The sequence below is a fragment of the Channa argus genome, chromosome 14 (genome assembly GCF_033026475.1).
Source record: "Channa argus isolate prfri chromosome 14, Channa argus male v1.0, whole genome shotgun sequence".
NCBI classification, from domain to species: Eukaryota; Metazoa; Chordata; class Actinopteri; order Anabantiformes; family Channidae; genus Channa; species Channa argus.
In genome coordinates, this window is record NC_090210.1 from 14,784,645 (window position 1) to 14,928,823 (window position 144,179).

The 144,179-nt window shown below is 38.6% G+C and overlaps 9 protein-coding genes across 18 annotated transcripts in view; 6 read left to right on the forward strand and 3 right to left on the reverse strand.

The window, feature by feature from the left end:
• The first annotated feature begins 1,365 nt into the window (after window positions 1-1,365).
• ttpa (tocopherol (alpha) transfer protein) lies at window positions 1,366-10,323 on the forward strand. The gene is made up of 5 exons (XM_067529362.1): window positions 1,366-1,645; window positions 4,612-4,765; window positions 7,414-7,607; window positions 7,882-7,992; window positions 8,146-10,323. The coding sequence occupies exons 1-5, from the start codon at window positions 1,466-1,468 to the stop codon at window positions 8,392-8,394; spliced, it is 888 nt and encodes a 295-aa protein (XP_067385463.1). The 5' UTR covers window positions 1,366-1,465; the 3' UTR covers window positions 8,395-10,323.
• A 5,363-nt stretch (window positions 10,324-15,686) lies between these two features.
• On the forward strand, window positions 15,687-42,824 carry LOC137140633 (aspartyl/asparaginyl beta-hydroxylase-like). Of its 5 annotated transcripts, none has more exons than XM_067529041.1 (11): window positions 15,687-15,864; window positions 22,988-23,146; window positions 23,522-23,566; window positions 24,992-25,060; window positions 33,970-34,047; window positions 35,445-35,525; window positions 36,160-36,287; window positions 37,654-37,704; window positions 37,921-38,677; window positions 39,319-39,354; window positions 40,419-42,824. In XM_067529041.1, exons 1-11 carry the CDS (start codon window positions 15,825-15,827, stop codon window positions 40,424-40,426), a joined length of 1,452 nt encoding a protein of 483 aa, XP_067385142.1. In that variant the 5' UTR covers window positions 15,687-15,824; the 3' UTR covers window positions 40,427-42,824. The 5 variants fall into 5 exon arrangements, with proteins under 5 accessions (XP_067385142.1, XP_067385144.1, XP_067385141.1 ...); XM_067529043.1 differs by lacking the exon at window positions 15,687-15,864 and adding an exon at window positions 19,299-19,458; XM_067529040.1 differs by lacking the exon at window positions 15,687-15,864 and adding an exon at window positions 21,243-21,386 and having other exon boundaries at window positions 39,322-39,354.
• LOC137098412 (nucleolar protein 58-like) lies at window positions 31,553-33,409 on the forward strand (the record flags this gene model as incomplete). The annotated part of the gene is made up of 1 exon (XM_067474636.1): window positions 31,553-33,409. A coding segment is annotated over one exon (513 nt), but the record flags the coding sequence as incomplete, so codon positions are not given.
• Window positions 42,825-51,557: 8,733 nt separating the features above from the next.
• On the reverse strand, window positions 51,558-88,690 carry plppr4a (phospholipid phosphatase related 4a). Its single transcript, XM_067529038.1, has 11 exons — window positions 88,205-88,690; window positions 78,383-78,568; window positions 75,643-75,772; window positions 75,293-75,488; window positions 71,087-71,144; window positions 70,796-70,969; window positions 68,552-68,687; window positions 67,266-67,494; window positions 63,759-64,374; window positions 62,495-62,648; window positions 51,558-61,847 (listed from the first exon to the last, which is right to left on the reverse strand). Exons 1-11 carry the CDS (start codon window positions 88,286-88,288, stop codon window positions 60,937-60,939), a joined length of 2,874 nt encoding a protein of 957 aa, XP_067385139.1. The 5' UTR covers window positions 88,289-88,690; the 3' UTR covers window positions 51,558-60,936.
• A 6,017-nt stretch (window positions 88,691-94,707) lies between these two features.
• On the forward strand, window positions 94,708-96,746 carry tyw3 (tRNA-yW synthesizing protein 3 homolog (S. cerevisiae)). 2 transcript variants are annotated; one of them, XM_067475465.1, is made up of 6 exons: window positions 94,712-95,044; window positions 95,209-95,289; window positions 95,369-95,467; window positions 95,797-95,868; window positions 96,042-96,175; window positions 96,313-96,746. In XM_067475465.1, exons 1-6 carry the CDS (start codon window positions 94,877-94,879, stop codon window positions 96,557-96,559), a joined length of 801 nt encoding a protein of 266 aa, XP_067331566.1. In that variant the 5' UTR covers window positions 94,712-94,876; the 3' UTR covers window positions 96,560-96,746. The 2 variants fall into 2 exon arrangements, with proteins under 2 accessions (XP_067331567.1, XP_067331566.1); XM_067475466.1 differs by lacking the exon at window positions 95,797-95,868 and having other exon boundaries at window positions 94,708-95,044.
• Window positions 96,747-97,231: 485 nt separating this feature from the next.
• LOC137098822 (phospholipid phosphatase-related protein type 5-like) lies at window positions 97,232-104,534 on the forward strand. Its single transcript, XM_067475464.1, has 6 exons — window positions 97,232-98,318; window positions 99,435-99,567; window positions 99,975-100,225; window positions 100,324-100,515; window positions 103,033-103,173; window positions 103,676-104,534. The coding sequence occupies exons 1-6, from the start codon at window positions 98,115-98,117 to the stop codon at window positions 103,703-103,705; spliced, it is 951 nt and encodes a 316-aa protein (XP_067331565.1). The 5' UTR covers window positions 97,232-98,114; the 3' UTR covers window positions 103,706-104,534.
• Window positions 104,535-109,460: 4,926 nt separating this feature from the next.
• palmda (palmdelphin a) lies at window positions 109,461-112,736 on the forward strand. The gene is given in 7 exon segments (XM_067474677.1): window positions 109,461-109,550; window positions 109,764-109,879; window positions 109,961-110,075; window positions 110,193-110,217; window positions 110,295-110,378; window positions 110,685-110,845; window positions 111,082-112,736. Coding segments are annotated over 7 exon segments (1,626 nt in total). The 3' UTR covers window positions 112,117-112,736.
• A 4,003-nt stretch (window positions 112,737-116,739) lies between these two features.
• LOC137098738 (microtubule-associated protein 1B-like) lies at window positions 116,740-137,154 on the reverse strand. 3 transcript variants are annotated; one of them, XM_067475284.1, is made up of 7 exons: window positions 137,015-137,154; window positions 125,089-126,228; window positions 124,765-124,979; window positions 123,412-123,621; window positions 121,126-121,688; window positions 120,752-120,843; window positions 116,740-119,039 (listed from the first exon to the last, which is right to left on the reverse strand). In XM_067475284.1, the coding sequence occupies exons 2-7, from the start codon at window positions 126,112-126,114 to the stop codon at window positions 118,947-118,949; spliced, it is 2,199 nt and encodes a 732-aa protein (XP_067331385.1). In that variant the 5' UTR covers window positions 126,115-126,228; window positions 137,015-137,154; the 3' UTR covers window positions 116,740-118,946. The 3 variants fall into 3 exon arrangements, with proteins under 3 accessions (XP_067331385.1, XP_067331383.1, XP_067331384.1); XM_067475282.1 differs by lacking the exon at window positions 137,015-137,154 and adding an exon at window positions 131,234-131,564; XM_067475283.1 differs by lacking the exon at window positions 137,015-137,154 and adding an exon at window positions 131,230-131,368.
• A 4,350-nt stretch (window positions 137,155-141,504) lies between these two features.
• frrs1a (ferric-chelate reductase 1a) overlaps window positions 141,505-144,179 on the reverse strand; it is a 16,333-nt gene continuing 13,658 nt past the window's right edge. For all 3 annotated transcript variants that reach the window (XM_067475514.1, XM_067475512.1, XM_067475513.1), the window contains 4 exons: window positions 143,471-143,529; window positions 143,233-143,376; window positions 143,062-143,120; window positions 141,505-141,987 (listed from right to left, as the gene is read on the reverse strand). In XM_067475514.1, coding sequence (XP_067331615.1) covers window positions 141,895-141,987; window positions 143,062-143,120; window positions 143,233-143,376; window positions 143,471-143,529 — 355 coding nt within the window. In that variant the 3' untranslated portion in view covers window positions 141,505-141,894. The remainder of the gene's footprint in view (window positions 141,988-143,061; window positions 143,121-143,232; window positions 143,377-143,470; window positions 143,530-144,179) is intronic.

The window sequence follows — 144,179 nt, forward strand, 5'->3', positions numbered from 1 at the left end:
AGCTCCCAGAAAGGATTATTGCAAGGCACACATCTTGGGAAGGCTCCATAAAATACTCTGAATGTTCTAGAGTGGCCCAGCCAGAGGCCTGACATGAATCCTATTGAACATCTCTGGAGAGACGTCAAAATGGATGTCTACTGACGGTTCACATTCAACCTGACTGAGCTTGAGAGGTTTTGCAAAGAAAGATGTCAGAAATCCACCAATCTAGGTGTACGAAATGTGATGCGTCAAAACCAGAAAGAATCGGGCTGCAACTGAAAAAAGTACAGAAAATAAACTACATCCAAAATACAAATGTGCCCACAAAAGACACGGCTGCAGTATCTGCTGATGTCCAGCAGGTGGAGGTGGACTTTACTGATGTGGCTTCAGAACAGAAATGAAACCATCCAGAAATGACTCAATATTGCACTCAGTGAATATGTGTATTTAATTATATGATATAAATACTACAAAATGATGTACAACCTCATGTTTGGATTATACTGTAATTATAAATTTACTCATTTTTAACTCTGCTCTACTTAAATACTGCTGTTGGGTTGATGCTTTTAATACTTTTCGCTTTAGGTCCAAAAGGCAGAACATAGCTTTTTTTTTCTAGGAAGGAGGAAAACAAGACTAAGTCATCGCATAACTATCACTGTCAAAATATTCTAGTTAGGTAGCCTGTGAAAAGCAGTCTGTCCCTCTGAAATGTAGTGAAGCAGTAGTAGTGGCATAAAAAGACTGGTTCACAATTTTTCAATCTGTCTTGTTGTCAAGTGATAGGCAGGTGCTCATATAAACACTGGAACAGGTTTTACTTGCTGTAAGTATTCCTACTGTTCACACAAGCCACAAACAGATAACTACCCTTAACTCTTATGAAAATCATAGAGGAGATTTGTAGTTATTTTATTTTTTTTTTTTGTATATGTCAGACCAGCAGTTGAACATTTATGGTGCTTTTCTGCTGCATGGTACAGGTTCAATTCGACTTTACCCGTTCCATCAGGATAGTACCAGGTACCAGGTACTATCCACAAATGTGACGTGTAAACAACATCACAGCACGTAAAACCTGTTCGGTGTTCATATGGACTTTTTTTTTTTTTTTTTTAAAGACACACTTTAATAACCGTGAACTTGCCCTTTAATGTGACTACTTCTGTTCAATTCAGGGATACGTTGGTACTCTACTAAAATATTTTGAGAGTTGTAGCTATGAAGTTAAGTAATGGGAACCTGTGCTTTCAATGGCAAAGCTCACTGAGCAAAAGAAGACAAAATTTGGATTTAAAAAGGGGACAACAGTTAAACACTTGAGTTAATTTAAACACACACACACTGTTCCCTCCCATTCTCCTGTCCATCCTGTCCCATTCTCTCCCCCCCCCCAGCAGCAGCAGCAGCAGCAGCAGCAGCAGTAGTCCGCCGCCGCCGGCAGCAGTGAAATGAAAGCGCACCTGAGGGCGACATGAACGGGCCTGAGCTCAGTGAAGTCCCGGACGGCTCGGAGCAGCTCGGTTCGTACGTGAACAGCCTGAGGCGCAGGGCCCTGCAGAGCACCGAGCTGTCCGCTGTCACGACCTTCTCCGATGGCTTTCTCATCAAGTTTCTGCGGGCGAGAGACTTCGACGTGGAGCTCTCTCTGAAGGTACAACAGCCAAATCACTGCAGCGAAGTACAACCAAGTACACAAGCAGCGAGTACTTCTAGTGCGAGAACTTCGAGAACTCAGTGACAGTTTGGAGCCGCTTGTTCCTCGCTATACTAGAGAAGTTTTCTTTTTTCAGAATCACTTTCCTGAAAGTAGGTCACATGGCCCTTCTCCGATTTCTACTGCATGTACTATTACTATCTGGAGTAGCTACAAGTCGTTGGTACTAAAATACTACAGCCTGTAAACTATGGTGGACTAGCATATACAGTACGTCATGTACGTTGTGCCTAATATTTCGGTTGTTTTAACAGTGAACTTTATCTTCCTTTTATCCAATCTATTCAAAAGTATTTCGTAGTTAATTTTGTTATTATAGTAAAATGCAGCTGCAGCTAGTTAGCCAATTTACCCAAGTACTCTAAGGTTTGAATTACATGTACTTTGCTTAGCATTTATACTAAAAGCCACATTATACTTCACTACAAATCCAAGCTCAGTACTGTCCTGTTCAAATTAATGTATAAAAGCTATAGTTAATACTTTACACATTATCATTTACTATACAGTACAAAACTAAAAATCTATGTAATGTTCTATACAAACATAAAATAATTAAACTGTGGTCTACCTTTTTTCTTCACACAAACACGGTGACTATAAAACGTTTTTATCTTTTGGTTTTGTTTTTTACAACACTAAATCATATTAAATTGGCTTGTTTAGGCTGTTCAACAGAAAATGTGTCTTCAAATCAAAGTTTCTGCATTGCAATCTAAATCAATTATATATATTAAACTTATTGATATATAAATATTCATCACTTCAAGTCAATATTTCCTAGTAGTCAATGTAAATGACTAGTTTTGAGTTTTTCAGCTGGAGGCAGGGAAATATTTTAATATAGGGAAGTCAGAGGGAGGTTTGAAAACATTAATATAGATTTACACCCTAAATTAAAGCCATAGAAAGCAATTGTGGTGAAGTCGCCCTTTAATAGGAACTTTTTCCTCTTTGCCACTGTTGATGAAGCCACACAACAGTCATTGTGCGAACAGTCTTTCTCATGTTAGCTGCTGAAGCTTGTAACTCATTTACCTAAGATTAGCTTCTGGAGATATGTTTTCAGTTTGACATAAAAGAGTATTTATCTGTTGATGTCTGTTAATAATTTGACCTTGATTCAATATTTTTAAAAGTAAAAGGTGAAAATGTCTAAGATTTGTGAGGAGACAGTGGGCGAACTTGTCATTGAACTTGGCCATTTCTTTTGTATGGATGGGTCTTGAATAGTTGTCAAATGTGTAATTTAAGACATGTGATCAGTAACCTTGCGTTTGACACTTGTACTGTGTCAGTGTCAGTTTCGGCTGTATTGCTTGAGCCCACATGAGACACTGGTCCACTCAGACCTCCATCTCTATACTGTCTGCATGCCTCTCCTGACTTTTTCGTTTGCTTGCTTCTGTTGCTGTTTTTCACTTCTCGTGCATTTATTTGCTAAGCTGAACAGCCAATCAGAATGGTCTCTCTCATCCACGGGGACCGCTCCCAATTCATCATGCTAAATTAACTGCAAAACTGCCTATATTGGTTTGACTAGCGCCGACGGTGCAGGACACACCTCAAAAACTATGCTGGCAGAAGTGTCCCAGACCTAATGGCATTTTCGCACCTAGCTTGTTTGGGCCCCACCTTGAGAATTTTTGGTTTGATCCAAATCAAAACAGCAGGTGTGAAAGGTGCCTTAGGCTATGGTCCAGACCAAATAACCAGAAGAGGTGTCAGTCACGATCAGACTGAACCATTGTTTAGTTCTGTGTGAAAAAACGTTTCACATGGTTCAGAACTTCAGACCAAGTATGAAAAGATCAGAAAAGAATTAATATCAGGAGAGAGGAAGGAAGGAAATGAGATATTTGATTTCAACTTGAAAGGAAAGGCTGTAGCTCAGTTGGTAAGACAGTTGTTCATGGACCAAAGGGTCAGTGGTTTGACTCCTGGTCCCTTCTGGCTAAATGTTGTCATGTCCTTAGGCAAGACACTGAACCGTAAGTTGCTCCAGATGGGTCAGGACAATACATGTTAACCCAACCCAGTCACATGCTCTCAGATATATTATACAAACTGGAAACCATGTCATAGGATGTCATAAGTTGTTCAGGAGCCATACAGTGCATGAAAAAGGCCTTTAGAAAATTCTTTCTTTACCTTGTCTCTCACAAGTCATCCGGATTTACAAAAGTTCAAATGTCTGATTTGCACTTTTCAGGGACATAAGAGATGTTAAGGTTTCTATGCATTTATCTGTGGATAGGGTTGCTGCCTCCCATTTACTTTCACTGCAGCTGAAGGAAATAATGTACCAAAAGCAAATTTTCATCACAGTTTAGTCATGGAAAACCTCACAGCTTTTTGCCCCTGTATTTCTCTTTGTTCCCCAGTGCTTGTCTGTTCTACCAAATTTACAGGGACTTTGACATACTTTAGAGTATTGGTGCTATATAACTACTATCTTCATGAAGACTGATTTGTGCATTGTGATAAGAGAATTAAACAAGTGACTATATGTAGATTTGTAATTTTGGATGTTTTGAGCTCAATACAGGAGATGTGTTGCTTGTTTTGATTTGAAGGCAGTAGGAACCCTGCCAAGTAGGTCTAAGCTCTGCAGTTCTGATACGCAAACCACTCTGACATTTGACACACTAATACTTGCTTTTACTCAACAGCCTGAGCTTGTTTATGTATTTCCTGTTTGACATTTATGCCCAGGGACATTGACTCTAAAGGGTTAGGCTCAGATAATAGAGTAGATTAAAGAATATAAAACACTTGATCTATGTCAACTCCTGCATCTCACAGCTCACTTCTTTTTTAATGCATTGGTGTTTCAGCTCCAGTAAATTAACATACATTTTCTAACGTCCCTGAACATTACATGTGTCTTGTGCCTTCTGCAGCTCTTACTAAACTATCAGCGGTGGCGGAGGGAAAGTCCTGAGATCAGTAGCTGTCTTTCTCCGTCCTCTGTGCTTGGCCTCCTCAACGCATCGTACCTTGCTGTCCTCCCACAGAGGGACTACACCGGCAGCAGAGTGCTTATCTACAGGATTGGTCAGTTTGTGTTTGTGTGTTGATGGTCATGGAGTACCATTAAACCGTTCTATTTACCCCTAGTGTATTATTCAAAACCCCATTTCCAAAAAAATAGGGTTGTGAAATGTAAATATAATCTGAATGCAGTGACTTGACTGAATCCAAGTCATTTGAAAGTTTTATTTGATTGTAAATGGGTAGAACATCTCATAACTAATGAGGTTAATTGGTAACAGGGCACTGTCGTGATTGTGTGTAAAAGGAGCCTGTCAAAAGTAATGATGAGCTTCATCACTCTGTAAAGGTCTCTGTGGGGAAGTAGTCCAACTCCCTGAGAATAATTTCTCAGTGTAAAATTTCAAAAAATTCAGAGATTTCATACGGTTCATATATTATTCAAAGATACAGAGCTTCAAGAGAAATCTCTCTGTACTCAAGGCACAAGGCTGACGACCACTATTTTATGCTCAAGATCTTGCAGCACTGCATTAAAAAGAGACATGGTGCTGTAGTGAAAATCACTACATGCGCTCAAAAACAACTACAGTAACAAAATGTGTCGTTGATTCCACAAATGTAATTTAAAATTCTACCATGCAAAGAAACAACCATATATAAACAAGATCCCAAAACACTACAGCCTTCTCTGAACCTGAGCTCATTTAAAATAGACTGAGGTGAAGTGGAAAACTCTCCTCTGACCTGACAAGTTGACAAGTCCCCCCGGTTCCCAATCAGGGTGTTGTTAAACGAGATGACGCAACACAGAGGGTAAACATGCCTCTGTTAAAACTTGAAATGTGTTACTGAGGAAAAATTTAAAAGAATGAGCAGTTAGTTGAAAACAAATATAAGTTAGAAGTGATAAACCATTGCATTCTCTTTTTATTTATAGTTTAAACAGTGACTCATGACAACAGTGGTTTTTTTTTTCTAAATGGATTTGTAATTTTTTTCTTTTAATCTGCCACACTGCATCTGCTGTGACTGCTTCACAATAAAAGTAACTCAGCTGCTGAACACTTTTTTGTTTCACCTAAGGCAGCAGCAGCAGTAGGAGGACTTCTTTGCGTTTGCCAGATTTTTCCCTACCATTCTGACACCATGTGAAGATTTCACATTATGTAGTGAAATTTGAAGGTCATTCTAAAATTTGATTTTTATTAACTAGATTAAAATTAAACAAAATGAGTGATCATACAGAAACAATTGGGCAAGAATTCACCTTATTGCAACCTATTATGAATTGTAAGAATGTTGACACAATTGAAATATTAGATATTGTATTCTAGTGTATTTTAGCATTTTTAATCATCTCACAGGGCTGCAATTTTACATCACAATAAAACTATATTCTAGAAGAGCATTTGTATGTTATGAAAATAAGCAATGCAATTTAAGTTGAAATGATCAGCCACAATATTAATACCACCTGGTGGTGTTTATGATTATCAGGTGTCAAAACACACAGAGCATTCAGCTTGCTGTGGCCCACACCAGGAAAAGGCGTCACTGTTTTTTAAAATGGTTTCACACTGTCACTGAAAATAAAGCAGGCATCCACTGATCAGCCGTTGCTGATGATAATGTGGCATGACTTGCAGGCAGTACCAGTTGGTAACATTGATTTAGGGCTGAACCATGTTCAGACATGTTGTTTTCACATTGGTGTCAAAATTCAACACAATCAAGTGTCTAAAACACAAGGCTCAAGTTAATATAAAGGTTTGTTAAAATGCTACATACAAATCAAAAGGCTACTGGGAATTTAGTTTGGCTTAGAGAAAAGCACGATGCCCTTCACCACAGTGACTAAGGTGATACTAATGAAGCAGTGTAGTTTGTGTTCATGCACTTGCTCCATGCAGACTGGGATGTCAGAGCTATGTTGATCCTGCAGAGACTGTACTGAGGAATACATGGGGTAAATGGAACTTGAAAACAAACACTAAATAGCAAGATTGATCTAAAAGTCCCACATTGTTGAGCCTGAACATTTCCATGTATGTACAGAGAGGGATAAGTCCAGTCTTTTCATCTGTGTGTCTTCTGGGCTGCAGGCAGGTGGGGACAGTTGTTGGATGCAGTTGGTTCAGTGGAACAAGAGTTACCTACAGGTTTTATCTACTGGTTCTGTTCACCATCTTACTTTATCTTGTTAGCATGCTCAGACCTTAAACATCTCTTCTCGCAAATGCTTCTTGTGTTCTTGGCATCGCTCTGCCTCTAGTTTCCGTACTGAGCCATTTTGCCTGTTTTGACTCTCTCGCTGAGCTCCCATCATGGAGCAAATAAAGTAGAAGGCAGATTCAGCAGAACAGAAGAGAGCAGATGAGAAAAAGGACACGTGAACACAGCACAGTATAGGTAAGGACAGGAAAAAGTACTAAAAACTGATTACAGGGTTTATAGGATCATCTTGCTTGGGTAAAACTGGTCGCAGTTCTCCTTCTCTCTTCTGTATGTCTATGCAGTCTTCTTCCTGTAGTGGTTGTGGACTCATTTATCCTGCCAGTTGAGGAATCTTCTTCAAAGGCTGTTCACTTTATCTTTCCCTGCTTTTACTTCAAAACATTAAAAAACAGTTAAAATTACTTTATGTAAAGACCAATTGTGGTCTGTGTGAATACACTAAACCGTCTGTCTGTGTGTTTGTCTGTCTGCAGGACAGTGGAACCCCAAAGACTGGTCGGCCATCCAGGTTTTCAGAGTCAGCCTCATGACATCAGAGATCATCTCCACAGAAACAGAGACCCAGAGGCAAGGTGTGAAAACCATCTTTGACCTGCAGGGTTGGACTCTCAGCCATGCCTTGCAGATTACCCCTTCCCTTGCCAGAAAGATATCCTCTGTACTTTCGGTAGGTCTGCCACCAGATCCTGTCCTATAGACCTTAAACAATCATTTGCTTTGGCAGTCAGCATCATATAAGTCTTCATGCTCAGTAACATTTTACCACTATGCAGATGACTTAACAGTTAAAAAAGAATATATCAAAAAATAACTGACTGACTTCATGACAACATCTTATAGCACAGGATGTTTAAGTATAAAGTCACTGTAATGTTCCAGTCATATAAAAGGAACAACTTGCCTAATATATTTATACAGCTGTGTTTGTGTGTGTTTGTCAGGACTCTTTTCCACTTAAAGTCAGAGGAATTCATCTAGTCAATGAGCCATTGTTCTTTAGGCCAGTTTTCGCCATGATACGTCCCTTCCTGCCAGACAAGATCAAACAGAGGGTCAGTGATACGTTTGTTGCTAAGCACAGATCACACTACATCATAAAAATCACCATTTGTGTTGTCACACGTTGGTCAGAGACTTTAATTGACAATACAGTAAAAACGTAATTAAACCTGCTTTTAAAACCACATTTCCTCTCCCCTCTGTAGATCCATATGCATGGTGCTGATTTTCACAGCAGTTTAAGTGGCTTCTTCTCACCAACCATTCTGCCTCCAGCATATGGAGGGGAAGGGCCAGGAATAGAGGAGGCGTGTCAAGATTGGACCAATCACCTGCTTCAGTCGGAAAAGCTCCTGCAGCAGATTGCCGCCCACCCAACTGCTGATATAGCCGTTACACCTAATGGCACTGTTATCTCCGAGGAAGTGGAGACTGAGCAATTCTCAGAGGGATGATGCAGTTTTTAACTGTACAGACTCTCTGGCATTTTGACGGTCTTTAAAACACTAATGGCAAGTACAGCTGAAAGGACCTGTTCATACATCACATTTATTTTGAGTTTACATGGGTTTGCCCATTAGCTACATTGTCATATTATTGACTTCACTTGTTGTGCAAAAATCTCAGTCTGTCAAAAGACATAATCAGTCAGATGCAGTTATTTGACCAAAAATATTTTTCGAATGAAGAAAAACGTCCCAGTGGAGTGATGTGTCTGACCTTCGGGGGCGGCTGTAGCTCAGTTGGTAGGGTAGCCAGGAACCACAGGGTCATGGGTTTGTCATCCCGGTTCCCCTGGCCACAAGCCAAAGTGTCCCTGGGCAAGACACTGAAACCCCTAAATTATTCTTAGGGTCTGCTGCTTAGTTGTAAGTCACTTTAGGTGAAAAGCATCTGGTAAATGAGGAATTGTAATTGTGGTCTTTTTTTGGACAACAATAATCCAGGTAGCCTTACTGATGGAGACTGAGGACGAGTAGAGGAACATTTTTGTGCCTGTAAAAAACACCTTTAAAACCAATCATAGAGGCCTTATACACATTTTAGATAAATTTTTGAAGACATCATCTCAGATTTCTTTGGAGACAAATGTGCTCTTCTGAATCAAAGTAACCTTCTGGGCAACCAGGGGTATACAACACTTAAAAACAGGGCCCATTGATTATTGTTGCCTATCCGCTTCACTAAATCCAGGGCTTTGTTTTTTTTCTGCCTTTTCTACAAGTTCAGCCTTTATCTATTCATATAAATGGATAATATTTAATTTAACATTATCCAGAAGAGTTACTGACATTACTGTCATTTGGTTTGGCCACTGCAGGTTTACTGAGTAAAGTTATGTTGTTTTAGGTTTGTACCATTCATCACATGCTGTATTCTTAGAATCTCTTGATCATGAGCAATGTGTTGGAGAACTCTGATTGAAGTGGTGTGGAGTTGAGACTGCATCTAAAGACAGAACAGTACTGTATCATCTCCACATGGAAACTATATTTACTAAACCGAGGTCTCGTAGTTTTACAGACATTTTACTGTATGGTCCCATCAAGCCATGTGCTCCTCAGGGATCTCTAGTTGTTTGTACAGACATTAATAACTAACAAATGATGCTCCTCCCAAGTGAGTATTTGCTAAATACTTTTTCTAATCAGCTGAACAAACCAATCAATCCAGGCTTCTAGTTGTTCACAGATTGATAGCTGTGGTGCTTATTTTAACAGTTTATTATTTTTTCATTATTTTATATAATTTATGGTCGAAATTATGCTTTAAATGAAGACTTTTATAAGTGAAGTACTGTGATTAGTTGCACCTTTAACTATTTGGACCAATATTATGCACAAATCCCATATACCCAGGTATTGTAAAAATGTGAATTAACTGTACGCACTACATTTATTAATATTTTCATTAATTGCTGCATCTTTGTCAGTGTGTTTATTTACATGTTTATTTTTTTTAAACTGGAAAGATCTTAATTTTTGAAGCAAAGATCCAGCCCCTATATTCTTGTATGTCTGCTAATCTTTTGCACACAAATGGGTCATTGAATAAAGGGCTCACAATGTTGGTAACAAATTCTGTGTTGATGGGTTGTGTCTGTGCGTGTGCACCTCAGTTATAATACACCCCATTCCAGTCTTTCAGAAGGAAGGAATCAATTGATCAGTTCCTAAACACAGTGTTATTAAAAGAAGAGGTGATGAAAACGGTGGTAAATATTCCTCTGTCACAACTTGTTTTGTCTTACTGAGGTCAAAGTGAATAAAGTTGCAGATATTTCTCGCCAACCAATTAAAGCTCTCAGTTTCAGCATTTCATATGCTGTGTTTGTATTGTCTGCAGTCAAAAATAAATCAAATTCTCTTTTTATTTACATTTTACACTGTCACCTTTTCTCGAAATGGAGTTTTGTACATTCTTAATTTATTTGCTGTCATGACCTTTTGTGTTTTCTTGCAGTCTTCCAGTCTACCCTCCTGTCTCTTTCTCTGTTTGTCTGCAGCTACTGTGCAGACCTTTGACCAGAGTTAGCAGCTCAGTAAACATGTCTATCAGCTCCGCACAGTCTGGTCAACACTATTGACTCTGCAAAATGCAACAGCCCAAATTCTGAGATCAGTGAAAGTGCAACCATGTCTTCTTTGGACAGACTGAAAGCCATGTAATTAACATCTTTCAGGTTACCGTGACCTCTCTGCTCTGAAACCCTGCTGAAATTAAGATTTGCAGATTGAAGTTGGTCTGTAATATAACATATCCATCCATTAACCCAGGTGGGATTTATGTTGGTGAATCAGCTGTACTGAATGATTAGTTTGTAAAATGTAAAACTACAAATAACATATATTGATAGAGGCTGAGCATAAGGTCAGTGGTGTAACTGAATACATTTACTTAATTCCTTCTAGTTCTGAGTTCTTTCTACTTTAGTATCATCTAATACTTTATACATTTGATCTCACTGTATTTCAGAGTCATTTTTTAGTTTTAATGCACTACATTTACTTTAATTGAGAACTATATTGTTACTAGTAGTTACTTTTTAGATTAATAGTAAATATAAATAAATAGTAAAGAAAAATGTGTAAAATTGTAAAATGAGCTCCTTTGTTACCAGCTTTAACCTCAATAATTATAATCCAGTAGTATCATATTCACTAATGTTAAACGAGCCATTGTTCATAAAAAGTACTTTTACTTTAATACTTCAAGTGTTATTTGAGGTAAAACGTGTGTACTTTTACTTGTAAGAGAATATTTTTGCAATGTGGTTTTGCTACTTTTACTTAAGTAACTGATCTGGGTTTTTCTTTACCAATGACACTTTAATAAAAAAAAATACTCTTAACTACTTTGAAACTTCTCTCAACTCATTCAGACTTTTGTGTTACTCACAGACATGGTGATTTAAACTTTCCCAGACTTTCTAAACTTATTCAGGAATCTCTTTTTTTGTTGACTACCTGTCAACAGACTGGGAACCGTGCATCTTCAGCTGTCAACTGCACAAACCCATCTTCCATCATCTCTACAGACACTAACTTCCCCTTAATGTGATATTGCAGTAGTGCAACATGAAATTACACCACCTGAAGTAGGTGAAATGCAACTTTTCAATGTTTGGACAGCCCCAGAGGACAACAGTTAATCATTATATGTAGCTAGAAAACATGCTGAAAAGATGCATGTTTCTCTTTGGTTCTTTACCGACGGTAGAATGATTGCATTATTATTATTATTACATCGTAAGACATTACAATAATCATTACTATAGTATAATAATAATCCAAGAGATCCACACCACATCATATCACATTTTCACAATCGTGTTTGACAAACTCATATACACATGCATGTGATTTTTAATGAGAGATCACTGTACATGGTGATTAAGCACATGGAATTTTCCAGTATTTCACATGTGAAATGAAATGTTGCTTATAAAAACAATTTCGCATTCAAAAATCAATGTGATTCCTTAGACACACATATTATTTCATGTATGTTGTGTATATGTGAGATGTTAAATTATGTCTATTATTACCAAAAATCAAGAGTGCTTGTCACCTCTTTGTCTTAATTTGAGGAAAAACTGACACGCTAAAAGACACAGAGCGCTCTCACGGAGCGTCCTTTGATGCATAACATGAATCACCTACTGTGTATACACACACATGATTCAGTCAATAACTTTAGCATTTAGCAGTGACACAAGTAAAAGCATGGAGGAGCGAGTTTTTAAAAAAATGTAGATTTACTTTAAAATTCAGACAGAAAACAGACGATTAATATATTCCACGCTAAGCTTATTTAAAATATAGTCTTAGTAATTTAGTATAGTTCACAGTGCTATTTTGATTTGGTCAGTCTGTTACTTTTGAGATGTTTTATGAGTTTCAAATTATTTACAGTATCCAAAACTGAATCTCCAAATAGAACATTTAAAAAATCACTAAATCTGTTTTTTCTGTCTCTTGAAGCTTGAATTACATCCATCCAACAGACTACTAGGCTGGTAGACCTGCTGACTGAAGTCCTGCACTGCACGGATCTCACATTCTGTGATGCATCAACAGCCAAGGTTCCCTTAACCCTCTTTATAACTAACGGAGAAATCTGTATCGAGAGAGCAGACACACTTGATGATGGTGGGGGAACAGCTACAGGCTACATAAACGGTGAGGATAATATGGCTAAACTAGGTCAGGGAAATCCAGGTCATTCTGAAAGAGCTGATGACTTGCAGGATCTGCCAGCAGGGTGCAGAAGAGAGCTGCTGGAGACACTGAAAGGCTCACTATCTGATATTCTTTTTTATAAATACAGTTTAATTTTTATTTTTTATTTTTTTTTGGTAATTGAATTCTTCTCTGTAGAGATACCTGTCAATCAGTCCAGAAAATCTGTGAGAATGGACTGTTAAAAACAGAATAAGAAAAATGGTATTACTTAATCTGTTAGATAGTATGTGTATCTGAAAGTAAAACATAAAAACAGTAGCAGTATAGTAATTGTACAACTGGGCAAAACCTTTTGTTTCAGCTACATATTGAAAGCTGCTTGCTATGTTTCAACCTTGCAAGAGCCTTAGCAGGACAGGTGAATGCGTTTTCTGTCAAAGCTCAAATGTTCCAATTGATAATAGTCAAAAAGACCTCCTGCTAAACTTAATTGTCTTTAGTTGTATAAATGCAAACAAAATAGCCCACTGACATATCAGTGCATGGGGAAAGCCATTCTCTCCTGGGAGTGTCCCTGTCATGGCAAACTGTAGTGTTTTATTGTCACCATACACTACAAACTCTTCTCCACCACTCCACATACAGTGAAAAGTTCTCACTCTGCCCCTGTGCTCTCTGGACACTACACCCAACCCCCGTCTATAACTTAACAGATAGTGAGTCCATAAGGTGATGGGCATGTGCTGCTTTTATTCTGCCTGTCAGATCTGGGCCACACAACACAACAAGGGGCAAGCAGCAAGAAAGGGTGATTAAGAAAACATTTAGGGCATTTAGGACTTCTGTTTTATTTTTGGCCGACTCTTGACCACTTGATTTAACTACCTCATGTAAAGAATTGTGGTCATTGTATGTGTGACGCTTGGGGGCAGTTTACTAGGAAGCTTCCATTCATATGTACACTGGCACATGGACAATGACTTTATTCATGCACCTTCATATTGCAATATGAGAGCATCAACTTACACCCTGTATTAAAATAAAACTTGTGTCATAGCTATTATTGCTATGATGATGGTATTCACAGGGGTGAATTACTGGCCTAGTGGGCTCAGGCTCAGGTTGCGGTGGGGGGGGGCATCTGATGCTAATATTTTTTCGTCCGAAAGAGCTTGGCTAAAAGACACTAAATGACCACAAAGAAATGCAAAACAAAACCCGCAGAATTACCTCAAAAAAGTCAGACACATTATGACCATTATGTTAAGCAGACATAAATTGTTCACAAACAAGTAAATATGTCATAACATTAAGAAAAAAAAAAGGTCATACAAAATAACCAAAACAGATACTACACATTTAAAAATAGGCACACAATATCCCAAAAAAGCCAAAAAAATAAATAAAATGACTAAATACAGACACTAATGACAAAAGGCAGTCACAAATCAATAAAAACAAACACCAAAAAGCGCAAAAACAAAGTATGGGTGGGTTTTTGTAACTCCCAAATCCAACATGTACATGGAAACATTGGGAGGTTTGTTTTCACCATTAGAGAGTTTGTTTGTGGGTGATATATGACCCACACCCACCATTCAAATTCCATTCAGGTGATTAGATCACTATTCCATACATGGACTGAGTCAATTAAAAGCTTATCTCAATGACACAACTATTGTTTTCAGAGTATACCCCCAACTACACACTCACACACACACTGGGACTGTGTTGACTCTGAGCTGCTGACCAAATGTATTTGTGAGATAACCAAATGGCCAGTACTGCACAGAAAGGTGTGTGGGTAGTAGCGCAGGTTAGATTTGTAACAGCAGAGTGTTAAGTGTGTGAATTTTCCAAACTAAACACCTTCCATACAATGCAACTATAGCATCAGACACAAAGTAAAGTTGTCATTGGTCACCTGCATGTTTATTTTTGTTTGTTTTTCCCTCTACTGTTTGATAGATACCAAATGGTTCTGTAAGGAACCTTACATGGTAAATAGGTTTCCACCAACTTTATCTGCATTTTACAAGTGAACTCACAAGTTGGTGCGATCTCATTTAAAGTAGTGGATTAGATCAGGGATACACCACCAGTACAGATACTGTCAGATTTTATCTGGTGCAATAAATAAGGTTAGGAAAGGATACGTTAATAAGTTAAAGATATAAGATATTAATAAGTTAAAACTGGCAGCCTCCAGCATGCCAGTCGAAAATCAAGTATTTTGTACTTAGAAATGTGACTTGGTCAAAGAAATGCAGCGGATTGGGGGAACCAGTTAAGCCTGATCTTTAACAGACAATGGATTTTGGATTGTTTGTGATTTGTTATGTTTAAAATGTAGCTGTTGAACCCATATTCATATTATCTGGATTTGTGCAATGCAGACACAAAATAGACACTACAAAATGTCACACAATTCCATGGCTTTATGAATATATAGCAGTATGTGCAGCAGCAGTTTTGTCTAATAGGCCTTTCCTTATGATGCAATGAAACATGTAAAAAGTACAATTTATATAAGAAAGGAGTCTGGTATTAAAATAAAGAAATTCTTATTTTCCAGTATGGAAACACTTTATCTATATTTACAGAGAGTAAAAACCACGTGTTGGTTGCTGGTGTATATTAAAAGATGGGATTACAGCCACGTAGGTCGTAAATACACGATAACAACTATTATAGGCTATTCTAGTTCACTACAGCATCTTAAAAATAAAATTTTAAATGTTTTCGTGTATTTCGTGCAACCTATTTTTACTGATTTATATACTGTTTGAAGAAAGAAAATCGTAAATATGTGTGTGGAGGTGGTGACATGTTTTCTGTTGATTTTAAAGCGATTTAAATTTGTTTTTTTGAAAAGGAGAGAAGGGAAACATCGCGGTATTTCGGGAGCTACCATCTTGCCACGTTCCAGAGGAGCGAGAGGGCGGGGCAATCCTATGACTATCCACACGGTTGAATAAGCCCAACACCTCTCGATTTCAATTGGTCCGAAAGTCTTCCTGCACCGCCTATTTTTCAATAGCGAGCCTGTCACTGGTACAGAGAGCTGTCCGTACTAAAGTGGACGGAGTTTCTATGGTTCCCAGTTTTATGAAGCAGGAGGAGAATTTTTGATTTCTTTTTCACTGCTGATAGCTGTCCGTTGCTTCTATCACATCCTCTGTCGGTGCCAGAGAATCGCCATGGCTCCAAAGAACACTAAGAAATCCTCAAAATCAAAAGGTGCGTTGCTCCTCTTGTTCATTCTATCACGGGCTGCAAGTGTTGAAAATGATGCGCACAGACTGTCACTGCCGGGCCTTACAAACTTAATCGGTTGTCAGGCGGTTTCATTCAGCCCCAGCTAGTTAACTTTAGCTGAGGAAGGAATATCGACGTGTTACCTGCTGCATGCAAGCGAAGCTAGTTTAGCCTTAGGGCATTTAACACTGTGCAGACATTGCGTTAACAAGGGACTACTCTATATTATTGACAGCGTTTATGCTCTTGGCTTTGCAGTGTTGCCACGAATTAACCTATTACTAGTTTACGTTAACTGTTAGCTCTTTCGACTTGCCAGTCGTGGTATTATTTATTTGCAGGATACGACCCAAAGTCCCTCACTGGTTGTACACTACGTATTATTATTATTATTATTATTATTATTATTTATACATTCTCACTAGTACAGCATCAGTTCTCCAGTCTGGTTTACCATGGCGACCGCAGCTCCTGGGATTAAAGTGGTTCGCACGCGACGTATAACGTGCGGGTTTTTAGATTTGTAGCTTTGTCCTTAGACTCCATCTTTTAGCCACAGATGTACGTTACGCCTGTTAGTCATCGGCGAGTTTAACCAGCATAGCTTGTACGTGTGCCCCCCCCCGGAATGCTCACGTGTCAGTATGGTTTGCAGTGGGTGGGGTTTTACGTGGACCCCGGGGGCTTCCGTTAATACTCGCACCACACGCAGGAATTTATGCTCGTAGCTCTTGTTGTCGTAGTTCCAGGTTCCGTTCCCACTTTTTCAGTTACTTGTGTCAGAGAACAGAGCGGACTGTTGTACAATGTGGGACGCAAATAAACAAATCCCCCCCTAATTTCTTGTTGTACTGGAGAGTTGATGAATTCCACACTGACACGTGGCCGTGAGTAGTTGAGTGCTAGAGCATGTGTTTTTACAAACCGAGTACTTTCTATCCCCTACGGAGTACTCAGCACTGTCGGGACCCCTCCGGAAGTTTTCGGCATATCATGGCAAATCTGTGTATGGTCTAGGTAAACTGTCATGTGACTGATCTTATTGTAATGCATATATTGATCCTAAATTCCAACACTTCATGGTGAAATTGCCAAATGAATGAATGAATGAATGGATGGATGGAGATCTGAAGGAGATGACATGCAGGAAAATTAAAAGCACTATTTAAGTAAAAAGAAAAAAATGTTGCTTGATGGGCAGAGTGTTGTTATGAGGATGTCCATGTTCACAATAGTGTGAGGGTCAGAAAAGCCAAGAGGAAAAAAGTTTCTTCTGTCGCACCTACTACACTCCCAATATATAACGATCAGCCACAACATTAATAACACCTTGTACCTGCAGAATGCATTGTGCATATCTATCTGTCTATCTATCTATTAGGGCAACATTAAAACCAGCAGGTGGTATTAATCTTGTGGCTGATTTATGTGAGGCCTTTGCTCATGATTGCAATGTATTGTGCAAAAAGTAAGATTTATTTAAGGAGGAAGTGAAGAAATTCTTATTTTCCAGTATGGAAACACTTAATCTATATATGTACAGAGAGTAAAATCCACGTGGTGGTTGCTGATGTATATTAAGAGATGGGAGTACAGCCACGTAGGTTGTAAGTAGCGCATACGATAATAGAGAACAGCTATGAAGGATGTAGCTAGAACTGAATGTCTGTGGCACATTGGAAGGTTATATTTAACATATGTATTCATGTGAGGGCCCTGCCTCAGAACCTGAACTCTCAATCAAACATAAGTAGGAGTGTTCTTTAAACTACCATCCTTTCTTTGTTTTCTTTTTGATTGTTTTGTTTTTTTTAAACAAAGAGTCTGTGGTAGCAGTTAACCAAAACTATTCATTTGAGATATTTAATCAAACACAAAAAATATTATTTTGCCTTTGTGACTTGTTTTGAACAGTCTCTGAACAGTTTAGACATTGGTGTGAATTATCTCGAGATACTTGCGATATTATTGTTTGACTCATGAATCACTAAGAATTTCTAGGGATGTTTCTTTTCTGTACCTATATTTGCTTCTTACTTAAATTCCAGATTCTTAGTTTACCATAATACATTTTTTTCCTCATCATATTATGTCATTTCAGTCCCTTAGGCCTCCTCTGTCCCTCTCCAAGAATGCATTGCTGAAGTATGCAGAAATAGAAGGGTAACAGCCTTGTCTGTTCCACTGGGACAGATGTGTGATTCCGTGTTTGTGCTTTGCATTTTTAGAACGTTTGTGTGCCACACTAAAACCCTGTAGATGAAAACATCTGATGTAACCTTGCATGAAACTGCTGTGCTGTGTATTTGTGGCACGAACGTCTGGCTTATTTGCATTTGATGTTATCTTATGACCAACACACCGTTGCATGCATAGGAATGGAAAGTAGAAAAAGGCCACTTAACTGGTCATTTTTGCAACTACACACACACACCAGGCAGGAACTTTCATGACTGATGACAACTTACATTGCACAACAGTGGCTGAGATATTACATCACACTATTGGAAAGAAAAAATTCTCCTGTTAAATCGGAAAAATGTTCCCAGTTGGTTTTTTGTGCCCAGGTTGCTATAAAGACTGCAAACTTGGCTCATAGCAGTCTTGGGAAGAAGGATTGGAAATGGTTTTTATGCATTCTTGTGATGCTGATATTTCCCAGTTTCCTGAGTTTCTAAGACTGTTAAAATGATACATTGCTATTTCCAAATGAAAACCATTCTTATCATCTGGGACAAAGTATTAGCTTAACTAACTGGTGGGGTAGCTCAATGGGTAGGGCAACACAATGGCACGTCCCTGGTTAAGACACTTAGCGCCAGCTCCCCGGGCGCCCCCCTGTGGCTGCTCACTGCTCCCCCCAGGGAGATGGGTTAAATGCGGAGGGAGAATTTAATTGCAGTCTATGTGTTCAATGACAATAAAGGTTGTTGATGTTAATCTTCATCTTAATGATGCAGCAGAATACATCATGAACTGCTCCACTTAGGCATCAACTGTAGTAGAGTCCTTCGTGGCATTTGTAGGGCCGTATAGGCATAGGGATTTTCTTTCTCTGGCAATTTTTTTTTGCCATGCCTCGATCACAGCCTCCAGTACATTTGCTGTAAACCATCACAGATTCTGGTGCTAAATCAGCCTTGTGTCATTTTTCCAAGCTGACACTTGACAACTGCAGTACCTCAATTATTGCAGTTGTCACTATTTAGAGGGTCGGGTCAAAGGTTAGGACATATGTGCAGATGGCATTTATTCAAAAATGTACATGTGTGTACACTAGGACTGTGCTATATATTGTTTCAGCATTGTCACATGGGTCACAGGGTTTTTTTTTTTTTTTAATATCACGTACACACATGCGCATGCATGTTGAGAGCCCGAGGGACAAGAAGCCAGTTTGAAGGCGGTGCAAAGCAGCACTTACATAAGACTTCGGAGGAGCTGCATAGAGAATGTTTAGAGCCTCACAGACAAAAGGGAGAGCAACACAAGTTTTCTATTTGTTTGAAAAAGAAGAGTGTGTGTAAATTAGCTGCTGTTTTCATATGAAAATGGAGTGTTTAGAAGAACAAAGCGGTATGTTATTGCATGGTTTCTTCACTGTTCAGCAGTTCTCTTTTGCCATGTGTGCACATGTATAGAGGTGGTAAATATCAGTTTTATTGAGTTCTTGACTTGCATTAGGTTTTTGAAGTTTTTAGTTAAAAACAAACAGTAAATTACTTTGATCTAAGTTTAATGTATTATCGGTTTCTTTGCTGTTGGACTTGCCACACTTTTGATGAGCAGAAAGAAGAACCACGTCAGCGCTCAAGCCTTGTCTATTTCAATCTAATTAAAGTGTGGCTAATTTCAATAGCAAGGATCTGTATGTGTAAACTTGAATTTCTGGATGTGTTAGATATGTCACCATGCAGGTGTAGTGACTGTGTGAGCCCTGTGGCTTACTTTTGACCTGAAAAACACTGCTGTTGCATATTGCTTTAAGTGGCCATCAGAAAATGATTGTATTCCTGTTGTTTAGGCCCTGGTAGTTAATAATGTTCTCTAAATGTCCCAGAAACAATAATGTATATGTGGATTACTTACCCCCATAATTTAAAGTCTAACAAAGGCTTAGTCTGTAGTATGTAGTAAGAAAAAAGAAAAGTGGGGGTTTTGTTGGTTTCATCTCACTTATCACTAACCATATAAGCTTGATTTACTTATTGTTCAGGGTAATCAAGTTAAAAGGACTCTACACACAACTTTTAGCTTTGAAAACTGTGTGTTTGTCAATTTTGACTGCTCCTGACCTTAATTTGATGCTTTCAGGATGTGTCAGGCAAACGCAATGGAATGCATTTGCCTCATTGCTTATATCTTTCTGAACAACCTGCTTAAATGTACCATGTACGCTGGCTTATAAAGCAGAAATGACTGAAGGGATCTAGGTGTCAGAAGAAAAAGTTGGAGTAACTCTAAGATGTCACATAGTCAAATATAATCCAGACACAAAGTCGGTATGAGTTTTGACAAGCTATAAGTGTCCCAAAAACTCCCAAGCCAGAAGTACTAATCTTTACCATTTGAATAATAAAAGTTTAACATGTGCAAACCTATCCTTGACTACTGGAACGCATCGTTCCACTGCAGCTTGACAAGAAAATAAATACTGTTTGTGGTGAATTAATATGAAAGTTTGTCTTAAATGAGTTGTATCTGTAAAACATAGAAACTCCATTACCCCCACGCAATGCTAGCTGCTTTAGCTGGACACTGAAGTGAACATTTTATGTGAAAAGGACTGAGAATTTTCCCCAAGCACAAATGATACAGTGATTTGTTTACATCAGTCTTCCCTCAAGTTGCATATGGTGACTTAAACAGCTATGGGAGTGAATAAAAAGCGTGAAACATCTGATACAGAACTCAATTCAGATATTACTGTAAGTGCAAGAAATACAATCTGAGAGCTGCACCATGTATTAGTTATCTCAGTTGGTCACACAGTGCTGCAGAGGATATTAAGTATAGTGAAACATGACTTTATAATCCTTAAGGCCAGGCTGTGGGATGGGGGGGGGCAGTCCTCTAAAGCTGACAGTGGCTGGTCAGCCAGGCAGGGATGTTCATGGCTGTGTTGTTCCCCCTCTCTGTCTCTCCTTTGCTCTGTCAGGGCCAGCTGGTCTAACTGTACTATAAATAGCTGTTTTTGACCTCCAGAACTATATCAGGTTCAGAAAAAAGCAGCGGCGTGCAAGGATGACTGACAGATGAGCAAAAAGGAAGAAAGCCAGTGAGTAGAGAAAGAGGGGAGAGACAGGGTCAGAAGAGGCAAGGCCGGGTAGACTGCTCTGTTTCCTTTAGTTGGGCTGCATGCAGCCTGTGTGGTCAGTTCACTCGTTCTTTTGGTTAGTAACCAAGTCAGGCCCTCAGGATGGGTGATCCAGTTACCCCGATAGAGACTGCCACCTCTACTGTTGATACAGCGATCCCCATGGCTGTTGGTGGGGAAAAACAAGGTGAGGAAGAGTGTCTGTTCAGGGGCCCGACTACAGAGCAGGGAAGGACAAAGTTGTCATTGTGGGCATGCTTTCATTTCTTTATTTTGTTGTTTGCAGGGTGAAAGATTAAGTGTTAGATTAAGTTTAAACTTACAGCTTGCCAAAGCTCCTTTTTAATTTTGTCCTGAATCAGACATCGCAAGTTTTTGATTGTGTTTTAGTTGTTGTTTTTTTCCTCAATAGATACATAAACTAATCCTAAATAATCACCACACAATAGGGCATGCAGGTATACAGTTTTTAATTGAAATGTTTTCTACGGAGCTTTGATTTGATATTATAATGGTAAATTTTTGTTTTTAAAATACACTTTCCATGTTAGAAAAGCCCTGTGTGTTCCTTAGATTTGTCCTAGTACCTTGTAGTGGGCTGCAACAACTGTTTTTTTCCCTCTGCCATTATTTTCTCCCATCATGCATTGTGGGATGCCATCAGAATCCCCAGAATAGTTTATTGGATCGATTGGTTTTTACTGTTTCCACTGCTTCCCCTTCCTCCAGAGTGACAGATTAGTCCTGATACAGATTAAGATTTACCCACATCCAACTATAACAATAATATCGTACCCTAATTTTTCTGTGTAGTTTGTGTTCCAATCTCCCGACATGTAGCTGGTTCTTTGAACAGCATGTCGTTTGTAAGGATTAGTGAAAAAGAATATGTGACAGCCCTGCAAAACGTAGTAAATTGCCTCACTGGAAACGAAATCCATAAAAATGGTGCATCTAAATGACATGGTGGATTCTTCTCATCCTGGAGACCGAACTGTTGCCATCGAGTAGATGGTACAGATGGTACAGACACATTATGTGTGTGGAATAAAGGATTAAATTTACGGTGTGCTTTTAATATATTTGATGAAACTAACTTTGGCCGCATAATTGTTAATAATTTAATCAGCAAGTATTTCAAAGGCTATGTTCACTTTACGGACACTTTTCTTTTTTGTCTTAGTGGTTAGAGCTTATCTTTTTATGTTGATGGTTCGCTGTAATATTTGTGACATGTATTTAGCTCTTGTGTGAATTTCGTTGAGGTCCTGAACTGACAGACATGCACAGATTTAACTGAAATATGCTCCTTTTGTGTTATTTGTATGACAATTAAATTGCTAAATTTTTAAAATCTACTGTTACACACATTCCTTTCAGTTTCAACAGAAGTTTCTCAATAAAAAGGAAAACCTTAAATTAAACCTTAATGTCTATATTCACCCCATATCACTGTTGTTGCTCTCCTCCATGAATTCTAATCACACCGTTGTGAGTCTCATTGTTGCAGATCAGATATAAATCAAATCTGGGACCACAAATAAATGTGTCCCAGATCCAAAATGAAGAACTCTGATTAGGTTTGTTTGAATTTGCATTAAAATATATTTGAGTCATCTGGGGAAAAAAGAATGGATTTTGGTTGTTTTTCCTCTTCTCTTAGAGTTGAGAGCAGTATTTGTACAGCCTGACCCTATGAGTGTCGAGCTGTAAAAATACTGTAAGCCTTATAAAAAAAACCTCAAGTCCACATGTAAATCTGAATTCTACGCCTCTTTGTGTTTATAGATGGTACTAAAAGCCAGCCAGCCAATAAAAATGGGAAGAAGGCAGACTCTGGGTCCAGCAGCAGCTTCTTCACCTGGTTCATTGTGCTGGCCCTGCTGGGTGTCTGGACATCTGTAGCCATGGTCTACTTTGATGTGGTTGACTATCAGGGAGTTATTGGTGAGTATTCAGTGTGACACATATGTGCATTGCCATAATAGCAGCCAAAGGTGTTCTTGGTTTCTCTGTTTAATACTGCACGTTACTCCACCTAATGCACCTTACTGGTAAAGTGCAATAGCAACTAGTTGGTGGGAGAGCTGTGCAACTCAGCTCTCCCACCAACTAGTTGCCCTCGTGCAGCCTCTGCTGCTCTGTCATGTAGACCACATGCTGTGTAGCTACCTCTTAACACAATTGACTGTCACTAATCTGCATCACTATATATTGCTGTTGAATGCTCTTGCTTGTGTAGTATCTAATATCATATGTGAATTATGAATCTGTTAAATCTTGCTGTTTTTCCAACATGTATGTTTTGTGTTTTGCATGCAGACAAGGCTAAAGGCTTTCAAATTAACCTGTCTGAGACCTTGCAAGGTAAAAAGCACAAGGCATATTTCTCTTACTCCCTTTTTTAACATGAAAGAATGTTGTCTCATGTTAATATTTCTGTGCACCCAAGCTGTTTCCTTCACTTGCTTACACTCTTCTCAGTTAAACAATACATTCTCCATGTCACTGTAGAAGACATTAACACACTAAATTAAAACTTTCAGCAGTGGTGACATAGAAGTCCCCTAGAACCTACAAATAGCTTTTTGCTCTTTCTAATTGTATTTGGGTTTCAAAAATTATAAGTTGTGTTCATTTGTAACTTACACATATTAATAATTTTCTGCAGCCAATATAATCATCACATTTATTTATTTTTCATTAAAAAAGATGTGAGCAAAACACCATTTCCTGTTGCCATCATTATTTTTGTGTAGACAAAATTGTCATACCCGGAAAAAGTAAAATTATTTTCTTCCGAACCAAAACAAGATTTTCCTTTTAATCCAGAAAGCTAGAAGTGTCTATGAGGGTTCAGAATATTCCTTTAATATTTCCTAGAACACAAATTGTAGTTTAACAATAAAACTGGCAGCAAACCTTTCCTGCACAAACCCTTCCCATTTATTTGTTGTCGCTAAAACTGAATAAACACATTAAGGTTTCCCACTATGTTAAGCTGCTACTTCTATAATGTTTATTCCAGCCATTCACTGTTTGTCTACTTACACTTTCCCATTGTCCCATTAATTTAAAAGAATTCATAAAGCTTTAGCTTATTTAGTCCAAAATGTGCCAAATAAATTGGTTAAAATCACTTAGATGTTAAATGTAAGAATTTAACATCTCATAAGTGGCCAGTCTCCTGCAAGCTTGCTAAATTTTATAAAAGTTATGATCACATTCTCTATCCTAAAACAAAGTTCCTTATGTCCCAAGGGGCTGCAAATGATATTTTTGCAATATGCCCTATATATTACAGCAGTTGCTTGTATAGGACAATGTTTAGCTATATTGTCCCTACAAATGTAAAGTAAACTAAAAGGTTTACTATGAGTCACTCAGGTCACTCTCGTACACACTGCAGGGATGTATGCAGGCCTTGTTCTGTATTAAATTAGATTCTGTAGTTCTATCTGTTGAGATATCAAATTAGACCAATTAGTTTGTCTAATTCTTCTGAAACTGCACTTTTAGTATCAACTGCACTTTAGGATGCACTTTTTCGCTGATCAAAGACTGTGGACATGGTCCCCAATCACTTACAGTAGAATTGCACTTAGTAGGGATCTCTTGGTTCAAGTCGGATGATTACACTGACCAAAAATGTGTACATAAATGGAGTTGAGATTATTAACGAAAACCTATAATGTGAACTTGTCATTTAGTGTCTGCGTTGCATATTGCATTGGTCTTTGTGATGTGTAAGAGCTCAATCAGTAAGCTCATGTGTGTTTCTCCCTGCTTTAGGTAAACTGGTGGCATACGATACAGATGGTGATGGCGATTTTGACTTCGAGGATGCTAAAACTCTGCTAGGCAAGTTCAAAGCTCTCCTTTCCAAATAATCGGATCATGACCTGCAGAAAAAAAAGCAAACAAATTCTATACATAATCATTATTAGAGACAGCATGGGACAACTTCCTGGAGTCAGAACTGCTCCTTTTCTGCAGGCCACTGATTTTTCTGTGTGTGAGTTTGTTGGCAACATTAAAAGGCTTTTGGTTTTCTTTTGCATGACTATCAGTAAACACAGCAGAAAACTATGCTCCACAAACACTGAGAACCTTAGCACCTCACCACATGCATCTCTTTGAATGTCCCCACACTGAAAGAGTAAAGTAAAATTTTAATTGGTCTAAGATCCTTAAAACCAAAGAAAAGTCTGAGCCTAAGAAGGTAAGTTCTCTGCTGTAGGGCTATAATAAAGTAATGAAGACCGTGAGAGATAACATGCTATAAAAGGATGGAACTAATGTGGTTCATTAGGATCAGGTGTTGTGATATATATTTAAACTTCAGGTAAATTAAGGAAACTTTAAGGCAACTGAACTTCTCAGTTGCCTTAAGAATCAACTACATCAAGCTTCTATTTCTTCTGCTTAATGTTTACATGCACCACACAATTGATTTCCCAGAGAAATATCTCTGGTGCTACTGGGCTGACACCCACGCCATAAGGGTGTAGTCTCTTCTATATATGGAGCTTAAAGCATTAAAGACAGCTGGGACCTTGATAAGAGACGTTTCTCTACCCTATGTTTGATTTATTTTTTATTTTTTTTTACTTTTGCAAGATGAGGTGGTCTACATAGGGCCTGGGAGAACCTTAACATTTTTGTTTTGTAATGTCTACAATCTTGTGCCCCGTACATTGGTGTAAAGTGGGATTCATGCTTGCTGCAGAAGCTCACAGAAAACCAACAATTACATCAGCAAGCTCAGGGGCCCTGTGTGGGACTCGTGTATTTTAAAGGGCAAAACAACATAAAAATTAAGTAGAACTCTGATGGTCTATGACAGTTTGATTTCTTTTTCTTTCTGCCTGTTGCTGGCACACAGCACTCGCTGATCTGTCTAAGAGCAGCACTGAAAATGGGAGCAGGGCTCACACATGAGTACGAACACATTGCTGTGGACAACACACTATCACCTGTAGAAAGACTTGCATGAAATACTCTGCAGCAGGCATGTTTGGGCACTTAGTCTTTGCTCACATTTTGACTTGGAGATTAGTTAAGATCAAGAAGCGGGTGTTGTTGTTGTCTGAGTCTTTGGCTGGCAAGCTTATACTGAATGTAAATCAGTCAAGTTTGAGCATTTGAGTAAATAAAAACACACTAAACTAAATTAAACACACCAATGTTTGCTCTGACATTTCTGCCCTGTAATACTGCGTTTCATTTATTTTGACTCCAGTTTAGTTGTTCAGAAAGGTGGTTCTTTTGGTGCCCATCTCAAACTTTTCATTTTTTAATTTGCATTTATCTACTCGAGCTAACTTTTGTACCATCCTGGCATCATGGTGCATCCTCCCATGCAGATGCTTCTCTTGACCTTTCATTTTGATCCTTTTTGGATTTTCCTTATTGTGTCCTCCTGTTCCTCATTCATATACTGCGTTGAGTTTGAGTCGGACCCTCTCTAGCTTATGTCTTTATTGCCTTGTATAGCACCATAAACCTTATGAAAATATGTAGATCAGATTTTTAAAATGATCAAGCATGCAAAGTAAATTTGTGATCATGGGTGGACAGCCAACTGGTTATGCTAGAGCCTAGCTAGGTCCCTTGCTACCTAACCTACGCCTAAAACTTCTCTTACTTTCTTCTCCTGTTCCTTCCCTCCCTTTTTTTCATTAACTCATTTTTTCATTACATCTTTTTGTATCCATTTAATAATTATACCTTTCCTTCCTTCTGCCTTTTTATAGTTTTTTTTTTCACTTCATTATTCTACCATTTTCATTTCCACACATTGTGCTCCTAAACTTCCGCATCATACCACCATGTCCATTCCTTCCACCTCCCTTTTGCGTAGGCTTGACCAGTGAGCGCGATGGTCAGGGTGAATCCGAGGTTTGGGATTTGTTAGAAGAAGTGGACGAGGCCGGATCTGACTGGTTAAACTGTTTCTTCACTTTCCTGTATGGTCTGATAAATCCCCTGGAGCCTCTGGAGGAGGAGCACAGTGCATCAGCAGTTGCAGAGATGCAGGTGGAGGATGAGGAAGATGAGGATGAAGGAGTCAGAAGAAGAGGATCAAAAGATGCTGGAAATCAGGGGCAGAAGATCGTCATAGTTGGCCTTCATAACCAATAGCCTCAGTCCAACTCCAGCAGCCCAGTTATCCTTTTAATGCACTTGTTTTGTAACAAGGGGTCTTAACAGCCCAAGCCAAAATGTCAGGAACACTGTTCTACAGTATTTTTAATTCTTCTTACTATTGCAGGTTTTTGTTTTAATCCAGTCAGTAACTTTGAATATGAACATTTGCAGTTTACCCTTGTGCTGTGGGCCCCACATATCCAAGGTGTCACCTACTGTAATGCCCAAATGCTGTCAAACTTGGCAAACAAGCCTCATCTTTGTATCAGCCGAACATGGAGACGGTGAAATCCGGTTGAAGGATTCTTCTATGATGTCACATCCTCTGCTGTGATTATAGCCTTGATACTCAGGAGCACTTTTATTAGGCCTCTTTTTTCACTATTTCTCTCCTTTTTAAAATGATCTTGTAAAAGATTATATTCTGCACATACCTGTTGGCAGCAGCCAGAAACACTAAACAACACAAAATGCAAAGATGGTTTGCACTTGGGCAGCTGCTCAGTTGTCTCTTAAGCCATTTAGTCTTGTCCTGTTGGTGCATGCTGAAAACGCTGACCCTGAAAACTTTTACTATAGACTATGCGCATGAATTCGTACTTTTGGGTCATTGTTTGTTTTTTTTATTTTTTAAAACCTCTTGTCAAGTTAGGACGACCCCCTCTGGAACTGGACTCCCTCTCATCAATGTTTAAATCTTACCCAGCTCATCTGTACAGTGCAGAGCCCAAAGAAAAATCTATCTTGTTAAAAGTTAACTTATTTCCACCTCGCCCTTCTTAACATCTTCATGTCAAGAAGATAAAGAATTTTGTCTGCTAAAGAAAAGCATGACTTTGGGAGACTTTAACATGGACTGCTAAAATGTGAAAGACTAGAATAATTGTGACTGACGCTTCTGTTGTTGTTAACCTCATTAGTGCTATTTTTTTTATTAGATGTTCAATGAAAACAACTGTGGTTATGAACAAGATATATGGCACCTTTTTATTTATTTTTATTTATTTATTTAAACATGCAATAGCCAAAAGTGCAAAAATAACGAATTATTTTATGGATCAAGTTTCGTTTAATCTAATCTAGACAGATCGATCTTTCATTATACTGCATGTGTATGCTTAAACTTGAAAAGAAATTGTGGGAGAGCTGATTTGATGACATTACTAGTTACTTTTTAGTTTTTCTACGTCCTTTGCCAGGCAATAAAGGAAGTGCAGAAGCATTTATAATATGTAATATTTCATGTCAAATTACAATTTAAAACACAAACAGTTTTTTTTTTCATGTCATCTTCTTTATACAAATGATAACAAAACACTGAGTTATTTTCGTTCCTTTAACCATTCCTCAGTAGTGTTGTTACAATCTCATTCTTTTACATAGATCAGAGGTAGGAAAGAAGGGATGTGAATCCTACTTAAGAGCTGTTCTTTGTGATGTTGTGCCCAAATTTCACTGCCTTTCCTACATCTACTCCCATGTTTGTATAATCGCTGAATTACATTCAGAATAAGTACAAGCACAGCCAGGACCTAGTAACATATAACAAAGTTACAAGAATATTCTGCAAAGTTGTGCCTGTATATTACTCTTAGCCCTTCCTCCATTAATGGAGACTTTATTGTGATTAATTATTATTGTTTTATGTAAATTGTGCTATCCTACAGCACATTCCTAATTTGGAATTATCCAACTACATACACATTCAGGCTGCTGACTGTGACAGAGGAAGTTATTTACGTGTACATATGATGTTACATTGCTTAATCCCATTCAGTCCTATCCGGCTAACTTAAAAATTTACATAGGAGGAACAAAGCCCTGAGCCCTGATATCAGGTGTGAAAGTAAAACCTTGTGTTCAGGTTATGTCATTTAGATACAGATATTTTTATTTATTTTTTTTATTTAATGTGAACTGCTTGGGGGACTGCAGACAAACATTTGCTTTAATATAACTATTGCAATGCATCAAATGAAACTGTTTAATAATGCATATGGTCTCTTTTTAAATAATGAATGCAGTTTCCTTTAAACAAAATAAATACAAATGTCGTACAACAGGCCTAAACATGTCTGTTTAATTTGAGGTTCAGGTTTGTGGCAACGTACAGGTAGAATGTGGCTGCTCCAGTTTGTTTGGATTTGATTGTGGGTCAAAGGTGAAAGAGGAGTACACTGTAGACAAAGGATATGATGCAGAGAGGACTAGTTGATTCATCCTGCAGCTTCAACAGCTGAAACCCAACTGCAATTCTATTGTCTTATGCTTTTAATATTGGGTGTGTTTCCGTGTCAAGAGGTTTGTACTGAACTTGTCTGTTTTGTTTTGTTACATCTGTTATAATGGCATGGATGATGGGATGATGCCTAATTTGGGAAGAGGCTAGTCCTGCTCTGGGGTGGAGTGACTCCAGGTTTGGCTAGTAAGGAAAATTAATTCTTGAACCCCAACACTGACAGCCACACCCAAGATGGAGCAGGTGCACATTCTTTTATACTACTCAATGCAATCTCTGACTGTAGATATCGGTGGGCGGTTGGGTTTTTTTGTTTTTAACAATGCATTATAGCTTACTCTTGCCTTTGATGCAGCTTCACTGGGTACATTTAAATAAGTTCAGGGTGGCAGTGCTTGTGTGAAAGCAGCTTATGATTTCCAGTTGGTTACTAGCATCAAACAGCAGACAAATAGCTAGTTTATACAAATAGTTTAATTCAAACAATGTAATGATGCTAGTCATTGTTTAATACAACTAATAAATGTATTAGTTGTGTACATTTTTTTTTCAATGTACCATTTTAAATCTTGCAAAGTAGGCCTGCATGGTAGGTGTGCTTCTCTGTAGGTGTTGTGACTAGCCTAGATTGAAATGAAAACGTTTATCACATTTATCGTCTAAATCTACAATCAGTGATAAATAGTACGGTTACCTTTTAGAGCAGATGGCTAGAAAAGCACACGTGAAATGACTAATTCTATTTCCTTGCGGTGAGCGTGCACCAGGGACCTTGTATCAACCTCACGTATTTTTTTAAATAAAAGTGACTTATTTAGACTTCTATGAAGTACTTTGTGTTTGTTTCATTTTTAGTTGGGGTTAGATTTGGGTACACGTATACATGGTGAATAAACTGGCATTTTTTGGGAGGAATCTGCCCGGGGAAATCAGATTTCCCTAATCACCTACCCTGATTTAGGAAACCAGCTTTGCTGTTTACATGACAAAATATTCAGCTTTCCAGAGAGAACAAATTATTAATGCACTTACTGTCACGGATTACTGGGAACATTGATAGATCTGCCCTGTCATTGAGCTTTGTTTTACCAGTCGCTTTCCTGCTACGACAAGTCGGTGTGTTGATCACAAAACATCTTTACTACATCCGTCGTTCATCTGAGACGTAGTAGTTGTTGTTAATGTATTGTAAATTTATGGCCAATTTAAACTGTATGCTTTTGCTCAAAAAATTCAGCTTTGGTTTGCTTCGTGTGAGGTTGTCTTGAGCTTCATGTTTTTTTTTGTTTGTTTGTTTGTTTTGTTTTTGTAGTGGATTTCATATTATAGTGAGCTGTGTTAAGTGGCTTGTACAACTGCCAGTAGATGGTAAGAACAATGACTGTAAATTAACTCATCGCTTCATAGTGAACAATTTAAGGTTTTAAATGTAAGAGTCCTGTGTTCTAACTCCTGGCTTGTATGATAGCAGATGAAAAGCCTGGAGATGCAGCCAGCAGAGGAGCTAAGAAAGGTATTGCTATATGCATGGGGTTGTGTGCTGCAGTTTGGGTTAATAAGTGAATTTTTGTGTACTTGCATGTGATTGTGGATTTAAATCCAACTGGATGTACGCTAACTAACATCCTCCTGATCGTCGTTATCAAAATAGGTTAGAAATGCACATGTTGATTTTCTGCGATTTTTGGCTTGAGCCTGCGCTTCAGAAGTAAAACCTAAAAAAAGTACCCGGCTTCCTTTTAATAAATTTAAAAGATTCTGTTCTGTACCAATGAATGATACCAGCATTTTTGCCACCACATAGTTTAAAGGAAAAGTCGGAAGACTATGAGATTGGCCTGGTCTTAATTTGTCCAGATCTGTACACGCCTGCCTGATGTGTGGTGATTTCGAATATTGGAGTGAATTTGAGCATGCTTTTCATCCCATAACCTGCCATCAGTGCTAAAAAATAAAGTTGTTGATCATCCATCCCAGAAAGCTCTCCAAAAAAGGAAGTGGGCTTGAAGCTTCAGGAGGCTCTAAAGCAGCAGCTGGCCATCATCCAGGAACGTGTGGAGGCCAAGAAGCTTGCCAAGCTGGCTCTAGCTGAAGTCAGGCAACTCTTGGCCAAAGAGGAGGACAAGAAGGAGCCAAAGTTGGGGAGGAAGGAAATGCCAGCCAGATTGAAGGAAAGATTGACTACTAGGCTGAAGAAGGAAGAGGAGAAGATAGAGAATGAGGAAATGGAGAAGGCTCTGCCGAGACTACGGAAGGAAAAAGCAAAACGACCAACAGAGAAAAGGGATGAAGAAAGCAAGGATGCCAAGAAAGGGAAGATGAAAATGAAGGAAAGGGGAGAAAAGAGAAGAATTCAGAGAAGACGTTTGAGAGACACAGAAAGAAGGCACAGGAGGGGAGCAAGGCGAGAAGGAAGCAGTCCGCTAAAGATGAAAGGAATACTAGCAAAACTGAGAAATCTGTCAGAGGAGAAATGATGATGTCAGAGCAGGAAAAAGTGCATGAAAATCCCTCAGGAAGCAGTTGTTAGAGCTGCATCTAAAAGTCACTTTGTTACATCGCTAGAATCAAAAACCAGCACATGCTGACGGCTGGAATCAAATGTCTGCTCAGATTGTAATGTTTCTTATTGCACTTACATAATGTTAATTCCTGATTTGAAAAAAACTTGCAATGGCTTTTTATTAAAGCTAACGTATGTTCACTTGTGTTTAGAGTAGTTAGATTTCACTTCTTTTGAAAAGAAAATGATTTGGACACAAAAACCTGTAATTATTTTAAAGCATTGAATCAAGAAATGGGTTTGGTACCTGTACCAAAACCTACATATCTTTCTATAAATGGAACATTTAAAATGATAGTCAGCCCTGTTTGGCCTATTTATGGGTGAGATTAGCAACTGGTGCACACTTATTGTCTGTACATGTCAGCTGTTTCAGCACCTGTTGAATACTGATTAACAGAATATAAAAATTTAAATACAGAGGTGAGACCTTTTTTAATGCAACAAATTAAAGTATTGTAGCAAAGCCAAACCCGGCCAGAAAGTCACACAAACTAATATATTTTTTACCCACCTTTAGCTTTCATTACAAAACACATTTGCCATGGCATTGTTACATTTCTTTCCTTCCACAATTACATAAATTTTTTACCACGAACTTGTATTGATAATGGGACAGTTGAATCACTGTGTTAGGGGGGCAATCTATGTGCAAAATTTTCGTAGTCTCCCGCTCCCTGAACCGCTTTTTCACAATCTTTAATGAATCCTGGTATTGTCAACTTGAAATATGCTGATGCCATTAGAGAAGAACGCATCCATTGCTGGAAACACCTAGAAATTAGGTATATACAGTTAATCAGCTACTTGTTGCATGAGATAGTGTTGAATACGTTGTTGCGAACTAAAACATATCAATCACTGCAGTAAATATATAATATTTGCTTAGTTAAATCCAAATGGTGAATGAATAAATGTTAATGGGGTTGAAAATAATAAAAACATGATAATAGCTGAGATGGTTTGCAGGTAAAGGAAAATAGTATTTCTATTAGACTGGCTTGTAGCTTGCAGAATGTAATATATTAGTACTTTTGGCTATCGAGGAAGCTGGCTAGCAATTTACCATCAAGAACACTGGTAGGATTAAATTCACAGGCGTTCGGTAAAGCAAAAAGTTTATCAGGTTTGAGGTCATTGCTGGTAATTGCATTTAGGTAAATGAAATTCTATAACTTATCAAATGTATGGTGTGAGTATTACAGCTATTTAGCCATTAAATGTTTATTGTCTTTTGTCAATAAAGTTTTTGGATCTGTGTTGTTGTTGTTTTTTTTGTTTGGTTTTTCTGTATGAAAGCCAATCTTTTTGAGGTTCCACAAAATCGTGTATTAGAAAGTACAGAATTAAAAAACATGTTAGGAATCTTGACGTTTTCAGACAAAAAAATTAAGCCTACACTTTAAAACAAAGTCTCATAACCAGTCTATCTCTCTCTAAGGATTCACATTGATTCTTGATTACTAGTGCTATCATGAGTCAGCAAAAGAAAACCTCATGCCCTTTTTTGGAAGATTTGATCAAGTGTTTTTGTTGTTGTTGTTTTTTGTGACTAATGTTATTAAGGTTATATATATTACATACACACCCACTGTGCAGCCATATTCGGTATTGAACATGGAATATGTTTTGTGTATAGTATGCATAAATGTGATATACATTTAAAACCAATCCCTACATATGGGTTTATGTTTTCAATATTTGCTTAATCAAAGACTTGTGTATATACTATGTCAGTAAGTGAGAGAACAACACACGTACAGCATATGTATTGTTCATGTGTACATTTCCTGCCAACATGTGCATCATCTCATGTAGGACTGAAAGAAAAAGATGTCGTCGCTTCCCGTAGAGAAGCTGCTGCCCCAGTGGAGACTCCTGAACCCACACCAGAAGGTAAAACATGTTCATTATGCTGTAAGCCCACTACCATACACACACTTTCCTTCCTGTGTCATCAAAGGATAGTGGATACTGCGGGAGGGGGTAGCACAAGTGCAGTACCAACCATTGAAGCCAGTATCCATAAAAGGCAGCATTGCCCTGAAGACAAAACTTTCTCTATGTGTCTAAACATGTACAACTCCAATTCCCAAAAAAGTACGGAAGCTGTATAAAATGTAAATAAAAACAGAATCCAATGATTTGCAAATCTCAGCAACCCATATTTTATTCCCATTATATCCTAAACGACATCTCAGATGTTGAAACTGAGAAACGGTATCATTTCATGGCAGGAAATGGTGCTTTCATGCATTTAAGAAACTAGGTTATTGGAAATCTGTGTATATATGCAGCAGAAGAGTAATCCAATTTCTTTCTCCACCTCTGACTTATTTTGGAAGCATGGGTCACAGAATTTAACCCTATACTTGACAGACAATGCTGTTTCCTACTTTTTTCTTTTTGACTGTAGTCATTCTGCTGCAGAGTGACCATGTTGGTGGGTGTTAGAGGAAAGAAGAAAGGGACACACAGCTGATTCAAAATGCAAACTGGCTGAATTTTTAAAATCTGTGGGAAAAGTGACTTCTACAAACTTTGTGTTCTTCTGTCGGACTTAGTGAAATTAGTTTGAACAATTGTGCGGGTTGGCTCAGTTAATCATCTATCCCTCATTACATTTTTCACTCAGCTGCCTATGCACATCAGCAGCCTTTTATACAAATGCGAAGTCTGTCCTGTGTAGTGTGATCTAAGAGAATAATTCCTGTATCTTTAAATTGCTGAAAATGTAAATGCTGGTTCCAATACAAAGGTGTTAGAACGAACAGTGTGTTGCAGTTCATTCAATGCATTGTGTGCATTGTGTTCCTCAAATCCTAAAAAAACCAATGTTCTCTCAACTTACTGGACTTCAATGATCAGTATGGGCGCAGATATGACTGAAGCTGAGATTCTACTCCCTAATTAATCAGCACATTGTGTTGACAAGACATCAGTATGATATGCGCAGACAGCTGTTAGCTAATGTTAGCTCCCCCAGGCTGAATAGTCCACACACTGTTGACTCCACTAACATCACTGAGTTTGCTTCAGTGAGTCTTTTTCAGTCTATTATCAGTTCCACCAGTGTTTGACAAGCAAGTATGTCTGGTGTAAATCGGGTCTAGTGGCAATGGTTAGAAATGAGGACAACAAAGATGTTTTATTAAGTGGTATTGAAGCCAAAACTGAAGCTTATTCTGATGTTAAATGGTAAATCCTACGGTATAATTGGAATAAATAAATTTGAAGTTGTTTGTATTACAGCAATATACGACCTATGTTTAACTTAATATCTTTCCCTTCAGCTGTTTTTGAGCCTGACCCTGTCCCAGTGGAAGATGTGTTTGAAGCTGCTGTAGCAAAGGACACCTCTGCACCGCCACCAGGTATGGGAGTGTGAATGCCCTTATGTGAGTACAGTTAGGGAAAATGTATCTACAAATGCAAGCAATAGTGTTTTAAGTAATCCACCACTAGTGTGTGCGTGTGTGTGTGTGTGTGTGCTTTCTGTGCATTGGTGTGCCTGACTTTGTCTACATTTACATTTAGTCATTTAGCAGATGCTTTTATCCAAGGCAAGCGAGAATCAAGTCAAGGAATAAACATCACAGCGAAGTCTTATTAGAAAAGGGTTTAAATTTAGTGATATGCAAGTGCAAGAAAGAGCAGAAAGGAAGTGGTTTTTGTTTTTTTAATACAGTAATACTAGGATATATCAGTTTTTACTTTTAAGTTTGCAACAAAGCATTACTTGGACTTGTTGGTCACAATAACCCCATCCTCATCTCTTGACAATATCTATACCTATCTCTATATCTATATCTATATATAGATATATATCTATAGATATATATCTATAGCTATATCTATAGCTATAGATATCCGTATATGATTTAAGAGATATCAATGTGTAATTTCTCGACACAATCCGTGTCCTTCTGTAAAGCATGCCGCAACATTACCAAAGTTGTGTGTGTGTGTGTGAAAGAATCTGTAAAAGTCTCCACTTCTCCTCTGTAGAAACAGAACCTGAGATGGTCGCTGAATCTGAGGAGTTTGCATATGAATCTGACCCAGAGCCTGAGCCTGAGCCAGAGCCAGAACCTGAACCTGAACCTGAACCAGAGCCTGAACCGGAGCCTGTCGAGGTTTGTACAGGTTGAAATTTGTATAAATATTCATGCTAAATGTTGAATCTGTAAAATCAAACGTTATACTCTTTATTAATAAATCAAGATACACGGACTGGCCACTTTATTAGGTACCTGTTCAAATACTTGTTAACACAAAAGTCTTATCAGCCAATGGCAGCCACATGGCAGTAGCTCAGTGAATTCAGGCATGTAGACAAACAGTGTGGTCATGATGATCTGCTGAAGTTCAAACCGAGCATAAGAATGGGATAGAAACGTGACTTTGAATGTGTCATTGGTTTTGGTGCCAGATGGGCTATTCTGAAGCTAGAAACATGGCAACTTGCATGAAAATTGCTTTTAAGAAAAGCTGTTCTATTTTGTGTGTCAAACCTACACAGACATTAGGCATTAGGCAAAAAAAATGGCCTACACTGTTCTTAGATAACAGATGTTAAACAGCAGTTACTTCTACTGAAATTACATGCATGGCATGTAAGAGAGCGCACATTGAAGGAGATGGTCAAGGCTACCACTTAACTGATTCAGTCAGAAGCACTAAGTGAACCAATCAGTGGTTATGGCCTGTGTTGCCACGACATGTAGTTATATTTCTTGGGACCAGTCTTCTGCGTAGGATTAATAGCTATGTAGGACCTATGTGTAGCTTCAACACATGAGATTGGTCTAAAAAAGACTTTTTTTGTGATTGTTCTGGCCTGAAATGCTTGATTTTATGACAGCTTTTCTTAAAAGCAATTTGCATGCAAGTTGACATGTTTTTATAGTGTTCTAAATTGGGGAAAAAGGGAAACTGAGGCTAAAATTTGCTAGGGCTCATAAAAAACATGAAAGCATGCCTTGTATCAATGATTCAGGCTGGTGGTGATGGTGTGCTGGATATTTTCTTTGCTATCTTTGGTCTTGGCATCTATTGAGCATCATTTAAATGCTACAGCCTACCTGAGTATTGTTGATGACCATGTCCTTTCCTCTATGACCACAGTCTACCCAATGGCTCCTTCTTTCAGGATGAAACTGGTTTCTTGACCATGAAAAAGAATTCACTAGTTAAATGGGACTTTTGGGATATGGTTGATCAGGAGATTTACATCAGTTGAGCATCCAACAACAGCTATGGGATGCTATCATGCATTATAGACCAAAATCTGGAATGTTTCCAGAACCTTGTTCAATCTATGTCATGAGGACCACAGTTCCAGGAAAACTGGGGTCCAACCCAGTACTAGCAAGGTGTAAATAATAATAATAATAATAATAATAATAATAATAATAATAATAATAATAATAAGTGAATTGGGTACATACATACACAAATATGAACCTGTTGATGACATTTCGGTGGCGTATACATTTTCAGGTAATTGAGGATCCAGAGGTGCTGGAGGAGGAACCTCTTGTTCTGGAGGAGGTATGTAGTTTTGGTGATTGATGAATTGTAATTATATGCTGGTCCCAGATACACTTGGCTCTCCAAGCCTGAAACTGAATTGTGCAAACCAACAAAATTGAATTTGTAAACAGAGACCTTTTATTACCCTGTGTACCAATTGTCTATTCTTTGTGTGATTAAAGCGTAAAAAGGTCATATCTTTTTATAACATTTTTATAAAATTGATTTATTCAGGGTTCTCCGGCTGAGGAGGAGCTATTAGCTGAAGAGTTTTCAGAGAAATCTGCTGAGGCTGTAGAAGAAGTGGAGGAAGCGTTAATGGAGCAGGATGTGGAGGAAGCTGCTGAGGAGGAGAACGCTTCTACAGAACAAGCTATGGAGGAGGTCACTGAAGCAGAGGAGACAACTTATTCAGAGGAACCTGCTGAGGAGCCCACTGAAGAAGAGGAAGTAGCTGCAGAAGAAGTTTTTGAGGAAATGGTAGAAGAGGAGGAGACAACTGCCTCAGAGGAACCTGCTGAGGAAGCAGAAGAAGAGGAGGCAGCTCCCTTTGAGGAACCTTCTGATGAACCTGTTGCAGAGGAGGTAGCCCCTGAAGAAGTTGTTGAAGAGGTAGCAGATGAAGAGGAGGCAGCTCCCTTTGAGGAACCTTCTGATGAACTTGTTGCAGAGGAGGTAGCCCCTGAGGAAGCTGATGAGGAGTTAGAAGAACAGGAGACTGCTTCCCTAGAGGAACCTGCTGATGAACCTTTTGCAGAGGAGGTAGCCACTGAAGAAGCTGGTGAGGAGGTAGCAGAAGACGAGGAGGAAGCACTCTTAGAGGAGACTGTTGAAGAGGAGGAGGTAGCAGCTTCACATGAACTAGCTGAGGAGTCTAATGTAGAGGACGAGGCAGCTCCTTCAGATGAGGTAGTAGAGGAGGTTGCAGAGGCAGAAGAAGCTGATGCAGAGGCTACTCTAGAGGAAGAGGTGGTGGAAGAATCAGCCCCAGGTAAGAAGCAATTGTGGATTAAATAGTTGAGTTATACCGATGGTTTTAGTAATGCCAATGTGCTGTTTTTCACTTTCTCCCAACAGATAGCTCAACGTTAAAAAAACATAAAGAAATAAAAAATTATTAGATGAGAAGACTGATAAAAGAAAACCTGGTTTACACATAAAACTCTCTTTCCATTTACTTAGGAGAACTACTGCATAACTTTTTTAATCTGCTTCTGTAAGATGGACTTGGTGGACAGACATCCGATTTAAGCTGCTGTTCGCTATTTGAGGCCATTGTTTCATTTCAGCTCCTTGAATGTCTGTTCAGTCCTTACCAAGTTAGTCAGGTCCTTGATCATGAAACCATTTCATATAAAGCAGGTTCCACTCCTGCCTGACACTGAATGTGAATGAGACATAAGACTTGATTTTTGTCTGTTATTCGCAAGAGTTACAATATATCTACTCAGTGTGGCTCTGTTAGCATGATGTCCTATTTTAATGAGAGAAGAAATTGTACAAGACGTAGAGGAGGCAGCAACAGAAGGTCTGTATTCCCACAGAGTTGGAACGAAGCAGCTTAAAGTAATGGATGTAAAGTACATATAGTTATTTATTATATTATTTATGTATGTACATTTGTGTTTTCAGCAGCAGAGTTTGTGGAGACGGAGGACGAGCCCACAGGTAAACATTGTAAAGCTCATAATTAGACTGTATAAGCATTAATCTGTCCACACAGCTACAGCTGGCTGCCCAGTTTGCAGAGTGGATTAAACTGAAATACTTGCATCGTAGTGTAGTGTTGAAGTGTGAACAGAAATTTGGGGAAATCCCAAATCCTGGCTATATGTTGAAGTGTCTCTGGGCAAGACCCTGAACCCCCAACAGCCCATTCTTATCCCCAGCTGTGCAGTGCTGGTCCAAGCCCAGCAGAAATTGGGGAGGGTTGTATAAGGAAGGGAATCCGGTGTAAAAACTACCAAACCAACATGCGGACAATGATCCGCTGTGGCTACTCTGAACTCACAGCATAATCCGAAAGGACAAACAAAACAGAAATGTCTTACATTGATGTATAGTATATTGGCTCTATCCTTCTGTAATGTGAACTGGGTTGTAATCACCTTATTAAGTTTTGCTCTAACTACTCAAACAATGATTACATAAATGTACAGGAAACCTACACATTTTATCTATTATTATAAAACATTATTAAACATTCATCACTAAATCTTTTCAAATTCTCCCATCACCCTGTTTTCACATGCACAAAACCCTGTTTACCGATGTAAAAAACATGTAAAACCCCACCAAACAAACTATTGGAGTTGGTCTATATTTCTTATCGATTTAACCTCACTTTACTCATTTGAACTGATAATCTACCTATTAGCACTTTGAATAGGTCCCCATAGATACAAAGGATAAAGCTTATGGGTTTACACAGGATGCCCTTCCTTTCACAACTCCCCGTAAAGCCCCTCTTGTGCTCGGGACCGGCACCAAGGTGGCCCTTGCACCACATCTGTCTGATTCGAACCTGTGGCCTTCTGCATCTCAAGCTAGTGCTCTACCACTGAGCCACCAGGCCCCCTATTCAATGTTGAAAACAAATAAAAAGGGAAAACCTAATGTACGTTGAACACTGTCCTTAGTTACAAGAGCAAAATAAGTTCAAGAAGCAAGAACATGAACAGAAACCCTGAACATATGAAAATGACCATCCATCCTGTCTGTGCTTCCTATAGAAACGTAGAGGCTGGTGCGGTTGTTGTGGTGACGGAGCAGGAGCCCACTGATTTAGCATCAGCACCATCTGAGCCCGCTCAGAATGATGATGCATCTCTCCACCTTACAGAGAAAACGATTGAGTCTTCGTGACAACACTTGCCCCCCACTTTTTTTCCCCCTCACCTGTCCTTTTCTCTTCCCAGTGTGTGAGATAATTATTGAATTGTTTACTAATATGGTACATCTGTTTTTACCCTTTCTCTTTAAGCTTTTCTACAACATTCTTTTTTTTTTCTCTTTAAGTAGAACACCCATTTCCATTGTGTTCAAGGTGTTGTAGTTCTGTTTGTCTGTGACCCACGGATGAAGTCTATGGACTTGTACAGCAGCTCTACCTGAATCTTGTATCATCACGCGCTGCAACAGTGACGTAGCTTCCTGGAGTTTAGCAAAAAGAGGCTAAAGTTTGTGAAACAAACCTTTTGCCAGTCTCAGTAGGAGCCTTGCTGACTCTGGCAGAATGCCTCCATCCTCAGCTGCTGTCTCCTGACCTCTCCTGCTGATAAATTTATTGTAAAAGAAGAAATTTCACATTTATTATCCAAATTTGACAAAAAGCTCATTATCCTGCCCCTCTTTTGCAGTGTATTTCAGAATCTTTGTTCAACTTCTTACTGGTTCTAATGTGGTGGATTCTATGCAAAGCTGTGGTTATGTCCTTCATCCACCCCCTCTCCTCACCCCTCCTTACCTATCCAGTCAATTTACCACTCAGTATGCGTTGAGGAGGATGAGCCATTTCCTAGCACAGAAAGAAAGTGTGTTTTTTTGTTTTTGTTTTTTTTTTTTGTATGTGATTAAGTGCATGTGTCTCTTATCTAACCCAGGATGAATGATTCTTGCGCGTTAATGGATCTCTTTTACTAACCAGTCCTTTCTGGGAGTTGTTGATGTGATACTGTAGTTTGGAGACTTTTTTCCCCCACTTGTTTGTGCTTTGACTGTGTGTGTGTGAGTGAGTGAATGAGTGAGTGTATGGTCTGGATATTCCTAGCTTTTATTTTGATCATATTTTTAGATATGATTAGCAAGACAATCTAACCAGACCATCAAATCAGTTTTAACTGAAGTTGTTAATCTTCAGCTCTTTGAGTTTGAACTGTGATGTAAATTAGCACACTGTAAGCAGAGCAAAGCTGTCACTGTGGCGTAAAGATGTATTTCCCTGTAACACACCAGCTAAACATGAAGGCTAATTAAGGCATCACTGACCCATTTTAACCCTGACAGAACCTGATCCTATTTTTGCTAATGCTTGTTTTAATGAAAGAAAATCTATTATTTCTGTTTCGCAGAGGGTTAAAGGTAGAAGGTGTTAAATTCCTGTGGCAGTCTAGCTGACTCAATGCTAGTATAATTTCTGTTTTTCTCACCACCAGTGAGACTTCACTGGCTTGTTTCCTCTGCTAAGAAGTTTTTATTTTATTTGTATTTTTTTGGAGTATCCTATTTTGAAGGCAGTGGGCATGTAAACATTCTCTTTGTTTGTGTGCACATAGTCACATAATCTTGTATTTGGGTGAGATATGACCATAACACTAAGCTTTCTTTCTGGATTTTTTTTTGGGAATACTGACAGTAAACACTATGTGCGTGTGAATTTTAGCACTACAGTGGAAGAAGAGAATCTGTCTCACTTTGTCTCCTGTCCTCACAAACTCTACCAGACTGTTTTGCGGGATGCAGCACATTCCAGTGGTGTGGGGTAGCCGTGATGTTTTCCTTTCCTCTGTAACACTAGCTTCTCATTTCTGCTTCCTAACTTTGTGAGTCAATGTGAAGTGCAAAAACCTTTTTAACATAGAAGATCTCTACCTTTACCAAGAAAGAGTTTCTAGATTTTTAAGAGGACCATTTTTAAAACCAACTTATAGAAATAAAGACAACCTCTAATTTTATTAAATTGCTTTTAAAGATTTTTACAAAGCAATAAGCTGCTTGTGACAGGCAGATTTAATGAGCTGCACTACTCCAGTCCACTACTTCTTCTCGAACAATACAAAAGGAAGACCAGCACAATTTAAAGAACAGAGGGACCAGAGGAGTTTTGTTTTTTCTTACTAATCGCTGATCACAAGTCACGTACATGCTGTAAAGGGTTGGGATGTGTGCGGCTCTTTTTCAGGCAAAATAAGAGGTGACCGTTTGATGAGGAGTTATGAAGAGATACCGCTTGCTCATCTCTTTGTCTGACAGTGCTGCCTGCCAGTCAACCTGCAGTCTGCAGATCTAACACTGTGCTGTAGATGATGATTAAATTATTGTGACCTGATGATAATAATGGGTTGTTAAAAGATTTGAAGTGTCAGGTTTTTTTGTAATGGATCTGTTCTGGGAGCTGCAGTAAAATATTTGGGACAAGACACCAGTGACTCCAGTCTTTTTATTGCTACAATTTGCTACATGGTTTGTAGCACACAATTTCACTCATTAGACTACTGTGAAGTGAGAGGAAGAAACTCCAAAGGTATTGTAGTAAGCCTGTGGTGCAGCCTAATCTTTATTAAAATGCTATTTGCCTTCTGCCAAATGCTGGCCTTTCCCACACACTGGATTTCTTACCTGTTTCTGTGTTGATCTTTGCAAGAGCAGTACCATGTCACTGGAGTGACATTTATCTGTGAAAACAAAAGTGTCAAATCCTATCGCACTGAAGTGTGTAAAACAAAAGAGACAGAGATGGTGTTGGATCAGACACAAGCTCCATAGCTTGCTCCAAAGGGACAGATGCTGTTATCTCACTCTGTGGGTCTTCTCCCCCCTGCTGGGTGCATCTTAATGAATCTGTGTCCAAAGTCACATCCAGGACCAGGATGTCTCCCTCCAGGAGGATTGGATGGATGCACTGTTAAGACAAATGGGATTGAGAATCAGTGTCTTAACCCCCGGTCCTCAACAATCCCATTACAAGGGCTGAACATGATGTCCTCCATTTCTTTTTTTTTTTTCTTAGCCCTGAGAATTAAAGGACCCTGTCAAGAGGAGAAACAGTTACAGCGACCAAGACCAGTGAACCATACAACCATGATATTTTATTTTTTTTCACATTTCATAGGATGTACTGCAGCTGTATGTATATACAGCATGTGACTGTCTAATCAGATTGCATATCAGATTTTTCACATCATGCAAATCATTTAAGACCAAGACTTCTTGGTCCTATTTTAATCTTTGAAATCCCAGGCCTTTATCTGCAGTCAGCATGATGGAATTACATAGTGTATTCAAGTTTGACAAACTGGCCTTAAAGACGGACTACTGGGTAGAAGTGACCTCCCACCCCACACTCAGGGGGAGAGCAGCTAATGTCTGGGGAAAATCGTTCCTGTCTCACCTCCTAACTTGGAATAGGTTCTTTTATAGAAACTGGCTTCTCTTGGGACCAGTACCAAGTCCTTCACTCTGACTCTCTCCCCTGACCCCATTTTTTTAGCCATGGTCTGTGGAAACACAAGCACACCTCCTCGCTACTGCCAACCAAGGCTGAAATGATACAGCAGTAGTCCACACGGCTGGACAGAGATGAAGTTTAAAATCAAGATGAAGAATTAAATTACACATGATGTAAAGTACTTGGCCAAATTCTTAATTGGGGTGTGAAACTCTTCAGGTTACAGTTTTCCTCATGTGCTTAGATACTTGTGTCTACACTGTGTGTCTACTGAAGTTACATTTGCCGAACCATGAACACAGAGGCAGAAACAGAAGCTTCCTGCACGGAATGCCACTTTTTGCTCGGAAAAAGTTTTCTTCAATCATTCCTGTGTGCAGCTCTTTCTGTGCTGGTGAACTGTAGTTGACATACACGACCTACAGTAAACCTCTACACTAGAAAAATGTGAACATTTCATATGGCTCAGCCTTTGTAACATATTCTTTCCACATTGAAGTCCTCTGCAGTTATTCTTAAGCAGCCCATTTTCATTGCCTCCTGAAGGAACATCTGGTCAGATTGCCGGTGAAAAGAATTCCTCTATATTTGCTTCAGCAAAGTAAAGTGTGGATGGAAGAATTGCATCATAATACGGTGTACAGTTCACCATACAGTGGTGTACAGGAAGATTAGGACTTACCTATTCTCATTTTGAAAGAGTCACAGTGGACTCTTTGTCCACCTTTCTAATGGGATAGCCATGATTGATAACATGGTGGTCGCTATTTTCAGGAGGTTGCACATAGGTGCATGAGATGTAGTAAAAGGGTGATGATGATCAAGTGGATCCAAGTTGCATTAAACACATCTTAGCAACTGAGAAAAACTAATATCAGAAATCTCAAGCAGATGTTGAAGATGGAACAATGTGTGGGGTTTTATAGGTGCTATAAGTTTAGTTTCTAGAATTATGGTTCTGTAAATATCTGAATGTAATTAAATTATGTTCACATAATTAAACCACGTGTGGGACAGTGTTGGCCTGGCAGTTGATGCCCTTCTCCCACTGGTGTTTGCTGGAGTGAGGGAGGCTCCTTAGCTCCCCACACACTAGGATGAGCCATAGCATGAATGTTTAAAATCATTTAGAGGGAAATACACTTAAATACACAGAGCTACTTAGGTTAACACAACAGAAAACCCAGAGGTCCCCTCATCCATAGGTAAACCTGCTTTTTGGCCCTGGAGACTCAAAAGGATGAGCCTCACTCCAAAACAAGCAGTAATTGTCTAAGGGGAGACACTTTTATATGAAACCGCTTCCTGCTGGGGACAAGTTGGCATTGTCACAATCTTGGTCACAATATACTTTATAGAATAATATAACTTTTTGTTTATGTGGTAACTTTTGATCATTGAGAATGTTGAAGGCAATAAATGGGAAGATGTACACAGTGATTTATATTTCACATTCACAGTTCACATTTTTAAATTATTTTCTTATTAGTCTTAAGGAAGCGTATAAGTATTTGCACAGTGTAATAATTTCAGTGTTGTAATATTTGCTGAATAACTGTTTTCAGCTTTCTTTTGTACAGTTACTTTTAAGCTCATGCTTATGAACAAAGTATGGTTGATTTTTTTTTCAAATTTTAGAAATAGCTACAATCAACTGCATATCTTATCTTCCTCTACTATAGATCTTCATGCTTCATACATTTAGAAGTGAGAAAGTCCCTCTGTTGTATTTGATCACATTATATATCACCTCAATGAATTTTAGTACAGTGGAAAGCTGAGCAAATAACAGAACAGGAAGTGTAAAGATAGAGAGGAGGGAAGACAGAGGATGAAAATGGAGGATGAGGGGATTTGCTGTTATTAAACGGAATGCTCTCACTACCATCTAGCCACATATGTAAGTAATTACAGCACTAAACACAACATGCTGTACTGACAGCAGTGACACCACTGATAAACAGGAACATTTCTTGCTTCAATATCACTAATTTATGTGGCATCAAATCTGATGTAGTTTGAAACACAGTGGCAGTATTTCACAAATATGTAAACAGCTTTCAGCCTCCCTGAGTCAATACTTTGTAGAACCACCTTTTGTTTCAATTAAAATTTAGGTCGGGACTTTGACTGGGTCATTCTAACACATGAATATGCTTTGATCTAAACTATTCCATTGTATCTCTGGCTGTATGTTTAGGGTTGTTGTCCTGCTGGAAGGTGAAACTCCTCCCCAGTCTCAAGTCTTTTGCAGACTTTAACAGGTTTCTTCTAACATTGCTCTTTATTTGGCTCTATCCATCTTCCCATCAACTCTGACTCCCTGTCCCTGTTGAAGAAAAGCATCCCCACAACATGGTGCTGCCACCAGCGTGTTTCATGGCGGGGATGGTATGTTCAGAGTGATGTGCAGTGTACGTTTTGCATTCAGGCCAAAAAGTTCAATATTGGTCTCATCTGACCAGGTTTGCTGTTGTTGTGTGCAGATTATCGATTGTACAGTGCTCCATGAGATGTTCAAAGCTTGGGATATTTTTGATCTCTAACAAACCTCTGAGGGCTTTACAGAGCAGCAGGTTTTATACTGAGATTAAATTACATACAGGTGGACTGTATTTACTAATTAAGCAACTTGTTAATGCACTTGGTTCCACAGAATTTTAGTTAGAGGTATCAGAGTAAAGGGGGCTGGATACAAATCCACAACACACTTTTCAGATATTTATTTGTATTTATTTGAAAGATTTCCTTTCACTTTACAATTATATACCACTTTGTGTTGGTCTATCACATAAAACCCCAATAAAATACATTTATAACTTTGGTTGTAATGTAACGAAACGTGGAAAATTTCAAGGTGTATGAATACTTTGGCAAAGCACTGTACATTTAACCAATAACAGTTCAGGTTTCAATATAAGTCAAACTTAATTCAGACTTAAAAGCACAATAAACTATATAACTCAGGAATTTATTTTCTTTTTTTAAATAATCTTTGGCATTTTTTTACTGAACAGACAACCAACAACATAAAAACATCTGGACATTAAGAAGTGATTGGAACTACATGTATGGACACTTTATTGATTTTTCAGTACACAAACATGTATTGGGATTTTTGTGACAGTGTCACTATATGTGAAATAAATGTGAAGACTACAGGAAATATAAAACAAATAACTTGGGGTAAAACAAACTGTGGCACTGAAACAAGAATCACTGAGAACGACACGAGAAACTTTAGTCATTGTCCCACCACAGACAGGCTGTAGGCTGTCTCTTAAAGACAGAACAGCCACCTACAGACACAGCTACAGGAGAGTGACTCATGTCCCGAGAACACAGTCAGACTCACTGAGGTTTCATACTGAGAATTAACAGTTAGCAGCTGATGCACTTTGAGTTCATGTTACTTCAGCACAGATTTCCTTGTTCAAGCATTTTAAATCGTGCCACTGCATCTTTGCTGCAGTTCCCTTCACTGTAGGAGACTTCTGGCAGTGTTTCATTAGGTCTTTCCATGTGAGTGACATGATGGTGGACCCTCTGGTCACTCTACCTGTCCACCAGTCAGCCAAGGAGGGGGTTTAGAACATCCCACAATGATGTGACCGGATTCAGTCCTTCATTTGGAGGGCTAGCTGGAAGATTTCTTGGATATAGAGTCAGTGAAGTCTGCAGGTAACACAGGAAGTCATGACATTTGTAGGAGGATACATTATGTGACTAACTTCTCAGAAAAATGTTTAGTTATGTGTTCAAATGCTTAGAACAAATTACACCAACAATACAATTCTTTACCAAGACTATTTTGGTTTTAATTCTTTTGTATTTCACATTAAAATGGTTACATCATAGCTCAAAATGTGACTCAGCTTAAACATTTCCACTATAGAGTTTGATTTGCATGTAATTGCAAGAAATGAAGCTGTGGACAACACACAATGTAACCACAGAATTAGTTCAAAGATGAGTAACACGTTGGACAGTACAGTGTTGTGCAGAAAGCAGCTATAAGAGCAGAATGTTGAATGTGCTCATTTTCTGGCTGAACAAACAGTGAAGTGAACAATTAATTTCACGGCTATAGAAAGTGAGCTTGAACGTTAGTAACTAAGGCTTCACTTACTCGATGTGTGTCGCTACTTTACACCACCCCAGCTCTCTTTGAAACTTACAACTATACTATGGATCACTCGGTGTGACTGAGAGGCATTCAAGGACCACAGAGAGAGCAGGACAGTTGTGTTTTGAAAGTGCTAAGAGCTTCTGAGAAGAGCTTCTGTCCTGACTTTTTCTGGAAGTAACCGAACTTACTTCAACAATGTGATCTGCAAACCTGAACTAGTTTATTTTAAATCTGGGTGAACGGAACTTTCAAATTTGCTCTTGTGTTTGTAAGTGTGTAAGCCAGGGTGACCAGACAGTCAAGACACAAACACATCAACAGAGGTGAGAGGTGTCAAGTGATGGTAGAATGCTGGTGATTTAACAAAGTGATCTGAAGAAGTTAGTCACCAAAGATCATTTTAAACTCAACCTACTACCATCAATATGCTGTTCGCTTCCCTGACGACCATTGTTACTGTTGTCACCTCAGACCTACAAGTCCCCAAATTTAAGTCTGTTTCATCCCGATCTGGGAGGAAACAGAGAATTCAGCTGGTTCCTCATTATGGTAATTTACACTAGTCTATCAAATCAGAATGAAGTGGCCCCTTTTTTTCACAACGGCCCCTGAGCCTCAGAGAGTCTGTGAACACCACTGTCAGACTGCTGCTCTCAGTCCTGCCTGGATCACACATTTCACATTGACTCTATGTCTATGTGTGTGTGTGTGTGTGTGTGTGTGTGTGTGCTTCAGTGTTCGAAACTCATACTGAGCTCTGCCATAGTTGCCATGGTGAATTTCTGACCAGCCAATCAAAGCTTTGTCTGCAGTGTGTGTGTGTGTGTGTGTATGCAAACATATACACAAAGTAACATGGAGCACAGATTATATAAAGACACACTACATAAACACAGATATTGCCTTTTCTGCTCAGAAATATAAAATAAAACACATCTCTCGCTGTCTCCCCCCCCCACCCCCGGTCTGTTTGGTCTCTTTGCTCTCCTTGAGTTATTGCCATGGAAACTCAACTGAGATTGCAGGGTTGCAGCAGCACTGGAGAGATGAGACAGAGACAAACTGGAGAAAGGACAGAGTCCAAATATTAGAAAGAGCACGTAAGATATTGTCAAATAAAGTGATGTTATAATAAAATGCTGACCAGCCAGTGTCATCTTCATCACACTTACAGCCCACTTTCTCTTCTGTTCAGTCTCTGTCTGGTGTCAGTTGTGACTTTCTTGCTGATCACCAGTCTCCATCTCCCCCCCTTTCAGCTTCTGTATCTCTTCAAAATGCTGCACTGCTTCCACCCACATCAAGGGGAAATATGGCTTCAGCTTCAGTAAATATTCCCCATTTCTTCCTCCCTCTAGTCATCAAAATGGATCCAGATTTAAATGACCTTACACTGTTGTAACTAGGCCTCATCATTGTCACTCAATATGCTAAAAATAGTTTAAAATTGTTCCTATTAACTCATCCACTTTGTCTTTGTGGTGATGGTTTTCTGATTTGGCAACTTACAAAGAAACCTAATAGCAACAAGAACTGGTTGGTTTCGGAGACTTTATCATCTTTTGAGGTCTTCTTACTGTATGATAACATAAGGAGGCTGAAGGGATTTAGCCAATTTAAAATAGTCATTAAAATCTATATGCAGTATTTCAAATGTGTAGGACGTTTATTTGAGGAGAGATTAAGAACAGAAGCATTATCCTCCTACACAAAAGCCCCAGGGAGCTACAGTAAGTCACTGCGGTGCCTATACAAAGTATTTACCCCCCATAGAACTATTCACCTTTTATTTCTTTCCAAAATTGTCTTTGTCTCTCAATTCCTGTGTAACCTGACAGAGATTAAGCAGTTTTTTTTTCAAATGAGAATGAAGAAAAGCTACAGTGTCAAGATGTTTAAGGCTGAACTGAGATCTAACCTCACAGGCTCAATGCAGTAAGTGCTGACAAATACAAGTAAATACTGACTTGATGAGGGTGAAGACCTTATTAATTTATTTATTTTACTTTGTAGAAATCGGTTCTGATCGTGACAAGAGTATTTTCATGTCCACAAATGTCACAAATTCCATATTACACCATATTACATTCCATACTACACAAAGGGAAAAACCTCTAAATGGAGGAAACTACCTTATAGGCCCTTTATTTTGAAGTTGGCAATAACATTCCTCTTCTCGTAGGTAGTTTTTTTCTCACTGCACATACTGTAGCTTTGTGAATAATGACCAAATGACCAAAACTCATCCGCCCACCTAATCTTGTTCCAAAACTTACTTGGATTGTTCACATACTTCAATTGTGCTGCCTTATGCTAAAATATAATTGATGGGTTCCTGTGTGCTTGATGGCTGGCGCTTGACTGTGTAGATGTTTATTCCATCTGTCTCTAAAGACTTTCACGGATCCCCTGGTGTTTGAGTCTCAGTATGTCCATGTTATATTTCTGTAGTATGGTTTCCACAGTTAGAATGTGTACCCCTAAACGCCTTGAAATATTTTTGAAATATTTTCATATTGCTCTGCAGCTTTATAAGGTTTTCGGAGGCTGTTTTCCTGTTGTTGTTTTTTTGCTATCAGCGAACTGCTTGAGACTGCCACCAGAGATCTACTGTACCCACTTGCAAATTCAAAATGCAAGCACAGTTCAATTCAATAGTTTTATGTTTACACTCTCAGCACTTGGTTAAGGTTAGAGAAAGATTGAGATCTCATAATGGACAAAAAATAAAACTGACATCAGACACATTGGTTTACTTTTAAACGAAACCCTGATCTGTCCATAATCTTAACCAAACTGTTTTTGCTGCATTAACTGGACCACACACACGTGGGAAAACTACATCCACCACCTCCAGGAAAATTCCATTTATGTTTATATCTACATTTAGTTTGACAGAATCAACAGTGTGTTTCATTGCAGTAGTTCTTAATGCTGCTCCACAAAACCCCTGCTCTGCTTGTTTTCCAGCAATTGGGTTCTGGTTGATCTACCTAATCCAGGTAATCAGCAGTGGGTAGGGATAGATGGAAAATAGGCAGAGCAGGGGTCCTACGGGATCAGGATTAAGAACCATTGTTCTAATCTAATATAATTCATTTATAACATAATTGCTGTTGCAGCTTAGTCACATGGTAGCATGTTTTTTTAGGAGACATGGTTTCTACATGAAACAAATAAAATATATTTCCCAGACAAGAAACTTGTTTTAGCATTAGTCTCTTTGCCCAAATACTTAAGAGTGGACAGCTTTGGTTTAGCACGATTAAGTATTTAATGTGAGATTTAAACTGGAATGAGAGGTTCTTGAGAATCAAATACTTTTTGTTTCTGAATTCTACATGTGCAAATTACCTTAAAATAGCTTGAACTAAATACAAGACTGTCATCTGCATTAAAGAGATATAAGTTTGTGCTGCTGTGGTAATAACAAGTAAAGATCTGGACACAGAACCCTGTGGTTCCCCCTCACTCATCCTAAGAGGAGATTTAATTTGTACTGATACTTTGAGAACATGAGTAGTATTTAATAAAACCACTTAAATAGATAATACTACAAAAAATGAGACAAACAACTTCATATCAAAGTTTATTAACTTACAGAGACACCACTTGGAAACAGATACTTTTATGTCTGTCATCATCAGTACACTGTCACTGTTGTACATGTCCACAGATTGAGTCCAAACACTTCAGTCTATGATTGTTCACTCATCCAAACTAATAGTTAGCCCTCAACATTCTCCTGCTCGCCTACATATTATGGCCCCGTGAAATAATCGCAGTTTTTATCAATACTTGTTTTTTATGAATCTCCCACAGTCTGACAGACATCCGTCCAGGTTCTGCGACGAAGAAAAACAGGAGCAGCCTGTATTTTTATTGGGTGTTATAGTCACAGAAAGGATTATATGACTAAACTTTAGTAGCTATTTTTACATGTGCACATTATTTGACATACTCTGCCAGATATGGATGAGATATTGTGACTATAATACAGCCATCAATGAAATACATGTACTGTACACTAGAATACAATATACTGTACACTGTACATGTAAACATAGCCACTGAGAGCAACCATACAGACAATGAATTTTAGAAATACTCACATTATTTCTGTATCCATCAAATGAAATTTTTTCTCTTGTCTCATGTATCATGTAGCTTTCATTTCATAACCACGCTGACAGCTGCAGGAAACTCCGACATTTACAAAAATGGGGTTTTCATCATCTAATTTCTGGATCCTGCAGCAAGCGGAGCAGATCTCAGCTATAATAACGATGGAAGGCAAAGAGACAACTTCAAACTAGTCAGCCTCCATATGGATGCTGACACAATACACTCTCAGAATGGAGTACAGTCGGACTGAGAAGGTTTTTCTGCAACTATCAGCATGATCTGTGACTGAACCTCACATCAGTGGCTTTCAAGCTTAACAGGCATGTATGTCTTTAGAAATCTTAGATCATGAAACAATAGCTGTGTCTCAACTGAGAGGCATCTCAGTTCTTCTTAGGCTGCATTTAAAGACGGATGACATTACAGTACAGTACTGTAACAAAGTTTTCCTTTTCTGAAAAATCTATCAAGTGTAGCAGAAAAACACAGAGCAATGAAGGCTCCAACTATTGGATCCTTCATAGCCCACCCTCTCCCAAATTGTATTGTACACTGTGATGAAAAGAAAGAGAAGCTGATTAGTACAGTATTACAAATACATAAACCAAGGGGCCTTAAAACCCCAACTTTGAGTGTGTCACAAAAGGGATGTTAGCTCAGCTAGTGCAGCTTTATAAACGACCTTCTCACTTCAGCTTTCTACGAAATGAGACACAGCTAATGTTGAAAATTACACTTTAAAGTGAGATTATGTAACTGTACGCAGATTAGATAATGAATGGATGGTCTTTAGCAGAAATGTGTGCAGACCTTTATATATTGTATATTGTATCTCTTCATATTGTATATATTGTATACTAGTTTAGCAGCTCCCTAATTTCTACAAATTATAAACAATGTCAGGGAAATGAGTTTTAATTTAAGAAAGCAACGCCACAAGCCTTTCTAAGTTTTCAATCAACAGTTCAAAGTGAGAGGTTCAGGGACGGTTTAGGTGTAGGTCAATTTTGTGGAAAATTTGTAATAACTAGACAAAACCACAAGGTTGTGCAGATTTTAAGAGGCCTGGTTAAATTTGCTAAAATTGTTGTGATGACAACATTGTGAATTCCTGAAGGAACCGAATAATGAGGGTGGCCACAACAAACACAGGAGAAAATGATGAGCTCAGCAAAGGGCTGACAGGTCAATAAAGACACTGACAAAAGAAGAAGCGAGACAAGAATCAGCCTTAGTCCAACAACATGATGAGCTGCTTAGAAAGAGTTACATAGTCTCACTTTAACAACAGTTTTAAGGTTTTCACTTGACAGCAGCATTTTATAACTACTTTTTTATTAAATGTAAGTATACGTTGTACAGATGTGAGGCCTGGGTTCAATCTGATAAAACATAAAAATGACGACTGACTCCAGGTCTGGCTGAAAATCTATTGGTATATGCTAAACATTAGCATTTTCCACCAAGCTAACAACCCAAATCATCAGTCTGGGTTCACGTACATGACATACTGATGAGTATAAAGATACAAATGTCTATTTACAGCAATACAAACTGCAAACTCTAACTATTGTGGAACATTATAAACAGCTAGTAGCTCATGTCTTTAACTGATTATAAATCTGCAAGCTTAAAAAAAAATTAAACACCAATATCCAATAAAACAATTTTATACTCAACCCGTTCTGCATAATATTTTGCAACTGCTCATTTTGGATCCCGTCATCTCAGACAACCAAACAGTACTGTCTCGATCATAATAAAGAAATAGTGCAACACCGTGGAAAATATGCTAAACACACTGATATGAGACCAATATTATTCTGCTGATAATGCTGTAACCTAGACAACAAATACCAAAATTTTTCCAAATATTGAACTGTTCCTTTTCAACATTACATTTATCTTCCAAGATGAAGCAAACCAAGGCCACCATTTCACAGTTGTTCTGAGTAAAAGTGCTGTCTGTAGTTTTATCGGGATACTGGCATGTGTAAGATGTACAGCAATGTCGATCTGTACTTAAAAGCTGTGAGGCAACAGTGGTGCGTCAAAAAAAGTTCAAGAAAATGAACTGAATTCCGTCATTAAAAACATAGTGTCAATCATATCTGACTGCGTTCAGGATCCTCAAACAACAGTTGCAGAATATTACAAATTTCCAGCATCATATCAGTATAAGATTTCCCTCTTGTACTTTAAGTTATACCAACCAGGCACCTGTGTGCAGATGGTTGCTATGGCAATTACCAACAAATTTGACTAGCAGATATAAAAAAGCTCTTTCACGTGCACTAATCAAAAAATATCTATAAATTGTATCATATCCATAAAGTTTTAATAAAAGAAAGAGATAAAAATAACACTGATTGTTATAAATATGACAGTTTTTAAAGCAGAATCTGTGGATGATTCACATTCAATCAGATCTTTTTACGACAACCTTTCACCTGCTGGTTAGATCGTGTTGTAACAAGCAGCAGCCTTTAATTGTGTGACAATAGGTAGTATGAAGGCTAGCCACTGTAAACACCACTCAACCAGGTACCCTGATCCCTACATTTTAACTAAACAAAGTAAAGCCCATCCCCCCCATTGTACTATACATACACTGTATATACACTGATCAGCCACAACATTACTACTGGTGTTCTTAATTATGTCGGGGAGGAAGAGGGCCAACATAGCAACTCGAAGCAGTCAGAGGTGGTTAATCCATAATGGTGCATCAGCATTTATTGGATCATGTTTTCTTTTTTTTTTGAAGTTTTTTAAATTAAAACCAACAGGTGGTATAAATGTCGTGGCTGATTAGTGTAATACAGTTACAGGGCTGAATTTGCTTGTGTAGGCCATAATGTGTATTGAGGGTTAACAAGCCAGTGTCAAAATCCCATTGACCTTTTGTTGAGGGAACAAGGGAGATGCTAACTTTCGGGTTGGCCTACAAAAATATGCAATACATTCTGATTTTGATATAAAATGTATATTATAATCACTACTAGAAATGCCATTACTATGCAGACAACAAAAGTAATAGGACAGTGCATAAACAACTCCTCTTGCTAAATCAGATTTGGGACTGATTTTAGCTAATGGGTCTTTCTTTAGTGACAGTAATGGTCAGGCACAGTGACACTGTGCCAGGAAAATGCTAATTCTTGGGCTCAACATGACATTATGTGCACTGAGCCAAGCAGGCTGCACATTAAAGGGGAGTGGCAATGTAATAACTGTACTTGTAACTTGGCACAATTTCATTTTGGTGTACAGAAAGCTAGTTGAACGCACTGTACCTTCTGGTATTTTAATGCCAATGGAGACCTTATCACACAGGAATAAAAAAGACACTATTCTCTGTTATTGAGTTGCACTTTATCTACACCATTATGTTAAATCAAATCGTTAAAACGTGATTTAAAAATTTTCAATGCAGAAAATGCGTTTAGAAACTCTATCTCTATGGGAACTGGAATAAAAACTATCAGAATACTAAAAATATAAAACTCAGACAAGAACCATATATCAATACTCAGAGTTTAAGATATTAAAATATAAGTCATGAACATAAGCATTCTGTAAGGATTTTCTGCCAATACTATTGATTGTACACCTTCTCCGATAAGCTATAATCCACAGGTTTCCTTGCAAACACAAATCAGATCTATTTGGCTCTGTTGTATCTATTCCTGACTGATCATGCTTCAAGCACACAAAACTATAGTCTTCAACTCTGAAACTTAGACACTCTTTCAAATATTTGAGCAGGTATTTGTACCAAGTACAGACAATGTACTGTATTTAACTGAAATTCTACTGACATTGCTGTTACATCAAACTAGATTCCATTCCTTGCTCTTGATGATAAACCATATTCCACAGCATCATACCAAATACCAAAATACACCTCTTTGTCTCTACGACTAGACAGATATAACACTTCTATATTTGTATAGGAACATTTCATTTTACATATTGATTTGTGGTATCACAGTATTTATGGTGAACACAATCTTATTGTGTGTCATGAAATAAGCACGGACTTTGCTAATGTGTTGTGAAAATAATCCTCATTCATGACCTGTATATGTCAGCAGACAAATGTTATGGAATTATTCGTAACATTCTTCTATATATAATATTGGCACATCATTTTCCTGCATATGCCAATGCCTTTCAACCAATTTGAAAAGCAGGTTAAGTAGCTTTTGTTAAGGGGTGTGTTATGTTAAATAAATATTTTGTATACGAGAAAAATGAAAGAAATCATAAAAAGTTGTACATCAATCTGCTTCCGCCCTAAGAACCCAGCTTCACTTTACAACAATCTGTCCATGGCAGTTCACCTGTGCACTAGTGTTCATGTGATAAACCTCTGCTTATTTTGCTTCTTCAAAACATCTGCTGAGACTAGACGAGAGTCAGTGCTTGGAAAACAATGCCATTTTTTTCTGATTGTACATGTGAATTTAAATGTCAGGCATAATGAGAAATCTTGTTATTGCATGAAAAGGAAAGTAGAACATGCAGTTGATGTTCTCCCTGTGTTCAATGTCTAAGCAACCGTCAGGGAAATACGGTCCAATTTATTCCACATTTAGTACAAAATTACACACCAATAACTGTAAGCAGCAGCTACAAGGCCACAAAATGTCCACTTATAACATTGGTAAATTGTCAGAAAGTCATGTCTGTCAACACGTCCTGAAGCTCCTACAAGTGACTCATGAAACTGTTGAGAGCTGAAAACATTAATATTAGCATGACAGATTGACAAATCGGAAAAAATAAAGGACCAGCTCTCCAAAGACCTTGCAGTATTTTGAGTCAGGCTAATGAGTTTCCTTAATTCTAGTTAGAAATGATCAACTTAGGAAATCCCCGCTGCAGTTTACTCAATTTGGTAGATTTACAAAAAGCTATCTGGCTTATCCAGCAGTCCAACGTTTAAAAACGTGAAGAAGTATAAACGTCACAACTTCTACAACCCTTCATACCCCCCCAAACCGGACATTAGGTGTGGCCTCGCTGATGGACATGTGAAGTGGTATTAATCTCTCTGGGGATGGATGAAAGGAGCATGGAAAATTGGAGACAGATGTGCATAATGTTGTCATCGATCTCAGACAGAAGCATTCTATGTTCAAGTGAATGCCCATCCAAGATTTAAATCACTTCACAAGGCCAACAGGGAGGTCACGTCTAACGATGCATTCCTTGTAACAAGCACCAGTAATCCATCCATCATCTATCCACATCCATCCAATATCTTAACCACTTATCCCGTTCAGGGTTACCGGGGGTTAGAGTCTATCCCAGCTGTCACTGGGCAAGAGGCAGGGTCCACCCTGGACAGTTCTCCAGTCTATCTAAGGTCACCAATGATAAGATTACCAATATATATATAAACTAAAGACCTAATAAAAGCAAGTAGGAGTCAGTACGTGCACTTTCCGTACGAAAGCTGTAATGTTTTACCAAAGAACCGTAACATGTGGCTTCGCCTTCTGTCTTCATCTACACTAGGCCTCTAGTGTACTGTAGGCCCACACTACAGTGTCAGACAGTAGCAACACAGACAGAGGCTGGGGCTCTGCAGGAAACATATTCCAGCCCTAAATCAGATTTATTTCGAACAAAAATAAGCTGCTATGTAGTACTCAACCTCCAGACACTGTTTCCTGGATGATACGAGAATCCACACTCCATCACAAGTTATGTGGTGTGCTCACAAACATAAAGATTGCGACGATCATTATTACACTATCATCGAGAAGTAAAATGTTTAAGTTTACATAAAGTAAAAAAAAAAAAAACAAACAGCTGCAAAGCTAAAAATTACAAAGCAATAGCGGCTACAGAAATCCTCTTAAATCCTTTTCATCAGTTTCAGTGTTTCTGGTTAAACAAGTAGTGTACTTGCTTCAAAATTTTACCTCTAATTTCACTGGTTCCACTCTTCACTGTTAGGTAGAAAAACACACACACACTAGCAAATGTAAACAAGCAATTAAAAATAATTTGTCACATTCAGTCGGTTTAATTAAAATACTCCTTATAATAAATGCTGGAATAATAGCATATACAGTAAGTCTTTTCCACTCATCTATGTTTATTCCTTTAAAAACATCTCGACACACTGATCTGACCTCGTAACAACTCACTAGCAGTAATAGCAGCAGTATCTCTACCTACACCATCATCAGTACCTTCATCTACACATGCAAAGAGACATCTGACCAGAGAGAGCTTGTGCCCAGTAACAGCTAAAATATTCACCGTGTTCTTTTGTCACTTGGATCACAGTCATCAAACTGCAATAATTGTGCTTTCTTAAATTCTATGTGATCCAATTGTGAGGATCTCAGTGTTTTCACACAGGTTTCCATCAAAACACTGTCTGCTGAAGCCACCACACACACTCCTGCACCAACACAGCATATCTATGTGACTAGCCCACAGCCACATGACTTGTCTTTTGATGGCACTTGTGTACTAAGTTAAAGAAAGAATGTAAACACTGGGCTAAGAAAAAGAGAAGTAATGGTAATTACCCACCATCATTAGAGTGGAAATGTCAGAATGTTTTATACTGTATGAATTCAATCACACATGCAAAAAAAAAAAAAAAAGCAAAGGAAATGCTTTATAATACGATAGGTGAAATTTCAGAGAACAAGGAATAGAGCCACTGTTAGTAGAGAAACAATTCTAAGGAAAAATTAAGAAAAAAAAAAACTTTTGTTAAAAGATTATATTTTGTAAAAAAAAAAATTATAATAGAAATAATAAGGAATTAATTTGAAATTTCACAAATGATATTTTAATTTTGTTTTTGTTTTTACAAGAAATTGAATAAATAAATAAATAAATGTAGAAAAATGTAATGTTTGAAGAACAAATAAATATGCAAACAGGTAAAATAAATAATCACAATAGTAGTAATAATAATAATTTTAAAACTAATATTAATTTGTCGTAAATAGGTGGTAACTGTCACCCTATTATTAAACTGAGGATCAGAGAGGATCTGAAGGTATAGATATCAGTCATAAAATTCAAAAACATACAAACTTACATAAACTATTTTGTTGTTCTCACAAATTCAATTTATATTTCTTGAAAATTATGTTCTTCATAATTTTCTTTTATTTTTCTTGTACAATATTATTTGTAATATTATGGGAATTTTTGTTAAGTTAAATATAATTTGTAATTTTAGGTTTCTTATTAAAACTGTTAAATAATTTTAACTACAAACATTTTCTTAAAATTGAAACTTCTCTCTAATAATGGTATTTTAAAATTTTATTATATTTAAATTTTATGCTAAGTTACACTTTATTGTTCTAAACTGACTTTTGGTACCCTTATAGCTATAAAATATTTTTTTCTTTGTGCCTTTGGATTTGGAAAAAATACAATTTCCATAATATATTGTTATAACATTGCTGTAAAGTTATGACTGTATTTTTATTGTATTTTTACCTGTAATGTTTGTAAAATTTTGAATTAGTTTAAACTACTCTCTTTAAATGATATGACCATTTCCACACAGATAATAACATTACAATTTTACCTCAAAATCACAACTTAAGTCCTGAAATACTGGATTTCAGAGTTTCCAACAGTGGCCCTGGTACTGCATCACAACTACACCAATTATGCTGTGAGAAAATAAAAATCACTCTCTTCTGACTTGAGTATGATTTCAGCTATTTAAAATGATTAACATGCTGCAAATATGACTGTACAGTACAGCTACTACACAGTAAGGATAATTCAATTACTGCACATCAATAAAACAAAGCATGTAAAAACTAGATTGAAGTAGTTTTACTATATTTAAGCACAATGTATGCCCCATGTTATTGTTCCTATCCAACATAAACACATCACCATCATCAAAATAAGAGATACTATTATTGCCCAAAAGGGACTCTGTGTAGCCCAGACAAAATTATGACTGTGGGCATCATTTCCACTGTGGCCACCCACTCTCATACTGTATGTACAAACACAGCACAGTTAAGGGTTTTAATGCAATTTCCATCTAATGGCATGTGGTTACACTGTAAAATGTATATAACAATATGCTACCTGTGTTTGGCACCAGGACGAAAGCCGAGAATATATGTAGAAATGTTAGTGACTAAAATCAAACCCCATTCCCAGCCGACGTGGCACTCAGAGCACAAAAGGGGCGGAGTCATTATGCTGAATCCATCCTCTCCGATAGGTAACTATGGGACAGGCAGAGGAGGCTGGAATCTCTTTCTGAGCAAGTCAAAAGATGTCAGCAGTTTATTTAGCCCATTATCTTATGAAGCAAGTGCACTCAATTTGGTAGATTTACAAAAAGCTATCTGGCTTATCCAGCAGTCCAACGTTTAAAAACCCCATTCGGAAAACTGTTACATCAAAACATGAGTGTAGTCCTCTCTTGTCAGTTGGAGACCAGGGCAGGACAGTGTGTGTTTGCACTGCTTTAGCTGGTGACCAAAAGTGGATCTTGAACCACTGTTCACAGGTTTTGATAAGCCTACAGTATATCTCCTAGCAAGACACACAATTTATCTGTGGGGTACTAAACCAACTTGGATGATGGGGGAGACAGAATTGACCACACTGAGCCCTAATTGGTCAGGTGAGAGGTTGTGGTTGGAAATAGGGACATTTTTGCCTTTTCCTTTTACCTCTGGCTCAATCTGAAGTTCTGAATATCATCCCAAGCACTATGGCACCTGCAGTTTGATTTTTTTTGTATTGGTCAGGTGGAAGGATTTTGTTTTATCATGAATGTAGATGGATAAACTCAACACTAAACTTGTCATTCTTTATAGGCCAACCCCAGAGTAGGTGGTGGAGTGTGAGTCAGGATTGGCCGGGGTAAGGTTGGGGGCGGGGTTGGGCTTGGACGGCCAAATATCCCCTGCAACTGCCTGTTGGGGTGGTTGGGGTGATTAGGGTGGATTGGGTTTTCTTGAAAACTTCGGAGGTTTTCGTGGAAATGGTTGTTGCTCTCGTTACTGATGCGAGTACCATCGTCACTGAGGCGATGGCTGTTGTGGAGGTCGGGGGTGGGCCCTCTATCTGTTACGTGAATGACGTTTGACCCACTCTTCCTCCTCAGGGTGGACTCCCGGCTGGATGAGGCCACTGATTGGCAGTCTGAGCCGCCGTCACTGCTCGCCGCTGTCCCTTCCACCGGGGTAACCCTGATGGTAGTGACAGCCTGTGGGTGAGGATGAAAGGGAGGAGCAAAGGTGGCAGTGGGGGTGTATGGCATATTGGAGTTGGTAGAGTTGGGGTTGTAGTTAGAGTGAACATTGTTATAGCTGGGGTTATTTTGGTTAATGCAATTAAAATTTGGGTTCTGGAAGTTGTTAGGGTTATTATGATGTAAGGGATGTAAAGGATGTACAACATGTGGGTGGTTTGTATACAAACCTCCACCTCCCCCTCCATCTACTCCACCTTCACTTTCAGTTTCTGTCCCTGTCACACTCCTCCGACCATCTCCTGACCCTCCATCCCTTAATGAATCACAGCTGTCAGTGTGCCTGTTTAAGTCGTTGAGGGTAAAAGTGGACTGTCGAAGAGATGGTCGTTGTTCAGATGGTTTCCATCGCCAGGAACCAGTTCCATCAGTGCTTGGAGGTTTCACCACTGGTTTGTTGGATCTGGACTCTGGATGGGCTTCAACACGGACGATACTACCAGCTCTTTCCAATCCTCCTCCTAAAAATACAAAACAAATGAATGGTCTTCACTTATTCTCATCGTGTTAGCTAATGCAGAACCCAAAGTTTGCGAAGTAATGAGTGAGTCATGTCGACTTTTTCCAGGTAGCAGCAGCTTGAATCCTTGGTGCGATACAGATTCATTTACAGCTCCCACTTTAAATTTAGGCTTCTCTGATTGTTTTGAAGGCTGATCTTAAAAACTGTCAGAAAGGGAGTATCTCTGCACTGTATCTAGGCTGTTCAATGAATCTAAATCACAGATTTGAATCACATTTCTGCAAAATTATTTATATAATTACAAATATTACTAACAGTACAATATTATAGCTTTAAGTACTGAACTGCATTAAGCCAACTGAAAATGCATTCTACCTGCTAAAGAAGAGACAGAAGGGAGACAGCCCCACCCCTAAATCAAAGATCAACTGAAGGAAACTGCAGTAAAAGTCTAAAAATGCATATATTCTATGTGATTTAATTCACACACTGGTTTAAATACCATCAAATAAAAACTGAAATTCTGAACTTTTGTCTCACACTCATCTTTTGATCTTAAACTCAAATCTTCAGAGTACAGCAAATACAAACAATTACTCTTGTTGTTTCAAGGGGACTGTTCGTTACTCTGTTAGCAGTACTCACCTCCTCCCATTGCTCCTGTGGTGGACGCAGGTGGTGATGGGTCCTGATCCGTCAGGGCTCGGTACCTGATGGATCCAGTGCAGCTGACGGTACTTCCACCATCCTCTGACCGAGGAGAGTGAAGCAGACCCTGCTGCTTGGATAAGGCTATCACCTGTTAAACGAGAAATATTGCAAAATATGAGCTATTCTTAATAATGCAGCAAAATAAATCTTCTAACAACTAACATCTTCAACAAAATAATCTACAGTAAATCTAAAGATGATTTAAATGATTTTGAATGTGACATGGTTGTTGATGCCAGATGGGCTGGTCTGAGTGATTCAGAAACTGCTGATCTAGTAAGATTTTCATACTCAACTATATCTAGAGTTTACAGAGAATAGTCTAAAAAAAAGAGAAAGTATCCAGTGAGCAGCAGTTTTCTAGGTGAAATGCCTTGTTGATGGCTGAGTGAGAGGATAATGTCCTTTGGTTTAAGCTGATATAAAGGCAATGTATTGTGCTCTGAATGCACAACATGTCAAATCTTGAAGCAGATGGACAAAACCCGCAGATGGCATAACAGGGTCAGCTAAGAACAGGAAACTGAGGCTTCAATTCATAAGTGCTCATTGAAAACGTTGTCGTGTCTGATAAGTCTTGCTTTCTGCTGTGGCATTAAGACGGCACGGTCCAAATTTAGTGTAAACAACAAGAAAGTATGGATCTATCCTTCTATCAACGGATCAGTCTGGTGCTGTTGGTGGCGTAATATGTGGGTAATATCTTCTTTGCACACTTTGGGCCCATTAGTACCAAATGAGCATTGTTTAAATGTCACAGTTTTTCTGAGAATTGTTGCTGACGACGTCATCCATTTATAACCAACAGCCTGCTAAATCACAAAGCTGAAATCATCTCAAAGTGGTTTGACATAACTGGTACTCAAATGGCCTCCACAGTTGCCAGATCTCAATCCAAAAGAGCAGCTTTGTGAAATGGCGGAAGCACAGATTCACATTATGGTTGTGCAGCCGACAAACAAAACTGCATGACACAATATGGAACAAAATCTCTATGAATGTTTCCAAAATATTAAGTCAAAACGAATTAAGGCAGTACTGAAGGCAACAATGGGTCCAACCTGGTTCCAGTGAATAATAAAGTGGTCAGTAATTGTATACTGCATAAAAGTGTAAGCTCAGTTATTGTAAATTAATTTTACTTAAGAGACATGACAGGTGTAATATGGGAATAAAGGAGGTATAAACGATAACTCACCTGCATAAGACGAGGCTGTCCTCCAGCACTGAGTGGCCTGCAGGGGATAGTGGTCTTCTCAGTGACTCTCAGCCACTTTTCCCTCACTGACCCACCCCCATCCATAATGCTGTCCTCTGATTCGCTCTCCTGATCCTTGCAGGTAGGGTTCTCCTCTTCAGGAATGTGAACCAACTGAGAAGAACCAGGCCGGGACTGGATAGACACTCTGGCCCCTCCGGCCATTCCACTGCTGCCATTATGACCCATGTGATTATGATTAGTCATAGGAACAGAGCTAGCTGCTAGCTTCATGTATTGCACTGGGATGTGGGCTCCAGCACGCAGCTCTGTTTCTTGGCCAGTGACTAAAGGTATGTGGGCTCCACTACGGAGCTCTGCCTCCAGACCCATGGTAGAAGGTTCAGATGAGCAGCGTAGCTCCATGTTCCTCTGAGGAGACGAGGAGGAGGCTGGTCTTATTCCATCCATTACCTGCAGGGACAGCTTTCTGTTGTCATTCTTATTCTTCCACTGGCTGAGCAGCTGCTTGGATCGAGTCGAGTCCATTGAAGCGTGGATTGAGGTGTGACGCCGAGGAATGCGACCCTCTTCTTGTGAGGAGCCACCATGGGACCTGGATTAATAACAAGGGTATAGAGCAGGGGTCACCAACCTTTTTGAAACTGAGAGCTACTTCTTGGGCACCGATTAATGCGTAGGGCTACCAGTTTAATACCCCCCTTTGAAATAAATGTGCTCAATTTGCCTAAATTATGTTATTAATAATTAATTAAATTAATGATATTCATCTATGTGAAGACAGATCACGTTAATGATTTCTCACAATAACTATCAAATGTGATTTAAAAAAAGAATAGCAACAAAAAAATGTGACGCAACTTATTGGTAAGTGGTGCTATGGTGAGCTATTTTTAGAACAGGCCCGCGTGCTACTCATGTGGTCCTTGGGGGCAACCACGGGCACCATGTTGGTGACCCCTGGTATAGAGCCTGGTGGGTGTCATGGAGAGAACAACTAACAAACTAATTTAAATACACAAATTACTAATTCATACAGTGGTGTGAAAAGTCTTGTGATTTTTTTCTCTTTCAGAGTTCAGGGTACTCCAAAAAATTTATTTTTATTCCTTTTGAACAATTCTGAGGTTGACTTATTCTTATTACCCCTAATCAACCATATCTTCCTAAGTTTTCTCTTAAATTTGTACTTACTAAAAGGTGATTTCTACAGTGGCCCTGAGAGCTCAAAGCACTACAATTTGAGAAAACACATGCAAATAGACAAAAACACAAGCAAATATACAAAGACTTCACCAATTTGACAACACAGGCGCAGCATTAAGAAACACGCTGCAAAAAGCCACAACACAACTAAACTTTTGGCCGCCCTGTTTAAAAAGAATGAGGGAGCCAAAACATTTTAAAATAATACACTTAATAAAACTCCACTGGATGAGTTGTCACTATGCTCTTGGACTAATTTGGAAGGTCAGCCACTTCTAGAAAGTTAGGTTATTGTTTCAAGTCTTCTCCATTTGTAGATTGTGTCTTTCACTATTGATCTGTGGAGTCTTAAATGGTCTGCACTTAAAATGGTCTGCACTTATATAGCGCTTTTCTACCTATTGGCACTCAAAGCGCTTTACACTGCTTCTTATTTACCCAATCACACTCACAATCACACACACATTCATACACCGATGGGGGAGGTGCTATGCAGCTGGCCAACACTCACCGGGAGCAACTAAGTTGGGGTTCAGTGTCTTGCTCATGGACACTTCGACATGTGACCGGAGGAGCCAGGGATTGAACCAACAACTGTGAGATTGGTGGCCAACCGCTCTACCTTCCTGCGCCACAGTCGCCCATCTTAGAGCCTTATAAACAGCATTTGTAACCCTCCTCACAATTATGGATTGCAGTTGGTTGCCAATGGCCTAGTTGGTATAACTTCAACTACATCATCTTGCTTATATTGTGTTGCACAGGTAGCTTTTTCTTTTATGGTAGATCTGGTTGGAATATCTGAAACTGTTTAGTTACACACAGGAGGGGAAAAAATCTAAAGCGCAGGTGGATCTCAAGTGGGATCTGGAGAGTGGCCAATCAGTCACCACAAATCAAATAAAAAATCAAATCTTCTCAAACATCACTACTTACAATTCTTTAACTTCAATGAGTTCTTATGAATATGAACATGAACGGTTTTTCTTAACATGGCTTCTCTTGCCTACATCTTGCTGCCAGAGACCTGGCAGCGCTTCCTCTCACATAGGTGAGGCACACTTGGCTTGAAGGAGGAAGCAGTAGAGACCCTCAGTATGGCTAGAAGATGATCGTCAGTAAGTCTGTACCTGTACTTGGACTTATTGAAGATCAAGTTTGAGAAAAACTTTTCGCACTAATATGTGCTCACAAAAAGGCACAGGCTCAGGGGAGCCGAGGGTCAATTCTCTCAAAAATTGCCCAAGCTTGTCTGCTTTTCCACTCACCTCCCTGAACTTGGCTTTGAGGTCAGAGTTGCACTGCAGGACAATGAGCTCCATTTGAAGCACAGAAGGGGCATCTTGCACATTAAAGAAGAAGGGGTCATGTCTTTCATGATGACATGAACATCATAACATTTGTAGATGGTAAAAAGTACCAGGATAGCGAGCACAAAAAAAGTGATTGCTACCGGGCTGTTCATTATCAGCTGGGACAGTGGGACACCATTATTTATTAATAATATACAAACAATAGGATGCAGCACCGGAGGCGTTATTTACTGGCTTTTATTTTCTATAATAGCACCACGGATTCAGCGGTACGTCCTAGCCAACACCGATGTTCCGTTGACTATATAAATGACGCGGGTAAAAACCCAATAAAGCTCCAGCCTGACTATGAAGCGGGACAGCGGGTGGGAGCTGGCCCCATCGGAGGTCCACTCCCCTCGGTGACATCGTCAATGGAACATCAGTGTTGGTCCTTAAATTGCAGATTCGTCATGATAACAAATAGTCCGCATGGACAGTGGCGATCATATTGCCATCAACTTTCAAACAAATCAGCCCATTTGAAAGTTTGAGACCCCTGCCCTAGAGAATTATGTACCTTGGCTAGACTTTCAGGAGCTAAAGAAACACTTCTGGAGTTTTCTGGAGGTTGCACAGTGGGTGAGTGAAGTATCTTGTCATGGTCTAAGCACATGTGGTGCTTTCTAATTCCTTCTGTTTGTTTGAGAACTTTTGGTGACTGTGTTGAGATGCATATATTACAATGGACTTAGCATTGTTTACTTAAGGGAACATCTAAAATACTTGCTATTAGCCCTTCAAAAGGCACTTCTGTTCCCAGGATAGACCTGAAACTCTCAAGAAGGTGGAGGGGCAGAGCTGCATTGAAGTGCAGAGAGAATCTGGCACAATGTTTCTCCATTAAAATGAAGGAGTTATATGTTCCAGTTTGGAACGTGGCTGAATGAACCAAGACGGAAAATACACACAGGATTAGAACAGTTACCTTGGAAGTGTGCTGCTGCTGAAGGTCATCATGTTGTCACGGTTGCCTAGAGGACTGGATGGAGTCAGCACCTCCACCTCAGCACTCGCTCTCTTCAGATTGGTCATAGAAGGCTCTCGGTAGGAGGAGCTCCGTGTCAGGATGGGCAGTGGTAGGTCCGAGGACAAGGTGTGGGAAGAGGTCCTAGTGATGATGGGCTCTGATTGGCCTGGAGCCAGGGTGTGGTGGCCTATCAGAGAACATCAAAGAAAGGTAAAACCATTAATGACAAAGGAAAAATAGATTTTATATTCGTGTAAAGTGGGCGGGTCTAAAAACATAACGAAAGGTCAGATAAGTAGTGAACACTAAAGTGAACACTTGAGGTCTATGCTTTAATTCTGAAAGAAGCTTAGTAATTGGACCATTAGTACCATGGAATGATGTGTCAATTTTGATTATTCCGTTTTTAATCTGTCTCTAGTAGTACCACCAATGTTTTGGAAAACATAAAGTACTAAATCATTGGAATAGCCCTTTAAAGAATAAAAAGCCACCAATAAGAATTCACCAGCACTGTGTAGTTATTGCTACCTTAAGGTCTAATCTCTTTCGCTAAGAATAAATAACAATTTTTGTTTAGGGATGCAGTTTATACTGCCTTTAATATTAGGTATTGGCCTGTGTCAGTTCCTATTCAACCCTTACATTTACCTAGATAAATATTAACTACATATACATCTGATAATTGGGAAAATCTGAGACACTGTATATTGGGAACACTATATATAATTATTTACTGGATCCAAATACTGGAGGCAAAACATATTATGTTTAAAATGTAAAAAAATTATCTCATGATATAATTTTAAAAATAATATTATCTGTAAAATAAGGTAGGTTCCACAAATTACATCAGCTAATATGAGCAATTAGTGCTTATGGTGGCTTTTTTATTTTTTCCAACATGTTGAGATTAAATATTTTAAGTTGGCACAGAGAGACTCAGCAGTATCTGACAATATGAGTTTAAATTAGTTTTAGTATTAGACTAAATAGTTGTTGTATAAAAGCACTGTTGTAATCAAATTCACAATTCAAGGTCATTATTAATATATTGCATTTCACTCTTAAAATCACTACATTGTTGGCACAGTGTGACTGTTCTCATTAGCATGTCCAAACTCAGCCATCTGGGTCTGAGCAGAAGATAACCAGGATCCTCCAGTCATATGAGGGTTAGCAGTAGACACATTAGGGAGATGTAATCTGTAATTCTTAGAGACACCTGGCAGGCATGTTTTTACCTTGATGGCTGTTGCTTACTGCTGTGTGGCTGACATTGGGCAGGGAGGAGAGTGGGGGTTCTCTTAGTATTGGGGGAGATGGTCGACTTCTAGACCGATCCTCACTTGGCTGGAAATTTCCCACTGCATACAAACCCTGCATACATACAAACACACACACACATACATACAGTGAGACACAGAGAAGCAAAGGACATAGGATAAAGCATGAAACACAGTTGGGCAAATCCACTTTCAGGTGGCAGCCATGTCAGCTCCTCAGTACTGTGCCAAAAGCCTTTACTGAAGAGAAGATGTAACATGTAATTTTTAGCAAAAACATGTGGAGTTTGAATAAAGTAAAGTCAAAATTACATTTTAGAGCAAGTGATCAACGGATTGTCCACTATGGCTACTGGCAGAAAGCAATGACAAATGCAGAATACGGATCAGAATAAATAAAGCATGATGGTGCTTAAAATCATATTGTGTCTTGCATTTTGTGATATAGATTGGCACCAATGGCAGTGTGTGTGTGTGTGTCTGTGTGTGTGTGTGTGTGTCTGCTCAAGTGTAACTGCTATAGTTCAGCTCATGTTTGTGTATGTGCTATCAGGATGTGTCTATCTGAGTGTGTGGGCTGGAGGGTACTGGTGTGTGGGAGGTGTTATCCTGTATGAGTATCCACCAGTTTCTACACAAGAGTAGAACATCCATGTCTCCTAACAGTTCATAAAGCTGCACTGAATCACATGTCCTGCAGTGAAAAAATTACATCAAAATAACTTGTATTCTGCAGAACTTGCAGTAATCGTTTGAAAAACTTCCTGTGCCACAGAAATAAAAAACTGGCAGTTAATGCTTTACATATGATAGGAAAACATTGATTTGAAGGTATGTACAGTATCCATTATATCTGCGTTATTTAACAGGTCAAAAGCAGTTCTAGATTATTTAAATTTTATTTGCAAGTAACTTGGGTTAATAGCACTTCTGCTTCACATTAAGTTGCCAGTTAACCCAGTGTAACAGAGGAATGAGGGAGGAATGGCTGTAGGTGGTGTGTCCACACAGTGTGATGCAATGGTTCAGGGACATGGAGGAGACTGAAGCCGGCTCAGTACGGCATTGGAGGTGACCATGATTGTAAGGAGAACTGAATACTCAAGTTCAAAGACAATGCCTTGTTCATTTTTATGAAAACTGCTCACTTGGCATACAGTACCGGAACATCAATGCCAATTTATTTGTTTTTGCTGTACAGCAAAGACATTAGGGTTTAAGTGTATGATGGATATGGGACAAAACAAACTTTTGTATCAGATGACCCAAAATGTAAGGCAGGAAACGCATTGAAACGCATTACTGACAGATGTATCTTGTGGCATACAAAAAAATTAGGTGCAGCACCAAATTAACATAGAAATGAATTTAGGGAACATACAATACAATCGTGACAGTTGTCAAACTGTAATTAATTTCTTGTCATTTCTCTTTGTTCATTCCCCCCGATAGCTATCTTCAAAGTCATGAAGTATTTTAGATTCTGCAAAAACAATGAGAGGAGTCTTTATAAACCAATGGCAGTAAGTAAAACATCCAGCTCCAGCTGTAAGTTTACCAGGATTAATGACTGTCACTCATTAATGCAATGCGTTTAATTAAAAGCAAAAACACTCAGTCACAGTGAAGTTAACTGAGCAATAAGTTTAATAGAATTATCATTATTAACAGTGTTAGCAGCTTCTTCCACAACACATTAGTTGATAACTGGACAATAACTTAATGTCACTGTCATACGATACTGACTCAGGAAATAATGTAACATCAAACAACAACAAGTCTGTAGCATTTCAGTTAAAACACATCCCAGCATCGAGTCAGAAGGTCCTGCAGCATGTTGAGACACTAGGCTACTGTAGAAATGAATACACTTGAGTATACACAATCCTGCATTGGAAACTTTACACTATTGCAGCTGGTGAAGGTGGAGCTGATTTTAAGCAATTTTATTATTATTATTCAATTATGGTGAATCCATAATAATACATCGGCATTTATTAGTCATATTTTCAAGATAGTCATTTTAACATGTTTATTTTTCCTGTGTATAAGTTATAGTTATCCACATACTGTATTTTTATGTGGTGAAATTAATAGATTTATTTACTTCTGAGTTGGCCACTACCCTATGACTGACTGATTTGGACAGTCATAAAAACCTGTAAGAAACCCTTTTAACATTTGTAACTCATTGATTGTTACCAGATAAACGGCGATGGCTGCTCCAAGTAACCATCCGCAGTAGACATCGACGGGGTGGTTTCTAAACTGAATGATCCTGGTTAAGCCAGCCAGGATGGCCAGCATGACGAAGGAGAACACCAGGAGAGGTTTCAACAGCTTAGCAGAGTCTGTCAGCACTGTGTTGAAGTACATCTGAAATACAGTTTTACATGGGTAAGAATTAGATTTTAAAATTGGATGATTTCATGCAAAATTTTATGTGAAATAGTCAGACAGACATAATGTTTAAACATGTCTGTCTACACTCACTGAGATGTAGACAGCAGCAAAGGCAGCAAGAGTCGCATGCTGGGAAGGGAAAGACTTCCTATAAAAAGAGAAAGACAATGTATTCTTTAGGTTAATTATCATTTTCAGACAGCAAAGGACAATACTGAATATTCATCTGCAACAACAAAGTGACTTTCAAAGAAACTTAGAGGTGTGTGTGTATCAGCTCCAGCAGGTGTTTAATAAATGCAGTGAGCAGGAAGGATAAAGGACAAAGTGAAAGCTGAAAAGTGAAAGTAGCCCAATTATTACAAAAGTGAACTGTATGCTCATGAGCTAGCATGCTAATATAATATAATATTTTATAAGAGGTGCTGTTAGGCTACAACTACAAAATTGTACAATAAAAGCTAGAGAGCAGCTTAGTGCACTGAAAGCCAAAGGTGGATCTGATTTAACTCAAACAATACCACAATAGGTGATAGTCTTCTAGGTATAAAACATCACATTTAAATTGGGGCTTTCTGAAGACTTATTTTTTCCAGAGCCTATAATAATGACCCTAATTACAGTTTACATAGACTCATCATGAACAAGACTTTGAATGGCTTTAAATAATTTAACATGAAGCCAGATGTAGTGGACCACATTCTCTGATTTTTTTTATTTATTAAAGATTTAATTTGTATAATCATTTGATCTTTTTTTTTTTATCTACACAGTATAAATGTCTTAAATTTAATTAGATCACAGAAGAAAAACATATCCAGTCATCTGGCACAGATGTATTGTGCAAGATCCATCCTTTCACTGTCACATTCAAAGGATCGAGAATCTAGGAACCCTTCCTATTCCACCATGATCAGGAGACTTGTTTAAACTGATACACCTTTATTTGTTTCCCATATGCATACATTTGCATATAAACCTATTAACATAACAGTGAAATCACCAGCCTAATACTGTTTGGGTCCCACTTTGCCAGCTGTGATCCCTCAAGGCATGGACACCACAAGACCTCTAAAGGTTCTCTCTGGTATGTAGCACACAGATGTCAGAAACATATCATTTAAGTCCTGTATAGGCCAGCATACACTTAATAACTACAGAGCCATGTATGAATGTGATTTGCTCTGGATTTTTTTGCGCGTCTAAAGTGCAGATGTCAAACTATATGGCGGTTTTTGAATGGCATCCAAAGGCCAAGTAAAACCAGAGTTATGATAAATGGTTCGCTTGTCTTCAATCGCGCATCAATTAGGAGGCATCTAGCGATGCTTCGAATATCCTAACCTTTTTCTTGCTCGAAAACGAAGTCCCCCATGGTAAAGCTGCTGATGTCTATCAGCAAAAACACTAGTGTGGTTTTAAAACAATGGCCAAATGAAAAAAAATAATTGTCAGTGAGGTTGTGCTGAAAGAATGACACCAACTATTGGCCGCCAACTATTTGTTTTAAAGTGAAATATAAAGGTTAAATCAAAAGTATTAAAAAATGACCAGATATACCCTAGATTCAAGATGGTTAAACTTAAAATTTACAGCCAACATTGATGACCAATGATGTCACAACAGAGACTTACAGTGACTACAGGTACAGTATACCTGAATTTAGATTCATTTTACAAAGTTATTTTACTTCCATGGGCACTCTGAGTGCTGTATCACTATGCAGTTCCGTGCACAGCAACCTGTGATGTCTTTTGACACCTGGTTAATGTTATTCATTTGGGTGTATAAGGGCATACGGGTAGCAACACTCCACAAGTAATTAAACAACAGGTAAGTATACTGTAGTACCCAATAAGTAGCTAAGTAAAAATTTGAAAAGCAAAATGTAAAAAGTTCAGCGGAAACAGACAGATTCCAGGCTTGCTTATACCAGTTAAATTGTTACTGTTTGAAATTACTGTATGTAACAATGAGACACTTAAATCCACTTACTACAGTCTAACTATTTGTTAATGGTCTTTATGTATTACTATCTGAGCTCCTGAGATCTAGGCAAAGAGCTCTGCTTTTGTGTCCTCTGGGTACTCTGATTTATTATCACATCATTCCAATCACTAAAAGCTGTGTGCTTTATAATGGGATGGGAAAAGGCTGAATAATACGAAAAAAATAATCACATTGCAATTTTTACATTATATATACTGTAATATTGGGACTGTGTTTGTTGTAGTGAGTTTTGTTTAAAGTTCCCTATTCTTCGTGTATTTTCACTATGCTCTACACAGCTCAGGAATTTTAGTCTGGCTGAAGTACATGCATGAAGACATGCTGCTGCTTTAATGTCAGCCTTGGTCACTGTGTTGAGGGGATCATACCTTCCCCAAGTAAATTCCCAGTGGCTTTTTGTTTTGCGCAGCATTTAAAAATGTGTGAAAACAACAATTGTTCAATTCAGAGTTTGTTTCTTCTCATCGTGCCTTTGTGGGTTTTCTGCGGGCCTCTCAAGTGTCCACTCATGTAAAAAAAATGCACAATAATTGATGATTTTTTTAAATTAAAGGTTTGTATTACACTACTGTTTCCTCTCCAAATAGCTTCTTAATCCGCTCTTAGCATCTTTTTTCTCTTTTCATTTCTGTTAATGTAGTAATTGAGTGGTTGTTCCTCTTTGGTATGTATGTATTACTCTACATTACACAATATCTTAATTTGGAAAGTCATGCTAGATAAACAGGTGAGTGTTTGCCGGTGATGTTTATCTATAGCAGCCTGTTAACAAATGTATGTTGCTGTGAAATTAGCTACAGACGGATTTCTGAGTTGGAAGAGGAAAAAAAAGGATGAAAAGGAGCAAGGAATGGTCAAACAGCTGCCATAGTAAGAAGAAATCAAGCAGGAACAACACCTGGAAAACTGGAGAGTCTGTGCACAGAACAGTAAAACAAACTCCAGAACAGGAGGAAAGCTTAAGTGACGAACAGAGGAAAGCAGCAGGAGGGGCACGTTTTACCTAAGTAAGATGATGCTATAAACACTGGAAATAGCTTTTATCACTTTCCTTTTCATCTCCTCACTGATACTGTGCTGTGTTCACATTGTTATTTTCTCTTCTGCTTTCTTCTATTCTGCTGAAGCTGCCTGGTACTTCATTTGCTAGAAAATGGGCACAATGAGCTCAGCCGGGACAACCAGAGGCAGAGCATTAAGAGACGCTGTGATGCTTACTGGAAGAAAAATGCAACAATAAAGAAGTGCTGAGAATGAAAGAAGATGAACACTTCAAAAGTGGACAGTTGATCACAAGGTTAGCATCTCCAACTCTCCCACAGACAAGCCCAAGAACACAGGGTGCATTTGGGAGAATAGTGAATAGTGAATAGTGAACAGAATTTTCACTACAAACAATTTTTACTTTAAAAAGATGTAGTTTAAATTCTAAATTTCACTTCAACAACAAACAAAAAAATTAATGTTCATTATATGCCACTGTTGGGCCAACAGATAAACTCTAGATTATAAAATTATTGCATTTTATTCCACTGAACCGTCTCCATCAACTGTCCCCACACAGAGGCATAGGCTCTCTGCTCATTTATGTAAATCTTAAACCTGAATTATATACTATACCATTTTGTGTCTTTTAGCAGCCATATTGTGATATTGTAATTTACTTTTTTCCCCCAAGTAGATAAATGAAGATGTGCCACATGGTCTCATGACTTTTGGTACCCCTTAGATCTTAAAATGTGGTTTAAGAATTGCATGGCAATAGTAATATATAATTTGCTCAGTCCTAGAGAAAAGATATTGAACATGAAGTAAAAAAAATTTAATTAACACGCTGAACCAGGTAATTCCACTAATTCTCTTATCTGTGCTTATTTGAAATATAGTGGGTAGTGTATGTGGCTATTAGTTTTTTCACTGTTTTAAAATGGATTAACCATCTATGAGTGCATGATTTGTTACCAGCCTGTCCAGCAAAATGACAGGGTTCATGTTGGGTGACTGGGAAATTTTGGTTAAGTGTTCTAATTAAACCCAATAACGTCTTGTAATCAGGTTCTTAGGAGTTTGGAGAATACAAAAATAAAATAAATATCAGTTAAATAAAACTGTAAATGTTTCATATGAATGCAATCGAAACGAATTGAACAGAATTGAAATGGAACACAGAATCACAACTGAATCAGGAGACCTTTGGTAAGATCCAGCACAACTCAACACATCCACACACATCCTCTGATACAGTAACTTACATCCTGTCCCACAGTCAGTAAAATAAAGCCCTACCTCCCAGCATTAATGAGCCCAATGTCCTGTCCAGAGCAGATATCCTCCAGAATAAAAGCTTCATCACAGGTGGACATGTTTATGTGGGTCAAGTTTGGTTTGCACACATCCAGCCAGTAAGGGGTGTGCTGACCAGTAGACAGCTGGAGAATATCAGTTATAAGTGCCGTCACACACAGGCCGAAGATATGAACACCTGTGAAAAATAAAACATTTTGCACTATTCTGACCAAAATATTTGAATTCTATTACTGTTCCAGCCCCTTTGTTTATTTTTGTTTCTAAGGTTTGTTGCAATCACTAAAACATATCTAAAATTAGTTGTTGGTATAATGCATGTGTGCTCCCACCTATGAAGCGAACAGCCCTGCGAATGTAGGAGTTGAAATTACAGCCTGCAGCGTTAATGTTGGCCTCAGTCCGTGCAGTGGAGGACCTCCTGGACAGATAGCAGTACAGAATGGCCTCTCCGATCAGGATCTAAAGAGAGATACAGAAACAGAAAAGAGTGCTAGCAATTAAGATCTCACCAGATACATTCTCCTGACACTGATCTGCTGAATTAATTAAATATATTGCTGCAGCATTTGTGGTTGCTAATAACCTGCAGTTTTGCCACAAAGGACTTTACAGTCTGTACAACAATAACGCCTTCTGTCCTGAGGCCTTCAAAGGAGAAACAGCTCAAAATGAAATATGTGGCTGAAATTTTCAGAATAAGCTGATTTGTTTACAAAATCAAGAATGAAATTATTTTTTAAAAGACGCAGCAAAATTTGGTTAAAAGACAAGAAGGGAAGTTAGACCAGATAAAAAAGGTAAACAGTACAAATCAAATGACAGAGTTATTTATAACGGTTACATGCGGTCTCTCAAATAATGTGATTTCTTAAACATCATGTAATCAGTTTAGAACAGTTGAAATGAGAAGAAATTGCTGCTAAATACCTTCTGGAGAACAACTTAAGAGTGCCAGAGAAATGTCAAGGGGAAGTTCATGATACTTTCACATTTTGTTAAGCAAAATAATATTGATCGATGAACACCATTTTATGACTTTAAAGCCTAAATACAATTGACAGAAGTAAAAGATTATGGTTAGGCTACAAACTAATTATACCACTATCACATGACTTTAAGTTAACCACCAATAAACTTCCAAATTATTTGATTTAAGCTATCTGCACTTTTATAGTGCTTTTCTACCTAGTGGCACTCAAAGTGCCTTACACATGTTCTCATTTACCCATTCACAGTCAGTGATAAGCGAGCTGCTATGCAGCTGGGCAACACTCACTGGGAGCAAGTTGTGATTCGGTGTCTTGCTCAAGGACAGTTCAACATGTGACAGAAGGAGCAGGGGATTGAACCAACAACTGCAGGATTGGTGGATGCTCGCGCTACCTTCCTGCACTACAGTCATTAATTTTGAACTTTGTTACTATGGAACTACTTTGAGGAGTACATGTGATCTATAAGATGACATTAAATTTCTCCCTGCTTTCCCTTTATTAAAATCTGTCTCTTTTGCTTAAACAGACCTCTAGAGGACGTCTTTTTTAATTCAAATGATGTCATGTAAAGCAGTTCTAAAGTAGCAGATGGACCAAGACTTCATCCTCTGTTTTTAAACAGCAAGCTGAGGGTATTTTATTGCATCGCCATGCCAGATTGAAGTAAGTGTTCGTATAGGGAATGGGTACTTCCCCAACTAAAACTACAGAATGCAGAAAAATCTGTGATGTCACCTTTTAAGTCCTTTGCTTACATATCTGTTTTTACAAGTTTCCCACCTCACCTAACAGTAAAAACCTTTTTTGCAATAGTTCAACTTATTTTACATGGTATGTAATATCAAGATGAAAATGCATATGGTCAGTAGGAATACTTGTAGACTGAAGATGAATTGTACAACGTAACAATTGTGGTGCATTTATTTATTATATTTTTTTTTCTGACTAAACAGAATTTTACAGCTCTGTATATCTGCCCTATCCCATCTAAAGCAATAATGGCAGGATCTATCAGTGTTAAATGGACCCAGACAATAAAGCAGAAATGTAGCAATTTTATTAGTTCTTGGTAAAATAGGGATTTGACGTGCACTGCAGAGGGGACTGGGGAATACAGGTAACTGCTCGGAGATCTAAAAAAAAAAGGAGAAGTTAAGTAATTTATGAAACAGAGATTATCTATGGTGACAGAGGTATTATAGCATTGTGAAGGAGTGGAGATCCTCTGCAGTGGAACAAGGAGACTGGACGGAGAGAGAGCCAGCACAGGTGAGGAGGTGAGGGGTAAAGGAGAACTAAGGGCGGCTGAGAATATGAGGAAAAAAGGGTAAGAACAAAAGGCATATGCAAAGTAGCAGCAAAAAACAGAATGATATAAAAATCCACAGCGGAGCACCAATCAGGGAGGTAAAGCAGAAGCTTCCATGAAGAACTTGGATCCAATGGCCAGACAAAAACAAACAATTGACCACAGGTAAGACGGGCAAAACTCAGGAGGGGAAAAACAGGTTGAAAACTCACGGGAGATGAGAAGACATTCTGGCAGTAAGGAGCAGATGAGCATATAAAGGGGTGAAGTAAGTTGAGACTAATTAGACAGAGCAGCAGGGAGCGAGAGACAGAGGGAGATCAGAGTGGAGAGGAGAGATAGTTGTGACCACCAGGGCAACACAGATTTATAGTAGTCCAACCTAGAAGTAACAAATGCAGACAGGATAAGACAGGATGTGACAGGATTCTCCTAATTTTGGCAATGTTCTGTATAAACGGAAGAAGTCTGATCTAGATATTTGTTTTATATGTGAGGTAAAGGACAAATCCTCGTAAAAAAAAAAAAAAACTAATAACAAATTTGAATTTTAACATTTAAACCAACCAAGTGCAGTTCCTTTAATCCAAATTAAATGTTGTGACTCAGTCACCTGGTTTATTTACTTGACGCCCAGTTTACAGAAACAGACCTCCAGCTTAGTTGGGGACAGTAGCTGTGCTACTGCCTGCATGTATGATTCACAGTCCCTTAAACCAACCACATGTAAACAATACTGTGAGGTCCAGTTTGGGAGGGTTTACTCACGGTAACAGTGGGAGCAGCAAAGGCCAAACTGAAGAGTAGAGGCAGTGGGCAGACTTCCTGTCTGGGCAGGATGTAGGGCAGAGACAGACTGCGGTCATTACAGCTGTACCCAGAATGCACCGGTTGGAAAATATCTGTCAGCTCCAAGAAGTAAAGACTGATAACAGAGGATGCCAGGATAGGGAGCTGCGGTAAAGAATAAAGAATAATACAAACCCATTAGGAAACTGTACTGTAAAGCACTGGAAATGCAAAATCTTTGATAGTAGTGCTAGAGTTTCAATACTGATTCAAAATCAATATTTTTTCTATTATATAAATTTAAACATGTTATTTTTTATCATTTTTAACAGATCATTTTGGGGGTCTGTTGGCTCAATGGTAGAGCATTGGGTTGGGATGCAGAAGGCCTTGAGCTGAAGTAAAGCAATACTTCAAAACTGAATGGATCAAAAATAATTATCCTCCTCCATAAAGATTCATTCCTAATTTTCATCTATCAATTATCTGTGACTGCTTATCTTCTTCAGGGTCACAGGGGGCTGGAGCCTATCCCAGCTGTCACTAAGAGGTGGAGTCCATCCTGGAAAGTTCTCAAGTCTATCTCAGGGCCAAATATACATACACAGACATACAGTGAATCACACTCACATTTACACCTACTAGCAATTTAGAGTCACCAATGAACCTCACATGAATGTCTTTTGACTGCAGGAAGAAACTGGAGTACATGAAGGAAACCCACACAAGCATGGGGAGAACCTGCAAACTCAGAAAGTCCACGGTCAGCAGGTAGGTTACAACCAGGGACCTTCCATCTATAAGGCAGCAGTGCTAACCACTTCACCACTGTGGTAAAACTAATCAGCAAAAGTTTTAATTACAGTTTAGTTGTTAATTTTATAGGTTAATAATAAGAAAAACAAAAACAAAAAAAAGATCTATGGGGTGGATAAAGGTAATGGCAGGGGCCCTTTTGTGCTATTTAAAATATTTGGAGTGCCACTGAAAACTGCACCTGTTGTAACATCACACCTAACTGTAAAATCTGAAATTGCCAGCTGCTACGCTGAGGGCATGCAGAGCACTACGCAGCATACACATTTTCTATTAACTGAGTTTGTATTGCAAACAGGTTCCTCCTCTTCACATTCAAGATCATCACTATAAAATGATTGTCCTAAAGAGCTTTTAGACACAATACAAAGCCCTGTTGTGCTTTAAAACCCATTATGTGCAATGGATTACACCGTGCAACAGCAGTGTAAGCAAGGTGCCTGCTCAGCATAATGTTCCCTGAGTAATATGACACAAGTTCTGGGACGTCAAAAGGAAAGATGTATTATAGAAATTGATTTTAATTAAAGAACTCATGTGAGTGTGTGTTTTGAAAATGCAATATTTTTTGCAGGTAGACAATATGTGTAAACAGTGTAGGTGTATTCTCTCTCAGTAGCTCCACACATGTATTTCATTTTCTTACTTAAAATAACACATCTATACAATGATTTTGTATACTGTATTTTCTTATTACAGAAGACCTACCAAAATGCAGTGACTAGTCCTAGAAAAAAGATTGAAAATTCCACCTTTTTTGTTTAGAACCCAGCAGCCAGTGCAGCGCAAGTCAATGTGGTGTCGGAAAGACCCTCTACCTTATATAGCCCTCCAGTGGCTTCTATTCCTGAAGTGCAGTTGCAGCATAAAGAAAAATACATTATTCATTTAGGCAATTTCCATTGACTAGAGGCCACACAAGCCAGTTAGAGAAGGGGCTCAGTAAATGCTATGTTAAGAAATTCAAAAAATGGCCGGCTGGAAGGGGACTCTGGGCTGTTTGTAAAGAGGGATTTAAGAGAAATCTAAACAATTTTGGTTAAGGTCATATATATGATTAACAAACACATACACAGCAAGATATTACCCAAACATGACTGTTCCCAAAGTTACTGCATTAAGCTTTTCTGTTATTCTGCCATTTCAACTATTAATTGAGGGCCTGAACATGCTTGCTGTGGAGGATTGCATGTGAGCTCACGCAAGCCCCACTTTTATTCGCATTGTTGCTCTTGACACTGTAGTTGGTGCTGTTGATGAGTTCACAGCAGAAGCTGCTGTATAGTAGTGCAAATGTTCTTTGTACAAACTTTAAGGTTTTGGTATGTAAACATTGTACAACACATTTGCTGAGTTCTGCTTGCTTTTATGTTGTTCTTGGTCTTAAGAAACAAATTAGTTATTTTTTTACTATAGGTGCATGTTGGAAGGGGGCGGGGAAGGACGTGGTGGGGTCAGCATTCTCTCTGACCACTTAGCCAATCACATTCTGCAGGTGAATGGCTGCAGCAAGCATGAATCTGGCTTAAGTGACCTGGCTGTTTGCCTGAATCTTGTTGCATCTGTTAGTGAGATGGAGCCAGTTTAACTGCCTCCAGCATTGCTGTGCCGTAACTTTACAGTGCAAATGTAGTTGTAGTCCTAGAGTACAAAGCACTGCAGAACCTCAACTGAAAGGAAATAACAATAGAGCTCCAGGCATTATGTGACTGGTTTAGTTGCCATGTCAGCAGAAATAGCAGAAGCATTTCAGTGGTACTGAAAAGCTTCTGGTACTGGTACTCACGGTGCACTTTAATTCCAAAGACAGTTAATGCTATCTATAAAAACTATAGATTCAACAGTACCTACACCTATAATTCCTCTGAGTTGTCTTTCACAAGTAATGAATCCTGGGTTTCCTGCTTACTGTGGTTCCCTCCTACCATCCCAACACTTTAGTTTCATTGGTTTATCTAAAGTCCTTGGAGGTAGCATAAGCAGTTATTTGTGAATATGTGAATATATAATAGCGGCTGTAGCTCGGTTGGTAAAGCAGTTGTCCACGAACCGCAGGGTCAGTGGTTTGATCCCTGGTGTCGAGGTGTCCTTAGGCAAGACACTGACCCAAAAGTTGCTCACCGTTGGCTCAGGTGAGCATCTTGCATGGCAACCACCGCCATCGATATGTGAGTGTGTGTGTGTGAATGGGAATCAACATTGTAAAGCGCTTTGGATAAGTGGCCTTTTACCGTATGTGTCAGCCCTGTAAAATGCCTGCTATTCTGTACAGGGTGTACCTCGCCTTGTACAATTTCAGCTGGGATAAGCTGCAAAACTCTACAGGTAGTTGGATAAAATATCCATGACAACTCTCCAGTCCTGCAGCATTCAGGCATTTACTACATCAACTATTTACTATTTTGCCCTTTAAAAGCTGTCAAACACCTGAAGGGTACTAATGAATGAACCCAAATTTGTTATGAATACCAAGCTTTAGAGTCTATGTTGCCAGTTACAATACATGGTTCTCCAAAATCAAATGACCCCAGTAAGCCATCAGTATAACAGAAATGATGGGGAACCCATTATGTTAGGAACCCACTGCAAATGCATAGTTTCTATAGCTATTCAGGTAATAATAATGTACCAATGGACGATCAGAAGATAGGTTTAACCTCAAAATAAGGCACATAGACTACATTGACTATAGAATCCTTAAAAAGAGAGCCATAGCCAGGACATCAACTTTAAAACATACAACAGACTATGGACCATTCTGTTTGCCAAAAGCTGTTATACAGAACCCAAGACAAATCTTTATGATAAGTGAACAAGAGATGTCAGCGTATCAGAGTTACAAGACCAAGCAGGCACTGTATTTGAACGCATATCTCTGTTCAAAGAACAAGCACCAACCCTGTGTCTGAAAGGTTACGTTCCAATGTAACTATGTAAACTGCAAATGCAAAACATTTTTGTGGGTAACGTAGACACTGAATGATTATGTTCTAATGCAACCTATTTTTCTGAATGAACCAAAAAGTACTAGCGTACATTTATTAATGGAAACAAGTTGCAGGAAGAATAGTGGCTGAATGAACTGCAGGTCTATGATTTCAAATACACCATTGTGTGTTTAGACTTAGCCAACAACCAAAAAATAATGATAATCTTTGATTTAAACAATACTCGTAAAATCTTCACCAGCACAGGTGATTTGAAGCATCCATGTTGTCAGTATTTAATGGAATGCAAATGCAAGATGCTATCCCGTGTGCAGTATTTTTTCAATAGCATGTTTGTATCCACTAGTGACGGAAGAGAAACAACTCTGAGCTACCTTTCGAGAATCACTATACGAACAACGGCTGCTGCCTGCTTTGATCTCAACATCCACAAGTGTCACCATGTTTTCTGCTATGTGCAAAAATGCAAATTCACAAAAAAGAGGGTCTTTTTTTGCCCAGCGATGGTTAGGCCCTAGTTAATTCCTCCAGACATACACATGTATATGAACAATGACACCAATGACATATTGGGGACACATTTTTATTCACATTATTATTCAGTCTAAACGTTAATGTCTTTAAGCAGAAAAACTTGACTGGGCAAAAGTAATCGCACTCTTGTCTTGATTCTTTATAAGCCTCCTTTTGCAGCAATTCCCTCTTGACTAAGTCTTTCTAAGCTTCTGTGGGAAGCATGACAGTCAATATGGTTTTCAGGAAGCTTTTTCTCATTCTCACAAGAAAATCCTACAAAATCCAAACATTTAATTATAGCTCAATTAATATGCTAATACGATTGCATTGATCTTTTTATTTTTAAAAAGCCTAATCCTCATTCTAAAACATGATTTTGATGCAGGAATCATTTCCACAATATTTCTGCTAAAAGATAAAACAGATCGTTCTGGTGTAGGAGGTTTTACAAAACAGTTTCATAGATGTCAGTCAATAGTACCTGCTTCCTACCCTGAGGAGCTGCTCATCCACCTACAAGAATTTCAATACTCTGCCTTTGATAACTTTGGAGGAAACACATTCATTTTAAAAATTTGTTTAATCATCAGTACTGGTTATTACCAACGGTTTTTACGAGCCTGTTGGTCATAGTTTGAGTCATAAACAGACTGGACTGTAGCCTGCTTCAACTCAACTAAAATATTGCTGAATGGCCTGCTTTCATAGCAAGAGGCATGATGTAATGAAGTGTTTATGCATGAATTGTCAAGATGCAGCTAACAAATCATGCAAGAAGAAAAAGAGTGCCTAAAGAAGTTAGTTAATTTATTTTTCTAAATTTCACAAACCGTTGCATGTAATTGAAATTTTTACATTTCAATTACATTTTAAAATTTGGGGTTCTAAATAATCAATGCATCACTATCTCAAAACATCACTATACTCAAAATAAATAATATTTTCTTACTGCTTTATCTACTGAACCTTGTTATCAGTATTTATTATATTCAGTACAACATCTGGTCATTGTAGAAGAGCTGTACAATTATTTTCTTTCAGCCCCATGTGGGTGGGAAGCCAGGAGGCTCAACTGAAATATAGGGGTGTGTTTCTATCTCTCTCAAACAACATGATACCCCTCTCAATACATGGTCCTCAATTTAATAGAAAAACTAAACTGTGACAAACTGTGAAGCATGTCTGTTTCAGCAATTCATTTGACATATGTTCGAATAACTTGACCAAGGTTTCTGGATATGGTGCTTACAATCGTCTGCACTGCAAAGTGACCTCGCCATCCCTTTCTAAATGCACTGTTTAAGTCACTGGTTAGTTTGTATTCATAAAGCCATTGTAGGTAAACATGTCTTTGCAAATGGATTATACAAAGCTCACTGTCCAATCAGAATCTTAGATCACAATCTTCTGCTCCCTGTTTCTAGTGTAAAAGCACAGATGGGAAAAAAGGTTTTCTCTCTGCAAACTATTTCTAGACACTTGGAATAGTAGGAATAATAAAAGTTTGTAATAGGACACAGCTTGTCCGTTTTGTGACATTTATACAAGCAGTGCAGAACTGTCTCATACAGGACTGAACATGATAGCAGACCTTGATACACAGCTAACATTAAGACCTGACACCCTACTGCTGTTGGTATTTGAAAAGTTTTAGCTTTTAGCTTTGGTTTTAGTAAATTTTGAGTAATGTTGCAGGTTTCTACCTCAACCTGTAAACAAACTAAGTCCCCTGGTTTATCTGGTGTCTTATATATTATATCACACTGGATAAACTCAACTTGTGGCTGTAAATCTCTGTTCGATAGTCATAACAAGATCCGGTTAAATAAATGTTAAAAATTAAAATCATAAATAAACTGTGCAATAAAACTGTGCTAAATAGTTGCTTGGTGTACTGATTTACTGTGCTCAAACGTAAGGCACATCTGCTACAGCTACAAGGGAGAAAACTGTACATTAGTGTAAATCCCATAGCTACTATATTTTATACTGGCAATTAGGTCTTTTGTAGTAAGTCACCGTATTGTCTTCAATTCCCTGGGTTGTACTATAACCAAGCAGACATATGTGATACAGTGAATAAACCATAATGATCATTATATAAACAAATCAAGCAAAAGCCGACTGGCCACTGTGCACACAAGGGATGTTTTTCTCTCCTTAACAACTCTAGCCATGAACACACAGATATAAAAATACACCCCATTCAGAGGGCCATGTTGCCTAGCAGCCAGTTAGTGGGTAGGATGGTGTGATACTGTGTGAGATAGAAAATGTTCGAGACATAGAGCAGCTCTGTCAGTAAGAGAAAGAAGAAACAAGTAGCAATTCTGAGAAATTTGGAATATTTGTCAATGTACAAAAAAGCAAAAACAATTTGCCCGATATCAAATACTCCTGATGTGCTGGTTTGGTTTTCTCACCAGAATATACATTAATATTGATTCTGGAAAAAATCTATACTTAATGAAGCTCTGTTTACAGTTTAAATATTTCAAGAAAAGCATAAAATCAGCAAAAAGTATGTGCCAAAGGGCTTTTCCCTTATTAGTCACTCCTCCATAATTCAGTGTGTGGAATGCATAGTATACAGCATTCTTTATGGCTTAGTGGGATCGTAATCATGTTCTGGCTCCAGGTGAGGCTTTTGACACATGCATGCACTGAGCCAAAGGCAGGAAAACACGCATGTATGTTCGTGTGATAGAGCTAAAAAATATCACCTAATCATCTGTTGACTTACAAATGCATACACAAGTGTAACAGAGTGGGAGCACTTTGCAGTGATTCTCAGATGGACTGTCAGTGTTCCCTTCCCATTTCATCCCACTGGTGTGTTTGCAGTGCATGTCTTACATTATGGCCAATATCAGGCAATACATAATTTCCTGTACTGACACAACAGTATTGACATACAGTGTTGTGTAACAACAGCATTGTTCCCCTTCGTGTCCAAGCTTAACAGGAGCTCATTTCATTTTCCTCATAACCCTCATTTTTGAACAGTTTTTATACATTCGTGGGGTTGTTCAACTCCGGAGTCAAAAGAAAATGCTGAAAATGACCCATATTAAACACAGCAACAGTCCATACAATACAATATTCAATAATTGTTTAAATCATATTTAATTTCTTTAGCTCTTACTTCTCAAATGTGACTATTTGCTGTTCACTTAGAGCTATGCCTCACTGTATCCAGTGTTATGGGTTACAACAAAATAAAATACTTCATAATCAGAAAAATAATCTACTACTACTCTCCTTTCGGCTTATCTCGTGTGTTCGGGGTCGCCACAGCGGATCATTGTCCGCATGTTGATTTGGCACAGTTTTTACGCCGGATGCCCTTCCTGACGCAACCATCCCCAATTTCTACCGGGCTTGGACCGGCACTGCATCGCTGGGGAGGGGAAATGGGCTGTTAGGGGTTCAGGGTCTTGCCCAGGGACACTTCGACATATAGCCAGGGCCGGGGATCGAACCACTCACCCTGTGGTCCGTAAGCAACTGCCTTTACCAACTGAGCTATATAATACAATTATAATAATAAACACATACCTAATGTAGCAGTAATAGTAATAATAATAATAATAATAATAATAATAATAATAATAATAATAATAATAATAATAATAATAATAAAAGTAAACCTTTCCAAAAATGGTGGAACACATTGGATGACTGTACTAAAGACATGACACCTGTTGACAAGGAGGCAAATAATAACGTTTTTGAGCTTATTTAATTTGTATAGTTTTTATGATGGTATATATTTTTTATAAATCACTGTGTTGTCACATGAGTGTATGTCACATGTGGACAAAAATATTACTGAATATTATTATTTTAGTATCATTACTCATACTGTTACCACGAAAATATTTGTAAATACCGAGATACTTCTATAGACTTGCTTTAGCTCACGGTGACACAATGCAAGAAGACTGAAGATATCACTTTGGCTTCTGAGAAGTATCACCTTTTAACAATAAATTATTTCAATAAGAGTATCAATAAGAAAATGATGACATGTTGCAGCCCTGTTCAAGATGGCCAGAAATTAAGACATTTAAACTACGATGTTAGCCTTACCCCACTTTGCCCATAGTGATGTAGACACTGGTTTGACGGTTTTTATTCTTATTTCAATGGGTTATTAACGGGAGCTGTCTGTATTTGTCATTGTATGGCCTGCCAATACATTTTTCAGTCTACACTCTGTTAGTTGTGGCAAGAGGCTGTTAACCTGCTTGAACTCCAAATTCCACACCTGATGATGCAAGCAGAGGCTGAGCTGCAGCAAGCGAGAGTCAACACAGAGTTTCCATCATTTCTACCATTTAAATCTGTCAAACCAGTAACATGGAACTGGGGCAATCTTGGTGCTGCTCTGTCCATGGTTGCCTGCATCTTGAGGTGGAGGGACAGAGAAGGGCTGCCACTGTAGTAGTACAAAGTGTAAAAAGTCTGCTTACAACAAGTACATAAGGATTAGTGTGAAGTGCAATGTATGATGGGGGAAATACTGCACAATTCATCCTAAAAAGTAATCATATTTTATCCCTGCCAGTGAGTGTGAAGTAATAGAAAATACACTGTCATGTGTTCATACTGAATCATGATGCTCCTAAAGTGAACGAAATGTAGGTTATTTTCAAACAAAGACAATTCCAATGGGCCACTTCTACCACTCCTACTACTACTGACATGAACATTATTACTAATACTGTGAATAATTTCAAATGTTGAAAGAAGAGTAAATTCTCAGGTCTGCAGGAGAGCTGTTCCACAGTCTGGGGGCGTACCCACATGCAGCATCACTATAATCCTGGAGTGAGGAACAATTACTGGGAGACAGTCAGTGGAACACAGTGATCTGTCAGGGACAGGCTAAACCATGGCCATTCATTCTTAATATAATGATTAAATGGATATCGTGTAAAAATTGCATTAGGTCTGCTGGAGATCATTGTTAGAATAAACAAGCTGCATCCTTTCCCCCAAAACTGCTGTAGTATGCATGAAGAATCATAAGATCCTGTAGAGACTGCAGTGTCACTGGCTACAGAAACAGCAGGGTGCATAGAGATGAGGAGAATACAGATTCTAAGAATGCCCACATTAGAGCATCTGTGGCTCACTGTTATGTGGCATCTCTATAAAAATTGTGGCTTTGGCATGTTTAAGTATCCACGTACGATTTGCGCAATATGCTTAAGCCAGTTGTGGTATTCAGTGTGGTTGCTCTGCTCCTAGACTGGAGCCACAAACAGCTGACAGGTGAGAGTGAGAGACAGCCGCCAGACCTGGGATCTGTCGGCACCAAACATTCCCCTGTGCTGTTCTCCCTGAAAAGCCCAAAGGCACCAACACAACCAGACTGAATGAGGGAGGTCAGTGGCAGCCAGCTCAGCAGCCAGTCAGAGCGATTTACCACACACAAACTACAGCAGGAAGATGACATTACGGTAGCTGATGTTCAGTAGATAGATAGATAGATAGATAGACAGATATTATTCACCTCTACAAAATAAAAGCATGGTAGCAGAGTGACGCTGTCCTTGGTCTCCTTCCCGCCTTTCAGCCGCTCTTTGGCACGAGACATCGCGAGCGGGCGGTGGTCTCCCCCGTTGCCGGGAGACAGGGAGCTGTATTTGATTCCCGTCGTAATTTTGGCGAAATTCCGACCGAGTCCGGTTGCCCCAAACCCTTAACGGCGGACCTACATCGCCCAGCGGGGTGAGCTGGAAGGGTCCGTTAACGTTGTGTGTCCGTTGTCGCACCTGGAATGCGGGCTTCAAAAGAAGGTGTTAGCGCAGGACTTGGCTGGCTCCCCCCCGAGGCTGTCCGTCCTGTGTGTTCACAATAAATCTGGAGAGAAAATTCATCCTGCAAATGTTCCGAAGAGATGATTTACTCCAGCAACTCCTGGGTACATCACAAATTGCCACTCACTCCGCCTGCTCCAGCTCCGCTCTGCCGCAGCAGGTGAGTGCGGTTAGGTTGGCCAAAGCGCACACACACAAACATTTCCTGTTAACACTTTCAGAATAAATCAACCAACCAACTTTTTTTATGCACGTTCGCTTTCAATTCGAACAACAGCTCGACAGAGAATGTTGGACATATTTATGTGCAAACACAAGTAACAAGCTAATAGTTTTTTCATTTATTTTCGTGGTGGATTATTTTGGAAAAGTTAATACAGACCGTTTTAGCTATTTCTCGCTAACTTGACGTAAACGAGCAGCGGCCATGCGAAACAGATGATGTAATTGACGAGGTCTCACTCTGCACCTATTTATTAATGTCAGTAACAGTAAGTACCAGACGACACGTCCGGGCTAGCCTGTGTTACATTAGCCTTATTAATAATCTCTCATTCAGCAAATTTTCATCAGCATATTTATCAACATATTTACACACAGTAAAAATAACAAGAATGATTCACACCGACAGATTCATAAACAAAGTTGGGCAAAGGTCATTAAATACAACCTACACTAGGAGGTTTTATCAGCCTTAGTCAAAAAGCAAAGTGTGTTCCATTTTTCCATATTCTAATACCAAAAATAAACTATAGTACTGGCTATTAAAAGTTAAGATATTTGTGATTTTAGGCAGCTTTTCAATGATCTGGCATATTTTTATTTTAGCAGCTAAAGACTTCAGATCCTTTAAAAACTAGCTTCTACAAATGGTTTTCTCCCTGTCCCATTGCAATAACTATGGACCTAGTGGGAGGTATCACCCAAACACATGTGCAGTGGGAAACCAACAAAGAATGAATTAACTTAATGGGGGATTACTTTGACTCTGGTATGAAGTGTCCTTAAATATGTCCATGGGCCTACAGCACATGCAAATAATGTTTCTATTGCTGGCCCCACCTGTGCAAGACCCCAAACTTTTCTTAGAGATCAGGGAAAGTTTTAATGTTTTAGGGTTTAAGTTAAGTTTTGATATTTGGGGAAATGTTTTACAGCAGTTAATGTGTACTCTATAATACTCTGTAATAACAACCTCACAACTTAAAAGCAACTGCAGTTTGTGGAGACTGATCCCACAGCTGCTTTCAACCAACTGCAAGACACCAGAGTGAGAAAGGAAACATCTGGCTCTCACGTGATCTAAGAGCTGATAGGTCCGGATGCCGGATCAGGTCTTATAGAAGCTTCAACATTCGGACTATCTGAGAGACGCTATTAATTCCACTTGATAGTCAATAGCTTTAATTTACCTTTAAACGCCCCTGATTTATTTATTTAGTTTTGTTAAGCAAAACAGAAAAGTTTGTTGTGTGGGATGTGAAAAAATAATGACTGCATACATGTTATATTGGGGCAACATTTGTAAAGAAGTTCAGCTTTTCAAAATTTTGAACACAATATGGAAATTCCATGTACCTCTATTGTTTGGGGTGGCTTTTTACACATGAGCAAGAATCATCACATGGCCCATCTCTATGCCTAAATACATTTTATTAATGAAAGTGAGTAAAACGCGAAACATTTGCTTATGTTATTTTAAATGTGATGCATACTATGTTGCTTTTACAATCACTCTTACAACGGGACATTAAGGGTTTGGATTTCAACTGCAGAGTGATTCGTCCTCTCAATAAACAACCTTCGAAGGAATACGGGCGAAAAAAAAAAATCGACCGATGGGCGTGACGTCATATGTGTGCTAAAAACCTATTTTTCGCACGGGTGGCGCTCATGGGTGTGTGTGAACGCCCCCTTCTAAACACAACAGAGCCGTACTCGTGACAATATGTGGGACACATAGCTCCCAGGAAACACAGTCAGCAAACACAGTACCATGTTATGGCCTCAGGCTACTGCTTACAATCTGGTGACATGAAAGTGATAATCAGGCCTTTCAGTTACCATTAACCCTTTCAGAGTCACAAAGACAGACAGGGTGAAAGCCAGTAGGGCATGAAAGGTAAATAATAGCAAAATAGCAGGCCGAAAGCTAAATGTACTGAAATGTCAAAAACCAGAGTAAATGTTTAGATTGTTTAGTTGTGCTGAAAACCACCACATGCAAAAGACTTACTTGGTTTAAAATAACGTCTTTTTGTTTGCAACCACACGTTGCTTCAGGTTTGTACAGTATGTAGGGACACGTAGATGATAAATGAGGGGGACAGAAGGGGGAAAGGGCAGGTGTATTTGATGATATAAAAAGTTTTACTTTCAAATGATAGCAATGATTTGTACATTTGTAATAATACACTGTAAATTAGCAGTAATTGAAGTATTTGTACAGTTTTAAAAATGCATATGAAATAATACAAACAAAACAACAAACATTTGCAACACCAAATATACACACTGTAAACCATAAGCATAAGTGTTTTCCAACCAAGATTATTATTTTGATAAGATCTGACTAAATGTGAACCTTTTTTGCCAGTGTGTTATGCAATATATATATATATATATATATATATATATATATATATATATATATATACACACACACACACATAAATAATTATATTTTGTTTACCAGCTTAAACTACTGAATGTCATTGACAGAGCCATAGTGCAATTAAATTCTTTATCCAACACAGCTAAAACTCTCACCTCTGTGGTAATATGCAGTGGTCATAACTGACTTCTTTGGTCATCAGCACACCTGTATAAAGCCATCCTGTCTGAGTTGCCAAGATATTTATTTCTTGTGAATAAAGCTACAGTCAGGTACTTTATTTCAATATATTATTAGCAGAAATATGCTCCAAAAGCTTTCCTCCAATAATTTGGTGAGGTGCTGTCAAACCCTGACTCATTAAACAGCACTAGCGGCAGATACACATTTTTTTCTAAGCACTTTCGAAGCACTTTTTAAATTATTTTTTAATTATTTCATCATGACTAATTTGTTTTGGAGCATTTATTGTAATTTCATACCATAGCTATTTGAAGCACTGGGCAGCATTTACTGTAGTTGAACGCAGCAGATTGTAGAAGAGAAGAGCAAGCCTCAAGCGAGCACTAGCTTAAATTGCATACTATTGCTTTAAAAAAACACTGGAAAACTTGTGTAATGCTAAAATATAGTTGGTGGAACATCTCCCAACTAAAGAGCTGAATTAGCAAAAGGTTAATCATGACTGGGTGTAAAAGCCTCATCCCACTATCAAACAGTCACGTTCAACACCTTCAAAAGACACAAATGTAATAATTTAAAATTCTACCATGCAAAGAAGCAGCCATGTGTAACTCTAGATGCCAGAAAAAAAGCCAGAAGGTGTGAGACAGATATAAAGAAACGTCATTTTCAGGGAAGGCCTTTGTTTATTTCAGCAACACAGTGTCAAACCTCACTCTGCACAAATTACAACAGTATAGCTCAGTAGTAAAAGAGTCTGGGTGCTATGCTAACCTGCCTGCAGTCCAGATTTGTCACCTACTGTAAACATTTGGAGCACAGAAACAAACAAATGAGGCCCTGTACATGTTTTATATCTTACAGGACTGATCTTGATTTCATTCACGTTTCCTAAATAAATGAAGCTCAATTAACCACCAAAAAAGTTATAATAATCAGTAATATTATAATCATAAGCAGAATAATCAGTGGTTAAAAATATTAACCTAAATGCTGCACTAAATTTCAGCATGGCAGTTTTTTGTCTTCATGGGGTTCACATCCTCAAAATATAGATACAATTCAAATGTTAATAGGCAAAATCAGTGCAAATAGTAAGTACTGTATACTGTATACTGTATGTTAATTAGATTTATGATAGAGGGCTGAAAAATTTATATTTCTCTCTGTAAAAGCTGTAAAAGTATTAAGTAACATAAAATGGAAATGTTCAAGTAAAGACATTAAAGTACTTAAGTTCAGGATTGTTCAGTAAAGGTCCAGTAAAAAGAAAACACTCACTGTAAAGCTATTTGACATTTGATGGAAAAACAGCTCCTCTGTTGATACAAAATAGTAACAAATGTAAAACAACTGCCTGGCTGTTTGTGTGTGTGTGTGTGTGTGTGTGTGTGTGTGTGTGTGTGTGTGTGTGTGAGAGAGAGAGAGAGAGAGAGAGAGAGAGAGAGAGTGAAGAGGGTGGAGCACTTCCTAATTCTATTAAATTATTCATCAAATATGAATACATTTATTCTGCCAAAAAAGTTACCGGCTTTACACCAGCCAGGAGAAATGAACCATGCTATCAGTGTTCAGAGAGCCCATGCACACACACTGACCTGCCTGCAGTGCATAATAAAATGAAAACTCCCTCAACAAAGGACCAGGACTGTTGAGCAGCTAGAATCGTGCATCAGATGTTAAAAGAGGAGGGGATGCCACACAATGGTAAACACCGCCCTGTTCCAACCATTTAGATGTGTTGCTGCCATCAAATTCTAAAATAGTTAAAATTTTATATGAAGTATTTAATATGAAATGGTAATATGTCTCAGTTTCAACATCTGATATCTTGTTTATGCTCTATTGTGAAAACACATGGGTTGATAAGATTTGCAAATCATTGCATTCTATTTTTATTTATGTCTAACACATCCCCCAAACTTTTGGGGAATTGGGGTTGTATGTGTTTTCTGATTTTACGGTGCATTTTCTTAATGTTTTGCGCTGTAGTTATTTTATTCCACAGAATCCTGGTCAAAAACTACACCATGAAGACAAAGTAACTAAAAGACAGAAGATTGATACAGGAACATTTCCAAGGCAATTAATATATCTTGCCATACAAATAAATCCATCCATTAGAAATTAAGGGATAAAAGTCTTAATCTGCCCAGAGCAGGCCACAAAAAAACCTAATGACTGTATATACATATATATGTATTGGCAATTTAATGTTGATTTAATGTTTGTAAAGGGACTGTCAGTGGAGTCATTTTTAATAACGTCCAATGATGAGATTAGGAACCTTATAATTTTTCTAATTAACTATTTGTTTGAAATGTTTTACTGCCACACGATTTACTCAAAGCACATTAACTGATTATCTGTAATTGATTAACTTTTTATAAATCACTTTCTGTTTGATCACAGCGAAACCCTACTTCATTCCTGTCATCCCAATCATATTGCCCCAATTTGGAATAAAACAAGATGTTACTAATTATATTATGTTGTACATTTGATTGTATGAATAGTTTACATACATATTTCCAAATCATCCCATGAAGAATTATAAAACACTGTAGATTACCTTGTGGATATTTCCTGTTTTTAATATTTTAACATGTAGTTTATCATGTGTATATGTTTTAATATAAATTATAGTACAGTGTTAACATAAGTTCAATACCAGTCCGTTGATGCTTGTTTTAATGAACTTACAGACAATGCTGCTATGTAGTTTTCAGAGGACTAAAAAAAGAAGCTTACGCTGCTGTTGAGCACATTATTGGTCACTAAATGGAGAAGAGTGTAACTGACCTGTAGTCTGATCCTCATAATGTCTTCATGGCAGATACCCTCTTCATCTACTGTGTCCCTATATTCTGATCTGCTTCAATTGTCTTTCTGACTCTGTTACTGTTATAGATTCTGGGCTAGCAAACCATGCCAGTCCAATAGGGGATAATGCTCTCTCTCTCTCTCTCTCTCTCTCTCTCTCTCTCTCTCTCTCTCTCTCTCTCTCTCTCTCTCTCTCTCACTCTCTCTCTCTCTGTGTGTGTGTGTCTACAGTGTGTGTGTGTTTAGGTGTGTTTGTAAGTTTGTATGTTTGTGTGTATAATTCAGACACAGATTTAAAAAGAGAACCACTTCCTTCAACCTGATAAACATGATTTCTGAGAATTTCTTTTAAAAAGTTGCCATTTTTTTTTATTCACACATTGGCCCTTTAGTTAATAGCAATAAAAAGAAGCCACACACTAGTCAAACATTTTATGTGAGGTAATTAAAAAATAACTTTTATCAATTCAATATATTTAGTTTTAAGAGGTTTTACTCCGAGGCAGCAGGTGGCGGTGAGCGATGATGGCTCGTTGTCGCTTTTTCAACCGAAGAAGAAGAAGAAGAAGAAGAAGAAGAAGAAGTGAATTAAGTGGCAGGCTAGCAGGTTGGCAGCATTTTGAAGAAATAATGTGTTTCCGCATTTTACCGGTGACGACATAAAGGTCCTCATCATTTAAGTGTCGTGTTGCTTCGGCAGTTCAGTTTGCGGACAAACCCTGTCCGTGTTACGCCTGTATGGAGCATGGACAGAACGTTCAGTCAGTGGAAGAAACAGTGTCTGAACAAGCTGGACCTCAGTAAGAAAGGGAGCGTCGATCAAGATATTGAACATGTAGTGTCTCTACTCAACAGCTGTGAGGAATATTTTACCACCAGCTCCTGCTCCGGAAGAATCATCCTCATCGATGGGGTGAGAGAGGCTTTAAATTAGGACAGGTCCTCCGTTTTCACGTGGTCTTAACAAGCCCACATCTTGAAGTCCTTCACCTTCCCAGCGCTGCCATCAGAGGCCTGGTTTCACATGGCTGTGATTACAGCATTTGGTCACTAACTAACACTTAACTTGTTTCTCAGGCTCCAGAGAGCAGTGATGTGCAGAAACAGAACTGTGTGTGGTTGTTTGTCTCACACAAAACATGCACATCTGATGACCTGGTGAGTTGTGATTTGTGCTTATGATTGTCAGTTAATATAAATGGCAGATCAGCAATATGATACTGGGTTTGTCCTTCAGATGACTGCTGTAGCCAAGTCCAGTGGCGATGCTGTGTTGAAGTTTGAGCCATTCGTCCTTCATGTTCAGTGCAGGAGGCTAGAAGATGCACAGCTTATGGTGAGATTATTTATGAGTATGTTCAACAATATAACATTCAGCTGCTGTAGTAACAATGTTTATGCAAGGGTAGCTGTTCTGCTCACTTTGTGGAAAAAAATTAATTCACAATAATATCATGTGGGAGTAAAAAGAAGAATTTCGCAGTGGGGACGTTTATGTCTGCTGTCAGGAGTCACCAAACAAAAGCATAACAAATAAAAAAAGTCAATAATGCAGGAACTGGATTGAAGTGATTTTGTTTTTAAACAGGTTGTTCTGGGAGATTTTACGATTGGATTTGGTTCTGCCTTATTATCAACAACATAGTACTATGTTTTTCTCTCCAGCACTCAGTGGCCATCAACTCAGGCTTCAGAAACTCTGGTCTCACTGTCAGCAAGACAGGAAAGATAATCACGGTAATCACAACAGTGATATTTCCAAAGCTATGGTAAAATGTAATTTGCTCATTGAATTGTCCACAATCTTGAATGAATGGACAATGCACAAAGTACAAATAGTTAGGTGTTACTTGCATACGTTAAGTTAAGTTAACAGATGTAACAGGCATCCTGTTATTTTGACTCTTTAGGCAGTCCGTAGCACCCATGGCTTGGAGGTTCCTCTCAGTCATGAAGGAAAGCTCCTGGTTGAACACAAATACATCAATTTCCTAACTCAGATTGCCAATCAGAAGATGGAAGAGAACCTCAGACGGATTCACAGGTCAGTCTCCTAAAAACAGCTGCTAATCACTTAATATAAATGCCAAAATTAAAGTTCAAAGATCTTAATGTGAACTTGTCAGTGTCAAACTCAGATTTTTGTAAAGATGTTTTATTTTTGGGGGGGGTCATTGCCAGGTTTTTCCAGAACCTCCAGTCAGCTCTGACTGTAGAGAAACTACAAACACTACAAATCCCAGGTCCTCCCGCATCACAGGAACTGCAATATTCCTCTAACCTACTGGAGACAGGAACAGAGGAGAAAGACAAAACAAGTGTGTATAAACGCAGGCGGAAGAGAGATCAGCATCAGACGGATTGTTTCCATGGCGACAGCTCCAGCGGCCTGCATGATCTGGACGACTGTTTAGATCTTTTCACATGAAGTGGGGCAGATGTGCTAACAAGCTCAGTGTGTCATAAACTGCTGATTATTATTTGTTTTGTTTTTGAAGAGCATTGGCCTTTTTGCAAAGTGGATCACCATGGTAACTTGGGCTATATAGCTTCCATTGTGTACAGCATCCCATCATGGCCAAAGCTGCTACAGTAATAAAAAGTGATAAAAACACTTTGCTTTTACAACCCTGAATTCAAAAAAGTTGGGAAGATGTGTAAAATGTAAATTAAAAACAGATTATAATGATTAGCAAATCTCAACAACCATATTTCATTCACAATAGAACATAAACAACATATCAGATGTTGAAACTGAGAAAGTGTATCATTTCGTGGAAAATATGAGCTCATCTGTACAGAAATTGTGAGAGAAATTTCTTCCCTGAAGCACTTAATCAATAAACAAATGTATCTCCCCTTTTCACCATTGCAGATTCACAGGCATTTTAGTTCTGTGCATAGTGCTTTTCTATGTTTAATCTGTGAAATATTAAATGCAGTTCTCATGCATTATTATTCATGATCTGCACATGATTTGACATTCTCACCACTGGAGGGCAGCAGCATTCATGGAAGCGGTTCCTCAGTATTATTTGACTTTCCCATAGGCTACCTGCTCAATACAGATTTGCCTTTAACATTCTCTGTCTCGCTGATGTCTTCACTACAGCACTTTGGTGTTTTGGTTTTGTATAACATTGGGCTGTAAAAAGAAGAAAATTAAAATTGCAATTTGGGCTGAAGCTCAGACTGGAAAGGGATAAAGGTTTTTTGGAATATAGAGATGTAGTGATCGGTGAATTATTTTGCCCCCCAAACAAATTCACTATTAAATATATAAATACATGCTTATACTACTTATTGTACTAATATTGATCTTCTATAATACACATGTGGCTGAAAGTGTTGTCATGCAGACCAAAATGGTTATGTTTGTGAATATGAAGCAGTTTGACAAAAGTTCAGATGGTTGGTATTGATGAATCATTGGAGGGTAATTGAGTTGAGAAAAAAAAAACTCTGAAAGTTCAGTTAGGTTTGTCATAATATGACATTACTGACCGTATCCCTCAACAGTCAACAACTTTAAGTCACAGTTTACCCTGGCTTTAACTTTTACCATAAGTGAAATAACTTTGACTTAGATTTTTTCTTGCCTTGTACCTCACTTGTAAGTCGCTTTGGATAAAAGCGTCTGCTAAATGACTAAATGTAAATGTAAATGTAAATAAGGTAATAGAATTTTTAAATGTGATGTACTGTACTTTGAAATTGTGTTCAGTGGACTGCGGGGGGCTCTTTAGAGCTTGTTCAGTGAAACAGAATAAATTCCTTGCCTCAGATGGTTCAGGAAATTCACAGGAGTGGAAAGAAAAGCTTTCTATCACTTGGAACCACAGTCTCTGAGGGGCAGATAAACATCATCGTCATCCCTGGATTTGAACAAACAGCTGTGATTTTGAAAGTGGAGAGACTTATGCCGGCTTAAATCCTCATAACTGTGGATTTACTGGATACTGTAGTAGCAGACCGACTTAAACATGCTGTACTTTCAGGTGGTGATTTTGGCTGCTACAGTGATGCTGGTTTATTACTGTGAGTTCACGGACACTTTCAGCCCAGCACAGCAGGGCTTCATCTGCAGAGACCCAGCTTTAGCCAAGCCAGATCCTGGACCTGAACAGTACAGTCGCATCCAGCCTGTAATTCTGTACTCTGTGGTGGGTGGGCTGCCTGTTGTACTGGTAAGTCTAACAACAATTAAATCCAATTAGAGAGCATGATTTTACTTTGAGGTAATTAAGACAACAGTATAAAGCAGGGGTACTCATTCCAGGTCCTCCAGAGCACCTGTCCAGCTTGCTATCAAACTATCCCTGCCCACACACTGCTAATTATGTGGGTCACGTGTGTTCATTCCTTAAAACCCTCATCATTTTAGATGAGGGTGCATCAGTGGAAGAACAACTGAACTGGTATTTACCAATAATCTACCCCTAATTAAATATGTTTGTGGATTTTGTGATCTTATTAGCTAGATCACCACTCACTGCAGGACTGGTACTTTACATGGATGTAGTTCCTAAATGCAACAAGAAAATCGAATATAGCATATTTTTAAAGAGAAACAGAGAAAGATGTCATGACTTGTAGTGGCTTAGTCCTTGATTAACAATTGGCCTATTGCAGCTGCTATGATGAAAATATTATATAAACAAATATAGACCTACAAATAATGTCAGCACTCAGATATGTAAAAGGTATGAAGCTGAAGTATATGCATTATAGCAATAATGTGCTTTGACAGTTGCAAAACTGCAATAAATCAATATGTGCTTTATGGTGAACTAGAGCATGAGCTACAGTAATACATTTGCTACAGGAACAACTTCGCTTCTCATGACACTGTATGCAACTGATCACAAAACAATAGGGAAAAAAAGAGAAATTGTTCTGATACATATCCATCTAATAAAAGGAACATGATCAAAACTGAAAAAACATTTACAGTATTTATTCAAGCATACAGTTTGAATTCCGGTTGTGTGTTGTATTCATATAGCAGCTCAAAATCATCAATATGAAACCACACATCCCTGCAAGCACGAACACCATTAAGACCAGATTTAAACTTCAGAAGAGGAAATTTGTAGAAGCCTGCCAGGATTGAAGCCTGACAGTTAACATTTCATACCTAAAACATTTCATGTCTAAAGATAGAGTGGATGTGGAGCCCTTTGCTAGACTGGTGATCTCACCAGGGAGCCACTCTAATGGATGGATGCAAGTATTTACAGTACTGTAGATTCATCATTTGCTCACTTCCCATGCATCGTCTTCTGTTTTATTGTGTTTTGCAGATTGCAGGTGTAGAGGTAGTTATCTTTCTACTTCATCACAACTCAAATAATCTTTACGACCAAGAGAAGATTTTTATCATGGGTGACTGCTGCTACGTGAACCCCATGGTGCGAAGGACCTTTCGTTTCCTAGGTAACAGAAATGCTGTGAAATAGAAAAAAAACTAACAGAAAAAAATACTATATTACTAACATTTAGCTGTTTTTTATTTTCAATGAATTCCTAATGTCAGATTTTTCCAGGGGAAATCAAAGGTGTTTTGTTCTGAAAATAATTTTTGGTCTGGCCTTTGAGCAGAATGCAGGCAACACAAAAAGTGATACAAAACAAACACCAACCGTTCACCAATGCATTCTGATTTTACTTATACTCTGCACTTTATCTTATTCCCTAACATTAACCCTTTTTATCTCTGGAGTTCCTTACAACTTTTTGGGAAATGGTGTTGTACAGCATGGGTGGATGCACAAGAACATGATATAGCAACATGCTCCTTTTAAATGCAAATGATGTGAATCCTTTTATCTGCTTCTCTGCAGGCGTGTACATCTTCGGTCTGTTTGCAACAGACATTTTTGTCAATGCAGGTCAGTTGGTCACAGGAAGTTTGGCTCCTTACTTTCTGTCTGTCTGCCTGCCTAATTACACTGCCCTCAGCTGCCAGGACATGCCGCACTTCGTCAGCCAATCAAATGTCTGTACTGGTGACCCTGATGACATCATGAGAGCGAGGAAGACATTTCCGTGCAAAGAGGCTGCACTGAGTCTGTATACAGCTATCTATCTGGCAGTGAGTGGTTCCCTTAAAAGTAACAGGTTCTAGAAATGTGAAAAAAACCAGGAATGACCTGCAACAACTTGCATATTGTTGCAGACGTACCTTAAAAGAAACTTTCTTTGCAGATGTATGCCATGTCCTGCATTGGTTCCGCCGGAGGTCGACTGACAGGCCCCCTCCTCAGTTTCTCATTGGTCAATCTGGCAGTTCTGACAGGCATCAATAGAGTGGCAGAGTACCGAAACCACTGGAGTGATGTTATAGCTGGACAAGCCATTGGAGGACTTAGCGCTGCCTTTCTGGTCAGTTTGTATTTATCCAATGAGCTGTAGGCATGGACGATCAGCCAAATCAAATGAAAAGTGTTATCATGCCATTGGAAGTATTACCGTTAGTAACTAGTGGCATATTTTTTAAGGGAGAAGTGTGGGAAATATGACACATTGCCCGTGTGGCATTCAGTGACATAGTGTTTGTGGAGGTGGTCTGGTGACAAAACACAGGACATTAAAGACACCACTTTGTGTCCACTGTTTCTAAAATTACTTTGGTCACTGTTGTTTTTGTATTTTAACTGATGCCACAATTACTGCCAAACGCTTAGTTTCTGTCTCATTTTTGTTCCTAAATCTAACTAAAACCATGTGTTTGTTTTGGCAAAACTAAACAACTTTGTAGCCCATAATGCAGCATGATAATCACCTACTGAGTCACATGGATCAGGTACCTACTGGCCCGTAGCTACATTGCTGATAACAACTGATAATGGCCATTGAAATGTGTGATAACATCTGACTAATTATCAAATGTGCCTTACCAGGCTCTGGTCCTGGGAACCTGCTAAAGGTGGCCCCTCTTTATGAAGTGAACGATAACAAATCTTGTTAAAATCTCAATTAAAATCTGCGAAGTAAAGACAGATTAACACATGAAGGCCAAAAAAGGACAAAACATCACCGTGGCAGCTGTAGCTAAGTTGGTAAGGCAGTCGCCCATGGTTCCGGCTATATTACAACGTGTCTCTGGGCAAGACACTGAACCCCTAACAGCCCATTCCCATCCCCAGCTGTGCAGTGCCGGTCCAAGCCCGGTAGAAATTGGGGAGGGTTGCGTCAGGAAGGGCATCTGGCGTAAAAACTGTGCCAAAACATGCCGACAATGATCCGCGACCCTCAACTCATGGGATAAGCCGAAAGGACAAAAAAATAAGTACAAAATTACCACAAAAAGATCATAACCAAAACGACATTAAAATTATCAAAAAGGACAGCGAAGTAGCAAAAAAAGACAAAAACAAAACAAAACAAACGAACAAAAAAAACAAATTGAGACACAAATTGAATACTGGTTTCTCTCAAGTCTTTTGTGGTTTAAACATTTAAAACTGTACAACATAAAAACATTCTGCGAGGTACTGCTAGATTCAGAATTGATCGAAAATAGGAGTAGTAGCCTTTAATATTGTAAACATACAAATGTAAAAAGAACTTGATTTTGAGTAAACACTACTTACTTAAACTTGATTTCCCCAATATACATTTTGACCTATTCAGTTTGACCTTGTATAAATTCCTGGTTAAACACAATGGATTTCCAAGCTATTTTCTCAATTAATACAGGATAAGTGCATACGAGGGTTGGGGGGCCTTTTATCAGTCTTGGCTCCACTGTCTCATAATATGCATACAGTTATAGTGGCATATACAATAACTTACAAATGTATTCAGATCTTATAAATAGCTGTATTTAAAAAAAACACCCTGAAATTGTAGAAACAAAAGGTTCAGCCCTCTTCTGTTAGTTGTGTTGCACTTATTTACTGAAGCTATTTATCTGGACAGTTCAGTTACTACCATTATTACTGCCCAGCTTGTTGAGGCTGATCTCATCCTACATCATGCAGTCCCAAGCAGGAAGGGACATTATTAACACAATGATCCAGTCAGTGCTGCCTTCTCTCTCAAACGCCCTGTTTCAAATACACATAAATGCAAAGTTGATAATACACTGACAAAAACCAGATTCAACTTACTACAAGGTATAGTTTGTTTGTGTGCATTCAACATTTAGTTAAAATGATGGGTCAAATTATAGGTCAGATTGTTGGGGGGAGGGTTCCTTTCACTTTCACTTGGTTATTTAATGGATATTTCTCATATAGAACTGTTTAATAAACATGGAGAAAAGATGAGTCTGTTGTCTTGCAGCAATGTTTTAAAATTTAGTATTGGCTACATTGGCTTCCTTCCTTTATATTTTGAGGCAGGGTTTTCTTAGACTCTGTTCAGCAGAGAAAATACATATAATGGACTAAATTGCTGCAGGTTACACATAGTCTGAATTCACAAGTGTGTGTATGTGTGTTTGTGTGTGTTTGTGTGTGTGTGTGTGTGTGTGTGTGTGTGTGTGTGTGTTTGTGTGTGTGCATGCAAATTCATGCATGACAGTCTTGGTTAAAGCAAGAAGGTAGGTCATTGGAAAAAAAAATGTAAACAAAAAAAAGCAGCTCCATCTTCCTCCAGAAAGTCACAGTAAAAACTGTTCGGTAATGTAGATTTGCCAATGCCATTTTATATACACTCATGTGGACATGACTGCAGCGCCAAAAATGGACTTTAAATTATTTCTTTAAACTTTTTTTTTTTGCTGAGCCGTACTAATTGTAGAACATTACATCTTAAATAAATTAAAACCTACTGACTTTGGTGCACTGTCCGTATTTTCCTTGTGAAAGTCTAGATATAACTAACTAGATATAATTCAAATGACTGGATGGATGTGGTTGGAGCCAGATTCTGTTGCTCTTTTTGTCTCTGCAGGTGGTGTTTGTGGTTCAGTATTTTAGAAAGAGACCAGTGATTTCTCCGAGTCCCTCAGACACAGGCACGTCTGATACTGATGAGGCTTCTCCTCAAATCAGTCACACCATGGAAACCTGCAGCAAATACATTGTTACCCAGGTAAAGCACACACTCCATATTACACATTGTATTATATTATACAGATGTTGTGTTTTCTTTTACTCTAATATCACATGTAAACACTCATGACATACTACTACCCAAATGAAAAGCATTTTGTAGCCTATTTGTCATATTTTAATTTTTGCATTGGTGACAATCTTAGCCACAGACATCATGCTATTAAATTGTCCATATGTCCCTTTGACCCTTTGGCTTACATCCATCCCTTTATTTTGATTACAATAACTTCTTAAAATTTGGTATATAATGTTTGAATATATAATGTACATGATATATAATGTACATTTCTGGCTTCATCATGGGATATTGAATTGATCAGTTACACATATTGTACATACCAAAACATTAAAACCTTTGTATAAGGGCTCCATGAAAACATTTTGAGACTGTTTTTAGAGACAGCAAAAAACCTAAAGATAGACCAATTCTGCAATGCTTGTGAACTGAACTGTGTTTTGTATTCTTGGTTTCTCTTCAGACCCCAGGACCTGTCACAGAAGTCACATGACTATGAGCCACCTCTCCTTATTTACATCAGATATCGACCCTTGTCTTTCGTAAATCGTCCATATTTCGAGATTTTAATTTCTTTTCTTTTAGGATGCTTTTGTTGATCAATCCCTGGGTCAATCAATCTTTGGGAATTAACTGGATTAGAATATTTATTACAAACAAGCAACAACATCTATCTGTGGCCATTTTGTGTTCTGCGAGATTAGTATTACTGGATATCTGATTAATGACAGGTGCAGTTAAAATAGATGCTAAACAAGTTAGAACAATTTCTATTGATTGTATTTACAGTATTTCAGCTACCAGTGACTTTGACGTCAATTATTTGTTGATGTGCAATTATTTACGTGTATAATAATACGAAATTAACATTTCAAACAGTGTCTTCATGTTGGACATAAAACTGAATTCTTGTTCTTTCTTTATAACATTAAATATAATAAAAGTAATCCATAGGCCAGTGGTACTCAAATCATTAACTGTAGCAAAACAATCAACTTGCTGAAAGTGGATAAAATACATATCAAATCGGAGTTTGTATTTGAACATACATAATAATAAAACACTGATGTGGATTGAGGGCGGAGAAGAATTGATTAGAATTAGTCTACTTCCAGAGTGTTTTCTTAAAGTATTATGTAATGTGGTTTCAGGTAAAATCTACCATATTACTGTATTACTTTGTTGTGTTGTTGCTTCAAAGTCACAGGCCAACAGAGAGATTATTTTTCTTTCCTCATGCCATCCTAATCTAGTACATGACACTATGGATATAGAATTAGAATTAGAATTTATATGTCTTATCCTATGACACGATTAGTTTTCCTTGTAAGGGGTTCAGTGGTTGTTTTGTTTTAACCTAATAATTTGAATTAATATTTGTATATAAATATTGTGTGTGTTAGATTTGTTCATATAATATACAATTATGATGTGCAAACTAATAAATTTCCGAGGTGTTTAAGTTATTTACTTAGCTAAGATCACATTTGAAATTATTCAGTGATGTATCGATTATGTTTTTGTCTTTTCTGCTGATAATCTGTAATTTAATAAGGAACAAAAACAAGGCAATTTGGAAAGTAAAAACAAAGATCAGATGGTTTTCATAGGCAGTGACTTTAGCACTGATCCACAGTTTTCCTTCAGAACGGCTTGTTGTAACTCCGGTGCTCTGAAAAAAGAGTGCTTCAAATGTTTCAAAAAGTAAAAGTACACCAATGTTTTTGACATTTTTGATTGATTCTGAGTTTCACTTTTCTATTCTTTTATCATTTAAGCTGGTTGCCTGTTGTTAATGGAGTACAGAGGCACTTCTTAAACTCCCGTCTGTGTTTAGTATTTTGCAGGCTCAATATAATTAAAGGTTGTGTTAGTAGCTGACAAAATCAAATGAATCGTATTTTCCAATACGAAGACAAAACCTAAATGATGTTGCTCCTTTTAAAGCACAATGAGACTGAGCTGAGACTATAAAGCTCAGTTCATACTTCAGACACGTGTCTGAAGTATGAATGTGGAAGGCGGGAAAAGATTGCTTGTTGCCACCATTTTCTTGATTATGTTTACTTGTTTTACATGAACACACAAGCACAATGTCTCCATGGAGTGGTTTATCACAGTACATTTACATGTGTTAAAAACATATAAAAAATTATGCATCATTGTAACTTGTACTCCAACTGTGCAGAGTTGGCTGGCGATCTCTCTCTATGTGGTGCATTTGGTATGTCTTTAGTCAAGATGCCATACTAAAAAGAAAATCTCGTATCTTTTAATCAAAACCTTTCACTGGACATAGATCTGCTGTCGGTTCCTAACGTAGAAATAGAAAAAGAAATAAAGAAGTTTATATTTTCAGCTTCAGCCACCTGGCATAAATGGAAATCAGAAATCATACTGAACAACTTGGTTTCCCTCGTGAATAGAAGGACATTGTTAACTCCATAGTGAAAGGCTTCTTTGCTGCCTGTCCATGTTCTTAACATTTCTGGGCTTCCTTGAACTTGGCCTGGTTGCCCTTGAAAATGTCATTTTTACAAAAATAAAACACAAATAATAGTATGGTTTCAGATACCACATGAATAACAGTATTAACCTACAACAACCCTCAGTGACTGTAAATCATTCCGAATGCAAAACGCTTTATTTCTTCCTTTATTAAAAATAACACCTGATTTTTTAAATTGACTAAAATTACACTGGGTGAAGTAGAGCAGAGGGAATGTTTCTGCTAAGGATAAAGGAGAAGGCATTTGTCTGTATAGAGTGAAAGACTCCCATCTGCTGCATGCTCACTCAACTGCAACTGACTAAAGAAGTACTCAGTGCTAATAGCTTAATAACAGTTGTTACAGTATTATCTCAACAATTCCTTATCATCATCAGTTACAAACCATCCCACAAATTCAAAACATTTAAAATGTTATGAATACAGTGTATATAAAAAGTTTAATAGGTAATTTTTCCTCACCCCTTGTAAAGTCTTTTTTGTTGGTAGGGGGGCACATTAAACTCTCTAATCTACTGTAATAAATAAATGTTTTATTACACAGAATCAAAAGTAACTCAAAGAGTGACTAATCTTCATCTTGCACCTTTTACATGCAGTGCTTTCTAAATATTTATTATTGTAACGATAAAGTGGGTGACATGAGGAGTATGATGCAGAATGATGGACACTTTTTTTAACTAACACTATTTATTCATGATTCAGTTTTCTCTACACAACCACAAAGCCCTTAAGCGGACTTTCGAAACCGATCTTCATTGCTATTGGCTGGCAGACAAATGTCAATCGGCTGCACAGCAAGAGCCCCGCCCACCTGCACCTGCACGCGGGTGGTACCGCGCCCACTGCAGAGGCACAGGCGTCCTGCAGAGAGACAACAGGGCGACAGACAGGTAGGATAACTCAACGCCACACTGCCTAGGTTAACTTGTAAGCTAAAGTATGAACTCTTTTCTAGCTCTGTTAATGTTTATGCCCCACTAAACTAAAAATATTAGACCTTCATTAGGAACTAACAAGCAGCAGCATTGCTGTATTCGAAACAAATTAGTCAACTAGCTACAACTAGTTACTTAACGGGTCCCTGCCGAGTAAAGGAGTGAACCTAAAGTGAAGTGAACAGTCATGGAAGGTTATAAATGTTCCAAGTGTACATGTGACCACCATATGGAGAGAGCAGTACAGACAGACAGACAGAGAAGTAGGCAGAGATAAGTCCTTAATTCTCCACCAGTAGCTGCTAGATGTCTCTGTGGGGTTTTGAGCCTGTAGCACTGTACAGTCTAACCTTCTCCTATATAGCTATGGTCCACTCACTCACTATATCCTCGTGTAACTTCTTATTTTGACACATTTGTAAATGTACTTAACAATGGGTCAAATTTGAACAATTCTTCCTCTGTCATGTCTGCGATGGAATGATACTGCGAACGCTCTCAGTAGTTACAGTGTGACACTTTTACAGTTGTGTGCCACTCTAACACTGCTGAGTTTTAATTTAGGACCGCGACACAAACCCAACACAGTCTTTGAGCCGTCTAAAAGCTCTACTGGATACATTATTGAAATTCATGAAAAACTTGAAATGTTGCACAGTTTGCTGCATTTAATTCTAACCAATTGTATCTGATATTTGTCCTATAATTTAAAAAATACTGACTGTCTAAAGCTGGCAAGCAGATGGCTTACACAGATTAAGTACCTCATGAGCAGATTAACTCAGTTTACCTATTGCTTTGCTGACTGGTTAACTGACAGTGACTGATTGATTTAAGCTCTAATCACATTTAGTTATACTTTTAGGAGTGAGAAAAAGGGTGATTGACAAAAATGGTTTCACTTCAGTCTGCCTGAGAGTTTGTGTGAGTAGAAACAGGTCAGATTAACACCCCCCCCCACGCCCCCGTCAGGCAGGATGCATTTTGTAAAGAAGCTAGGGCAGAATAAATTGGACAGTAGTGTCTCTGCTTCCATGTGCATGGATTGGTTTGTTATAATGAAAAAATACTCTTTTGACAGCTGACCTGAGGCAGTGGGTCAGTCACAGTCACAGTAGAATATTGATTGTTTACATCAGAGACCTATTGGTAAAATTAGATAAACCAATTTTGATATAGAATCTGTATATGTGTCCTACACCAGTCTCCTATGTTTAAACTCAGATTTTGGCAAATGCTATTGTGGAAATAGGAGCAATAAATGTGTATGTTTCTTTCTAAAAATATCCTCCACCCCGTCCACCTCTTTAGACATGTGTTAACCCCCCTCATGAACTGTCCCGACCTGAATGTATATTAATCACAACTTGTCTGACTCCTACATAAACAGTTGGTTGGAAAAGTGGCCTAATTCACCTTTAATTCAACTTTGTGAAACTATAACAACAGTGGTATTTCTGTGATACATAAATTAAGGATTCTACCAATTTGGTTACTACAAAAAAATGTCCATATTAAAAAAAGTGATTGCTGTCCTAAATTTGTACAAAGGGGAAAGTTTCATGGCAAATGTTAGGAATATATTGTTAGTATGTTATATTGCTTTGTGTTTTGTGTGGCAAGGCCAGATGAGATGAATATGAATAAACTGTGAACTTACAGGATGCTCGAGGGGAACGTGGACGATGGCTGGGAATACGATTGTACCAGTGGGGAGCTTTTTTATAGGTCACTGTCCATTCTCCCTTTTCCTTTCATGTCAGCTCTCTACTGTGCCATCTCTAGTATAGGCCCCCAAAACACATACCCTTCAGTATTGAACCAAACAGGACATCAACATCCCCCCAGCAGACAACCCACTGACCCAGTACATGAAAAGCCAGAGTCCTGATTCTTCAATTTCTGAATCAGAAGTCACAGATCTACTCCATGGAGAGTGGAACCCGCTGTTACGGTTTGAGATATTTAGTGCTGTAGGTTTATGTAGAACATTATAAAACACAATTATTGACAGTAAATAATATGCAATGTCCATGAAACCCACTCTATTTACAAGTCCGATCTATTTGAAATTTCATTATTAAGAGCTACGGGCTAAATCCTGATATAGCTGTTATCACAACACTGCTAGTCTTGGAGAGATGGCAGAAAGGGGAAACTTCACAAGGCAGCCAGGGTAAAAGTAGACTCTTGTAAATTGGGGCTCCTGTCAGTCAGTTGTCTTCTGACTAGATTGACAACCAAATGAAACACAGCTAAGGCCGAGGTAGCAATACTTTGATTAACAATAGTAGCAACCTCAAGATCCTCAAGGTTATTAGTAGTTGCAGTAGGGCAGCCGATAGATGAAAGAAACCGAGGAAATAGAAAATAAAATATTAGAATTTGGAAATAGAAATTTGAAAAGATGTGCAGTGATCGCAAAAAAACAAAAACAAATTCCCTGCTCTGTTCAAACTCATTTGTATGGTTTTAGGCTGTGCAGCCTGTGATTTCTGCCAGGTCTGTCAAAGTAACCTGGAGGTTTAGCTTGTATTTGGTTTGCTCTCATTTGCTCTCTCTCTCATTTTTGTTTGTCCCAAAGCAGCATGGAGGAGTCAGGCCTGCTAAAGGAGAGGTTCCAGGCCATCACTGTAAAGCTTTTTCTTTGCTTAACTCTTGACTCAGTGCTACAAATATATTTTAGAGTGGAAGACAAATGTTACTAAAGTATTGTTATTTATACGAGCATTACTCTGTTAATGTTCAATTTTTTTTGGGAACTCTTCTATAAATTCATCATTTAACCTCTTTTTTCGGTGATGTATTAGGAGAAACATCGCATTCAGAAACACATTCGACAGAAGAAGCTTGAACTGGACCAAGAGAAGCTTAAACTACAGCATCTAAAGGTTTATGACACTAACTGACAGCATTTGTTTGTGTGGATAAAAAAAAAAATTATGTTCTGCAATAACAGCACATGAATTATATTGTAATCCACATGGATAGATGGTTATAATCTCCTATGGTAATCGGTCTGTCCATCTGTTTGTGTCTTATAATGGCTTAGTTTATGAACCATGTGTTCTTCTTCTTCTTCTTCTATCCTTTGTAATAAACAGAAAACACTTCTGCGGGAGCAGTGGCTACTACAGGACTCTGTCTACCACAATGCAAAACAACAGAGCCTTTTTTCTGACCAGCAGCAGACTAGAGCACTGCAGCTCAACATTCACAGGTACAAAACAGACTTATACACGCATGAGAATGACCTATTTGACCTCTTTTCAAACTGTTCTGCCTCCTTCTGACTCATTAGGATAGAGATGGAGATTCTTTCTCTGGAGCGAGAGGAGTCTACGGTTTCCACTAATGAAAGCTTCATCCTTAACAGACTGAAGGCTGTGGAGAAAAGTCCAGAGCAAGTAATTAAGGTACACACACAGGCACACAAACACACACACACACACACACACACACACACACACATACAGAGCTGTATACCTGTACTTTTATTACATCGCTGTTAGTGATTTGCATTTGTTTCCCAGGAGGCGCAGGTCAACTTTGTTTCCGGTAAGTTGTTACCATTTTCTGGATATAAACCACACAAAGATGTGTCCATGTTTACAGTTTTGTTTTCTGTCCCACAGAACCTTTACAGGTCCCCACACTGATTCCAAAATCTCTGTCTCTACCAGTCAATAATCACACTGAGCCAAACAGACCAAGAAAGAGTGAGATCATTTTTATTTCTATATATATTTGGTACATTTTATACTCAACTTTTTAATCAAGATGGTAATATAGCAAGTTTGTTTAGTGAAGTCAGTAGACTTGGTGCCTAAGACCCACCTATGATCTAGTGATAGGTGAGATAGCACATTTAGGAAAAGTTGTGTTAAACTCCAAATGACTAAATCAATGTAATCGTTATACCTTTTAAAAGAACAGTTCTTTCAGTAGGCAGTGCTTATCCTTGAACCTGGTCAAAATTTAAACTGACAGTAACACAGCCGCTGTCTGTCATTTCTGTGTCTCAGCTCTGTTTGCCATGGAGATCAACGTTAGTAAAACGCTGCAGGCTGGGGAGAATACAGTACTTTCTACTACACCTGCTCTGCCTGAGGAGTTAAACCAGCACATTGGGCAAAAGTTTTACGATGATGTCAGGAAGTGTGTTTATGCTCTGAATGCAGAAGAGGTATTATCACTAATTACTAAGTGGAACTTTTATTTGTGTTTTATTTTTTTCTACAAATCGCAAAAACAAACAAAACCAATTATGTTTTTTCTTTGAATTGTAGGAAGTTATTAGATACAAAACATATATTGTCACTGTCACGGCATTGAGAAGGAATAGATGATGTAAAGTTTCATGTTATGCTTATGCTAGGATCTCTCATTCTATTCATGAGCCATATCAATTTCAACTTTTAGGGATCGCATGACCCAAGCTGCATTTCTGAGCTGTCAGCCTATGAGGTCGAACAGTTGGTGAGAACTGCCACAGTGCATCACCTAGTGAACAACAGCCAGCATCCTAGCAGGGAGAGTCATTATTTATATACCCACAAAGATGAGGCCCGTGACCTTGGTAACCAGGCAAGGCAATATGGTGCCCATGTCTTTGCTAACAACATAGCAGAGAAAAAGTCAAGCTGCAGATACACGTGGCATGACTGTCACTATGATCATTCGGGGAGCCATTGCAGTAACCAGGATGAGGGAAACAACCACAAAAACCCGAGGGAGGGTCATCACTTTGGAAAACACAAGGTGGAGGGACTTCAATATGGCAAAGAGGTAGATGGTCACTACAGGTCTTGTCTTGTGAGAAACTCTCACAGTTTTCAGGAAGATGGTTCGGTTAGCCACCACACCAATGGCATCATCAGTAGCAATAGTAGTGTCAGTGTAAAGAGACCCAATGCCTGTTGTCCTCCCAGCGCCACTCACCAGGAAATAGCAACAGGCTATCAACAACAGCTTAGTGATTATGTCACTGGTGATAAAAAAGATTGTCATGCTTATAGCAAATCATACTACCACTCATACAGACAACCTGAAAACAGCCACAACCACTCCACTGCTCTGTACAGTGGTGCCACTCCCTTAGAAAGACTGGCTTCCCCTTACACCATCCTCAACACCTTGGATGCTACTGAGCCAATCACAGCCATCTTCATGGGCTTCCAGGCAGCTCAGGATGACAGTCGTCAGAGTCATGAGTTTACAGGCTCTCTGAAGGCAGAGTTGGTCATTATTGAAGACAGTGAGCAAAATAGTGAGAACATCGACATAAAGGAGGTGAGCAATAGTCACCCAAGTGTCAGTGGTTCTTTAACAGGAAGTCCAGCCATTGGAAGTTGGGGATGTGTGGAGGCATCTGGAGCCAGACAGAAAGAGAGACAGGTGGGACCAGGTATCAGAGAGATCCATAAAAAACAGAAATTCTGCTGTGCTGTTTGCTAACTGCACAAACCAATGCATGTGTGTTCAATATTTACAGTCTGCTAACAACTGCTTACTGTAAAGGATCAGCAACCAAACTAAATCCTTTCAAATCTTTTTTATTTCCAAATATTTTTGAGCCACTAAAACTGGGGGGTTTGTGATAAAAAATGGCCGCAATACCTAAATAGTTCATCCAAACCATTTAATGTTAAACTGTCAGTCTACACTGCTTCTATCCTGCTAAAAAGGTAAAAACGTTCTGGTAAAGCCGCTATACATGAATTGGCCAGTAGCAAACAGCCAAAATACCAATTTAACAGTGAGCTGAGGAACATAGTTGAACATTCTTGGACATACTGAGTTCTCAAACACTACAGAATAAAGCACTTATCTCCTGTCTAAATACATATGCATCCTACATATGTTTCCTTAAATGAATTTACTGTAGTTTAAACAGATAAATGCATTAGTAGGCTACAGTGTAATACAGACAGTATTACGTTAAACATTTGTTTGGAAGATTTTTTAATTATTGTCACACACACACTAAAGAGAATGATCTGTACAAATGTATAAAACAGATACAGTACATCTGATCAATGTGGACGTAGAGTTTTACTCCACCCAAATACTAAGGAGATAAGCTATTTGGATAATGGTTGGATAAATGAGTTTTATTCCAGTGAACTGCTCTCCTTTGGCTCCCTCTGCTGGTTCTGAGAGTCTGGATCAGAAAGCATCTTTTCCCATCTGACATGACAGTGTCTGTATTAAGTGCAAGTTGAATTTGGGAGCTGTAAGTTGATGACTGTGAGGGAAGCTGGACACGTGTATCAAATCATGCCATTGGCATAACAATGGAGATTTGTTCTTTATAAAAAATAGTCCGAGACATACATACTGTAAAGTTGTTTAATTTTTATTATTTGACATTTTTATACTAAGATAAAATGTTTGTACTGTTTACATGTTTGTCCACATCTGAGGTGAAAAGCATGATGCTAATAAACCTTTTTTACTGATTGATGTTATCAGCTTGTTGTGTGTCCATGTGAATCTAACCGTGATCAGAGCTCAACACTTTGTGACAGAGCATGTTTGTGACGTTAATGTCGTCTGATGTGAAGCTCAGCCTTCCCCCGACAATGTCATGCAGACACAGGAAACATGTAGCGTGAGCAGGTGTAATGAAATTAATGACAGGATCTGGATCATCGACACTGACAGACAGCCAACATTCATTTGTCACCGAACATAATGGAACTGTTGTTACTTTTGTGACTGCAGGACACAATCCGTTCACAGCTCACACAAACACAAACACTGCTTTATTCATAGTTATGTAAGACTATTAAAGTCGATTTCTGTTTAGATATGGATGTTAAACTGCCTAAATAAGTTCATGGAAATTTTCTTTAAGCAATTTTCATTTTATTTTTATTTCTATACTTATTTTAACTGCCTTTACTAACTGCAGCCGCCCCTTGACGCTTATTTTTTATATTATTGGATTATAATGTTGAAGCACTAATGTTGCAGATTGCAAATATTTTAACAATTTTTTGTGTGCTGACATAATCAAATAAATTAAAATCAGTCATTTATTAGTAGGTTATATTTGTTATTATAAGCAAGGTAACTTGTAACTAAAGCTGTTAACTTTTAAATAAAAAGCACCATTATGTTAAAGTACAAGTAACAACACTAAAACATTGTGGTACCTGTACTTGAGTATAGCACTTGAGTAAATACTCTTAGTTCCTTTCCACTACATTGTTTTCAAATCAATAACATCACAATAAAACACTGAACCCCCGAAAAGCAAATTCCCCTCCCCAGCTGTGCAGTGCCGGTCCAATCCCAGTAGAAATTGGGGAGGGTTGCGTCAGGAAGGGCATCCGGCGTAAAAACTGTGACAAATCAACATGCGGACAACGATCCGCTGTGCTGACCCTGAACTCACGTGATAAGACGAAAGGGCAAAAAAACAAAAACAAAACAAAACATCACAATAAAACAGTACATTTGTTTTCAGTGTTCTAAATAAGGCACAGTAAGTCAGTTTAATACCACAGCACTGACAGTGTGTCTGTGTGTGTGTGTTTTCTGTTTGTATGTGTCAGATACACATGAGCAGTAAAGGAGGTGTTGCCTCCTGACCAGATGGTCAGCTGCCACTCAGCCTCCACTGTGGACTTCATCCAGAAAAGCTTCTTTATGTAACACATCTCACCTTCTGCCTCTTTATGTGAAGAGGCTCACAGCTTGACAGCTTCTTTTTCTTGTTGAACTGTTGGCCTTCAGAAGTAGTAGAAGTACAAACCCAATACTCAAGTAAAAGTACAATAATTGCTTTAAAAAATGTCCAATACTAAGTGCTCTAAATTTACTCAACACAAAAAGTACAACTCAAGAAAACAATACATTATAAACAGTTTTATACGTGATGCTGTTAATAAATGTAAAAGTCTCTTCCAGATTTATACTACAGACTCTCAAAGGTGAAACTTTTCGTAGATGTTGCCCTGCGAACTCTTTCTAAGTTTCTAATTCTAAGACTGTACAACTGTACCTACATGTTTTGACACATCGTTGCCTTATTGATTGAGCTGTACTCACACCATCACTGTTTTCCAGAGAATTTTCTACAGCTGTACTGCTCTGGGACTTACATCCAGGAGTAACAAAGTTATTAAACTCTGCAGAACTACAGAAGATGCGAAAGTCATCCGATCTAAAAAATGATGAGACTTTTGAACTGTGGTCAGATTTCTTTGGTCTCTTCTGAAGAATAAAGTCAGAGCTAAGCTGAGGCAGAGATTTGTCTGCTGTAATAGTTGTAGTTTAGAAAAAAATCAGAAAAACAACTGGTGGGTCTTAATGGAGTATAAAATGCATTTGTGTGATATTGGTATGATTGGTTTCTGTACAGTGACTAACCACCCACTGAGGTATGATAAACCAATGGGCATCATTGCTGCTCGGTATGGTGAGGACACATCCCCCACACACTTTTCAAAACAGAGTAGAGCAGTGTCCTCATTCTGTCCAGCTGTCACAAGCCAGACGACAGAAGAAAGGGGGGCAATAGAACAGCACTAAGTGCATATTGGACTTTAATGGCCCGGGGTTTTGCCTGTCAGACTACACATGAGCTGCCTTATTCCCTGACAGGGGTTGCTGGGGTCATACACAGCATACAGAGTCTGCTCAGGACTGAGGTTTATGGGTTATTCTGTTAACATTATGTAAGAGTAACACAAGAAAAGAAGAGTCATCAAGTCGTCCTCAGCAACACTGGCCCAAATGTTGCTGAGACTGTCTAACCTCAGCCACCATAACCTTCTAGTCAAACCAGGCCAAAAAAGGTTGAATTATTAAAACTCTTGAGTGTACTGAATCAAGGAAGTCTGCATTTTGTTGCAACAATTTCTAGTGTTTTGAGGCAAAACAATTTCCAGGCAAAATTACAGAAGTGACAGACAAGTCAAAGACACTAGAACAGATAAACAAAGTAATGTTGGGCAACTATGATGGGGAGCAGGCAGGGATTAACCAAGTGTCAGTGGGTAGTTAGAACAGTAAAGTACCTAATGCAAACAAGGAGACAAACCGAAGGTAAAGTCCAAACAGTCAGAAAACAAGTTCAACTGTTGCAGTTCTACAGCTAGTGTGATATGAAAACGTGAAGAATAAAAAGAGTATACACTTTATTAAATCCAAAAATTATTTCAGTTGGAGATTTAAATTATTTTGAACGTGTGCTCTGGTCTCGTCACCCCCAGAAAAGGGGGGTTTACGGCCAAAGAAGATAGTGTTGGACAAATTTCCAACTGTGGTAGAAATTTCTCACAGTGTGACTGCTGATACTTCCTACAGCTACTAACCAACAGGAATGCTGCATGACATGAGGTTCTTAGCCCAAGCATCACTATAGTCATCACAAATTTTCATTTTGTTTCTACATTTAGTGTGTGTAGGTGGAAAAAAACCAGGTCCACATTCTCCTCCTCCTCTTCTTTGTTTTTTCCATAGACATAAATGCCATATTGCAAAAGCTGAGCTTCATTGTTTACAGCTATAGAAGAGCAGATGGATCACACACACACACACACACACACACCTGTGATTTTTGTATATGTACTTTGGTTGTAGCCTACAGTTCAGTGGTTTCAGTTGCTGCTGCACAGACCTATAAGGCACCTTAGAGAGGGAATTGATTACACTGTATATACAGTACAGTACTATGAAGCAGATGAGTGTGAGTGAATGAAAAACAGGTTTGTAATCAGGATCACCAAGTGAGATGAGCAGAGTGGGGGATTTATGCAGCACAGGAGAGGCAGCCCTGAGCAAGCACAACACACATAAATGAGTGTCCTCATAATGACTGAGAGACTCTTTACTAAAACCATGTTAATTTTTTACACTGGAAACACTGGACAATTTCCACGACTAAACAAATTAAAATTTGATGGGGTTTATGTGGTCACTGATGGAAAATCTATTCCAAACAGGTGTGTTATCACAACAAACTGAAGATATGATACATTTTTTGTAAAGCTTTCCTGCAGATAGATGTAGTGTTAGTGTCTGACCATTAAGACACTGATAGACAAACAAACCACCAAGAGAAACAGGTTTCAGGAGTTACCGTTTATTGAAGATGCCACACCAGACCTCTAATTTGGCAATAATAGATGACTGAACTGCAAGGCAAATAAACTAAGGAATAAACAGAATAAACATGATAATAAAGTCTTTTAAATAGTAAGGAGACTTGATGCCATAAATTGCACTGGTAAGTAAAACAGAAGTATGGGTGTGATTACAACATCCCAACTACAATGCGACTGCAGGGCAAACACTGTGTGTGCAGTTGTGTGTAATATGTGCTATGACACAATATATCTAACAGAGTAGCATAACATGCTGAACTTTAAACCTGTCCTGTTCTTAACATAGCAATTATCATTGTGCATTCAATACATCTCACAATCTTATACCTCACAGCTTTAAATGTTAAAGGATAAGTTCAAATTTGTTTCAGTCCACCTTAAAACTACTGGCACTGAATTATTCTATTATTAGAATGGATAGATTAGATTGGGCAAAACCATTGTTTCCAAAATGTTTTTTATTTTAAAAATGCGAGGTTTTAGAAATTGGCAACAATACACATTTGGGTTTTCGTGCCTGGTATTATTCCACCCTAACAATTATGACCTTCCCCTTTCTGAGCTGACTTGAATGCACCTTTATTTCACAGCTGAGCCAAGTTTAGTTTATTGGAAAAAAACAGAAATGCACCTTGTTCAGGAGCTTGAAAACAAACTAAAATACGACCCACCTAGCTGATGTATGGAGGATTGACACACATACACTTATGTACATTTTTTTTATTTTCTAAAAATCATGGCAGACTTCCCATTTCAAATAGATAATCTGACATATTATAAACATTTTAAAAGCTTTGAGGATTTGTAAGCATTGCTGAATTAATAAATACTCTATACTGTATGCAGCAAAAATACAATACAACAATTTTCTCTTTTTAGGAATCAGAGCAGGACGTAAAAATATGTAAAAATCATCACTACAACTAAGGGTCTTCTTCAGAGTCATTCAGTCATTCAGCAAGAAACTGCAGTGCCACACATGTGTCAGTCCACCTCCCTAGAGTTTTAAACTCTGTTTATTTCCTCCCAAAGGGTGGACGTAATAACTAATGTAATGCTTTTTTATTTCATTTTATTTTACACGATGGAGTGTAGCAAACAGAACTAACCAAAGCTAACATTATATTAGGCAACTAGTTGATTAAAGTTGCAATATATTAAAATGGCTTCTGGATTAATTTTATGGGTTTGTATAGAACATCAACACCTTTTCACAAAGTCCATGTCCTGTGATGTATATTCTGTATTTCTAGTTAAGCAAAGAGTAAAGGACACTAACAATGCTTTGCTTTCAACTTTGAGATGTGGCAAATAGTTGGTACAACTCTAATCCAAATTCACTTAGTAGCGACATTGTTCAGCTAATATAAAACTGTTTAGCAAGATGTCCAACACTGAAACCTGGGACATCCAAACTCTTTTATTCATGGCTCATTATAATATTTCCCTAAGGCAGTGGTTTTCAAAGTCAAGCTTGGTTCCTTTAAAATAGATGGATTGTCATTTGAAAATAACAAAATTATGTTAAATATGTATTGCATATACCTTCTCAAATTTCAGCAACACCCCATATAGTATTACAATTAAAGTAGTCAATTCTTAAAATATAACTTAAAAACTGAAATGTAATCTTCCAGACGAGTTTGAAAATCACTGCATTACACTCATAGTCATAGTCGAAATAATAAACCTAATAACAAATAGTTGGGCAAGTATCATAGGTCATACATCTAGAAATCAAAGTGCAATAAAAGGAGAAAAAACACATTTTACCAGTGCATTTGAAGTTCAAATAGAATCTGTGCCCCACGTAAAAAATCTGTGGTTTTCTTATGATTTTACAATTTTATACCTAAGGATTATTGTGATTCATCTCCTAGGAATGTGCCCTAATTGTCCCCAAAAGTTGAGGAACACGTCCTGTGAACTGTGACATGACAAGCAGTGTCATGGGTCACGCACTCACACTTTCATAAGACTTTGAAAAACAAGCTTACTGAAAGATGCAGTCCTTTCTGCATGTGGCATCCCACAGAAACCAGACGTATAATCCACTGTTTTGACAACCACTGGACAGGACGGTGGGAGTTTTCTTGCCAAAGTAAGGAAAACACAGATGCGTGGGACATTTTGGCTCTTAAATATCTGACAGCTGACTGGCATCGTTGCTCACTCCTTCTTCTGATTGGCTAGTAAGGAGGCCTCCCATCGCTGCGCCATGGCATTCTGTCTTCGAGGCACTGAAGAGAGGGAAGGGGGGAACTGGAGGGAGGGGGGAGATTCAGCTATAGCACTGGAATAGTGTTATGGTGGGATGGATTATTAGATGGATGGCATTAATGGATTTTGGAAGAACAAATAAAGATGGGATAATTAATTGGATAGGATAGAGGAATTGTTGGATGGATGGATTGATGCAGGAATGACGGTATATGAAAAAAATGAGCAGAACAATGAATAAAGTATTTGCTAAACTGTGAACTATAAGATTAAAAATTAATCAGTCCAACTGATTAATAAATCAGAAAGTTCACAATTATTAGAGGTAAAATTCATGGATGAATGAGTAAAGGAAGAAATCATTTACCCAACATGAAAACAGAAGAAGAAGAAAAAAATCTGTATTGTATGATACAGACAAAACACGAAGTATCGAACCATACTCATGTATTGTACGAATACCACAACAAAATATACAGTAAATATAATTATGGTATAATTATAATATTTTTATGGACATGGTGGCTGCGCGCTCAGTTGCAGCGGCTCAGTACTAACCTTCCATCTGACCTTTTGACGCAATTGCGTTGTACACCTTATATGTATAACGACAAATAACGCACACAATAAAATAATATGAGCTACAGAGCAACAAGGGTAATGTCATGAAATGTTTGTTTCATGAAGGACATTAAATATTTCCAAATCACTTTATTGTAATAAGATATGAACATAAATATATTATTAGAGGTTTTCTTGTTGGTGTGCTTGTATATGCACCTAGCTAAACTGGAACAACCCGGGCTACTGAATAAAACCTAAGACTTATCAATGCCTGATTACCATATAAAAAATCGAATGAAGCTGATTTCAATCAATGTGTTTCTGTGCATATAAGCAATCAGGTTATACTGTAGTTCAGTAATTCCAATAATAATCAATTCAGAAACCTTATTTAGAGTAAATTCATTTTTCACAAGGTTTATTTTGAGAATCCTTCCTGAGCCTTGTTTACAGGCAATCAGGCAGACAGTGAAAGTAACCACTTAGCAAAGATCCACATCCTGATGCTTTACTGTATTCTAAATAATTCCTTAAGATATGAGGTGGTGGAAAATCATTTCACTATCCAACTGCATGTACAAATATGTAACCGTGTTTCTGTGAGTAACATGGTTGGTGCATGTGGACAAGAACTCAAACACTTTTAAAACTAAGTTTGTCCTATAATTTAAATTGATGTATATCTTCAGATTCTCTATTAACTGTAGGCTGCGAAAAGCTGCTCTCCCTCTCCAGATAAACAGATCTGGTTTCTGTTTGCTTGTACACTGGCTTTAGGAAGTATTCAGACCCCTGTGGCAGCCACCAAGGGCCAATGCTCTACCACCAGAGCCACCAGGCCCCCTCTGATGTGTTTTAGAATTCTTTAGAATTTTTGACAGGATAGAAATAGGAAAACGGATGCCTCAGTAACATCAGCCATTAATGATAGAGGGATAGAGTGGTTAGAGGGAAGAGCTCACAGCTCACTCTGACTTTGTCAAACACCTTTATAGATGAGTAGAAAGGGAAAAGTTCTGACCTATAGAAACAAAATGTCATACTTTTGGTCAAACCTTCATGCACTGTGCATGATTTGAGGGCAGACTGATGCGCACAAATGGCAATTTCTATTTATTTTAAATCAAGATTACAACACAATAATGTGTATGCTCTCTAAAGCCAGGATATATGTGTGTGCTTCAGCAAACCTTGTGGTCACAAGACAAACTCGATCGTTCAATTTTTCGGGTCCTAGAAGGCGATGAAGGGGAGGAAACACATCTATCTGGAATCTCTGGAACTGAAAAAAAAATTAGAAAAATAGAATGAGTTAATCAAATAGGGGAAAGAATGATCATTTTATTTGATTATCCCAAGGCAGGACTGTACTCTGATTTTCCAGTGTTCAACAGCTCTTACTGAATGATAAAATACACCATCATCTGCAAACATATGAATTTGTTTTAGTTGGTGACATTTAGAAATTGTTGAATAAAACAAGTGGCACAAAGCTGGAACGATGAAACAAAGATTTCTAAAGTTCATCTAGTGTCTGATATTTAGACATGTGGATAATACATACCACTGTAACTGATGTTATTGCTCAGGGTCGGAGACACCAGCACAGTATCGTACCTCTCCCTCCCTCTCCTCCACTCCTCTTCTCTTCTCCTCCTCCACATCTCCTCCCTCTGCTTCCTCCACTCTTCCTCCCTCTGCCTTACCATCTTAATTTCTTGCTCAACTAGTGACTGGCTGCTGAGGGAGCGCAGCTTAAAAAACGGATTAGATGAGAATGTGCTCTCCTGCGTTTCCATGGTCACCGGCTGCGAGCTTAGGCAGAATTCAGAAGCACTGCGAATGATCAGATTCGAGGTTTCCACTACTATGACGTTGGCAGAGGGTACCGCATCCAGGCTCGCTGGCCAATCAGACAGACCCCCGATTGCAGTGGACAGTAGTTGGTTCCTGGATGTTGAGCTGGAGGAGTCAGGCTCGAGGATGATGACATTATTGGCTGTCATCTCATGGTAGACAGATCGGGGAAGGGATGAGGAGCAGGAAGGGGAAGGGGAGATAGACAAAGTAGGGGTGCGACAAGCTGGAGGTCGGGGTGGAGATCGTCCTGTCTGTAGGCTGGATGGTCTGCACAAAGAACAACAGAAAAATCTGGTTTATTTGTGTGACAATTCCCTTTTCCAGTTAGAAGAAATTAATGCAATATCAATAAAGCTGTCATGGCTAATAGGGTGCCATTGTATTTTTTTTATATTTAGTGATCATATCTTTAAAGTAGGGCTGGCTGATCAAGCTAAAAGATCATATACACAATCCTTTTAATCAGAACCATCATTCAGACTCTAACTGGTTAGAAGGGTGAGCTTCTAATGCTTCGCGTTATCATTGATTATTTCTGTGAGACGACTCTTAATGAGCCCTAATGAGCAGGAAAGAGTTCTCCTTCAGACACAGCTGCAGATTAGATTAGAAAATACATTGCTAATTTGAGTTTAGCTATAAAACATACTGTAAATAAACAGTGAAAGACTGTGGATGCTTTAAGATTGATCATGAGCTTGTCATGATCCGACACACTTCCTCCCTTTGGATTTTTATTTTGTGGCCCCTTTTCCCTACTTCCTGTTCCTAGTTCTGTTCCTTAACTTTACCTTCGTTATCCATCATTGTTTGCACCTGTTCCCCTCACTTTTTATGTCCAGTCTTCCCCACAGTTCCCTGCCAGATCCTTGTCATCTAACCCACAGTCAACGCTCTGAACTCGGTAAACCTGATTGTTGCAATCCTGACTCTTGTATTCTGGACTTTATGTATCAACATCTTTTCGTCTGAGGTTTGAAAAATTCCTGTTTAATAGTTTATGTCGATCCGTGTCTGTTTTGTTAGTTTCCTTAGCCTTCCCCGGGTGTTTATTTGTTTAGTAGCTTATGTCTTATGTTTGTTAGTCTCCTAGTTTTTTGTTCATTTAGATTTATTCTTTCATACCCTAGCCTTATTTTATCCCTGAGGCTTTTGTTGTGTTTATTTTTAGTAATTATGTCTTCCTCCTGATGTCGACGTTAGTTTTATTGTCATCTTGTTTCTATTTAGTTAACTCCCCTCGTGATTTGGTCCTGTGATAATTTGTGTTAGTCTTTACCTGTTGTGAACCTGGTTTCTCGTACCCTCCTATTAGGAGCGATTTCCGTTTTGTCTTTTAAGTTGTCAATAAAAGCCTTTTGTTAGATCAGTCACGCTCACTTGGGTCCACCCTCACCCGAATTGTGATAGAGCTAAGATCTTCAGATTGCCCACCACTAAATCCCCCTTCTGAATATCTGTGGACAACCTGTGTGGTAATAGGTTGAGTTATCAGACCTGACAGTACTGCATTTAATTGTTTCTTTCACATACCTGTGTCGTACTGTTAATTTTAGAGGCACTATGGTTTTAAGTAGTCACTATAATTTGCAGTAAAATTGCCCTGTTCTAAATCTTTAAGCTTTACTTCTCATGCAATGGTAAAAATGTGCAGTTTATCTTTAGTTGGTGAAATGGTCACATCTAGGAGGTCTCTCCTAAGATCCATCGTGTGGTGGTGAAAACCCCTCTACCCCGTTAATCCTCTCTGCCTGCACACTCCCCCATTTGTGGACCCTTCAACGAATTCTTGTCACATTGCTGGCAGCTAATGGGCATCCAAATACAACAAAAAGTCCTCCGTTCTCGCTGATTTTAAACCCACTGCAATAAAAAACTGAACGCGGTTCTGCAATGTCACACTCGTAAAGGCATTTATGGTACTATAGACAGTTTGATCATTAGTGTGGTTGCCAGAAAAAAAAATCTATTGATGATCAATTCATTGTACCTGGGTATAGCCAGGCCCTGTGCAATCACCCCCCTCTCTCTGCGGTGCTTTTCTTCTCTCTCCAGAGTCAGTCGGATCTCTCTCTCCACAGCACTCTCTGGCTCCTCCAGGGGGCTGCGGTACAATGACTCATCCAGGCCTGAGTCCTCTGAACTGGGGGACAAGGTGGAGGACAGGGGAGCCTCCCTGGGCTCTGATGGATGAACCCCCCTGCGGGACAACAGCAGGAATCCCAACTTAATTCAAGGTAAGCTAAAATTAAAAGCTAAAAAGTCAAGTTTTGTTTTTATAGACAATAGGGGGTTGTAGAATGCAACTACCCACTGAGCCTGCATGGGAAGTGTCCCGATTTTACTAGCTGTAGGGATGATGTCCATTCATATTTGTACAGGTTGCAGTTTTGACAATAGTCCAGAAGCCAAGACTAGTTTACTACCACAGATTAAGAAAAGCAACAAACTCCCACATTTAAGAAGCAGGAACCAGTGAAGTTTTGGTAATTTTGCTTAGTAAAATTCTTAAACCATTAATCAGCCAAAAGATCAACGTCTTTTGGCTTGTCCCTTCAGGAGACGATGTTCTGAAAGTTAATTTGGCATGAGTTTTTACACCGGGCAGCCTTACTGCTACAGCCCTCCAATTTCTATCCGGACTCAGGACCAGCACCAAATGAGGTGTGGTACTTGAGCCTGTAGCCTTCTGCATCCCAACCCAATGCTCTACCACTGATCCTCTACGCCAGGTCATTAAAATAGTAATAAAATATTAATTATTTTTCAGTCATTTAACTAATCATTTAATCAATTAATTCATACAATATAAGGTCTGATATTCAGATTTAAAGTTACTTCATGTTAACTGTTGGGGGAACAGGCCGCCCTCTTGTGTTAAATGTTGTCTGATTATACAGTAGTGGTTAGAGATTCTCCATGCTATTCAATTGGTGAGTTGGAGTCTGTGTTTGGAATTTCTGTCATGAAAAGCCATTTATTGTATTAGTTTTAAATAGCATTGCTTGCTATTGTGATTTGTTTTCGTAGGGTTCATTTTTTCTTGCATCAAATTTGAAAGATATGCCTGTATGCCAGGTCATAGTGACCCTAAATGTGACGACCGAAATCTGCTCATTCTTGAGTCCACATGGATGTTTCTGCAAAATCTAAATGGGTTCTCCTCCATTCAGAACAGTGGGATGTAGGAAAAAACATTATAAAGGTTAGAAATATATAATTTTCCTTTTTGTATACTGATATGCATGATACTGATATTGTATATGTCTGAAAGGTAAAATCTACAGTCTGCATAAAAAGACCCTCAAAAACACAAACCGTCAGTACCTGCACTATTTCTTACCTGTGTTTGAGTCGAGGGCTTCGAGTTGGGGGGTATAGTGATGTATGGGTCCCCTGGAAGCTCCCCTGAGCGCGGAGCCCTGGTTTGGGGATAGGCTGACCTTTTACTTCCTCTTCCATCTTTTTCCACTGCTGGCGTGCCAACAGAAAGTCTACATGCTCAGTGGAGACATTTTCACTGTGGGTCTCCTGGTGTACACAGAAATCTGAAGGAAGCTGACAATAAATGTTCAGGATTAGATAAGTAAACAGTGACTGGATGGATGGGACAGAGAAGTATCTGAAAAGTGAAATGCAGTTGTCACATGTGTGAAAATAGTCTTACCCTCCTGTCAGGGTCTGTGGAGCTGGCAGTGGAACTGACAGAAGGAGAGCGGAGAAAAAGATCTCTCCTCGTCTTCATCTGTTCCTCATCATCACCTCTGCCTCCTGTCCTCTCCTCCTGCTCCTCCATTCTGGTCTCTATCTCTGCCTCATAAGCTTCCTCGTGCTGCTCCTCATCTTCCCCTCCTATTCCCTTGCTCTCTCCATCACATGTGCTGCTCTGAATCCCCCCATCTGCTTCCTCTTGGTTGGTGACATCAGAGGGTGCGAAGGTAGCCCATTGGTCCTCTCCGGCATCACTGTCTGAGTATACAATAGCCAGTTCAGCCTGGAGGCAGTCGCTAAGGTGACCGTCGCTAAGGTCATCTCTGTTGCTGAGGTTGTGAAGCCAGGCGTCCTGCCACACTGCTACTGGCTGTTCTGAAGAATCTGAGGGGAGAGTCAGCGGCTCTGATGATGCAGAACACAGAGGACTGTCAGAGATGAGAAAAAGCTCTGACAAAGCATCTTCTTTCATCTCTCCAACGACTGCTTCGCTCCAATCATCCTCTACTTTTGTGTCTCCATTTTCCCTTTCTATTTTATCTCTCTCTTCACCTTCTTCCTCTAGTTCTCTCTTCACCCAGTCATTACTTTCTGTTTTTTCTTTACTTCCATCTTCTGCCTCTACATTTCCTCTATCTTTGTCTTCTGTATTTATCTCTCCTTTCTCTTCAACTTGTCCTTTTGCTGCTCCTCTCCCTTCTTCTCTCTCCACTTTTCCTCTTTCTCCATCTTCTCCCTCCCCTCCGGCTTTCTTTTGTTCTTCTTTGCTTTCACCTCCTCCTTTTTCCTTCTGCTCTCCTATGGCAAACACAAGATAGTCACACTCATCTCCATCTCTGTTCTCACATTCTTCCTCTGCCTCTTCTTCTTCCATCCCATGGCCCTCTGGGTACTGGACTTTTTCTACTTCCTGGCTATGTGAGCTGAATAAGTTGTTTCTTTCTAGGTCTGTTAGTGGTTGATCAGGTGAGCTGATCTCCATGGCAACTGGATTGGTTGGCTGTGTAGGAGTGGAGTCGTCGTCCACAGGGTTATTGTTGTCGTGGTTACCACCAGTTAGTTCTGGTGTTGTTCTTCTTAGACCAGCTGTGGCTCTCTGTGGAAATACACAGTTAGACTATACAAAAAAATCTAAATTTTGTGTTATGAATAAAGAATATGCCCAAACTTTTCTTTAGGAATATATAGCTATGAACAAGAAGTGTTAAAAGTGTAACAGTGCAACATCTGAAGTTCCACAACAACTTAGCTGATAAAAAGCCTTGATTAAAAGCTTCAGAACATGCAATTAAATAAATCTTGAGTTCATTATGGGCAACTGAAATGGTAGTTTTGTTTTAAAAAAGTTGGCCAGGAGCAACAAAAGACTGGTAAAGTTGTGCGATGCTCAAACCAAACACCTGGTGAAACATCTTACAACTAATGGCAAAGTGCCAAAAGGTCAGTATCATAACTGGGTATAAAACCAACATTCAAGAGAAAGAGGGGTAAGTTTTGAAACTCTGTGAAAGAATGTTTCAACACTGTGGAAATGCCACATGGAAACATTTCTCAGCATCTTTTGGTCTGATGTGTAAAAATGTAAAACTCATCTTGGAAATTATGGCCACTGCATCCTAAGTGCTAAAGAGGAGAGGGACTGACTGACTTGTTAACAATGCACAATTTAAAACATCCTTTGATGGTGTGAGGATGTATTAAAGTACACAGCATGAATAACTTGGATATCTGTGAAGGTTCTGAGTGATATATTCAGGTTTTGGAGCAACGTGCAGTATGGCAAATGGTCTGCACATATATAGAGCTTTTCTAGCTTACTGGAACCCAAAGCACTTTACACTGCTTCTCATTCACCCATTCGCACTCACAATCACACTCACACACAGATGGGGGAGCTGCTATGCTGAATGCTGACGCTCACCGGGAGCAACTAAGTTGGGGTTCAGCGTATTGCTCAAGGACACTTTGGCATGTGACCGGAGGAGCCGGGTATCACACAACAACAACCCTGGGGTTGGTGGACGACTGGTCTATCTTCTGAGCCACAGTCGCCCCCGTATATATGCTGCCATACAGTCTTTGTTAGAGAAGGTCTTGTTTATTTCTGCAACGTAATGTCACACATTTTGAAAGAGAGCATGACTCAAAGTGGCCCTGAACAGTTGAGCAGCTGGAATCCTATATTAAGCAGGAATGGGGAAAAAATAGACCTTTTAATAACTAAAGCAATTGGTCTCCTTGGTTCCCCAGTGTTGTTAAAAAATGACATGATGCAGCACAGTGGTAAAGATGAACCTTTTTGATGTGTGTAGTTAGTATCAGATTAAAAAATGACTGAATGTTTTTCAAAAATCAGTCACATTTTTCAGTTTTAACTTTTCATATGTTGTCTTTATAGCATGCACAATCAAAGTTAGTTATCAAATGATTTGCAAAATATTGCATTCTTTTTTATTTACTTTTTACCCAACTTCCAAGCTTTTGTGGAAATATGGTTTTATATAAACACAGTCATATACATAAACTCACAGACACAGCAGAGTAGAATAAAGAAGTGAATATGTTTTAATAAGCAAAACTCAAGCTTTCAAATTGTTACCATGGCGGCACTGCGTTGGCTGGGAGTGGGTTAGCAGATTATTATGGTCTGTCTTTCCAAGCATGTGTTGGTGACAGACAAGCGGTGTTTCTATGGTAACACTAAGTATAGCTGCAGAGGCAAGCAAGCTGCTAAACTCACTTTTCTCTCAGTTAAGTCACAATGTGTGGGGATCGATGAAATTAATTACATTTTACATGCCAACAATTCTCAGCTACTGACAAAATGAATATGGTGATATTTTATGTGCACGTCTGGAGCTGAATGATAGTTATATTGATGTGATAAGATAGATGTATAATGGTTTTAACTAAAATGTGAAATATTCAAATATTAAGGTGACACAAAATAAAGCCTGCAAAGACACAAACACATTTTTCAGGTAGAGAATGGTAAATCAATTTTTCAGAGTGACACAAACTGCAAACTGAGTCTTTTTATCATTGGAACTTAAATTGCAGTCCAGTATCATTTGGAAAGTCTAGAGAAGCCATGGGATTGTTTTTTTTTTCCCTATTGATGTGTGTGTGGGGAGACAAATGAAGATGGTCTCTAGTGTGCATGCTGAGTGGGCCCAAAAATACAGAAGCATGATGATTATGAGTTAAAGGGGACTATAGGCCACTGAACAGCCTTTGCAGAAATGAATAGTCACCATGTTTTATAGAGGAACAATGTTGGACGAGTTACTTAATCAATTACTACCCAATATTGTTAACTATGAACCGTTCAGCCGTAAAACTAATGTGTTATACTGCGGGATGTATGTGACTCAGGGGGTAGTAGTTGTCGATGCTGCATTGGTCAGTGGTTCAATTCTCTGACCACATGCCAAAGTGTCCCTGAGCAAGACACTGAGTTAACGTCTGCCAGATGACTACATTTAAAGGGTAACACAGTACTTAACTTTGATTACTCGGGTGTCAGTTCAGCCAGGTATATTCATTATAAGCATAATATTATTTAGGTAAAACAGATCAATGTTAAAGTACCAGATCATTAATGGTACAAGGAACCTCAATGTAATTTCTAAACATCAAACTGTAATCTCCTCCACTACTTATTACTGTCAATTTACTTATTACTTACTTATTACTCTTAATTTAATGTATGACTCAGCAATGCAATACTGCCCAAGGTCTTAAGGTAAAAAAAACGTTTGACTATAAGTATCAATTAACATATGTTATCCAAAGTGACTTACAACGGGGGCGGCTATAGCTCAGTTGGTAAAGGCAGTTGCTTACGGACCACAGGGTGAGTGGTTTGATCCCCGGCCCTGGCTATATGTCGAAGTGTCCCTGGGCAAGACCCTGAACCCCTAACAGCCCATTCCCCCTCCCCAGCGATGCAGTGCCGGTCCAAGCCTCGTAGAAATTGGGGAGGGTTGCGTCAGGAAGGGCATCCGGTGTAAAAACTATGCCAAATCAACATGCAGACAATGATCCGCTGTGGCGACCCCGAACTCACGGGATAAGCCGAAAGGAGAGTATTAGTAGATCCAAAGTAACTTACAACGGACATACACACACTAGAGTCAGTGTCTTGCTGGGGGACACGTGGTCATGTGGTCAACAACATTCATGAACTGACTCTACCCACTGATTCACAGTAGCCCAATTCTGTCTTTACTCTTGAATGGTTAGTCCAAAGATGCCTTTAGCCTTGTTCTGGACCCCTGGAGAAGCAGTGCTGCCTATTGCAGCAGGCATCTAACAGTCCATAGCACCCTCTCTTTCACAGAGGCTGTGCATTAGTCAGTCTAAGGATGCCACAAATGAAAGTTCAATCAGACTGAACTTGTGTGAGATGAGCAAACAGAATCAATTCCTGATCGGATGTCCAACCCCTCACCCCCCCTTCACCCCAAACATCCTCACTGGAATAAATAGGAAATGACTTTTAGCGTGACCCTGTGCTAACACACTAACTGTTCCAGCCAATGTATCTGCCAGGCTGGATCAATTCTCATCAGTTATTTCAGCTCAAACTTGCAGTCTCCCTTTGCCAATGTGGATATGGTCTGGCAGATTGCAAGCCAATGACAGACTGTAACAAAACATTCCTACAGTAGACAATTTTAACTTTTCGAAACAGGTACACAAATATAAAAGAAGTAACATTAACAAAAAATATTGTATAGTGTTTATGCTATAAGCCATGCCAATGATCTAACACACAGACCATTAACAATAGCCCTGGGACTTTTACACGGTGAGCTTCTACTGTTTGATGCTCTAAACCAACAGCCTGAAAATTCCTGCCTTGTCATCCTGCCAGGATACAGATTATGGGAGTATCTGTGAGTATGAATCTGGTCCCAACCCATGATAGGTTTATCTGGACATTTTCCACACAAGTTAAGAACAAATTAAGAAACAGCTCAGTGATGCATTAGCTCCAATTTTATGCTAGACAGTGCAGCTGTCACCTAACAGATGACAACATCTGTCTGCCTCTCGTATAACCTTAAATGACAGGATGTCCCTGAAGTCATTCATTATCATTTTCACTGTGCTGCACAACACACAACATTTTCAAGCATTTTCTGATGTGAAGTTAAATAAAAGTAAAAATAAAAAATATGTTGAAATAAATGCTCCATTGGTGATTGGTGAGCTCTGTTACTGAGCATATCACATGAAATATTCTCAAGCACTGGTGAATGGATTAAAGAGTGCTTCTGCAGCCATTCAATCAATTTATTCCTAATTTAGCGAGTCTTCAGATCTTCAGAAAGGACAACATATGAGGAAGGATTGGGGAGTTATTAGTGGCATGACATCTGTCTGCTCTAATCCACATTTCTGATTGCTGCCTGCCTCCAGCTGAACTGAAACCTTTAAGGATTATTGGTGGGTCTCTCCAACCTCTGTCCACTTGCACAACTCCCTCACTGAACGTCAAATTGATATGAAAGCCTATTTTCTACATGTTAATTGGACCCGCTTCTAGCCTCAAGTGTTTGCCTCCCACGAACAACTGGAAACAGCTGTCTGTTTGTGTGTGTATGTGAGAGAGAGTGGGAGAGAGAAAAGGTTGTTGAGGGGGTGTAAGAGAGAGGATTGCAGAGCACCATGTGTTTTATTGAAGATGTGAATAAATCAATAAGCATTCAACAATTCAGTATCCCATTCCTTTATGGTGTTCAGTCTCCACTTGACTCTGTTCTCGGTGTGGTTACATCCTTATTAGAGCCCAATATTCTAACGAAGCCTGTTCAAATGTAGAAATCACAAGCTTTTGCGCTGTGTATTACATAATATAGCATCTCAAAACTGGGCAAGGAGCCAAAAATCGTGACAGATAAGCGCACATACAGGAGCCAAGAAAGCCAGGCTCTGATGTTGGTACTGTAGCTCGAGCTAAGCCAAAGCCTCGCGCGCAGGCTAAACGCTGGCCAAAACACGCGTCCCCCCAAATCGCGGCGGCTGGAGGAGGAGGCCGTCGCTAATCATAAAGACTTTGCTGACATGTGTGAGCGGTTTGGTGATTTACCTACCAACAGCTTCCAGCACAGCAGCCAAAACGAGATCATCTCCAGGCGGCCGCGGCGCGCGCATTCCTCTCCACCTGTCCCCAACGGCAGCGCGAGCAGCCAGGCGGCCACCCGCTGACGCGAGGAGGAACGCATGCAAGCCGACGGCTGCGGCGCGTGTATGCGTTTGTGTGTGTGTGTGGAAGAGAGGTAGAGAGGCAGAGAGAAAGAAAGGGGGGGGGGGGAGGAAGGACAAATCGACCTGTACTATTATGTTTTCAGGGAATTAGAGCAGAAGAGATAAATCTGTATTGGCAGACTATTGTACATCTCTCTCTCTCTCTTTCTCTCACTCACTCTCTCTCTCTCTCTCGCTCTCTCTCTCTCTCTCTCTCTCTCTCTCTCTCTCTCTCTCTCTCTACTGTACCACTGGCTCTGCCTCTGTCTCTCTCTCCCTCAGCAATGTTAACAAGTGCTAGGCCTCCAGGGATGGTACCCACGTTCACAAAACTCGCGGTTTAATTGGATGCGTTATAGTGACGTCAACGTACAGACGACTAAATTAAGTAGGTAGCTGGAGAATGTTGCAACCTTTTTTTGTGTTTTATAACAACTAATCCCTAATGATTTATTTATTCAAGACTTGATAATGAAAGTAGCCTGTGTTTCTACAGATGTCAGGAGGACTCACATTTTTGCTGGTTCCTGTGTTTTTTGCTTTTTCACCCATTACCCGGGGAATGCAGTTTCCCAAAACAGCAAATCAACATGGCCACCTGACACAGACTCTGAGCCTACCACATAAAACAAATGAGCATATTTGGCATCACACCTCAAGTATACTGTATTTGTATCACTGAGCTGGGCAATTGGATGTTTAAAAATGTAAGGGTTTAGGGTTCATTTTTTGTAAACACAAATAAAGCTTGTTTGTGACTGGAGGATTAACCACCACCCCAAAAAAAGAAAAAAAAATCAATGCATACAAATACTGTCATTCCTCTAAACCATTCAGTTGAGTTTTGAACTTGTGCACATACGCATATCAATTTTAGATAGGTTTGCAAACTTCTTTAATGGTTGCACATATACTTGCATATATACCTTGGTTCCTCCCCTGTTCAGTCAACCCACAGGAACCTCGATGTTGTACAAAGTATATGATCAATCTATGTCCCTAGATCAAGACTCAGGTCAGATGGTCATAAGCTGTTTTTGTCATCTACGGAAAATTCAAAAAGTGAGGAAAATGTTGTCCAGTGTAGATATAGATGATTATACACCCTTTATCTCATCTTGTTTCGACTATTGTAATTAATTCTTCATTGTCTCAACAAATATGTTAGAAATCGCTTCAGATTGCCCAAACTCAGCAGTGAGGCTTTTAACAGGAACCAGTAGAAGATCACACATCACACTGGTTTTATATTCTCTTCAATGCTTACCAATCAAATATAGAATTAATTTTAAAATTCTGGTGCTCACTTGTAGAGCCCTTCATGGCCAGGCTACTGAGTACATCCCTGACCTATTGACCCCTTACGGCTCCTCTAGAGCCTTAAGGTCATCAGGTCAAAATCTGCTTGTGGTCCCTAAGAGCCATTTTTAAAGCTCAGGGGATCTTTCTTTTCAGTCTGTGGCTCCAAGACTGTTGAACGGCCTGCCCCTTTCAGTGGGTGTGGCTGATTCTGCTGATTGTTTAAAAAAAAAAAAAAGACACTCTTCTTCAGACAAGCTTTTAGCTGACTGGGCTCTTAATTAATTTAGATTGGAATTTTATGGTCTGTTTTTTTTTTTATATTATTTTTTTGTAAAGCACTTTGTGATTTTATCTGGACCTGCCTCTTGTCCAATGACTGCTGACCAGGATTTTTATTTTGGCCATGTTTTTAGTGCTCAGTGTTACACTATGGTGGTAATATTTAGTATTTATGTGCACTAGGGTTGGGCAGTAATGTGTGTGGCATTGAAGCAGAAAACCATCGATCTTTGATTGAAGGTACTTGAAAGTTTATGTAAATTTGTGATTATATAAATTAGCAAAATTTTTCTTCAAATTGGCATTTTTCGTTTGGCAGTCACTGCTGCTAGCTGTTTAAAACTTTTTTATTCTATTTTAATTTTGGAGAGCAGCATAGAAGCTTTGATAAGGTGCATACACAGAGGCTGAGAGAGCAAGAGCAGTTTTAACAATACTATGTGATGCAAAACCCTTATTTGACCTTCAAGCACAAAATCATTTATTGAACTGCCACCAAACCAGCACATGTAATGACTAGACCATTAATCTGGCAACCATCTGCTTTTAACCCTTTCTAAATAAAATTCCAATTGTCTAAGTTAAATTTAAAAACCAGTCCCAGAACTGTTTTAAATTAAACAGTCTCAGGAGTGAAGCCACTGTAATCCCACTAGTTATGACTTTTCCCCATGTGTGGCACATACTGTAAATTCCACAGTCCTTGAGCTGGAACACCCCATTATTATTGCTATCTGTCAGCTTCTCCTGTTCTGTTATTTTAGGTAAGTTACAGGTACAGTAAAAACATTAAAGCACAGCGCAAGTAAAACAGAGGACAGATAACAAGAGTTTTTTCCTCTTTTCCTCCTTTCCTTAATTGGTGACCCTAATAAATGTAATTGGTGACCCTAAATAGCTAAATAGGTGTGAATGTGAGTATGAATGACTGTCTGTCTGTGTATGTCTTTTGTGATAGACTGGAGGCCTGTCTAGGGTGGAACCCACCTCTCGCCCAGTGACAGCTGGGATAGGCTCCGGTCCCCTTTGCGACGCTAAACAGGATTAATGGTTACAGATCATGGATAGATGGATGGATTTTTTAGGTTTTCTCTGCATACTATATCTGTGTAGTCTTACTTTAATATGTAAAGTGCCTTGAGATTACTTTGTGGGAACTGGATATAAATATCAGAAACTAAACCAACAAACCCAGGCTGTATCCAAAATCGTCCCCTACTCACTGTACAATGAACTGTCTCAAACAGCTGTGATGACATCGGTTAGATTTAGGCACAAAAGGCTAAGGTTATGCTACAAGACAATTTACACAACCACAAAACAGACTGACAACGTTACTATAGTGCCCACATCCCACTACGTCTCACACTGGAGTCAAACCCTGGTATCCTGTAGGAAAGTCCTGTGTCTTCTTTCTATTATACTTGACTGAAAGACCCGTGCATCCTCTTTAAGTGTCAACGTGCATGCAAAAGTTCGGCACAAAGCAACACTTTTTGACGCCTTGGGAATGAAAACAGCCTTTCTACCTTATCCATGCACAAAGCGCTTTACACTGCCTTTCATTCTTGCCTTCATACTCATAATCAAATCAGTAACCCAGGGATTGATGGATATCTCTTGAATCATCGCTGCCCCTTGTGAAGTGTGAGACTGTTTTCCTGTGAAACATGACGGTGTAGGTCGTTTGTACTGGCTGCTAAAAGTGACCAACAGCTACGTATTACTGTTTGGTGACATCTAGCAGCTGCAGTGAATGTTAGGCCATCATGTAGTATTAAGCCTCTCAAACACTTGTAAGGAGCCAAGTTGGGCTGGGGATGGGTTACATGACAGGACTTTCACACAAGAGATTGGAGTCCAGTGTAAAATAACTGCTATTGGTATTTTAGCAACATGTAATGGATTTAATGTGAGATGTGATGGGACATTAAGGAAGGAGGGATTTTTAAGGCAAACCACAACTTTTTGATTAGCCCTAACATGTTCTTGTGAGGGTAAGGACAAAGGACCTATTGAGGCAAATAAAGTTGGAGGACTTTGGATGAATGTTACACTAAACAAAACTTCCACAGGTTGTCTTTATTGACTCCAGAGTAATTGACTGAACCAAATTTCCAACCATTATATGAATGTTTTGAAAACTTCTTCTGCATTTTAACATATCTGTCTGCTTCTATCCAAAACTTCAACATCAGGAGTTCAGATCATGTCAGCTGGAAGATAGAGTAGGTGACCAAGGTTGTAGTCCGCTGTTAGTATAAGCAATGTAATGACATCATCTGAACTGAAAAACTCCTTCGTATGATGTTGACTGGCATTGCTTTGTGCCAACAATGTTAATTCCCATTCACCCATTCACACACACAGTCACACACAACGACGGCGGTTGCTGCCGTGCAAGGTGCTCACCTGACCCACTGGGAGAAACCTGGGGTTCAGTATCTTGCCCAAGGACACAAGAGAGATCATATTTCACCTTCATTAGCTTCTCTCCATTGGCTTCCTGTTAAATCTGGACTAGAATCTAAAACCCTGCTTCTTACATATAAAGCTCTAAACACTCAGGCTCCATCATATCTAAATGACCTCATAGTTCCTTATCATTCCAGTAGAACACTTTGATCTCAGAATGTAGGCTGGTTCACAGAGCCTTTAGCTATCAAGCTCCTCTCCTGCGGAACCAACTCCCAGTCCAGATTCAGTAAGCAGACACACTCTCTACTTTTAAGTCTAGGGTTAAAACCTTCCTCTTTGATAAAGCTTATACTTAGTTATAGTCATGCTGCTATATGCTTAGACTGCTGGGGGACCTAGCCCCCCCCCGATGTAATGAAGTCCTTTCCTCCTCTCGTCCCTCTCTCCTCTCCTCTCACCACACATTCGTCACCACTGTATCACATTAACTTTGTGTCTTTCTCCCATAGTTGTCTTTCTCTTTCTCTGTCTCCCTCTCTCTGTCCCTTTCTGCAGTTGTCCCTGGCTTTGGAACTGTGCATTTTCCAGTGCACAGCTACTGGTCTTACCAATCTTCCCGATGTTTTGTTGTTGCTTTTTGTTGCTCTTTTCTTTTCTCTCTTCTCTTTCCACTCACCCCAACCAGTCAAGGCAAATGGCCGTCCATCCTGAGCCTGGTTCTGCAGGAGGTTTTTCCTCTTTACGCTTGCCTATGGCCTGCTCAGGGAGGATTTGATGGGTTTTCTCCACATATCTTTATAGTTTTGAGTTTATTCTGTAAAGTGCCTTGAGATGACTTTGTTGTGAATTGGTGCTCTATAAATAAAGTTGAATTGAACTGAAGCAAAGCCAGCCAGAAGCTTTCTGCCATTCAAATATATGTACTCCCTAAAGTAGAACCACAGAAAGCAAGTTGATGATAAGTGTCAACACTGAGGGTCTTTTACACCCTAAGGTCTAAGATACATGCAGACATGTGAGAGAATATAAAAAAGACCTAAAGAAATGCACTAGGTTTAGAAACATGGTAACAATGTGAATCCATAACCTTGAGATTTTCCTGATCATAAATCAGCTACACTACATCTACACACTGTATGAGTCAGATAACATTTTAATAGTGAAAAGTGCTACCATACTGTATTTAGGTCTAATCGTACTTCCATGTTGTAATCAGCTAGCACAGATCATTACATGGTAAACAAAACCCATCTGCATGATCCTCACTGCACCCATTTCCTCTTCTTTTAATCTTTATTAGTGACACGCCTGGCTTTTATATTCCACACGAATAGATCAGTCAAGCAATGGGACAAATAATGTATGAATTTGGGATAAAAGACAAAAAGATAATGAGTTCAATATTCTTTCCCCACATGTTGGAGATGGTACAAATAAAACAAAAACCGGTGGTGTTCTACAAAAGTTCAGGATTCTCTCATCAAGCCACAAAGACAACCAAACACATCTTTTTGCACAAAGAATCTGAAGAGTTCTTATCCCAAAGTCTTGTCAGTGTGCTTCACAACCTCTGGGAAACTTTAAAGTAAAGCAGAAGCACAGACATGAGAAGGAGAGCAGTGTCTTACCGTCTGTTGGTGAAGTGATGCGACATCAACTGGTTACAATGATGTAAAAGCAGTGAGCGCTTCTGTTTCCATCCCGCTGTCTTTCTCTTCTCTATGAGGTTCATTCTCTCATTCCTCTTTATACCCCCACCCCCTCCCCTCTCACTAATGCACATATCTCAGTGCCAGCGGGGCGCATATTGCATATCGAGTGTGCGTGTGGGCAGCAGCCAATCAGAAAACAGCAGCTTTAGCGACATGTTCGGCCTCACACCAACACACTTGTGAGTGGATGGATACAGGCATAAACAATTATACACAATTCTCTCCCTCTCTCTCAAACACACACACACACACACACACACACACACACACACACACACTCGTTAAACACATCTGTCATCTGCAATCCAACTTTTGAGAGGATTAGTGTGTGTATGTTTTTTATTTATTTTGAAACTCTACTTGATAATCTCCTACACACACTCCTTGTTGATGTATGATTGTGTGCAGAATGTATGGCCATTGCATCATTGTGATTTTGTGTGTGATGTCTATGCAGTGTAAAGCTCCTCATGTTTTAAATCAGGCATGGAAAATCTGCTGCATGTGATGTCATACTGATTTACATGTGATGCCTTGTGGGGCTAAGAATGTTATGTAATTAATACGCTGTGTAGAAATGGCACACTAATGTAATATTTTTCTTTAGAACAGCTACATATGAGCAAACTACGTTTGACATTATCCTTAGGAGCAAACAAAGAAATACACTAATCATACAGTTTGAAATGCTTTAAAGAGCATGCTCTCTAAGGGAGAATTTCTTTCATTTAGTACTTCTTTCCTCCTATAAATGCTGAGCCTAAACCTGTCACTGTGTGTGTGTGTGTGTGTGTGTGTGTGTGTGTGTTTGTGTGAATACTCCAATAATAATGACCAGTGAAGTCAGATTAGACTGGACAGGGACAGAGGCAGTGATGCAGGACAATTGTGACAGGGAGACAGGCTGCTTAAATAGAGAGGGGAGAGCACATAAGCAATAAACGCTGATTGTGGAGGTAAAACTAGAGATATAGTGAAGGGGTGAGACCGGAATTGCTGACGTCAAAATAAAAGCCCAAAAGCTGAATTAAACCTGGAAACCATAACATAAAGCTGCATACATGTATTTTAGTAAAACTCCGTCTATCAATGTGTATGAGTGGGCTCAAATCCTGTTTCTGGACATTAAGGATAGAAAACATTTTTATAATGTGCCCAAAGGTAAAAATCTTTCATGCAATTTATTATTGCTTCTCAACGTGCCCATCAGATGGCTCATTACCAACCTTGACAGCCTCTAATGGCTCATTTCAGTTGCATAAACAGCTCTTTAGACTTTTATGTTGGCTGGTAACAACAATAGATTCTGAAAGCAAATGCAACACTTCAAATTGACTCTGAATCTGTTTACTTGTAAATAAGCTGTGAGTACAAGTGTCTGCAATTTCAACACTCTCCATCCAAAAATTTCAACCAAACTGTAAAATTAATGCTGACAACCTACGCTGCTACACCAAGTCCATATTGATTGTTTCTTTTAAAACCGGCTGTGTTGTACAGAACCAAATTGATTAAAACTGTGTCACTGTCCAAATATATATGGCCCTCACTGTAAAACTACTGTAGGACAGTTCATCTGGTGTTATAAAGAATGTTCAGCAGTTGTCTAGGAGTGTAAGGAAAGTACAAAACCAGGATATTTTCTACATAAAATGTCCTTATAAGGACATATATTATATAAGGACACATATTTACTGTATGTTCTTGTTACATCTTAATAAAGACACGTATCTATACATAGGGATTGTCAGGCAACCTTTGCTGAAACAGCAAAGCTGGTGGATGCTTAAGACTTTTGCACAAAACTATATTTTGAACAGAAAAGGGAGTGTAGATTTTATACAGATACACTGTAAAACCTGTGGCATAAATAAATGTTATGCATTGTTAGACCTTAGAACCTTAGGTTATCAGCAATTAAATTAAAACATAATGTATGCCAACTTATCAAGCGTCTTTTCTTCTCTCCTGGTAACTTTGAATTTGAGTATGTGATTCATTACAGACTGAACCAGTTCTGTGTTCTTTGGTTTACAAAATTCAGAACTTCAAGTCCATGATGTCCAACTGACTTTTTAGTTAACAAGGATTTTAGAATTTGCTTGCTTATTTATACATACTTCCTGGATGCAGTTCATCAAGAGAAAAGTTTCCTAGAAATTCTATAGTTCAGAAAACAATTTAATTTTTTTCTTCAGTCAATAAATGTACATAATCCTTTTAATTCTACCTTTGAAAACCCTGTCTTTAAAGGGTCACATAGCCGTAAAACTTCACCCCTGCTTCTCCCTAATTCTCCCTGCTGAAGTGAATCAGGACACCCCTACCCTATATGTGAACATATTAAAGTGTCAGGGCCGAGGGGGAGAATTGGCATTCATTGTCTTATGTCGCGAGCTTGCACTAGTTTAAGTTGCATATTTCAGCTTTAAGCAACTGATGTCTAAAGAGATCATGGTAAAAAAGATCCTGGGCTTTTAAAAGAGTCATCAAATGGGAAGCATTTAAGGATAAATGACAATGTTATTACTTTTTTTGCCCTTTTGGTTTATCCTGTGAGTTCAGGGTCGCCACAGCAGATCATTTTGTCTACATGTTGATTTGGCACAGTTTTAAGCCGGATGCCCTTCCTGACACAACCCTCCCCAATTTCTATCAGGTTTAGGACTGGCACAGCACGGCTGGGGATGGGGATAATTGACAAAGGTTATTATAATTATTGATAATATTCTGGGAAAAAAATCCCAGATTTTCATGTGGATGCAACACACAGATTTAGGTTACTTAAGTAAATATTCTGTGATTCCATTTTTATGTTTTTAGAGCAACGGTCCTGTAGAGCCAGTGTCCTGCTTGTTTTTCAGCTGTCCCAGCACTATCCTTTCTTGATTACCTGGATTAGGTATACTCAGTCAATCAGATGCCAGAACATATCAATGCACTTTATCTTTCCCCAATGCACCCTTATGGTATATCTTATGGATATGGTATCTCCCAACTATTTCCCTAGTTTGGTATTCCTACTCTTTGGCTTTCCCTAAAGTAGGAATAAGCAAGACCTAGTGGATGGGTTTAAGTTCATTTCATTTACACAAACATAAAATTCATTAATTCTTCACAAAGTTCACAGTTCACAAAATGGTACCCGTGAGGGTATCATAGGCCACCCCCAAATCTAATTGGCCACACATGCTGTCACTCTTTCTGGACTAATGTATTGATGGTGAGCTCTTGGTATATTTAGAACTTTAAGACACATTGCCAGCAACAAACGTTTAAAATGACAACATCTAATAGACCGTTCACACTTGTTTTGTGGTTGTGTTGCTGTGAAGTCAGATCCTCAGCTTCAGACCATGAAAATTATCCAATACACTGTAAACCACGTCAATGAGAAAATGATGAACCACACCTTTTTCTCTGCACATCACTGCAGACTGGTGGAGTGGTAGAACTGATCATTTCACATGAGGTTCCACTGCTCACTTTCATTATATACACATTATCACATAATGGACATGTAAATGTAAATTGTTATTTTGTGTATAATAGTGATTTTATTGTCACTTACAATCACAGTCCTGTGAGATAAAAATGCTCAAATACATTCTGCAAAGTGCTCAGTAAAACTTTTCTGTGAAGTTTCTGTATGTGTCTATAAATTCCTCATGATTTCAAAGGATGTTTCCTAGAAAGACCCATGGAATTTGACATCAGGTATATAAATTGAGAGTGTTTAGTTGGTTAACCTACTGTTACCCCACTTCTGCCTAGTGCACAGCAGATTAGCTCGACATGTCAAACTGTTGCATGCACGTTTGTATAAGAATATACTTGGCTTGTGATTATAATTTAATGTAGAACCTTTAGCACAACGAAAAGTGAACAAATTTGAGGCAAAAATAAAGCATTATGATTATAAACAATAAGTAGTTGTCAGTATTTTAAAATATAAAAAGCTGCATATACAATAGTTTTTACATTAAACGTATATTACATTTGTTTTTCTTAATATCTAGGATTGTTTTAAAATTTTAGTAAAATCTTTTGCTGTAGCTAATTTACCTTCATTCCAATTTTGCCGCCCTTTTCTGACCAACTGTCCCAGTCTGTCCATACAATTAAAACATTTCTAGACCAGCCTCCGTTGTTTAAAATGGATGAATCATCATGAACACCAGAGACTTATCTATGGGAGAGGAGCCATTTACAAAGGGAAAAGTCAATGTTGTGATGTTAAGAGTCTAGAGTGAATGATTTCCATTAAATAAAACATTCTTTTAATATATTATATGAAAAACACAAGAGGAGAAGCTGCAGAGAATGGCTCTTGAACTTGTTCGATATATATTTATTTATATAAATATAAATATATTTTATTTTACAAAAAAACATCAAATGCTATTTTCAGATGAGGAAATAGTTCAAGCAAAGACAGTATTACAGTGCATTTGCTGGTTCAAAGATTTTCTTTAATAGATTATTTCATAATCTGCAAGAGAATTGCTGCTATTAAATATCAATAATGCAATTAATAACATACAGTAATTGCAGTATCTACATTTAATAAGTGTAACTACACAAACACAAGCAAATATATGAATATGAACAAAAAGAAAACTGTAAAATAGATTTGATTTAAATAAAACATAATTGTGTGTGAGGTTTGTGTTAGCCTTACTAATTTTTGGTATGTTACTCATTTTTGCTGAATTTGGAATTACTCGGGTAGTTTAATACCTGCATCAAATTTAGAGTACACCTTTATTTATTTATTTTTTCTGTGTCATTGACTGTTAAATGTTAGCAATAGAGGACAGCAAGGCAATTAGAAAGGCGGAGTTTCCCAAAGCCAGGACAGCCAAGATGAGGGACTTAATTAAGGATCCCTGAAACAGAAAGTAGAATTTTAAAGAACACACTAGAGCTTAGGACATTGTGGTCACAGCTCAAATAACGTCCCAGTACAATGCTGTTCCTTAAGCAACCACTCCCAATTTTTGCCTCCGTTGGGACCAGTGTATAAAAAGGCACTGGCTTGTGCAACCTCAGTGGTTAGGTTTGGAGTGTTTGGAAGTTTGCTGTTTTGTCCAGGGCCAGGTGGACACGTGTGATTATTTTATCTACCAAATTTTCTTCATGTGTAAAAATTAACGAAATTGAGTACAAGTTAATGTTAATGGTCAGAACAGTATTTTCCAGACCATTTCATTCTAGAGACATGTATACTGCATTCTGTGCAAACTGGAGGTTGTAAATGTCCAAAGTCTTTAAAATAAGAGGAGGGTCCCATGGATGGTATGTCTTGTAAAATGTATAAAGACAGAATGCAATGATTTGTTAATATTTTGAAGAGTAGGTATTTAGACTGGTTGCCAAAAATGACCAGCAAGTACTATTTAGCCTCATCTAGCAGTAAACGTAAGAATGTCACATAGTATTAACTCTCCAAAGAAAAAACAGGACTTTCACTCAGAAGACCAGAGTTTAAGAGTTCGTTTAAAACAACTGTTAATTTCGGTTTGGAAACCAGTTGCAGCAACAACAACAACAACAGCAAAAAAATGATTGGACCATTATGAAGTGAAAAATATGACAAAAGAGGAACTGTTAAGCAGCTGAACTCTTATATTAAGCAAGTGTGGGACCCATTTGCTAATGGTGATGATGATATTATAATCTTATTTGTTTTAAGATACCTTTTAACTAATAAACAAAAAGAGAATTATATATTTAGTTTCTAAATAATATTTAAAAATCTTTTCCAAAATCCTTTTAACATGTATGTAAATTTTGTACTGACACATCTCATGGTTTAAGAAACACCTAATAAATTTGTGTCAAAAAGAAAACTGCAAACACAGAGTGAAAGTCTGAGAAGAGGCTTGACTGGACACTCGAACCTCGCAGTTGCTCTCCACAAAATCAAAAGGATAACTAAAAAAGTGTAGTGAGGTACCTACCAAAGTACTGAGCTCTGACTGGTTAGAAAGAATGGGCTGCTGGTCATCTGACCCCAGTGCTGTAGGTCAAACAAAACACAGATGTCATGTCCCCTTCCTTATCACCATAATTAATCAATACAAATCTGGCAGTTAAATCATGAATTCACAATGAATTTTAAGTCTTTGTACATTTTCTGAAGGAAATGTGTTTCTGAAGCAGGAGGAGCAATCTGAAAAAGGCCAGCCATGTCACATAACCGATCAGAACATGTGTTGCCCATGGGGAGGGGAGGAGCAGTGATGATTGACGTGTTCCCAGGAACATGGCTGCCACTGTAGTCACATAGAGCAAACATCTTTCATTAAGCAGGTAGGAAGTCATGTGAGGTGAGGTGTTTTTTAACGTTTTCCTAACAGATCCAGTCACCTGCCATGATCTCAGTCACAGATCCAACTCCCCAGTGGGTCCAGTTAAATATAGGTCTCCTGGAGAGAGATATATAATACACATGTTCAACGTGTGTGTGTGACAATAATAACCAAGATAGTTACATGTAAATCTCGCATTGCTTCACTCCAATTGTCAGCCAGTCAAAGAGTCAGCTACTAAACCTTAGACATGTTTCAAAGGTTCCATTAAGCGTAACCCAAATCCCAGACCCAGCTATTGTTCATAGCTAGTACTGAGCTAAAATGCTTGTTAGTAAGTCAGAGAAACACATGATCCCAGTGGTGACCATTTATCTTTTTGACACACAATATACAAGGTTGTCATTAATATATGATTCAGAGAAGTCAAGAACCACCGTCAGGTTAAAAGCAAGAATTTTACGGTTTGTTCTCTGAACTTTGACCCCCTTACTGAAGTAAGTAAGAGTTTTTCCTATAGTTTTACCATGCACTAATACAGGAACCCTACTATCGCGTCTGACTCATCGACAGGGTAGTAGAATAACTGATAGTATGGTTCAAATTCCTGCCATGTATAACACGGTAGTATTTCACACATTTTCACATTTTATGAAGTAAATTCATCATTGAAAATTATACTATATATCTTATACATAATATGTGATATATTATTGTTGAATTATATATTATTTTGTAACATTATATTTCCTACAAAACCAATAACT

Excerpts from the sequence above, each read along its gene's own strand:
- LOC137140633 (XM_067529039.1), top strand. The coding sequence starts at position 21,302 with ATGGGTGATCCAGTTACCCCGATAGAGACTGCCACCTCTACTGTTGAT. Across the intron at positions 23,567-24,991 it reads CCTGTCTGAGACCTTGCAAG|GTAAACTGGTGGCATACGAT; the intron begins GTAAAAAGCACA and ends TCCCTGCTTTAG. Across the intron at positions 38,678-39,318 it reads GGTGGAAGAATCAGCCCCAG|CAGCAGAGTTTGTGGAGACG; the intron begins GTAAGAAGCAAT and ends TTGTGTTTTCAG.
- ttpa (XM_067529362.1), top strand. The coding sequence starts at position 1,466 with ATGAACGGGCCTGAGCTCAGTGAAGTCCCGGACGGCTCGGAGCAGCTC. Across the intron at positions 4,766-7,413 it reads AGTGCTTATCTACAGGATTG|GACAGTGGAACCCCAAAGAC; the intron begins GTCAGTTTGTGT and ends GTCTGTCTGCAG. Across the intron at positions 7,608-7,881 it reads AGATATCCTCTGTACTTTCG|GACTCTTTTCCACTTAAAGT; the intron begins GTAGGTCTGCCA and ends TGTGTTTGTCAG.
- plppr4a (XM_067529038.1), bottom strand. The coding sequence starts at position 88,288 with ATGTCTCGTGCCAAAGAGCGGCTGAAAGGCGGGAAGGAGACCAAGGAC. Across the intron at positions 78,569-88,204 it reads CATGCTTTTATTTTGTAGAG|CTCCCTATCCTGGCATCCTC; the intron begins GTGAATAATATC and ends TCTTTACCGCAG. Across the intron at positions 68,688-70,795 it reads CAGCCATCGCCGTTTATCTG|GGTTTGTATGCAGTGGGAAA; the intron begins GTAACAATCAAT and ends GTATGTATGCAG.
- tyw3 (XM_067475465.1), top strand. The coding sequence starts at position 94,877 with ATGGACAGAACGTTCAGTCAGTGGAAGAAACAGTGTCTGAACAAGCTG. Across the intron at positions 95,045-95,208 it reads GAATCATCCTCATCGATGGG|GCTCCAGAGAGCAGTGATGT; the intron begins GTGAGAGAGGCT and ends CTTGTTTCTCAG. Across the intron at positions 95,869-96,041 it reads AGACAGGAAAGATAATCACG|GCAGTCCGTAGCACCCATGG; the intron begins GTAATCACAACA and ends TTGACTCTTTAG.
- LOC137098822 (XM_067475464.1), top strand. The coding sequence starts at position 98,115 with ATGCTGTACTTTCAGGTGGTGATTTTGGCTGCTACAGTGATGCTGGTT. Across the intron at positions 100,226-100,323 it reads ATACAGCTATCTATCTGGCA|AAACTTTCTTTGCAGATGTA; the intron begins GTGAGTGGTTCC and ends GTACCTTAAAAG. Across the intron at positions 103,174-103,675 it reads GCAAATACATTGTTACCCAG|ACCCCAGGACCTGTCACAGA; the intron begins GTAAAGCACACA and ends GTTTCTCTTCAG.
- LOC137098738 (XM_067475282.1), bottom strand. The coding sequence starts at position 131,365 with ATGCGTTCCTCCTCGCGTCAGCGGGTGGCCGCCTGGCTGCTCGCGCTG. Across the intron at positions 124,980-125,088 it reads CCACAGACCCTGACAGGAGG|CTTCCTTCAGATTTCTGTGT; the intron begins GTAAGACTATTT and ends ATTTATTGTCAG. Across the intron at positions 121,689-123,411 it reads CAGGGCCTGGCTATACCCAG|ACCATCCAGCCTACAGACAG; the intron begins GTACAATGAATT and ends TTCTTTGTGCAG.